Source organism: Ursus maritimus, unplaced genomic scaffold (assembly GCF_017311325.1).
Source record: "Ursus maritimus isolate PB19 unplaced genomic scaffold, ASM1731132v1 scaffold_6, whole genome shotgun sequence".
Lineage (NCBI taxonomy): Eukaryota > Metazoa > Chordata > Mammalia > Carnivora > Ursidae > Ursus > Ursus maritimus.
Window position 1 is genome coordinate 72653250 of NW_024426774.1, and position 126687 is coordinate 72779936.

Sequence of the window (126687 nt, forward strand, 5' to 3'; positions counted from 1 at the left end):
TGTGACATCAGCAGGGATACTGCGCAGCCCTGTGCAGACACTAAAACCACCGCACTGCGCGCCTGAAAGGGGTGAACGTTACGGTGGTGTGACCGGCCCTAGAGGGTATTATTTGAAAACAACAAGAACACACCTCGGGGCTGTGGGTGCCCTTAGTGACTCGGAGGTGACGGCCTGCCTCCCGCGCCTCTGGCGGACACGGAGCGCAGTGGAAAGGGACCCACGGCTGTCGTTCTGTTCCGGTCCCCTCCCTACGACCCACCTCAGGGCACGAGGCCACTCAGCTCAATCCTCGCGCCCGGCCACCACAGCAGCAGCTCGGCTCCCGCTTCCCTGAACTCCGGGGAGGGCCACCGCGCGGCGACAGCCGACGGGAAACGTCCTCCGGGGGCCACGGGGGCCTTCAGCAGCTCGGCGGGTACTCCCCGTGGGATTAGCCCCCCCCCATTTGGGGTCTCATCCCTGACCCTCCCTCACGTCACCCCGCGCCCTGGTAGGCTCGCCAGAGGACACACAGGACGCCAGCTAAGTTTTCACTTCAGATGAGCAAGGAGTGACGTTTCAGTAGAAGTCGGTCCCCAACAGCGTCCTGTTCATTGTTCATCTGACATCACACTCGCGCTGGCGTCCTGCATGTTCACTGGCTAGATCTGGCAACCGTCCCACGAGCCTCCAGGTCACGTCTGAAACACACGAAGCACACTCTCACCTCGAGATCTCTGCACTGGCTCTTGCTTCTGCCTGAGATTCTCTTCCCCCAAATCTCCACAGGGCTCCCCTTCCAACTTCAGGTCTTTGTCCAAGCAGGACCTCAACATGGGGAAGTCTCCAGACCAACTTCTGCCTGGCACTCCGAGGTCCCTTCCCCTTAGGGCCCACCTGACGTGTTATATATTTAGATGTTAACTGTCTGCCTTCCCCTCAGTTTACAGGAAACTCCTTGAGAGCACAGCTTCTTTTAGTCACTGCTGCACTCCGAGGGCTTAGAGCAGGACCTGGCACGGAGCAGACAGGAAGTGACGCTTTTACTGAGTGAATACAGAAGTGCTGAGCACTCCAATCTTCCAGAGAGCCCCTGAGACAATACTGCTGTCGGCCATGTTTCACAGATGAGGGACTGGAGGCGCAGAAAAGCTAAATACCTCACCCAGGGCCCCACTGTAGCCAGCAGTGCGGCTGGGTCCTGGCACAGGTTCAGATCCCAGAGACCACGCTCTGGCCCACCTGACTATATCAGCTCAATGTCACAGGCAGAAGGGCACCTCTGGGGCACCTGGGTGGCTCGGTCGTTAAGCGTCTGCCTTCGGCTCAGGGCATGATCCCGGCGTCCTGGGATCGAGCCCCACATTGGGCTCCTTCTTTGGGAGCCTGCTTCTTCCTCTCCCACTCCCCCTGCTTGTGGTCCCTCTCTCGCTGGCTGTCTCTCTCTCTCTCAAATAAATGAATAAAATCTTTAAAAAAAAAAAAAAAAAAGAAGGGCACCTCAGAGCGAAGGTACCAGGTATTCTGCCTCCCTCCCCGGTCACTTGTTCTGGGTGAGAGGGAGGAAGGAACCACCAACATGTCTGAGGGTCTGTATTTGCATCAGACTCCATAATCCCGGAGTTCAATCATAGTACTTGGCTTTGCCTGAACCCTTCTTGTTCAGCATCAAGTGTACCAAATAATGACCTAAACACCGTGCAGTGGAGACGTCTGTGTGGGTATCCGTACTCACTTTTATTTCTTCTTGCACATCAAGATTGTAGAAGTTTAAATCCGGTTGTTCTCTCAAAAACTGGTGGAAATAACACTGGTTTCGTACTTCGTCAAAGTGCCAACTGGAGTTTCCGTAGACACTTAACTAGCAAACAGGAAACAGCAAATCACTTACTTAGCATTCCTATAATGGCACTGCCCACAAAGAAATGATCATTATCATCCTGGCCCTGTGCAGGCTGAGTGCACAAATCCTCAGAATCTTCCTTCTAGGGAGAGCGCTAGATAAATTAAAGCCTTAAAATGCCACCCGCCGGCCTAGCGCTGCGCAAAGGTGGTTGGGATAGATTTGTAGAGTAGATGGAAGCTGTTCAGGACAACCGCAACGGCAGACCGATGCTCTCAAACGCAGAACAAGGCCAACGTAAAGAGCAGACATTTCTAACATATCTTCTTGAACATTCTATCCAGGCTCCGGACTCTTGTTTGTGAAGTGATGCAAATGTGGGTCATTTGGGGAGAAGGACACATCCCACTGGTCTTGGAGTTTGAATCCACACAGGGAGAATATTTAAACCGTATCCTCCCAAAATTATTAGAATCATTCACTTAAAAACCCTACTAGCTCTCAGGAATAAGAGAAATCTAGCAACTTCAAGTGTTGGTGCCCAGCAGCGTTTGACACGGGAGCTGACATCCTGTTTCGAGGAGCGCTCCCATCTGTGACTCCAGAGCGTGACTCTCCTTCACCTCTCACCCCTTCTCACTCTACGTGGTTCCTTCAGTGTGACAGTTCCTCAGGGCTCTAGCTTGGGCTTTGGCTCCTTTCATGTTAAAGAGAACATCTGGGCAGCATTTAAACACTAAGGGATTTTACATAAATCTTGTCCTTTTTAATGGGAAGATCCCATCATGCCAGGTCCACATCCCCATGGTGACAATGGACTAAAGCTAAGTCATAGCTGCTGCCTTCAAGGAAACACACTCTCCCCAGCACACCTCACGGTCCACCCTGACATGAACCAGGATAGTCACTGTATGTATGAGCGAGAAAAGATGGGTATCCAGGAAAAAAAAAAAAAAAGCCACCAATCAATTTCAAAGGCACAAACAATCCGAAAGAAAACCGAGGAAAGAAACCATGCACATATGTTTTGCAAAAATGGAAACTCAAGTGAATAAATGCATGAAGAAATGCTCAACATCATTAGTAATTAAATAAATCTTCACTAATAGCTAGATGAATGTAAAATTAAGTTTGCAAAAATGGAAACTCAAGTGAATAAATGCATGAAGAAATGCTCAACATCATTAGTAATTAAATAAATCTTCACTAATAGCTAGATGAATGTAAAATTAAGACCTCAATGTGATACCAATTTATGTTCACTTGGTAAAAATTACCAAGCGTGGCAGTACCAGTAAATGGAGAATATGTATTTTTTATACTGCTGAAGGGGACACAACGTGGTATGACCACTCTGACAACCGGTTTGGTATTATCTTGCATCACAGAGCATTCGGTATCAGACACCCAGCAATTTCACTGCTAGTCATTTGCCTTCAAGAAGCTCTTGTACCTGCACCCCAGGAGAAATCGATGAATGAGAATGTTTGCCATGGCATCATTAGTAATAGTAAAAATATATATAAAATAACCCCCTAGAAACAGCCCAACTGCCCATCAGCGGAAGAGTACATAAGTAATCATGGCGTGTGCACACGGTGAAATAGTACGTAACAATGAAAATATATAAACCACACCTACAGGAACCTACCTGAAAGAATATATTTTTAAAAGATTTTATTTAATTTATTTGACAGAGAGAGAGAGAGAGCACAAGCAGGGGGAGCGGCAGGTGGAGGCAGAAGGAGAAGCAGGCTCCCTGCAGAGCAGGGAGCCTGATGCAGGGTTCAGTCCCAGGACCCTGGGATCATGACCTGAGCCAAAGGCAGACGTTTAATCCACTGAGCCGTCCAGGTGCCCCATACATGAATGAATATTAAAAACAGAGAAAAAGCTAGTTGCAGGAGATTTATATGTAGCAGGACATTTATCATAGAGTCTAAAACAGGAGAAACTAAATGATAAATCTTTTGAAAATATGTAGCATATGTAGGAAAAATAAAAGCAAAAAAAAAAAAAAAAAGCAAGGACTTGGAAAACCCCCAAATTCAAGGTAATGGTTACATCTAAGAGGAGGCATGGGGAGGAACAGGGAGGAGCACACAGGTGGTTTCAACAGCATTGGTAACGTTCAAGTTCTTAATTTGGGGGTAGGTTCACTGATGTTCACTATATTATTACCTCCCCTAGCTTAGATACACATTACATAGATTTTCTAACAGTTTTATTCGGTGAATACAGTACACTGCACATGTTTAAAGTGTACAGTTTGAGCAGTTTTGACCTTTATGTTCATGAACCTCTCACCATGATCAAATAGTGAACATATCTATCCTTTGTGGCCCCTAGCCCCACTCTCCCACTCCTCCTCATCTCCTTCCCATCCCTTAATAACTAATCAGCTTCCTGTCACTGCAGATGAATTTGCATTTTCTAGAATTTCATGTAAGTGGAATAGTACGTACTCTACTGTCTGGCTTCTTTCCCTCCACATAGTTTTTTTGAGATTCGTCCATGATGTTACCGGTTATCAATAGTTCATTCCTTTGGGACACCTGGGTGGCTCGGTCGGTTAAACGTCTGCCTTCAGCTCAAGTCGTGATCCCAGGGTCCTGGGATCGAGCCCCACATTGGGCTCCCTGCTCAGCGGGGAGTCTGCTTCTCCCTCTCCCACTCCCACTGCTCATGCTTTCTCTCTCTCAAATAAATAAATAAAAATACTTGAAAAAAATAGTTCATTCATTTTATGGCTGAGTAGTATTCCATTGTACAGTTATACACAAGATGTTTATACATCTGTCATATATTATATATCTTTGTACGTACCAACTATTATACTAAAAAAAAAAAAAACCTACAATGTTGGCTATAGTGGAGAACAGATGGAAGGATGGAAACTAGATGCCAAAAGAGGAGGCTGTTACAGTCCTATAGGCAAGAGGTGATATGTTTCAAGTATGGGTGGCATTTTTTTTAAAGATTGTATCTATTTATTTGAGAGAGAGAGCATGAGCAGGGGGAGGAGCAGAGGGACAGGGACAAGCTGACTCCTTGTTAAGCACAGAACCCAACACAGGGTTTGATCCCATGACTCTGAGATCACGACCTGAGCTGAAATCAAGAGTTGGACACTTAACCAAATGAGCCACCCAGGTGCCGCTGGGTGGCAATTTTTAAAAGCAGACGATGCAGCTGGACCATGCGGTCATTAGCCCGTTCATTTACTGGCTGTGTGACCAAGGGCACGGTGCTTAACGTTGCCCATCTAAAAAACAGGAACTAAAATCGAACTCACAGGATTGCAGGGTGGATTAAATGAATGAATGAATATGACACACTTAGCACAGAACCTGGCACATAGGAAGCGTTTTAGTAAATGTTTGCTAAGATCGTGCTCGTTAACAAGTGTGCAGATTGGGGAAAAGAAAAATTAAGGTGCTAAAACTACCAGGATTGCTGATGACCTGTTCACCAGGCCGCACACTGGGACTACTCATTAAAGTGGGGGTGTGGGGGTATAATGTTGATTTTGAGTGCCTGTGGCTCATCTAAAAGTTGATGGCTAGGAGCCAGCCTCTTTAAGTGTTTATGGAGAAGGTCAGGAAGAGAGGAGGAGGGCATGGAGAGTGGAGATCCAGACGATGGAGGGTGAAAGGCTCTGCAGAAAGCAGGAGAGATGGGGACCAGAGCAGATGGAGGGACCGGCCTGAGACAGGGGTAGAGTTGCCAGATAAAAACAAGACATACAGGGGCACCTGGGTAGCTCAGTCAGTTAAGTGTCTGCTGACCCCAGGGTCCTGGGATCAAGCCCCACATTGGGCTCCCTGCTCAAACAGGGAGCCTGCTTCTCCCTCTGCCTGCCGCTCCCCCTGCTTGTGCTTTCGCTCTGTCAACTAAATAAATAAAATCTTAAAAAATAATAAGACATACAATTAAATCTGAATTTCAGGTTAACAATGCATAATTTTTAGTATAAGTATGTCCCAAGCAATATTTTATACTAAAAAACTATGAATTGTTTATCTAAAATTCAGATGTCATTGGGCTTCCTGGATTTTTATCTGTAAATCTAGAAACCCCAGACAAGACTGACCTGGCCTCGGCCGTAGAAGAAGTGAGTAGGAAGAAGGTGGGTAGAGGAGAGGCAGGGTTGGGGCCCCTGGGTGGCACAGTCGGTTGAGCATTCAACTCTTGGTTTTGGCTGAGGTTGTGACCTCGGAGTCGTAAGATCGAGCCTGGCATCAGGCTCCGCACTGGGTGCACAGTCTGCTGGGGATTCTCTCTCCCTTTCCCTCGAACCCTTTTTTCCCTGCCCTCTTTCTCTCTCTCTCTCTCAAATAAATAAATAAATCTTAAAAAGAAAAAAAAAAACAGAAGGCAGGTTCAATGACTTCGGCTCTCCCTTTGAAGCAGAGTTTGCTGCTGAGCACGGTAAGATGGGGAGATGGCAGGTAGAATGTTTAAGAAGAGGGCCTGCATAAGAAAATCCCCAAGAAGACTGGATGGCTCAGTTCATGTGGGGACAGTGGATGTGCGATGTCTCCGAAGGCTGAGATACCAAGGTTTAGGCAAAGAGAAAGGGGATGGGCAGGTTATTTATGGCTCGGGTTTTATTGGACAGGGAGTCACAACATCGGAAAAGCAAAGGGGTCTGGAGAATAAATAGCAAGACAGTTACCGACCTAAGGGGACACTGAGTCTACGTCGGGCAGAGTGGGAAGTGAGGGAAGGAGAGGCTACTAGAAAGTATAGGTTTTAATTTGCTAAAATATATCCATTCTACAATGAAATAAAAAGTCCAAATCCAAATGATTAGGACGCTTGGGGAGCTTATTTCTACTTCTTCGGGAAACTTTCCTCTTCCCCAAACTATACCCATTAATTTTTTCCTTAGAAGGACTCCATAAATAACCAGTTTAATCACTGAAGATCTGCCCATGTTCCCTTTGTAAATCAGACAAGTTGGTACTTACCCAGTTGTTGGGTGGTATGGTTGTGCCATTTTCGTGCGTACAGTCATGCCAGATGTAATAATCAGTATATTTCCCTGTCCGGTTCCGACTCAGTTGAAACCAGGCATGTTTATCACTGGTGTGGTTTGGTATGAAATCAATTATTAATTTTAAACCTGACGAGTGAAAGTATTTCAAATGTTAGGAAGAAATTATTTTAGAATAATACACGTCGGTTAAGGAAATAATGCTTTGCTTTAAGTAAGCATTTGGAGAATGCTTTTCTCAACCCCTCCTACCCTTCCCACCTCCCTGCCACTCAGTTTACTTTTATCGTGTATGGCTGCGACCAGATTCTCAAAATCTTTCATCGTTCCAAACATAGGATCGATTTCTCGGAAATCTTCAACACCATGTCGGAAATCTTTAAGGGATGATTTATAAAATGAAGTAAGCCAAATGGTTTTTATATTTAAAGTTGTGAGATAGTCCAGTTTCTCTTGAATACCTAAAGAAAAAATTCAAGGCCATGAAAAAAAAAAGTTGGGTTGTTTTAGTTGAAGGATTAAAAATAAAACCAACATGCCTAAAACAGAAATATTTATATTGAAACAAATATTTGGAATTTGGTTGAGTTTGAGTGAAATTCAAATAGAAAGGTCTAGTTCTACAAGTAGCACCAAGTGGGTCTTCTGGCAAGAACCTCTGACCTTTAACATAAACGTGGAACATCAAACACATGTAGGTGTGCATTGTTCATATTTTACACGTAGCACTAAGGCTACACGGCCACCTGGGTGGCTCAGTTGGTTAAGCATCTGACTCTTGAACTCGGCTCAGGTCTTGATCTTGGGGGTCATGAGTTCAAGCCTGACACTGGACTCCACAATACAGAGCCTACTTTAAAGAAATCAATAAAAACAAACAAACAAAAAAAACCAAAGGGGCATCTGCCTTCGGCTCAGGTCATGATCCCAGGGTCCTGGGATGGAGCCCCACAGTGGGCTCCCTACTCAGTGGGGAGTCTGCTTCTCCCTCTCCCTGCCTCTCTCCCTGCTTGTACGCGCTCTCTCTCTCTCCAATAAATAAATAAATAAATAAATAAATAAATAAATAAATAAAAATAAAACCAGGGCTACAGTATTAATTTATCCTACACATGGTTTTTGAGCACCTAATCTAGGCCGGGTACTGGGCTAAGGGCCACAAAGAAGAGTAACACGTGGTCTAGGCTGCACTATCCAGCATGACAGCCACTGGCCCCGCGTGGCCATTGTTGAGCACTTGCGATGTGACCAGTGTGAACGAGATGTACCATAAACGTGAAACACTCACTGGATTCTGAAGAATGTAAGAACGTACAATACCTCATTAATACTTTCATGTTGGTTATATGTTGGAATGATATGTTGGCTTAAACAAAACACTTTATTTTTTTTTAAGATTTTTATTTATTTCTTTGAGAGAGAGAGCACAAGCAAGGGGAGAGGCAAGGGAGAGGGACAAGCAGATTCCCCACCAAGCAGGGAGTCCGATGCAGGGCTTGATCCCAGGACCCTGAGAGCATGACCTAAGACAAAGGCAGATGCTTAACTGACTGAGCCACCCAGGTACCCCTTAAACAAAACACTTTTTTTTTTTTAAGATTTTATTTATTTATTCGACAGAGACAGAGACAGCCAGAGAGAGAGGGAACACAAGCAGGCGGAGTGGGAGAGGAAGAAGCAGACTCATAGCGGAGGAGCCTGATGTGGGGCTCGATCCCATAACGCCGGGATCACGCCCTGGGCCGAAGGCAGATGCTTAACTGCTGTGCCACCCAGGTGCCCCTAAACGAAACACTTTAAATGAATATCATTAAAATGGATTTTAAATTAAAATTAAAAATTTTTTAAAAGATTTTCTTTTTAAGTAATCTCCACACCCAACGTGGGGCTGGAACTCACAACCCCAAGATCAAGAGTTGCACGCTCCACCGACTGAGCCAGCCAGGTGCCCCTAAAATTAAATGAATTTCTCATCTTTTTCCTTTTCACTTGTTTGAATGTGGCTCCTAGAGAATTTATAATTACCTGTGTGGTTCACATTCTTTTTCCTTTGGACAATGCTGAAGCCAAGAATTTATACAGAAGAGAATTCTAGATTTGGCTGGGTAGAGACACAGGAATGAAATTCTTTGTACTTGGAACCTTGTAGGATCATTAGCAGATGGCGTGTTTTTTGTGTGGTTCCGGTTCAGAGTCCTAAATGCAGATCAGAGACTTGAGTCTAGTATTCAATCTCCGGGCACTTTCTGTGGGACCACTGTGAGCCTTCCCACAGCAAGCTGGAGGTCACTGAGGCCAAAGCAGAAGGCCTCCTGACTCCTGGCACTGGGGCTCCTCCCCTATAATCAGCTGCTTGTTTTTATCCTCCTTGAACCTCAGTTCCCCCATTACAGGTGTCTGTGAGACCTCCAAGACTGTTTACGGCCAACAGAAGGATTTTGATTTAAATCAGAACGACAATACAATGTATCTTAAGAATTAGTGCAAAGGAACAGGATGTTGAAAACAAAGGGTCTGGAGAGACACAAAGTAAACAAGGGATCCCAGGCCTCCAAGGGGCAGAAGGCAATCAGCAAAAACAAACTGAAACCCGGAATGGTTCCTTCAAATAAGAACAAACAGATCCCCTCCACATCGAGGACAAAGACCTACTGATTACAGGAAACAGCTAGTCCTTCCAGGCAAAGTTACTGGAAAGGACAAATGTAGGAGCTGATGAGACCCTGCCCTGTGCATGGGAATCTGGGGTATATTGAAGGAGATTATGAAGGGAGGGCAGGAAGTGGAGAGTTTGTCTTTGGGTTTAGGGGTTTTAGCTCTATTCTGTCAAAACATCACTTTTGCTAAGCCTTTACTACACAGAGGTGGCAGGGGCTCGGGCCACGCCGGCAGGGGGGTGTGCAAGGGAAGGCACCCAGATAGCTTACAAGGCACTATCGGAAGGTGCTGGAAGTAGTCCAGAGCCCCGCGGGAGCTCTGGGAAGGGGAGTGCGTGCTCTGAGTGGGAGGCTAAGCACAGATTAATGCAGAAAACGGGTTTCAACTGCACCTTGAAGGACAGATAACATTTCAACTGGTGAAGACGCAGGGAGACACGAAAAAGAGAAACTGATATGAGCGTGAAAAGAAGCCTTTTATTAATTATGAAGGACAGTTGGAGATTTTAAGTTCCTATTTGTAACATTTTAAAGTGAGATTAAACTCATCCCCAGGTCCCACACTCTATTAAATCAATGTTTTATTTTTTTTCAAACTAAGTATTTTTATCAAAAATTGCCTTGTTATTTTGTTTCTTATTGTTACCCTGAACTAGGGAGACCATATCAACCAAGTTGCCCAGGATAGTTTCAGCTCATGCTTGCAGTCTGGCAAAATTTTAGTTTTAAAAGTGTCCTGGGGTTGGGGGGGCGGAGCACCTGGGTGGCTCAGTCAGTTAAGTGTCCGAATTCTGATTCCAGCTCAGGTCATGATCTCAGGGTGGTGAGATTGAGCCCCGCGTGGTGCAGAGCCTGCTTAGATTTTCGCTCTCCCTCTCCCTCTGCTCTTCCCCTCCCTCTCTCCCTTCTGAAGGAAGGAAGGAAGGAAGGAAGGAAGGAAGGAAGGAAGGAAAGAAAGAAAGAAAGAAAGAAAGAAAGAAAGAAAGAAAGAAAGAAAGAAAGAAAGAAAATGGAAAAAAAAAAAAGTGTCCTGGGGGCACCTGACTGGCTGAGTCAGAAGAGTATGCGACTCTTGGTCTCAGGGTTGTGTTCAAGCCACACCTTGGGTGTGGAGATTACTTAATAAAATCTTTTAAAAAAAAAAAAGTGTCCTGGTTTGAGCAATAAAGTGTAAGGATATTCTACACATAACTCACTTGGAAATTATTGGCATAACTTTAAAAAGTAATTTTTTACTTTGTGTTTCATTTTGTTTTTACTAATAGGGATATTATTTTAAATAATCCTCAATTCACGTAATGTCCAACACACCCTGCTAATGCCCTTTTCCCTTTCATCTCTCAGGATTTAAACTTTAAAGCTCAGCCTATATACCTTTTAAAGATAGGACTTCACTTTTTCCTACGCTTTATGCACTAATAAGAAACGCCCAGCCAGATTACCAAACTAGCTCCTACAGATACTGGGAAAGTAATTCTAAAGCGCCACTCGGAAGACATCAACTGGAAGGTGCACAGAGGCAGGAAGCAGTTGAGAAGGAAATCTACTCCATGTCAGAAGTTAGAATCGATTAGTTAAGCATATGTACTTAGTGGGCAATAAATGAAACAACCTGTTGGGGGCTCAAAGCCTCCAGTAAGCAGCCTTTTGTCATGTGAAGAACTGCTGGGTTGTACTGAATGGCTTTTCAAATACCATAAACAGGGGCGCCTGGGTGGCGCAGTTGTTAAGCGTCTGCCTTCGGCTCAGGGCGTGATGCCGGCGTTATGGGATCGAGCCCCACATCAGGCTCCTCCGCTATGAGCCTGCTTCTTCCTCTCCCACTCCCCCTGCTTGTGTTCCCTCTCTCACTGGCTGTCTCTCTGTCAAATAAATAAATAAAATCTTTAAAAACAAAACCATAAACAGGGAGACACTCAGTGTGACCAGTCACAACGGAATGTGCTTAGGGCACAAACCGCACACAATTTGGTTTTGAGGACTGAGAGCCATAAAGCAACCTCATCCCGGCCCCACCCGAATCCGGGCCAGCACTCACCTCTCAGGTCTCCGTTCCCATCCTGGTCACTGTCCTTGAAGGATCTCGGGTAGATCTGGTACATGGGCCCCGCCTGCCACCAGTCCAGGCACTTGGGCGAGACGGCAATGATGGCTATGGTGGCCGCGGTGAGCACAAGCACCGAGGCCACCGTGAGCCAGAAGAGCACCTCCCGGGGCACCCGGTAGCGGGCCTGGCGGGAGAACTGGAACAGCACCTCCTTGGGCATGCCCGCGTACGGCCGGGCGCCCTGCAAGGTGGGCTCCGCGGGGCCCGGGATGGCCACTGCGCTGTCCGGCGGGCTGCCCGGGGCCGGCTCCTTCTCCAGGATGTCTTCGTTCTGCACAAACCCGTTGTTTGTCTGGCATCCCCGCAGACTCATTCCAACGGAGTCTCTCTTGCCTTTATCCTCAGCCATGTCCCACCGGCCCGATCCCTTCAGCGTGCCTTCCTGCAATAACAAAGGTGGCGAGGCGGCCGGCTGGAATGCTTGGTGGTGTTAATGAGCTTTCATGGTTTATAAATAAACCCGGCTGGACAAAGTCCAGCCAAACAAGAAAGGGTAAAGGTAAAAGGGATTTTTAAAAGTTCTCTGTACATCAGCCCTTGAGGCTGTTGTGGCTGCAGCCCCAACACGGAGGGAGTCAGACCTGGATTGGGACAGGGGGATAGAGAAACTGGAAGAGGAGGCAGGGTTCCACAGCAATTCAAGATGCTGCTGGACTGAGTGCACCCGTGTTCACAGCGGCATTATTCACAACAGCCAAAAGGTGGAAACAAGCCAAGTGTCCAAGAGATGAATGGACGAAATGTGATATAGACATGCAATGGAATATTACTCAGCCGTGAAAAGGAAGGAAAGCCTGTTGTAGGCTACACCATGGATGGACCTTGAAGACATTATGCTCAGGGAAAGAAGCCAGTTACAAAAGGACAGAGAGTGTACGATTCCATTTCTATCAGGCCCCGGAGACTAATTCATGGAGACAGAGAGAGTAGAAGGGTGGTTATTGGGGGTTAGAAGGAAGGAAGAAATGGGGTGTCATTGGTCACTGGGCACAGAGCCTCCATTTGGGAGGATGAAAAAGTTCTGGAGCTGGGTGGTGGGGACGGTTGCACAACAATGTAAATGTGCTTAATGCCTCTGAATTGTGTACTTAAATAGTTAAAGTGGTAAAGTTTATGTTATGTGTATTTTACCACAATAAAAAGAAACCAGCATAGACATGTTTGTTTTAGCTAGGTTCGAGAAAAAGAGACAAATAACTGCATTTTGCAGGGGGCAACAGGCTCTTCTTTATGTCTTGTTTTGAAGGTCTGTCTTCTTCCTACAAATCCAAGAGGAAGAATGTCTGGAGGCAGGGAACAACACTTTGTTATGGAAGCCAACTTCATTTTATCTCAGTTCAGGCCAACTGTATAAATAACCACTTGTACACTCTGTTGGACCCCAGGCGCCTTTGGTCTTGCTCTCTGTTTCTCACCTTCCATTCCTGGAAGCACTTTCTGAGGCTGGGGGAGGGGAGATGGGGAGACAGGATTCCATGTCTTGCAAGTTCAAGTGCTTAACTATAGGTAAATATAACTGCACTTAATACCTTCATTTCAGAGTCAATCAGGGGCGCCTGGGGGGCTCAGTCAGTTAAGCGGACAACTCTTTATTTTGCTCAGGTCACGATCTCAGGGTTGTGGAATCGAGCCCGGGGTTGAGTCCCACGCTCAGCACAGAGTCGGCTTGAGAGTCTCTCTCTGGCCCTCCCCCCAACTCATGCTCGCTCACTCTCTAAAACAAATAAGTAAAATCTTAAAAAAAAAAAAAGTTGTTTAATCATTGACAAGTGTAAAACACAATATTTGCAACTTTAAGGCAACTTCATTAAATTTAGGTGTGCTTTCCTAGAAGATTCTGCAAGTCTTCCAAGAATGTGATGATTCATGGTTCCCATTTAATCAAGGCATTTAAACAACCTTATGACTCATTTGATCAGATAACAAGAATTTTTCTTCTTTAAATAAAGCTATATGAATTCCTAACATCGCTGGGGTTTTGTTTTTTGTTAGAATGACTTAGAAGCAGTGTATGGCACAGAGGAATAAACCATTTGATTTTATCCAGGTTATTTTTTTAAATGAGTAAATCCCAATACCTAGCTCATTGAATGCATCCAGTAACTGGCATCTCTCATTATTAATTATGCACATTGTATGTCTCTTAGCAATCAAAAGAATTTAACATTATGTCTTGAAATTGCTTTACCTCTCAAAAGCATAACAGTAATTTTCACACAGAGATCTAATTCTTGAAATTCAGTTACTGTTTGGGGAAAAAACAATGTGCAAAAATACTCATAGTTTTAAAATAATTTTAAATCATAAAAAATAGCTTTTAGTTATAAATCCTTAAATTCTAAATATATCATCATATATATGCAGAGAATATATATCCAGCAATATGCCTCCATGACAAAAATGTTCCATTTCAACTTTTCCGCACTCAGGGTGGGGCTCGCACTAATGCCCCCAAGATCAAGAGTCACATGCTCTACGGACTTGAGCCAGTCAGGTGGCCCTTCTACTTCTCTACATTTTATTTAAAATAACAACTCCCCTACATTTTAAAGTAACAATAATACTTTGAGTTTCCAGAACATGCAAACTAGAATCTTTTTTTTTTTTTTAAGATTTTACTTATTTGATTAGAGCACAAGCAGCGGGATGGCAGGCAGAGACAGAGGGAGAAGCTTGATGCAGGGCTCGATCCCAGGACCCCAGGATCATGATCTGAGCTGAAGGCAGACGCTTAACCAACTGAGCCACCCAGGCACCCTGGAATCTTTTAAAAACAATTGAAAAAAATAAAAAATAAAAACAATTGAATTAGGGGCACCTGGCTGGCTGAGTTGAAAGCGTATGCAACTCTTGATCTCAGGGTCATGAGTTTGAGCCCCACATTGGGCATAGAGATTACTTAAAATTTTTTTTAATCTTTAAAAAAATAAATAAAAACTAAAAACAATTGAATGATTATCTGGTCTTTGGTAGGAGGACTTTTTAAAAAAATAAAGCAATCACAAAAGATTGCTTGAATAGATTGAATAAAATTTTTGAATTTATCATATCACAAAGTGTACTGATTGAAGAGCATACTGCCAAGGTGGGAAATATATTGGCAATAAATCTGCCAAAGAACTTACGTCTTTAACATTAAAGGTACATATGTATTGTTGGGCTTTACATATATATATATATATATATATATATGTATGAAATTTCATGATATCAATTAAAAAATACGTCAGTAGAAAACTCAGGGAAAATATAAAGACATGTCACACAAATCGACTCACTAATATCAGAGAAACAAATAGCATTTTCAATCACATTGGCAAAGAACTTCTAAAAGATAATAGTGCTGGCAAGTGTCTAGTGTAAATTAACATCCTAATTCTAGAAAGTAATTTGCAATGTGTATCATGAGTTCTAACATTTTCAGAGTAATAAATGAAGCCAGATCCATCAGATTTCAAAATACAAACTCCAGTAAAATAAGGAGTTGGTATGAAAGAAGGGACAGGTCAAATGATCGACTGAGCAGACTGGAGTCACTAACACCAGATTCCTATTCAGAAGGGAATTTAGAATATGAAAAGGCAATATTTTAAATCAGGAAAAGAAAGATTATTGGGGCGCCTGGGTGGCTCAGTCGTTAAGCTTCTGCCTTCGGCTCAGGGCATGATCCCGGCGTTATGGGATCGAGCCCCACATCGGGCTCCTCCGCTATGAGCCTGCTTCTTCCTCTCCCACTCCCTCTGCTTGTGTTCCCTCTCTCGCTGGCTGTCTCTCTCTCTCTAATAAATAAATAAAATCTTTAAAAAAAAAAAAGGAAAAGAAAGATTATTTTGTAAGTGATCTTGGGCGACTAGCCAGCTATTTGAAAAAGAAAGCAAAACCATATAGCTTTCCTTATTCCTTACATCAAATAAGTTCTAGGGGCGCCTGGGTGGCTCAGTCAGTTAAGCATCTGCCTTGGGCTCAGGTCATGATCTCAGGGTCCTGGGATCGAGGCCCGCATTGGGCTCCCTGCTCAGCAGAGAGCCTGCTTTTCCCTCTGCCTCTGTCCCTCCCCCCACTTGCATTCTCTCTCTCTCTCAAATAAATAAATCTTTACAAAAATAAAAATAAAAACAGAACAATCCACAAAGATAAAAGGCAAATGGCAAACACATATGACAAGCTGATTTCCATAATACAGAAACGGACCGTACAAACTGACACCAAAACATAGAAAAATGGACAAAGGATATAAGCAGTTGACAGGAAAAAAATACAAGTGGTTAGTGAACAAAAAATGTAAATTTCACCCAAAATTAAATAAGTAGATACGAAATTTAAAAAGATACACTATTTTTAAACTATCATTTTGGCAAAAATGAAAGACCTTGATAATACCCAGCCTCTGAAAGTATATAGGGAACCAGCCCTCATGCACTCACGCACAAGTAGAGCAACCTTGGTGTAGAACAATTTGGGCGTATACGTCAAAATTAGAAATTGCGTAACCTTTGGGCACCTGGGTGGCTCAGTCGGTTGAGCCTGAATCCACTTGGTTCCGGGGTCCTGGGATGGAGCACCATGTCAGGCTCCCTGCTTAGGAGCCTGCTTGTCTCTCTCCCTCTGCCAATCCCCCTGCTTGTGCTCTGTCAAATAAATGAATAAAATCTTAAAAAAAAAAAAAAAAGAAATTATATAACCTTTGACTTGGAAATTACACTGCTGAAACCTTACCTCGAAGATGGAACCAAGAAGATATATGCACAAAGATCTACACTGCAACAAAATTGGAGATAATCTAAATATACAGCACTAGAGAATAATTTAAATAAATTATGGCATAGGGGCGTCTGGGTGGCTCAGTCGGTTAAGCGTCCGCCTTCAGTTCGGGTCATGATCCCAGGGCCCTGGGATCAAGCCCCATGTCAGGTTCTCTGCTCTGCGGGGAGACTGCGTCTCCCTCTGCCTGCTGCTCCCCCTGCTTGTATTTTCTCTCTCTCTGTCAAATGAATAAATAAGATCTTAAAAAAAAAAAAGGTGATTTCTCCTAGCAACAGCCACCCAAAATTCATAAACACCCCATACTCATATCTAAAGGAAAGAGAAAAAAAGCAAACTTTAAGAAGCAGAAAAGAAAACAGAAAAGAATTCAATGACCCAATACCAAAACACTGGACAGAAGAGGCAGTTGGCAGTAATCTAGACAAGACACCCAGAAAGGTAAGAATTTCAAGTACAGAAGTATCAGTATCACTTACTTTCAAGGAGATTTTAAAACGAAATATCGATTGCAGAAAACCAAACACCCTACTGTTACAACTTTTAAATGTGAATAAGGAACAGACCGACTAAGGAAGCCTTAAGAGGCTACACAGATAATCAGGACCAAGAATCAGAGATCATGAAGATAAACCTGTTCTGTAAATTCAAATCCCATGTGACTTACACAATCATGCTAATAAAACAAAGAAGAAATATCTAGAAAACAGGAGATGGAATATTGGGGAATCCCAAAAGATCCAGAAACACCCTGTGAGTAAACAAAGAAACAAACCCACAGAAGTAGTAATAGTGGGGAAAAATATATAGATAGAATGCATTTTAAAGTCATCATATCATAAAGATGTCCTCTCAGCAGCAAACCCACCGAAGTGACATGCAACATATAACCTGTCAGGTTTGTGAACATTTGAAAGAGAAGAACGATTTTGCATATTGCATTCACCTATTTATAGCCTCTGTGAACTGAGGGTGGGACCTGCTGCAAAGTTGCCTCTAAGATCCCAGCCTCTGGCTCAGTGCCTGGCACGTTATCAAATGAATAAAAGAATAGTCACTTAAAGACGGAGACACGGAACTCTATGCTGAAGGAGGAGGAGGAAGAGGGAGGGAAAAAGTAGAAAGTACATTCTGCACAGAAATGGAGATTTTTATCACCTGGCCAAATGTTCCTGCCGTGGTACAGTTTAATGAGTGAGGTATGAAGTCAGAGGAAGTGAGAGGCAATCATGCCTCCACCGCGTGCTCGTGGATCTTGGACCCATCGCCCGCTTAGCTAAGACCTCTGCTACCTCAACTGTAACATTTAACTTGGTTATAAAAAATGGTCAGAGTAAAATGCTTTTTTTAAAACAGTTCTAATTAGAAGGAAACAAAAAATGGATTTATCCCGCTAGGGATAATGAAACTTACATGAGTGAAACTTACGTCACCACTGAAATCAAAGGAGACCCTTTAAACATGTTTTTTGCTTCAAGTTAGACTATTTTAAAACATTTTTATGACCAAATATAACTCTGCAAATGGCAAAAGAAACGTGAACAGAATATGAGAGTGTAACAAATGTCACAACAAAGCCTTACTATGTTTCAAATACAAAGAATTAATGCAAACATACAAATCGATAGCTAAATTACATTCAGTAAGAGATTAAAAGAGGTTGTAAATTATAGATAAGAAATTAACATCACATAAAAGTCGTTGCATAAAAGTCCTTTCTTGATGGAACTAAAGAAATGTAAATTAAAACATAGTTACGGTGCATGATGCATGAATTGCATCCCTGTACGCGTGCCTTTAGCCCCCCATTTCTTAGACCCTTAACATACACACTGAGCCTGCACTTGGACATGGGGCTTGCTTTGGCCGATGGGACAGTAACAAACTACACAAAAAGCAGCTTTAAAAATTGCTTGTGCGTTCCTGCTCCTCTTTCGGACCTCTGCCATCACCACAGGCTGGCCCGCTGAAGGGTGAAGGAGGGAGGTGGCAGATGTGTGACGGAGTGTGCGGTCTGCCCATTTAGAGTCTCTAGACCGGCCAGGCCCCAGGCAGCCGGCCAACTGAGCACAGACGCTTGGGCAAGCTCAGCCGGGATCAGTGGAGGCCACCCAGTCCAGGTCAGCCAAACTGCTCATCAACTGTTGTGTCATGAAAATTAATAAATGGTTGGCTTACTATTTGGTTCTGGCCTTTGAAAAACGGCTTTACTGAAGGGTAACGGACATACAATAAACCGCACTCATTTAAAGTATATAATTTGGTAAGTTTTAACACGTGTATGCACCTCTGAAACCATCGCCACGCTCAGAATAATGAACACGTCCATCACCTGCATAACTGACCAGTAGTCTTGCAAAGTGGCTGTACTATTTTGCATCCCCCCAGCGATGAAAAGAGTTCTTACTCTCCTCCCTCACCAACATTTAGTGTTGTTACTGTTTTAGATGTTAAGGGTAGAGTGGGATCTCGAGGTTGTATAGCACATTCCTTCTTACCTCTGAGTAGAATCCCATTGTATGAACGTACCATTGTTTATAATTGAACACTGAGGGGGCGCCTGGGTGGCTCAGTCAGTTAAATGTCTGCGTGGCTCAGGTCACGATCCCAGGGTCCTGGGATCATGCACCACCTGGAGCTCCCTGCTCAGTGGGGTGTCTGCTTCTCCCTCTCCTGCTGCCCTTCCCCCTGCTCATGCGCTCTCTCGCTCTCTCTCTCAAATAAGTAATAAATAAAATCTTATAACTGAACACTTGGGGTTTTGTTTTTCCAGTTTTTTACTATGATAAATAAAACTGCTATGAACAATCACATACAGGTCTTTGTAAGGCTATGGCTTTTCTTTTGGGTAAATACCTAGGAGCAGGATGGCTGGATCATATGGGAGGTATATGTTTAACCTTTTAAGGAACTACCAAACTGTCTTAGAAAGTGGCTGCACCATTTTATATTACCCTTAGCAGCATATGAGAGCCCCAGTTCCCGTACATCCTTGCCAGCACTTGCTAAGTTCACTAGGCTTAATTTTAGTGACCCTAGGAGGTAGGGAGTGGTATTCATTGTGATTCTGATGCGTACGTCCCTAATTACTAATGATGTTGGGGATCTTCTCAGGGCTTACTTGCCATCCACCCATCTTTTCAGTGAAGTTGATGTGGGCCTTCAGCCAGGGAGTCCCGCTTCTCTCCATGTAGTCTTTCCATATGGGCTACTTCGAGCTTCCTCATAGCATTCTGACTTGGTCCCACATGTGAGGGTCCCATCCAAAGAAAGCAAGCAAGGCAGCAACTCTATGCTTTTTGTGACCAGCCTCAGAAGTCCCATAGCCCCCCTTTTGGACTGTACTGTATGTACCAAGCCCAGAGTCCATGTGTGAAGTTCTGGGGCAAAGGACATGGATACAGGGAAGCCACTACCTGGGATAGTAATGCAATTAATCTCTCATGTGCTGAACATTTTTTTCAATGGTGATGAAAAAACACATTAAGATAGACCATCTTACCATTTTCGAGGGTACGGTTCAGTAGTGTTAAGTATATTCAGATTGTTGTGAAACTGATCTCCAGAAATTGTTTCATCTTGCAAATCTGAAACTTTACACACCCATTAAACAACTTTTCTCCTTCCCCTCAGCCTTTGGTAACCACCATTCTACTTTCAGTCCCCATGAATCTGACTACTTTAGATACCTCTTATAAGTGAAATCATACGGTTTCCATGACTGGCTTACTTCTCTTGGGATAACATCCTCGAGGTCCGTCCATGGTGTAGCCTGTGTCAGAATTCCCCTCCCTTTTTCAAACTGAGTAAGATCCCATTGCACGTAATACCACATTTCACTTATCCATTTACCTGTCGGATATTTGGGTTGCTTCCATCTTTTGAGTATTGTGAAGGCTGCTGCTATGAACGTCGTTGTGCCAAGATGTCTTCAAGAGCCTACTTTTAATTTTTGTGGATCTGTATCCAGACGTGGGACTGTCGGGTCATACGGGAATTCCAGTTGTAAGTTTTTGAGGAGACGCCATATTGCTTTCCACAGCGGTTGTGCCGTTACGGAATCTCACCAAGAGTGCGCAAGGGTTCCAGCTCCTCCACGTCCTTGCCAACACTAACTACTTGCTGTTTTGTTTGTAGAGTAGCCATCCCAATGGATGCGAGCTGATATTTTATTGTGGTTTTGATTTGTGTTCTCCTGATGTTTATTGGGCATCTTTCATATGCTTGCTGGCATTTGTGTAACATCTTTGGAGAGATGTCTCTTCAGGTCCTTTGCCCCCCTTTTTAATCAGGCTATTTGATTTTGCTGTTGTTGTTGAATTGTAACAATGTTTAATTTGTATTCCCAACAGGCACTTAGAGCACCAGGTGCAGCCCTGAGCTAACGCTTCAGCCTGATGGGAGGCATGTTTCTGTGTATCTCAGGCCCAAATTTGTGACAGTCACAGCCAGGGGATGTCGGTGGCCATGGTCAACGCAGAGCAACTGCTATTAATAGTAACACTTCACCACTGTGCTTTCCTGGTGGCCTATCCTCCAGACATGAAAAAACAAAACAACAGACACACAAACAAAAAAGCATAATAATGTCCTTATGTGACATCACTGGCCAACAGTGTAATGAATCCACAGTGTAATGGGCGGATTTATAAAGTGTTTGAACCTTAGGGTATCTCGATTATTTACTGCTTAAAGATGGTTCTCAAAAAAAGAAAAAAAAAGTCCAGAATCACAAAAGAAATAATGACCCATATCTGGTCTTTAACAAAGTTCTATTGAAAAAGGTCACCCAACGGTTAAACGCCAAGTTCCCTACCCTGGGACAAATACTTCAAATTCAGACACACTGAGCTGCTCCGGAAAACATGTAGCTATCAGCACCGGTAGACACTGTCCTGCCACAAAGGGTCTTGCTCCAAGTTCAAAGATCATGAATCAAGAGCTACCGTTGTCCCAGAACACGGTGCAGTAGAACTTCCCGGGGACGCGATCGCCATTCTCTGCAATGGGAAGCTGGGGACATGGGACTGTTGATGTTGAATGAATCCCTCCACTCCCCGGCCAAACCCAGTATTCTGGGGATGGGTGGGGCTCTCTGTCGCCCTGACCTTTAATGGGCACTCTCTTAGCGAGGCCTGACTCAAAGCCAGGAAATATTCAGCATGGTTTTGGGCGCTGGATCGGGGTCTCTGAGAACACAGATCAAAGGACAAAGTGCCGGTATAGGTAGAAAAGACAGAAAACATGTCATACTTTAAGGAAATGGCTTTACCCACAGCTAGGCCTACACCGAAACCCGTTGTGAATGTGTCCCTTTAAACTACAGCCCTGCGCAATCTGCCAGACCACGATAACCCTCGTACTGAGACTCTCCAGCCTTCAGTGGCTTCTCACTATAAGAACAAAGTCACTTATCTTGGCCTAGAAGCCTAAGCTTCAGTCTATGCCCACTCTGTGTTCTATTCTTACTTCTCTTTTAATATCTCCAGATCAGGCCCTCTGCTCCCGTCAACCAGTGATGCTCACCGTTCCCTCCCTGCGGACTGTGAACACCTCGTTCTGGACGTTCATTCCCACCTCTCCTGAGGCCCTGCTCCAACCGCCTTCCCCCACCACCAGTATCTCTCCTGTGGACACTCAGCCCTCCCAGAACCCCCTACTCATTTGTATATTCATCCTCATAATTTTGGCTACTTTTTTTTTTAAGATTTTATTTATTTGAAAGAGAGGGGGAGCGGCAGGCAAAGGAAGAGAGAGAAGCAGGCTCCCCGCTGAGCAGGGAGTCCGACCTGGGACCCTGAGATCATAACCTGAGCAGAAGGCAGACGCTTCACCGCCTGAGGCACCCAGGTGCCCAAATTTCAGCTACTTTAAAGTCTGATTTTATCTGGCCCTCCCACTCTGATGACTGAGTGTGGCACCTGTTAGCACAGAGCAGGCCAGGGCTCTGCCAACGGTCCACGTTCCGAATCGCGTGGGGAAAGGAGCTTGGGGATCCTCTTGGGCACGGCTGGGCAAACACTGATCTGGGGAGGACTCTTCCGCAGCTCTTGTCAAAATGCAGATTCTGATTCGGTAGGTTTTGGGTGGAGCCTGAGCTTCTGCCTTTCTCACCACCTCCCAGTAAACCCAGCGCTGTGGTCCCGGCCCGCACTGCAGGACTGAGACGACACACACCGGTGAGCGGGCAGCGTGGGGCACAGGAGAAAGCAGCAGGCTGGTGGCAGAGCAGAAGGCTCGGGGCGGCGGCCACTCGGCTCCAGCAACAATGAAGGACCGAGCTTGACAGATCTAAGTTCCAGAGAAGCTGAAAATCTGCGTTCATATGTAGAAGTCCCCAAATTTTATATGTGGGCAAGTAATTCAAACCCACGTTTGAGAGGCTCTGTACAACATCCCCCCGACCTCCTCGAAGGGCCCTCTGTGTGACCGAATATGACTGTCCGTCTTTGCCTGAAGTTTGAGCTTTCTTTCTATAACAGGCCTTATGTATAGATCAGATTTTCAAACTGAAAAAAAGGTTTTAATGAAAAAAACAAACAAACCTGTAGCCCTAATAAAGCCCTAACAATCAGTATTTGACTCACTAGTTTGTGTGTCATTAGAACAAGGATTCCCAAACTTTGGGATTTTATAGGCAAAAAAAAATAATAATAATAAAATGGGGGAAACCAAAGCTACGGTACCAACATTTCACTTTTGTTCAGAACAATAAGGATATTCAAAAAGAATCTAACTCCCCGTATCTTATTACATGAAGGACCTTATAACGCCAGGACATGTAGTTAGAACATAAATCGTAGATGAAAGGAAAATTGAGTAGAATGAATTGTAGCCTCCAGGGAAAGCTACACTGTCCTTGTTTTTCTAATTTTGTGATGGACAAGTGCAAACTTTGACTCAAGTTTTGGTTTGGGGGAGCCACTGATTATTAATTCCTTCTGTTTACAGGAGGTGAACCGAAGACGCCCAATAACCGTATGACTTGCTCGGTGCCACCTGCCACTGGGCTGTGCCGTCCACTGTTCCTGCCGGTGGGGTTACAACTTCGCGGTAATTCACCTCCACTCAGCGTGGTGGGATGGCAAAGTCTTGAGACCGGTCTGAATCCCGGGCCAGCAACGTATAAGCTCCGTGGTCTTGGGTCAATTATTCAAACTCTGTGGTTGGATCTCAGCCTTTTCATCTGTTACACTCACTTCAGGGTTGTTACGAAAATTAAGCAAAACTCATATAAATTTTAAAATTTATTTTGGCTAAATTTAAATAAAACTTAAATTAAAAAAATAGAAATTAAATTAAAGAGCATATACAAACTACCTACCAGTGTTAAGAGGCTCCTCTTGTGAAGACTGGTCAGCTTCCTCCCCAACAAAGAGCTTTGCATGGTGAGGCCTATGTCACCGACACCAGTTATTGTTAACATTATAACAATTACTATTAAGCAGTAAGTATCAGAACAATGGAGTCTACTCACTACATTCATAGAACTAAAGGGAATGTCTCAAATTACTCCTCACAAAACAAGAATGATCTGCTTGGGGGTATTTTTCTATCCTCAGTTACCCCAAGAGGCAGCTAGAAACTTCTCTCACTAGGTAAGAAAGAAGTACCAATATTTTTGTTTTTGTTTTTGTTTTTTTTTTAAGTAAAAACACCCCATGTGGGGTTTGAACCCACGACCCTGAGATCAAAAGTCGCCCGCTCCACCAACGGAGCCAGCCAGGCACCCCTGTCTATTTCTGCCTGTTAAAATATATTTGTTTAATCTGAATAAGACCTTGAGGGCAGGGGCGCCTGGGTGGCACAGCGGTTAAGTGTCTGCCTTCGGCTCAGGGCGTGATCCCGGCGTTATGGGATCGAGCCCCACATCAGGCTCCTCCGCTATGAGCCTGCTTCTTCCTCTCCCACTCCCCCTGCTTGTGTTCCCTCGCTGGCTGTCTCTATCTCTGTCGAATAAATAAATAAAATCTTTTTTAAAAAAAGAAAAAGACCCTGAGGGCAAAGACTCAGCTCCTCTAAATTTTATTGAATGATGGTACCTTCACTTGAACCATCATCGATCATTTGGAAGTCCTTAATGAGTAACTTACTTTAGGTCAGGAGAAATTATCTGATTGTAGGGAGCACCTCAAATTGTATAAATTCTAGTCACGGATGTTGGTCGTGTCTTTATCTTCTCGTACTCACAACCAAGAATGGGAAATGGTGGGACTAACCCTCCAACAGGAGTTAATTTGGTTTGTTGGAAGTTTTAACAAGAATAATGGTCATCTTTCATTACTTCTTCAAATAGAAAAAAGTGTAATCTTATAGCAGGGTAAACAAAACAAAGTAAAAAACAAAGTGAACAAATACCTACTAAATGAATTTCACATTTGTCACTAAAGTACACTTGACCAGGCGAAGTCATAATCAACTACGTGAAATAATTTGCAAACCAACCTGGACAAATATCTTTAGATTTTCTAGAAATGAGAGATTTTTGTAGACCAGTTAGTCATACAGAGTCCCAGAGTATGCCTACCCTGATTTACTGATCCGGAGCCTTCCTGAGGGACACTGCCTTGTTGTAAGGGAGGAAAAATATCTTTTTCCTCTGCCCTTTTAAGGTCTCGACTGAGACCCCCTGTAACAAAAGACAAATTAATAAGAGAAAAGCATGCACATTTAATATAAGTTTTATGTGACGGGGGAGTCTTCATAAGGAAATGAAGACCTGAAGAAACAGCTAAGCCTGAGTGTTTTTATACTGGGTCTGATGAAGAGTGGAAAGTCGTGGAAAGATATGATAAAGGGTATGAGGGAAGTGTGGTAAGGCGGGGAAACCCAGCAAAACTAAAAACCTAGCAAAGCTAAAATTTAAACAGATCGCTCTCTGTGTCCATTTGCCTTGCAAGATAAGGATGTTCTTTTCCTCCGGATATCGTGGGGCGCGGGGGGTGGGGGTGGGGAGCACTTCTCACAAGAGGGTCTTTTTAAAAAAATTTTTTTAAAGATTTTATTTATTTGAGAGACAGAGAGAGAGAGAGAGAGTGAGCAGGGGGAGGGGCAGAGGGACAAGCAGACTCCCTGCTGAGCAGGGAGCCTGATGCGATGTGGGGCTCAATTCCAGGACCCTAGGATCATGACCTGAGCCGAAGGCAGACGCTTCACCACTGAGCCACCCAGGCGCCCCTCACAAGGGGGTCTCACTTTACTCTGTAAGGCATCTCTATGTCCAACATGGGGCTTTATCTCACAACCCCAAGATCAAGAGTTGCCTGCTCTACCGGCTGTCACAGAAGGGTTTTATGACCTGTTTCGGAGGAAGGTCAGAAGGTCCTTCCCGAACATGCCATTTCTCAAATTCCTCCAGCCTGAAATATGCAATATGCCAAGCTACCATATTTTGGGGTAGCATTTCCTGAACACTGCTGTTATCATTCAGCATTAGTTTTCTTCATAGAAGGACCTGGCTTATTGGACGATACAAACTCTTTGTCACAACAAGCAGCAGATTTGTTTGGGGGGGGGGGGCGGTGGTATTTATCATCTACGGCCAGGGTTGGCAAACTTTGCCCCAGGTCAAATCCAGCCCAATGCATGTTTTTGTAAATAAAATTTTATTAAAGCACAGCTGCTTTCATCTGTTTGGGTGTTATCTGTGGCTGCTTGCCCCAACAGAGTCGCTGAGAGACAGAGACCACGTGGCCCTCGAAGCAGAAAATACTTACTCTCTGGCCCTTTACAAAGTTTGTCGACCCTAGATCTAACAAATAAACACAAATAACTCACTAAGTTAAGGGATCACTACCAAAATAAGTTATCACTCCAAAAGCTTCCAAGGAGGCCACCCTCAGCTTTGTTCCACCAAGACAACAGTCTTTGCCTAAATGGTAGACCTGCACTTTCCTGGGGCGCCTGGGTGGCTCAGTCGTTAAGCATCTGCCTTCCGCCCAGAGGGTGATCCCAGGGTCCTGGGATCAAGCCCCGCATCGGGCTCCCTGCTCTGCCAGGAGCCTGCTTCTTCCTCTCCCACTCCCCCTGCTTGTGTTCGCTCGCTCGCTGGCTGTCTCTCTCTCTGTCAAAATAAATAAATAAAATCTTTAAAAAATAAAAATAAAAGGTAGACTTGCACTTTCCCAAGCACGAGGACATGTCAGAATGAAAGTCATAATTACAATGGAGGCACTCTACCTTTTCTAAGTAGTAAAGGAAAGGGGTTTTGGTTTTGGCAACGCTGCATTAGTGAGGATGCCATGCAAAAGGGGCTGCTCTAAAGTGCTAGAAAACCATGGCTCTTGAAGAGAGAAAACCAACCATGGGTGTCTTCTATAGCTGGATTTCAATACAATTTTAATTCCTTTTACAGCATTTTATTATTATTATTTTTGAATGTAAACTCTACGCCCAACGTGGGGCTTGAACTCCTGACCCAGAGATCAAAAGCACCGACTGAGGCAGCCAGGTGCCCCTACAACATGTGAAAGTCATGTGCTATTGGTAAGTCTTCCTGATTGCCGGGGGAGGCAGCAGATGGGAACATATAATAAAGTGGCCTTGATCAATCTATGCTTACCGACATCACATAATTCAGCCCATATGACTGGATTACTTAGCAAAGCTTCCTCCTCATTCCAACCCTACCCTCATCCCCGTAGCTGCTTAAGAAAACCATTAAGTAATAATCAGAGAGTAAGTACATTCATATATACATATAACCAATATATAAATACAAAAATAGTAAATCATTGTTGCTACTTACCCTAAGCAGGTCACATAGAGGGACCCCCTGTGAAAAATAACTCAGGCCATAAAATTTGGAATATTCATCTCAAGTTCATATCTTTTGAAATATGTTAAAATGAAAATAATGGAACATAAAACAGATCTGAAAAAATTTTGCAGTGAATACCCACAAACCCAAATCCATATTAACACATTTTTCTTTTAGTCAGATTAATGGGGTATTGAATCCATACTTACCACTTTTTTTTTTTTTTAAGATTTTTATTTATTTATTTGACATAGAGACAGCCAGCGAGAGAGGGAACACAAGCAGGGGGAGTAGGAGAGGAAGAAGCAGGCTACCAGCGGAGGAGCCTGATGTGGGGCTCGATCCCAGAACGCTGGGATCACGCCCTGAGCTGAAGGCAGATGCTTAACGACTGTGCTACTCAGGCGCCCCATACTTACCACTTTTAGATGTATAATTAGATGAGATCTGACAAAGGAATAGTTAGGGAACCACCACCACAGTCATGAGATAGGACCGTCCCATCGCTCCAGAAAGTTCCCCAGCCCCTCCGCAGTCAATCCCCAGGCCCCGGCAACAACTGACCTGTTGTCACTGTAGTTCTGCCTCTTCTTGAACTTCAGATAAATGGAATCATACCATATGTAGTCTTTTGTGTCTTCTTTCATTCAGCAGAATGCCTTTGAGATTCACCTTTGTTGCATGAATTAGTACTGTGTGCATGCGGCTTATCCTTTATACCAGCTGATGGAATGTTGGGGTGTTTCTAATTTTGGAGTATTATCAGTGAAGCTCTTCTAAACGTTCCTGCACAGATTTTCATGTGGACATATGTTTTCACTTCTCTTGGGTAAACGCTGAGGAGTGGAATTGCTGGGTCATAGGGTTAGTATAATATTTACGTTTATAAGGGAGGTGGTTTGTCGGAATGTTTGAACCAGAATAGTCAGAGCAACTTTGATAAACGAAGATTAAGTTGCAAGATTCATACTACCTGATGGCAAGAATTACTATGGAGCTACATTAATTAAAATTATGTGCCAAACAGTTCTCTAAAGTGGCTGAACCTTCTTACCTTCCCATGGGCAATGCATGAACATTCCATTTGCTCCCCATTATCGCTGACAATGGGTAATGCCAGTCTTTGTAACTTCATTCTAGTGAGTTGTGGCATTACAGTTTTCATTTCCCTAATAACTTTGCGCTTTGGTGCTTACTAGCCATTTGTTTTATCTTCCTTGGTGTGATGCTCGTTCAGTTTTTTGATTTCTTACCCATTTAAAAAGTTTATTATAAACATGAGTCCTTTATCAGTTATGTTTCGCCTAAGACTTGCCTTTTCGTTTTCTTAAGTGTCTCTCGAAGAGTTGTTTGTTTTTAAGTAAGCTCTATGCCCGTCGTGGGATTTGAACTCACAACCCCGAGATCGAGAGTCGTGTACTCCATCAACTGAGCCAGTCAGGCGCCCCTCATTGTTTTTTTGATGCTATTGTAAATTTTTTTTTTCATTTCAATTTTCAATTGTTTATTCCTAGTATATAAAAATAGAAATATTCTAGTACATTGACCTTGTATCCTGTAACCTTGCTAAGCTTATTATTGTATTATTTATAGGTTCTTTATCAGTTTCTACTTACACAATCATATCTTCAAATACAGTTTTATGTGTCTTTCTTTCCAAGTTGTGTTTCTGCCCCACCCCCCCCCAGTCTGTATGTTTTTAATCTCCTTTCTTGACTCGCACTGGCTTAAACCTCCAGTCGCTATGAATACAAGAGGTGAGAACAGACTTTGTTGCCTTGTTGCATGTATTAGAGGGAAAGTATCAGTCTTCTACTATTAAAGAGGTTAGGTTTAGGTGTTACACAGTTACTCTTCGGCAGCTTGAGCAAGCTCCTTTTTATTTCTACTTTGCTGACAATTCCCACCGTAATAAGGTTCTGAATTTGTCAAATGCTTTTTCTGGATGTAATAAAACACGGTTTGTTCTTTTTTTACTCCCTCCCAGTGTTGAATCACATTGGTTTTCAAATGTTTCCTCTAAGTTGTTGATTTCATAGGTATAAATTTTTCACAATATTCCTTCTTACAGAAGCCGGTAGGATCTGTGTACTCCCTTTCATTTCTCATACTGACCATTTGTTTTCTGATTCGAAGTTTCTCAATTTTATTGACCTTTTCAAGAGCTGGCTTTTGATTTTTCAATTTTTTCTTTTGTATTTCAATGATTTCTGTTCCCATCCTTCTTTCCTTCCTTGCACTAGTTACTAGTTACCGCTTACGTTGGAAACTTAAAGTTAATTAGAGACCTTACATTCTTTCTCTTACAAGTGTTTAAAGCTATGCATTTCCCACTAAGCATTGCCTCAGCAGCAGCCCCAGCATTTTGGTAGGTCGTGATTTTCATTTTCATTCTGTTCAAGCTATTTTCTAGTTTTCCTTGTAACTTTTTCTTCCACATGTGGATTATTTAGAAGTGTGCTGTTCTTTTGTTATTGATTTCTGGGTTAATCCCAATGTGGTCGGAGAACACGTCTTCTAGGATATCAATTCCATAGATTTAGTGAGACTTTTAAGCAGCAGGGGAACCTTCTCCTTGCTCACTTTCCCCTTCTGCTGATTGGATACAGATGACGGCAAGGCCCTGGGTGATGACACAGCCACAAGATGGAGAAGGTCTCAGACTTGAAACACCACGTGGGAGAGAGCAGCTCACTTACCTGGAACACCCGTTCTGTTGTACGGGTGTACGTAAGGATGAACTTCTAGTATTTGAACCATTACAGGTTCTGCTTACTGTAGCAGTTCTGCTCACCCTGATTACAATTCTGCTTCTCTTTTTAGGGCTTCCCTCTCTCCCCACCACCCTGAAAATGAATTTTTCATAAAACATGTTATATTTTAGTTCATACTCTCCAAAGCATATCCGACCCATCTATTCAACTATTTTCATGTGTTTCCATTAACAAAAACTTCATATGAATATAAACATATATGAAGTTTATCATATCAGCCAAGGTTCCTTTAAAATAAATGTTTATTGAAGTGTAGCATACATACATAAATGCGTACAAATATACTCTCTCCATCAACATTCTATAGGATACATACAGCTGCAGAGATTTACAAAGCTGTCTACATGTGGGCCGTTCTCCTCCTTCCCATCATGTCTGTCTTACTAGCTGTTTTGCAGCCCCGGTCATGGAGGAAGCCAAGAAAACAAAAGAGGCACCCTGCTGCGGACTGTGCCACAGAGAGGCGCTTCCAAGAGGAGCGAGCCCAAGGCTGGAAGGTCACAGCTAGCTAGTCCTTTCCCACCACCTGCCTGCAGCTGAGTTCCTCTGCCACCTTCTTCCAAGGCCGTTTCCCATTTTTTTAAAACGGAAAGATGATATGATACAGGAAGGGAAGAAGGTAAGAAGAGAAGCTAAGCTGTTCTCCTTCCCCAGAGCTAGTGCAAGACTCCAGCCAGGGCTGCTGCTAGACCAGTCACTTCACTTCCACCTGTCAGGTACTGGTTGCAATATAATGGTACTAATTTTATTAAGAATGCTTTCCCGCATCTTGACCCACTGCCCGAAATGTGAGTAAGCATCCTTTTGGACACTGCACTGTTCTGCTTGGTCCCATCTACATGCTGCACTTGGCCTCAGGCTGTCAGCCTAGCGATAGTTTTCTTTCTCTCCTTTTCTTTTTTAATCAGGGTTATTTAACTTCCTAGAATATTTATACAAGTTCTTTGGAAACGAAAGAATTAAATTTGGCGGCCTTTGTGCTCAAGGACCAAACATGGGTTCCTTTTCCCTTATCATTTTTTCTTGCACCTTTCGGTCTTGGAGTAGAAATACAATCTCTCAGAAAGAGAATGTACATAGTTACTGTAGAGATCTAGTCATTTACCACTCTATTATACAAAAGTAAGTGAACAAGTGGAATTGTAATAAAAGGCACAAGAAGGGAGCTTACTTAGGTGACGGGTCGTCCAAAAGCATTTGGTCACTGGGAAAAGTATTTATGAGAAAATACTTGAGCTGGTTTCTTGTGTGACCAAGATATCCACTACCTCCTATCTTCTTTTTTTTTTTTTTAAAGATTTTATTTATTTATTCGACAGAGATAGAGACAGCCAGCGAGAGAGGGAACACAAGCAGGGGGAGTGGGAGAGGAAGAAGCAGGCTCATAGCGGAAGAGCCTGATGTGGGGCTCGATCCCATAACGCTGGGATCACACCCTGAGCCGAAGGCAGACGCTTAACCGCTGCGCCACCCAGGCGCCCCTACCTCCTATATTCTTAAACATAAGTCTTTGACGTCATCTGAACAGTTTTAAAAAGCGTCTAATCCAAGGGGGTTAAGATTTATATTCATGTAGAACAAACTGGTTACAAACTTACTTCCGAAATTTCTGCTGACTATAAACACTGAACCTCATTTCAGAAGAGATCTGGACAGCACAGATACCAGACTCAAAGATGTTCTTACACGAACATTTAGAAACCCAGTAACTTCTCATTTAAATGGTGCTTTTAGGAGAAAGGAAACAATAATGATAGATTAAAGCCTGCCTCTAACCATGGAATAAAACCAAAATACTGCCCCCAAGCCACAGGTGTTTATCACAGGGACAGAGAAAAATACGATTTTTAAAGGTGCAGGGGCAGTTTTTCTCTGCCTCCACTAATGGGCTGTAAGATTACCTGTTGATAGCAGTATAAATAATACAATTACATAATGTTGGGTTCATTTTTCTTTCAGGTTTAAAAAAAAAAAAACAACAACCTTCATGTCCTTGTACTTTAGGGGCTTGGAAGTTCTGCCAGCCACACTGCCTTTCTTGTCACCAGAGCCCTCGGCAGGTTTACAAATGGACATGCCCGAGACTGCCATCTGGTGGAAATGACAGAAATTGAAATGATTTTGTTGTAAGTCAGTTAGTTGTCGACAAAGAAGGTATGAATTAAAAATATACTGGGGGGATGGTTCATTCATAACAGCATTTATATTAAGAAATATCAAATAATAAGGAATTAACTGAAGAAATGTGTCAAGCATATCGAGGAAACTATAACACCTTACTGGGGGCATAAAAACACTCATATAAATAGTGACAGCATTTTCCTGGAATGGAGCTCTTCTCTGCTAAAGATATCAACGATCTCCCCCGCCCCCCAATTAATCTAAGCCTGTAACTACTCAACAGGATTTTTATTTGGCAGGGAAATCTTGGCCAAATTAGTCAAAAATTCACCTGGAGGATAAACACTGAATTTTTCTTAATGTAGAATAATGAGGGAGCACTTTCTCTACCAGATAACACAAATAATAAAACTACGATACTTAAGATAACATACTGAGACATAATACAAAGCAATGAAATAGAATGCCCATAAAAATACAAGTATATAGAAGAATATACAGTAAAAGGGCATTTTCAAATAAATGAGAAAAGAATGGCCTTATGTATTAGCCCGTGTAAGGGGATAATGGAAAATATTACATCAGATTTATACCATGGAGCAATATCCCAAAATAAGTTTGACTAGTATTATGTATTTATAACAACAACAAAGTTGTAAAAGAAAATATATGTAAATACTTACTCAGAATGAGAAAAGATTGTCTATGTATACAACTGAAGGTTCAGACTGTTAAAGAAAATAATAAAATTCTAAAACTTTTGAAGTTTATTTACTGATTTAAGTAATATCTACACCCGTGGGGCTCAAACCCAGGGGCCCGAGATCAAGAGTCACATGCTCTTCTGACTGAGCCAGCCGGGTGCCCCAAATTCTAAAACTTCTGAATATAAATAACCAAGGGACACTTTTCAAAACTCATCAAATTAAACACCTAAGATCCTTGCAGTTTACTGTATGTAAATTTTACTTCAATTTTTCAAAAAAGTAAAACAAAAAATAAACTCCACTATATTTGACTTCAAATGGCATACAGAGGATAAAAGGGCTATTTTTAAATATTTTTGACCAAAGAGAGCTATCCAATACTCTTCGGATTACAGCATTGTAGCTCTCACCTGTGCCTCTCCAGTCATAGCAGAAAGACTTTATTCTGACTGTAGGAAAAACTGGCACAGAAACAAAAAGTTACTGTGTAAATAAAAGCACAAAAATAAAATATCATGGCGTAAGATTTTTTGGGGAAAAAGAAACAAAACCCATGTTATTGAGTTTGCAGTTTTTCAGGAATTAGGTCATCTCCATATTGTTAGATGTGCTCTGTCCTTAGTCCCATCCCTCAATAACCTTATTTAAAAAGACAATAACTAATTAAATTATTCATGGCACATTTGAAAGAATGGTTGATTACCTAAATATACAAAGAGCTCTCACAAATCAATGTGATAATTCTATCAGAAAATAGGCAACACACTGAGTAGGCTTTAATAAAAAGAAGTAAAATTAGGGGCGCCTGGGTGGCACAGCGGTTAAGCGTCTGCCTTCGGCTCAAGGCGTGATCCTGGCGTTATGGGATCGAGCCCCACATCAGGCTCCTCCGCTATGAGCCTGCTTCTTCCTCTCCCACTCCCCCTGCTTGTGTTCCTTCTCTCGCTGGCTGTCTCTATCTCTGTCAAATAAATAAATAAAATATTTAAAAAAAGGAAGTAAAATTAGCCAAAATGTGAGGGAAAAGTGTTCAATCTCACTGGTAATCAAATAATTAAGTCAAGAAAATATCATAAATAACAGTATTTTACCTACCAGTTTGGCAATGCACAACACTTGAGAGAAAGCAAAAGACACAGGCATTTTTGTATACTGTTGGGATTATAAATTGGTACCCTCTTCCCAAACGGCAATTCAGGACCACTAAATTCACTCAGTTTCTGTACTTTTTTAATTCAAAACTTTATAAAAATTCATACAGAAAATTACAGGAGAGAATATAAGATACCCTTTCCTACCACCCACATTTAACCAATATTAACATTCTGATTTGTTTTGGAGGGCGGGGGGAGGGAAGGTTGAGGGATGGAAATAAAGATCTCACACTTTACAATGTTTCTGAATAAACACTGTCCTAAATCATTCCCATGCATGTTTTAAACATATTATTTACCTACAAATTATACATCATATTCCCTCATCCCTCAACTCTGAAGATTCCATTATTTTCTGTGCCACTTTTTAATGCATAATAAAGAAAATGAAACTATGAAATGATGCTTTAAGATTTTATTTGAGAGAGTGAATGAGAGAGAGAGCGTGCACACAACCGGGGGGGGGGGTAGGGAAGGGAGAAGCAGACACCCCACTGAGCAGAGAGCCCGACATGGGCTCGATCCCAGAACCCTGAGATCACAACCTGAGCCGAAGGCAGACACTTAACCGATTGAGCCACCCAGGCGCCCTGAAATGATACTTTAATAACACTTAGGATTATTTTATACCTATTGTAATACAGTTGGGTTTTTTTTTAAGCAGGCTCTACACCCAACGTGCCGCTGGACTCAAGAACCTGAGATCAAGAGTCATACGCTCTACCAACTGAGCCAGCCACATACACTGTAACAGGTTTTTAAGAGACTTTTTACAAATCTTATTTCTGTTTTGCTTCCACAGTAACTTTGCTTCTATGTTAAATCATATGTAATCATTTTAAAGACATTTTAAACAGCCTTAGACTAAATACATGTAGTCCCAACCATATGCAAAGTGCAATCATAGAACTGAAATATGAATCACTATTACCAAGCAGGTGCAACTGGACTTCGCCAACGGCAACTGTAAGATGCCACTAACCTAAGATGCTTCTCCATCACAAGAAATGAAAATATGAAAAAGTCCATGCTGGAATAAATTTTGGAGATTAAAGCTGTCCAATGACACCCTCGTAGAACTTGCGGTTTCCCTCCGCATTCTGTTTTTAGAGTATTAAGAGGGCTCACTGCCTAAGAAGGAAAAGCCAACAGCACCTAGCTGCTGCTGGAGCACATGGTCTTAAAACCCGCCTCTCCAGCATTTTCACTAAGCACCCCAGGAAAAACTGTTTTGTACTAACGGGTACTGCCTAGCAGGCTGAGCTATTCCTCCTTGTCAACATCTGCCTAAAATCAGGAAAATGGTCTAGAGACAGTCACTGCAACAGCCCAGAAATTCACACACTTACATCTGAGTCTGAAGTGCTGCAAACGGACACCCTTGCCTCAGGGCCAAAAACTCAGTAACCAAGAAAAACCCACAAATGCAATATTTAAAAGAATTAAAACTAATGTGAAAACCACGGGGAACAAAATACCAGATTTTAAAAACGACAGAATCGCTACTGCTGAAGCTTCGCTTTGCTTCAGGCTCCACCATAGCCGGCAGGGCTCGGTCACTGGTCCAGCTGGCCTTAAAGGGGAAGGCAAGGGGCGGTGACCGTCGTGAGGCCACACTAGCTTCACACGTAAATGCGCAACAGGAACGGTCATTTTCAGAGGCAGGGTGAATGATTTTCAAGACGAGGTGCCCAAATGGATGCAGACTGCCAAGAGGCGGAGTGTGGATTATTCATTGTATTTTTATTAAAAGGAATGAAGTTTATGAAAAATGAAAGTGATGCGTATCTGCCAGGTAGGAGCATTTACGAGGCCACAGTAACTAAAATGGTGTGATATTTCACAGGGTTAGACGAAAAGACAATAGATCGGAATGGAGAAATGAGAAATGGATCACATTCATAGGAAACTGGCGTGTGACAGGTCTGGCGCAATTCGCTAGCGGAATGCAAAAAAATTAGATCCCTGACTCCGTACTGTAAAAAACAGTAAATTGAAGATGGATTAAAACCCTAATACATTATGCACTTGGGAGGTAGGAGAAAGACTTTATTTAGAACTACTGGAAGAATATATGAACTGGAGATGGCGAGGATTCCTTGAACAAGAAAGACAACAGTACAAACCACAGAGACTGACAAATAAAAAAGGCCCCATACACGTGTGTGTGTGTGTGTGTGTGTGTGTATGAGACTAGGTTTTGCAACACATATAAACAAAGGATTAGTATCCAGACTATACCTAAAAAAACTACAAATAACTGAAAAAAATGGCAAACCAAAAAGAAAAAATGAGCAAAGGACGTGAGCAATCATTTCAGAGGAAATTCAAATGGCCACACAAATAGAAAGAGGTTTGCCTCACATGTAACCAGATACGCAAATTAAAACAAACTATTTCATGGTCACATAACTGGGAAATTTCAAGTCTGACAATATCAGCGTTAACTGAGAATGGAGATGGATAAACAGGAATTTCTGTACATTTCTAGTGGAAGCGGAAACGAGTATAATGCATTTGTAATTATTAACTTGAAGGTATGCATACCTAATAACCTAGTAATTTTGTTTCTAGGCAAATACTAGAAAAACACTAGTATATGTGCTCAAGGGACACAAGCCAGGAAGCCCACTGCATCAGTTTTTTTAGTAAAGAGTTACAAATCATCTAAATATCCTTCATGGGGATATGGATACATTGTGGTGCAGTCATACAAAGGAATACCAGTTTTTGTTTAACCATTAGCTTGTTTTATAGAAGAAGGGATGTAGAGGTAATTATGTGGACAGATAAATTCAAACCTAAGGCTGGGAATAACATCCTTTCCTCCCCATAATACCCCTGGCCAAAATCAAAACCAACCAAACGGTGGATGTGTTGGGGAAGCGGCAATGAGGTGTGGGTGATATTTGACTCTCGCTGCAACTCCATTCCCCTTCCCCACCTTCTAAATAAGTCTATCTTAATTTTGGGGGTAGATCACAAATCAAAACCTGTAAATATCATTCATAGCTCAGCCAACATTCTTCTGAGTTTCCTTCCTTGTAAAAGAGTGTACTGTAGTTTCATTCGCCGCGTCATATAAATACTGAGCCTAGTGATCTTTAAACTTTTCAAAGTCATAAAACCTTTACTCAAATCAAATCTTAGATGGAATCCCAACAAGTAACACAGAAAAAAGCAGAACTGCTCCGGAGGTTGAAAAACATTTTAGGGAGTTTGAACTACATGAAAATTCTTAAGACTATTAGTTTATTTCTGTAATTCCAGGATTAATAAAATCCAGTTACTCCAACAGCATCAAAGTTCTGTAATAATGATTGCCAGTCTTACCAAAGACCAATTCCAATAGCAAATACTAAATATAAATATTTAAAATAAGCTTTGTATGGTATCAATGGACTTAGATGTTTACTCATAGGCAAAATCTCATGAAAATCAACACGATTCTCTAAATCATGTCCCTGTGGAATTTTGCCAAAATAAATTGCACCTCATGACTTCAGGACTTAAAAACGAAACAGAAACTCCTCTTCACAATGAGTGCACAAGTGAAAATAAGCACAAATGACTCAGGAGAGGGAAACAAAGTATCAGACCCTTACACTGGAATAACTCTCGGCTTGTACTGGTCCTCTTCACCTCAATACATGCCCACATATTTTCATTAGAGGTAGACAGTATGAGATAATATATAAAATACTGGAGATAATGATAGAAAACAGAAAATAAAAGAGACAAACGTAGAACACATTTGTTGTACAGATTTAATTACTAATGAAATCACTATTGCCATTATAGACTACGGTTATTAGTCAAGGGGGAAAAAATCCCAACACTTTGATTCCGCCCGTATTTGAAAGTATGGTGTTTTGCCCCACTGGAGTTGTGGATTAAGGGACAGAAGGATAACTAACCCCCTCATACCAAGATCAGGTACCCCTCATTCCTGAATTCGAACACAGCTACCGCTTACATTTGATCAGGCAACGATATATTTAGTTAATAGAAGTGCTTGCCAGGTAGAATAAAACCAAAACAAAATAAGGGGCGGGGGAGAAGAGACCAAAGCCAGGAAAACCAGCAAGAAGAGAGCGCTAGCACTGATTTAGTCACAGCCTGAAAAGAAACCGAATTATTCTGTATTTGTAGCTACCCTGGTTTACTTCTAGAGCACAAGGTAACATACATAAGCCAAAACTACAGGCAAAAATAAACACCTGCTTAGCATTTTCATTAAAGCTTACAGAAAAATTCCCAAAGCTGAATAGAAAAAAAAAAATCTTAAAGCAATTGAACATAGAAAACAATGCACAACAAATCATTACAAGACCCACTAAGAATTTATTTGCAAAAGCAAGTTAACTCTGCGAATTGCTTTAAAATAGCTTAAATTCTGGTCATAATGATTATTACATTAGCATTTGACTACCTTACAAATACAATGCATTTTCTGCACTGTGTATTGTGTTAATGAGAAAAAAAATCACAATATGCGACTCTTTACTATTTAGCCACCCAAACCAAAATGTGTTCTAAAATCTTTATCAAATGCTTTCCCTTATTAGTTAAACCAGATTATCTTCAAAACACAAAGGCAATTTAGAAGAGGAAATGTGAATTTGAGAAGTCACTGAAAAATGGGATCTAAATTCAAGACAGGAAAGTATGATTTGGCTAGCAAAAGAAAATCAACGGGCAAGTTGCGGTTAATTTCTGTGATTGAAGCCGAATAAAAACTCTGTTTAACTCCAGCAACAAAGATCGATGCTCTGGTTTGACCGTATACTTTCCACATCCGGAAAACACACACATTTGTTTTCTGATGACCAACTTGTTGTCTGAAAACAAAAATGCCGTTCATAACATCAAAATACTTACTTATTAGCGCATGGTCTCATTCCATCAAGTATTTCAGGTAGTTTGGTTTGGAATATAACTAGTGAGACTCTAATTTCTGGCTCAAATGTTGGGCTAGTATTATAAAATCATCTCTCCTCAACTGACACCATTTGCCCTGGTCTTTAAGACATTTTGAAGCCTGGCTAGGAGAAAAAACAAAACAAAACAAGACCTCAGAGGGGAGGACAGCACCATCTCTTTTCACACAGGAAGACTGATTCATTGTATGGAAACTTCATCTTAGTTTTAAATTTAGCTACAGTTTCTTATGAAGACCCAGTGTCTAGTTAGGTGGCTGGAGAGCCTGCCAAGCACTACGAAAAGACATCAAGACCCAACTGAACCCCCCCAACCCCACATCTGAAAATAAAACTGACTTAAGGAGAAGTCAGAGTTGCAGTCGCTTTTAACTAGACACATTTAAAACAAAAAGCTTAAGTAATAAGTGTCTTAAGTAAATATTTTAATTACCATGCCTCATAATTGGGCAAGAAACATGAGACGGAAATTATCAGTGCTTTTTTTTTTTAAACGCCTCCAAGGCAACTTTACTCAACTCTGTTGAATGTTCAGAAAATGGAAAAACCTAACAGAAAAACTTCAACATAAAAGCCCCGATCCATTTAATGGTCATTAAAAAAAAAAAAAAAAAAAAGTCCTATCTTTATCCGGCCAACCCGATGTGACATCTCAATTGTGGCAAAACAATTTTATTTCAAGTAACACAAATCTACAGTCACTGAAGACATCTTGAAAGACTAAAGTGATCTGAATATATGCAATATGAAAACCAAACTGTTAAGTTTAACCTCAAAACAGGAGTTTCCCAAGTTGAAGCCCATCACAGGAATTTTGACAAAATACAAAATTAAAGATTCCACCTTGTTCATCTTGCTAAGTAGAACCGGTGACCACAGTCACCATCTCCCCCCAGCTCAATTTTGTGAGCTCACAATGTTAAGATTCCCTTACTATGACACTGTGATGTCTGGAGTATGTGAACACACTATGCAGCTGTCCAACGGACAGGGCAGCAATCGTGAAAGTCTGGAGGGTGCCAGGGAACCTTCCCAGGAGGTCTATGAAACCACAACTATCTCCTTAACTATTTCCTAATACTTAGTCTTTTTCCACATGTTGACGCTTGCACTGACTGTGCAAAAGAAACAGGGGGGGTAAAACTGCAGGTATCTTGGTGGGAATCAAGACAGACAACAAGCTCATTAGCTGCTACTGTATCTTCACGCCGCGCCCAGAGAGAAGGAAGGGGGAGGAGCCAGTTTCCGTGGACCGTGTCCTCGAGGAAGCAATAATTATCACACCTCTAGCCTTGAGTGCGCATCTTTTTAAAATCCTAGACAACACGGGAAGTACCTGGGTCTACAGCACGCCAAAGTGTCGCCTGGCTAGTGAGCTGTGTGTGGAAGCAGCCACTTTCGTGCAGCACCATTTCTACTTGGAAGAATGACTGACAGACTATGGTGAGTCAGCAGACATTTTCTCGGAAATAAAGGAAGCAAGCCTGTCATTCAAGGACAACAACTGACAGTATTTGGTGCCAGCGACAAAATTTCACCTTTCAAATGAAAACTAGAATTTTGAAAAATCTGTATCCAATGCCGTGAGCTTGACAGCTTCCCAATACTTACAAGATTTTTCCCGAGGAGATCAGTTACGTTAAGAAAAAACTTTTAAAACACTGCATAATAACACGTCAATATTCTGAAGGACCGCAACCTTCAATGAACAAGTATTTTCCAAAAGATCAATGCATGAGTTACCAAATCATGCCAAAGGAGGACATCCATTCAAAACTCCCAACAAGACAGATCAAATGGGTTTTAATGTAAGTACAAAGTGGACTGCTAGTTTCAGATCTCGCACTGCACCTACCCTTCAAGAAGCTACCGGTTCCGAAGTTTTGATCATGAATCAAGCAGAACAGTCACAATTACCTGAAGCTATTAAAATATTCTTTTTCAAATACGTGTGAGGCCAGATTTCTTCGTATACTTCCAACAAAGTGCCACATTGCAATAAAATCATCGCACAATCAGATATGAGAATCCGGCCCAACATTGAAGGGTTTAGAGAAACGAAAACCAGTGCTACTACTCACACTAGATTTTTTAAATTAGGAAAATAACTATTTTTCATAAAACAATGCTATACTTAGGTTACCAGGCAATGGTTTCATTTTTTAATGAATTAAAATATATATAAAATTTCTTGGCTTTAATTTCTAATGTGATAAATAAAATAAAACCCATAAAAGCAAAAGTTCCTGGGGATCTTGAATCTTTAAAAATGGAAAAAAGAATATAAATGGGTCCTAAGACTAAAATATTTGAAAACAGCTGGACTAGACAATTCAGATTAATAAAGACTGAGTTCAGGTTTTTCTTTTGCTAATTCACACATTATTTGTATTTCAAGGGCCAGTAAACCACCTGAAAAAGGTTTTTTGAAACGGCATTAAAAAAAAAAAAGTTTCGGAGTGAAGAGGGGGTTAATTAGTATTGTCCTGTACAGTTTGGTTAATTCCTCTTTGGAATTACAATTCACCTACATGGTTTTGCATGAAAAATTTCACAACAAATATTCCAACTATGTAAAACGTTTAAAAATTACATTCAAAACTGGACTTTTACTTTTAAAAATCATACCAAATAGTACATCTGTCACACTGTTTTTATCAATTCTTTATTTAGGTAACAAGTTGGTTATGTTCACTGCATTGTATGAAACACCACAATATCATACTGGAAAGGTACTATCGGTACAAGGCTGGAGCAGAGTGGACAGTTTGAACAATAAACCAGTTTGCATTCTTCATTCCCTATCTTTTTACAACCCCCCAAACCCAGTAAAGGGACAGATAGCTTTTAACATCATCATGTAAAGCACTTTAACTTACAAGGCTAAAATCTAAAGAATAAATAAAATATACTGTGGCAATAATTCCTTTTAGACCAAAAATCAGGTGCACAATGAATCAAATGATCAGGAAGGCTGTCTGTATGCAAATGTGTGGCTCTCCGGAAACAGCTTCAGGGAAATGTTACAGAAAATATCATGAATTCCATTTCACACAGGACCAGATGATGACTCACTTTAACTACACACAAGGGCAATTACATCCTGCTGAAACACAATTTAAACATATAGGAAAATGTTTACAAAGCATCCACAACAGGTAAACCATGTACAAATGGATACATTCGTTGCTTCTCCTACCCCAACGGCTTCTTTTCGATAAATATTTTACTCTTCATGTTCAGCAGTAATTGGATTTACTACATGCAAAACTCAAAAAGAACTCAAGAATTCAAGGTTATTGTAAAAATAGAATTAAAATAATAATCTTCAAGTACCTTATGTGACAGCCACTCTGTACCGTGCCCAATGTTATAAAATGAAAGGTTACTGAACCCATGAAAATATCTCTGTAATATTTCCTTAGATCTAAAATAGATAATTTTAAATGTATTTATAGTCATTTCAATGTGATATTCTGAGCTTTTAAAATAACGTAAACAATTAAAAATTATACCAAATTACACACAAAACTTGTATCTTAAGAGCTGAAAAATTAAAACTATAGAAACCCACATGTAAAACAAAAATCACAATTTACATTATAAAGGCAAATCTCATCATTTAAAACAATTTGCAGCAGTGAGATGTCAAAGCAAATTATAAATAGCCATAAATTAATCCATTTGGTTTCAAAAGATTTCCTAGTGAGAGTTGAAGGATGTAGTAGGTACATGCATAAAATTTGTAAGGGTTTATAATATTATTGCCAAATACACTTTATCTTGAAAAGCAGGCAACGTTACAATTTGGACATTATTGGAGAACCCAGTTTGGTAATACAGGTAAAATTAGGGAAAAAAATTAAATAACAATTAATAATAAATATATATCCTATAGTAAATTGCTCAAAGGAAATTTCAAGCCACAGAGCTGCAAAAGGCTTCCAACTTGGTGAACTGAGAAAGGAACATCCCATACAATTCTTTACTCTTACATGCTTATATGTTGTGTGTCTTGTCTAAAAAAAAAAAACAAAAACCAAAAAACCAAAAAAACAAAAACATAATGTATCTTCAGAGTACGGCTAACTATATTCCCATGCACCTCAGGCAGAGTTTGTTATTTGTGGTGAAATAACTCCGTTGGCTCCTAGGGCCCAAAGTTCAGTACAGATGTAACCAGTATGCCAGAGGTTGGCAAAAAATACTGTAGTACAGGCAGTGCTACAAGTGGCAATTATCAGAAGACACAAATATGAACAAATGATGGGAAATGCTAATGATTTTCTGCTCATATCACAAAACGCTGGGAATCCACAAGAATATTTTTCCCTTGTATTGAAGAAAATTGTGATTAAAAGGTTTTTTTCCCCCAATTTTCAGAATCAAAAGCATTTTAGAAGGTTTATAAGGCTACCATGGGTCTTCTAGATCTCCAGCACCCTACAGGAAGAGAAAAGGAAGAATATTATTATTATTTGCCTACACCACTTCCAGGTTGGATTGAATTTCAAAAGAAAACAAAATTAGATGAACAAATTACCTTCCTTTCTTGGTTTGAAAAGGCACTTTTACAGAGAGGTGTGTGTAGTATATATTGTGTGCATACACATGGATCTATCTAATACAGACAGATAACTGGTGCGGGGTTTTTTCCCTCCCCTCTCCACCAAATGCCTTCCTCTTTCTCAAACCACTTAAAAATATTCTGGCATTGGAAAAATAGATCAAAACATCAGCTACATCTGAAGATCCAAAGTTTCAACTTAGGGCACCGTAAGCAACTTTAGATACATGATAAATATAAACATGAAGAAGAGAAGTTAATGTTCTACAGTCACAAAATATTTGTTCTAAGAACTATTTTCCCATGTGACTGATAGCCACCCTGTATCTTTAAAACCTACTTCAACAAAAACAAAACTCCTATCTGCCACTATTTAAAATACCTGTAAAATTCTTGCATTTCTTAATATCTGATGAATACTTCTAGCAATGAGGCCAGTCTTGCAATCTTTAAAACGCTCATCTTGGCAACTCCCTGACATGTCTATGTGTGTCCATACTGGCCAAAGATTAATATTTTGTGTCACAAAAAGGGGATAAGAAACAAAATGGATTTGAGTAATAAGCAAGACTTCTCAAAATGTTTTCTTTTAGTTAATGACAAAAGCCAAGCCAAAAGTTTTCTAATTTTCTATTAATACAAATGAATTTCTACTGAGTATTTTTCCAATATACCAAACCTGGTTGTTTAAATTTTTTTTTAATTTAAAAATAAGTACAACATGCATAGATTATTCCACAGCACATGCTTTATTTGGACTTGAACACTTATAATTTCATTCTAAACACTTGGTTGACATACATTTTGATGTATGTAGTTAGGCTATACAGAATATACAAACCAAAGCTGTATCGATAATACATAGGTTTTTCAAAAATTAGGTTTCAATAAAGAATACAGAGAAAGGAAAAATAACCACACATCCAACAGCTCAGAACTTCTAAAAATAAAACTACAGAGATGTAAAATATAAACAAGTCAAAGAACACACAAATTATCATCCTTGGGGGAAAAAAAAAAGTACAGGCCAGCATCTGCCATTCTTTGAAGAACTAAAATTGCTAAAGAAAACACAAATTTATTACAACGCTAACGATGAGTGTACTATTATGTAAAATACTGTGAAGCAGCAGAAGTCTACATTTACAAGTTTTTCCACAATATAATGTCATCTTGCTTATCAGTAAGTAATCTCTAATCTTATCTAGTAGGAAGTTAACTACTGATTTGAATAACTAGTAGCCTCATTTCTGGCATACAATATGAAATGACATATAATTTTGTTAAATTCAAAGTACTATAAATAGTCCATTTTAAACTATCTGATAAAGGTGTATGCAAAGGCCTTCTTAAAAAACAAGGCTATATGAATGTCATAAAACTAGTTTACCAAGATTCAAATAACAAAACGGTTCTATAAATGCATACATTACACCTCCTAAGTAAAAACCAGCAAATCAAAGATCACACAAATATCAGCACAAAGTCAAGTCATATTTGTTCACCACTCCTCTGTGTCCCTGCATCTTCATTATAGCTGTCTAATTCAGCAAGATCACTGTTTGATTCAGTATGGCTTGCCTGCATTGTCACTGGGCTTCCAGCATCACTGTTCGAAGAAGTAGCTGTGGCAGCTGGGTCAGCAGGGCTTTCTTCTCCCTCTACTTTAGCTAGCCTGTAACTAGTCAGCATCTCCTCCAGAAGTTGTCGGTAGTTTCCCCTATGATTAATTCTCATTTGCCTGAGTGCTTCCACCAATTTTCCCTGTGATCCACTTTCCTCTGCTTCCTCGGAGGCCTTTTTTTAAGATTCAAGACCCCAGTGTCAGTAGACAAACTAGGATATCACATGTATTTCATAACATCATCACAGCAAAACACTCATTTCTCTACCACGAGTAATAGAGTCTAAGCATGAGAACATTTCATTAAATAAGTATCAAGTCTTAACTTGTGTCAATAAAAATTTCCACTTGGAATATCAAGTTAATTTTAGCAAATTACCATGAACTAGTTTACACCTTATTTCACACTGGCATTTGAAGCTTCCTCTGAAATTTACTCTATTAGAATTCAACAGCAACACAAGCATTTCCTAAAACTGACTTGCTTAACAGAGGAAACAGTAATTGGCTAGAATGATTTAGTACAAAAGGAGATTAGTATTTAAAGCAATAGGAGAGGACAGAAAAGCAGGCCATTAGAACATTAGTTTCTTCATCACTGCTGCTAAATGACAGGTAAAGAGAGGAGGTACAAAATGTAGAACTATATAAACTGAAACTGGATTTTCGGGCAATTCTAATGCTTTTGTGGGTAAAAATTTACTTTCTTCTTTGTTCTTACATATTTTAATAAAAACATTTCTAGATCAAAATAAATTATTTTAAACATGATAATAAGAACAGGAAACTACTCAAGCCTTTTATATTTTATAAAGTTTTGGAAAACTGACAGGTTTCTGCAATAGCAGCTACTTATCTCGTTAGCAGAACAAGCTCTAACACTGAAGCCGATCCCAGTTAAGCTGGCAGTCTAAAAGCAGGACAACCTTACACCGTGTGCCTCCTGATGAGATGTGTTAGAAGTACAAAACCGTGTCCTATGTTCTTGCCAAAAAATGTTTAATATAAACCTAATAAAGCGAATTCCCAATTTATAGGAAAACAGGGAATAGAGGATCGTGTTAAAAGGACACCACAAGAAAACAATCATACAATCCAGAATGTAGGACATCCTATTCAAAGCTGGCTCAGAGTCATCTTTTTCAGTGGCAAGAGGAAAAAAAGTGGGGGCCTGATTACAGACTTCATTAATATGCTTGACTGATAACTTTTTAAAAGCTGAGACCATCGTTCAAAATAACTACTATCACAGTCATTCTAGAGACAACTGGGAAAATCTGGACTTGTACTGGATGGTAATTTTAAATTCTGTTGGAATGATAATAGTATTATGGCTATATAGAAAGATGTCCTCATTTTTTTTTTTCAAGTAAGCTCTACGCCAATGACCCCAAGATCAGAAGTTGCACGCTCCAACTGAGCCAACCAGGCGCCCCGAAATGTCCTCATTTTTAAGAGTGGCATGCCAAAATATGCCAAAATGATGTCTGCAATTTTCTGTCAAAAGGTTCAGTGGAAAAAAAGAAAAAAAAAAAAGTAGTGTATATACACACACACACACAAAGAGAGATAAAGCAAATATGGTAAAATGTTAACATTGTTGAATCTAGGCAGAAGGTGTATAGGCGTTCACTATGATCATTTCAATTTTTCTCGCTATTTGGAAGTCTTCACCATAAAATCTTGGGAAAATAAAACTCAAAAGAGGTTACTGATATAGATGATCTGACACAAACCATCTCTGGAGGACTGTTACCCTACAATTCTGCAACAAAGAAACAAAGGTAACACAAATATAACCACATAATACATGGCGATGTTTATGAGAAAAATGAGAGCACTTGAATGTTTTTTTGGGGGGGAGTGCCCTTACGGCAAAAAGCAAGAGATGACACTGTACGTACTATATGTCTGTATGTATATGTGTATATATATGTCTATGTATCCGCTGGTTTTAAAATATTATCTGTAAAATGCTTTTGGGAAAAGGAAATACAGCAATATACAAATAATGATAATGGATAGTGAAGTTATGTTTATTTTCTTTGAGTTCTCCAATTTTCTATCTCATGTATAGTAACTGTAAAATAACTTTTTTAATTTTTAAAACTTTTAAATTTTTTATTTAAGTAATCTCTACACCCAACGTGGGGCTCAAACTCAGGACCCCGAGATCAAGAGTCACATGCTCTTCTGACCAAGCCAGCCTGGTGCCCCAAATAACATTTTTTTTTATTTGCAAAATTTATCATATGAGAACATAATAAAATGCACCCTCTGTTAAGATTTTCCTTACTTTTTCTCCCTTACCTTTCCTTCTGTGCTAAATAAACATGTTTCCCCATATAAAGTTTCTCATTTGAATCTATTCAGGAAAGGTTAAGATGGAGCAACAAGGTGAATGCTTGCTAATCATAACCTTATTTGTCTTTAATCAGGTTTTCCAAACGGAAATTTTCTATTGGATGGTATATCACAAACAACTTTTAGTAGAGGGCATAGAGACTCCTCCACCTCACTCCCTGAGCCCTCAAAAACTCAAACCAACAACCCCTTTTTATTAGAAAAAACAAAAACAAAAAAACCTTTTAGGACATTGAAACAAATTCTGAAGTGATTATCAACCCTGGTTTCATACCAGGATTGCCTGTGTAGCTTTTAAGATGAAGTAGATACCAAATGGGGCGCCCAAGTTGCTCAGCTGGTCGAGCGTCTGACTCTTGATTTCAGCTCAGGTCATGATCTCAGGGTCATGAGACTGAGCCCCATGTCAGGTTCCGTGCTGAACAGGGAATCTGCTTGTCCCTCTCCCTCTGCTCTTCCCCCTGCTCGCACTCTCTCTCCCTCTCTCTAAATAAATAAATGAATAAAATCTTTAAATTTAAAGATATTAAAATTTCTATCAAATGATATTCAGATGCACTGGGTTGGGGTGAGTTTTTTAAAGCCTGACAGGTGATTCTGATATACAGAACCTCCAATATAGGCTCTACTTCCTTGAACTTATTGATAAAAAGGTTGTTATATTGGTTGTATTTCAATTTTGGTTGTATTTCAATTTCAAGATAAAGTACCTCTCACTCTCCATCTGACACCTATTATTACAGTAAGCATCTGTTTCTGCGAATTCTGTAGTAGTGGGAGATGGGGAGGAGTACTCGCTTTAAAAAAAATATATTAAAACCAAACCTGTAAATCAAATCAGGATGAATTTACGATTGGCTGGCATCACAAAGCCACTGAACTGAAAAGAACTTAACCTAATGACCACATTTAAAAGTCATTTTATCTCAAAGCCAATTACATTTTCCCATTGTGCTGGATAAAAGATGTATGGGTGAGACCTCTTTCCCAGCCATTTCATTTGACTCTTCAAAATACTGTTCCACAACTCTCTTATGGATTTTCATTAATATCAGAAAAGGAACCTACTGTTCAGCTGCACTTTTTTTTTTTACCTGGACTCCTATATACACATCATGTTTACACATCTATTATAGCAATTAATTCCACCTTGCAACTGTTCGTAAGTCTTTTCAACTAGACTGTGTAAACTCTTTAAGGTAAACAGAATTTCACATTCCTTTCTGTATCCTCCCTACCCCCTACGGAAGGAAAATTAATGTTTGTGCTTAGAACTTTATGGACATGATCTCATTTAATCCTCACAGGTACCCTACATAATAGGTACCACAACCCTAATTTTTGTAAGTGAAGAAATTTATAGCCTCAGAGAGATTGAAGTTGTCAGGGTGACAATACTAGTAGTAAGTGACACAGCTCGGATTTCTATACAGATGTAATTAACATCTATGTCCCTCTGAATGTTCTTTTGAATACATTATGGTAAGTAACGTAGTAAGTGCGCCATATAAATAGACACTTACTAAAGAAATAGTGCTTACAATTATTGAGGTGGACCACAAATTATTTCATATTCAAATCTACAATGTATTTCCTTGACATAGAAAGACTAATGAAATTAAAGGACAAAAAAATCATAGTAGATGGGATGGTTAAAATTATTCTGCAAAATAAACAGGCAATTATGGAGATGAGAACATAGAACTTTTTCCCTGTTTCAATTTTCAAAGTTTCACTGTCTTCTAGACAAACACAGTTTAAAAGAATCAAATCTCTCATGAAAATACGGCCTTATCCCAAATAAGACATAGGAATATAGATAAATCAGACAGCAAACAGAAGGGGAAAATAAATTTAGCACATTTAAAAGATAAAATTTAGCTAGTATTTATTTGCATTTTTAATGTAGTTGCCATAAGCAAAATGCTTCAAGTGATTAGCTAAAACAATGGAGAAAATAGTAAAGAATGCTAATATAAATATTTACAGTGTTTTTGGTGGAGTCCTAGCTTCTGCTTGTCAGCTAAAAGTAATTTTTAGAACTGAAAATCCTCAAATAGGCATTCATGAGATACAATTAACAATGACCAAGGAAGATTCTAATTAGCTGTTATTTGCTAGGATCATATAAAATTTAATGAATTTGAAATAATTTTCAAGAGTCATTTAGATGGTCGAGACCACACAAGCTAAGAGAAGTGGTATGTCATACCATCCTTAAAAATAGACCAAGTTCAGTGTATTTTCAAACAGTATAGATCTTCTCTATAAAAATGCTTTGACAAGTAAAAAAGTAAAGAAACAATTTACAAAAAAAAAAAAAAACACCTAGTATTCACATAGTCCTGAAACTGTAATATAAAAATGTAAAAGCAGCTATGTTTATAACTGATCTATTTGAAATTATCAAAATAAAAAGACTGTATATATAAAACTTAATGTGAAAATAGAATATGGAGACTCTTTTGGGCTTTTGTCCTGTCTTTCCTCCCTTCTTAAAAATCCAAATCCCTTAAAAAGATTTTGGATTAGGATAAAAATGTGTACTATTTAAATAAAAAAACTGAAAAAAAATGGGACTTGGCTGCTTCATTTCAAAAACTTTATAAAATATTCCTCATCAAAACCAGAATATCTTAAGACTATTAAAGAGATTCACAAAAGAATAGGAAGTGATTTTTTGTGGATAAGAGAGAGAAGTGGGGTACAGACATATATGTAATCTCTAAATAACTTAGAGAGGCAACAAAGAAAGGTGTAAAGAGAACAGTTTTCAGAGTTGCCCTGACTTAGATTCAAATTCTGGCTGTATGATTTGTTTAGCTTTGCAACCTAGGCAAACTACTTCCTCTCACTGACGCTTAGTCTTACCTATAAAAAGAAGGGTGTTGAGGACATCACCTATGACTTTTATATACACACACACACACACACACACACACACACACAACAGCTGGTAACTTCAAGTCCTCCCTTTACGCGTGGAAAATCAGCAACACATATGGCTATTTGATTAGTGGTATCTTTTAAATCAGAATCTAAATCAATGAAATAGTTTTGTTGGTTTGTTTTTGTTTTTTTGGTTTTTTTTGGTAATCTCTACACCCAACATGGGGCTTGAACTCACAACCCCAAGATCAAGAGCTGCATGCTCTACGGACTGAGCCAACCAGGCGCCCCCAACCTAGCATTAGTAGAAGTAAAGGGCCGTGATCTCAGAGCCCCGCCCTGTAAGAGCAGCTTAGAGCAAAACGCAGTTTTATTTTTTCTGGTCTCCTGTAGGTGATTATTCTCTTGAGGTCACAGACTCCTTTGAGGAAGTGATGAAAACCACACACATACTATACTTCTCATGAAAAACTGTGTATGTCCACGAACACATTTTCAAAAACTTTCTGGGGATTCACAAACCACCCGAGAGTCCCTGCTAGACTCTTTTCCAAAGATTTTAACAGTTGGGAAAATGTCAATATTGCTTGCATTAAGAAGTCTGAACATATTACAAAATGTTGATAAAACAAATTTAGTAAACAACTTCAGAAAACTCTCCTAAATATGAGCTTTCTGAATATATTTTAAATGTTTTAACTTCTGACTTATAGGGGCACCTGGGTGACTCAGTTGGTTAAGCATCTTGACTTTAGCTCAGGTCATGATCTCAGGGCTGTGGGATCGAGCCCCATGTTAGATCCCAAGCTGAGCTTACAGGCTGCTTGGGATTCTCTCTCTCTCTCTCTCTCTCTCTCTCTCTCCCTCTTTTCCTCTCCCTTTGCCCACCCCGCCCTCCATGCACTCTTGCTCTTTCACTCTAAAATTAAAAAAAAAAAAAAGGAATATTATAAAAACAAATTCTGGCTTACATTCCACTTGGCTTTTTGAAATTCGTTATCCAAAAGATTTTCTTTTAATGTAAGAAAAATAAATAAATCCCTATTTCTAATGGTATTACCTATAGGCATTCACAGCAGGGTAAGTCTATCTCTGATATAAAGGAATCTAAATACATCTCTGATTAACTCTGACTAGCATTCTTTTTTTTTTTTTAATATCTGTACAAAATTTTATTTTTGTTATTAAAAAAACCCTAACTGTCAGCTCCTGCCACTGTCCTTCCTGGCCACACCGTCTACGCGGCACGGATCTAAGCTGAGAACAGTTACGGAACACGTCTGTACCTACTCCACTGCTACAGTAGTTCAAGTTAAGAGCTAAGAATTTAATTCCTAGAATTACTTCATTTTTTTCTGCTTCTTGTGTTTTTTAGTACATTTCTGCTAATGTACATTTAGTATATTTCTGCTTCTACTCTGGTTCAACTTTTTCTTTTCTTTTTTTTTTTTTTTTAAAGATTTTATTTATTTATTTGACAGAGAGAGAGAGACAGCAAGAGAGGGAACACAAGCAGGGGGAGTGTGAGAGGGAGAAGCAGGCTTCCCACCAATCAGGGAGCCTGATGCGGGGCTCGATCCCAGGACTCTGGGATCATGACCTGAGCCGAAGGCAGACGCTTAACGGCTGAGCCACCCAGGCGCCCCTGGTTCAACATTTTCCTAAGGTCGTGATTATTCTGAAAGGGTAGAGTAATATTTCCCCACATAGGATTCTGGGCTGCAAAAGTTATACGGTAAATAGGGAAGTTTCTGCAATCCATATATCTAATAATGAGTTTACACTTATCATCTGATCTCTGCCATGATTTCACGAGCTGACTGCCAGCATCTCTTTAAGCTAACACTGCACATGTTTCTAACAGATATAAATACCACAGATACTCTTTGAGTCTACCATTCTTCTGCGGCAAACATATGGTGGCTCCTCACTGTAAAATATAAAGTTCAAAAGACCTCTCCAGTCTCTCCAAAAAGACTTCTGGCATCCTCAATTCTTATTTCTCACCACAGCAGTTCTCTGCTCTAGTCAAAACTAGGTCCTTTCTTTAAAGATAGCTCACACTTTGTTCTTGCCTCTCCCATACACTGGAACTATCCTCCTCCTCCTTGCATTTCTGTCATTCTAATCATTTTTCAAATCTTTTTTTTTTTAAAGATTTTATTTATTTATTCGACAGAGGTAGAGACAGCCAGCGAGAGAGGGAACACAAGCAGGGGGAGTGGGAGAGGAAGAAGCAGGCTCACAGCGGAGGAGCCTGATGTGGGGCTCGATCCCATAACGCCGGGATCACGCCCTGAGCCAAAGGCAGACGCTTAACCGCTGTGCCACCCAGGCGCCCCTCAAATCTCCTCTTTTCTCTGAAAATCTGACTTTCCCAGCAATCACTGTACAATTTACATGGCAATTCATCACATTCTGTATTTTATCATTTCTTTCTATCTCCACATAGCAAGCTGCACTGAGCGTAGGGATGGGACCAGGCCTGATGTTCTGTAAAGTCTCCTCCCTACATCAATTCACCACGTGGTAGCTTGTCCGTGTTTGATCTGCTGACTTACTAGAAAGCTTATGTATAAAGGTAATTAAGTATGCATCACCTTAACTTACAGAGTCCTATAATAATCCTATTCAAGGCCACTTTTTATCCTGAGCATGTCTCTTCAGTTTCATGGCTCTGTTGTTTATTTATTCACTGCTTAAAGAGCTACTATGTGTAATAAGTATTTTCTATCTTTGAAAAAAGTTTAAAACATTAACCTAAACATTAATTTAGGGGTATGAAACATTTCTTTAAAATTGTATCTGCTGTAAGAGCAGCCAACTTTCTTGGGGAACCTTGAAGAGATTCGGCAAAGCGTAGTGAGATAAATTTTTCAAGATTACACACCAGGAGTACATTTTCAAGCACATGAGGAAACACGAGCACTTAAATGGTTACTAATGACTCAATAACTACCTTCTGAGGGCTTATTTCCTCTACCCATGATGCTGGATGCTGTGTGGAACCTAGGATCTAGCTGAAGAGACCAGTCTCTCTTCACTCCAACACCCAATTACCACGGGCTTTTCAGTTGTGTCAACACTCTGTCCTCGTTTGCCTGATTTAGGGTTCTCTCTAAATGTATCACATGCTGTATCTTTATTTTTAAATGAATTTTTAAAGCTTTAGATACAAGTCTTAATACTTCGAGGGACCGGACACAAAAGAAAGACGCAGAAGCACTACTCTAGACCAAGATATAAAACCTGTTATTAGCAATATACAGTAGCAGCTTTCAACTCACTAAAATGTATTAATTGTAAAATTTTTCTTTTTGCAAGGATACTTTTATTGCTAAGAAAAAAGAAATGATAGGATATTGCTGTGCAAAAATGAATCCTGCAAAACGGCTCAACTAAGAGGATACATCATTTCTACCAGTGGCGGAGTCTCTCTCAAGACCTGCCCCGAGGAGCTGGAGATTTGGAGGGTGAGTCTATCTCTTCTCAACGAGTTTCATTACTAACTTTGGCTCCCTTAAATATTTCAAGCATATATGCTAAACATTAAGTTATTCATTTTTAGACGTCCAAAAACTTGAAAACCCTACAAGAAAATACTTAATCGAATTACTGACTCTGAAAGGTAGGGCAATTAAAAAATAAAAAAAGAAGGCACTGCTTTGTCTCCTGGTACTAGTGCTAAGATAAAAACACTACAGAGGTCCAGCTGACAGCTCATCAGTATTTCTAAGGAAGGTAAAGGGATAGAGCTTTGCTCTGATGAAGCACAGCAGGGTACAATAAAAATGGTTATCTCAGTTCAACACAAAATACCTGCAGTGGCAATGTTAAGGTCAAGAAAGAAATTATCTTCAGGTATTTAACTGGGCACAAAGGGGCACTGAAAGTCAGTCTTTAAAATAATAGCTCATTTCTCTATCACTAAGTTCTAGTGATGATAGCAGCCTGCTGAAGGAGAAAGTGAGATATTTAAAAGCATGTTCTTCACCTCAAAATTAAGATGTCAGGGAGGAGGAGGAGAAGGAAAGGCAGACATACAGGGAAGAAATAAGTACAGCCCAACAAAAAGGTACTTGATGCCCATTAAGTGACAACAAGCTTATCTACAAAACAGAACTGTATCTCTACCTCCAATTCTAGACATTTCCTTAAACTGACTACTTAACATGAAACGTAATAATAATTTATAGATTTCATTATGTGAATATATTATATCTAATATTGACATTATAAAATTATTTTAAATGCTTAAGAAGTAAAAGAAAACTTACCCCATCACTTTCTCTATGTGGATTCAGCCTACTATAAACAGCTTCAATAACATTGCGCCTAAAAAAAATTATGCTTTAGTTTTATTAAATTACATACAATTCAGCTTCTATTTAAAATAATACTTCATCTTGAATATGCTCAAAAATTAACTGCCACACTAAATACTTGCCAAGTTTCTACATTTCACTTAGAATTTGATTCAGCACAAGCCATTTGTTCTCACTTACAAAGGAAAGAAGGACCTTCACTTCCAAAGCACATGACAAATAATTCCCTTTAAAAAAAAAACCCTTTGGATGAAATTTTAAAGGTCTTGTATAGTGTAAGAACCATCAACCCATCTCATCTTTAGATAACTGATATACTTCTTCCCCAAAATTACTTAATTACTAATTATAAATGAACTCAAAATTAGTTCTTTTTGTTCTACTTACTTGCCAGCAAGACCTCCCCCAGGAGGCAAATTTGGGATATTTTCTGCAGACAAGATGCGCATGACATGGGCAAGATCAGGCATTCCTTCCTCACCGGACTTCTCCATAATTTCTGCAGGTTTTTAAAAAGAATTCCTAAATTAACGTGTTAGCTCAGGATTCAGAGAGAGTGAAACAGGGGGAACTATTTGGTAGTACCAATTTTATTTATTTAATTTAAATTCAAGTTAGTTAACATACAGTGTATTATTAGTTTCTGTAGTACCAATTTTAAAATGTAAAAAAAAAAACAAACATTATCTATCACACAAGGAATAAAAGTAATATAAAAAGTTATCTGCATACATAAAAGCAAAAACTGCAAGAAATGAAATGTCCAACAATACAGGGACAGTTAAGAAAATTTTGGTATAGTCACTGAGTGAAATGGTTTATAATCACTAAAAATGACCCCTGTGAACACAAGACAGCTACGTGGAAAAACACTTTGATCTAATTTTATACAAGAATAATACAAAAGTTATAATTACAAAAAAAGTGATAGGTGAATAAGGATTGTAAGAAGGACAAATATTAGGAATTGTTTTATAAGGTTATTTATCTTTAACTGAAGAATAGTTGACATACAATACTAGTTTCAGGTGTACAACATAGTGATTTGACACAGTAAGTGTAGTCACCATAAGACATTAGTACAATGTTACTGACTGTATTCTCTATGCTGGACTTTTCAGCCCTGTGACCTCTTTGATAACTGGAAGTTTGCACCTCTTATTTCTCCTCACCTAGTCTGCCTGTCCTTCCTCTGGCAACCACTCGTTTGTTTTCCACACCTATTAGTCTGTTTCTGCTTTGTTGTTTCGATTCCACATGGAAGTGAAACACTGCCTTATTTCACTTAGCATAATACTTCCTAGGTCCATCCATGCTATTTTATAAGATTTTTGATCCCGAAGTCGTTATGTTACACAACAATTTAAAATAAAAAAGGAGGGGCTCCTGGGTGGCTCAGTCAGTTAAGCATCTGCCTTCAATTCAGATCATGATCCCAGGGTCCTAGGATCCAGCCCAGGGTCCCAGGATCCAGCCCCAAGTCGGGCTCCCTGCTCTGCGGGAAGCCTGCTTCTCCCTTTCCCTCTGCCCTTCCCCCCTGCTCCTGCCCCTCCCCAAATAAATATAATCTTTTAAAAAAAAGAAAAGAAAAAAGAAAAATAAATCACAGAACTTGCTAAGGCTTAGAACAAAATAAAACATTTACATGCTCCATCTATATTTACCATTTATGGAAAACGCATCTTTAGAGCATGATTATTTGGCCAGTATTAAGACATAAACTCCTCAAAAATCAGAGGGTGCCACTTTAAAACAACAAAAAAGCAGTGTCCTCGGCAGCCACCATGCCTCCCGAGGCCCCTCGCCGTCACCATAACCTCACCGCTCCCATTCAACGCTGCCCGACTCCCCTATCTCCAAAGGCTCTATGCAGAGAAGCCTTGTCCTACTTCTAGATCTTCACATGTGCTTTTCCTTTGATCTGAAACACTTTCTCCGCCATTCCAACCAACCCATTTTGTAGAGTTCACTCATATTCGTCCTTCAGGTTTCAACTTCATATGTCACTTTCTCAAGTTCTTCTCCACCCCAAGCCCGAAGTCGGTGTGCCGCTACATACTTCCACTGCAGACGATGTTTACTGTAGCACAGACTGCAAGCTTCTTGAAGGCAGGACTGTCATTTTTCTGCCTTAGACTTGTATCTCTATAGTACAGGACTTCTCAGCCTTTGCATTACTGACTTTTTGGACCAGCCCCCCCCCTTTTTTTTTGGTGGAGGCTGTCTTGTGTACTACAAAATGTTAAGCAACATCCCTGGCTTCTACTCACTACAGGCTAGTGACACCCTCTCAGTTATGACACCAAATATGTCTGCAGACATTGCCACAATGAGGGAGAGAGAGACAGACAGAGAGAGAGAGAGAAAAGAACGACTGTGTATGTTATAAAAAGCAGACAGAGTCAAATGAATTATAATGTAAGCAAATGGGGAATCTAGGTAAAAGGTACTACATTGTACACGGAAGCTCTCTATATTTTTTCAACTTTAAAGTTTAAACTTACTGCAAAATAAAAAGTTAAATAAGTACAGTTGATCCTTGAATGACTTAGGTTTCAACTGTGTGGGTCCACTTGTATGTGGCTTTTTTTCTGATACAGTACACTATCGTAAATATATTTTCTCTTTATGATTTTCTTAGTAACATTTTCTCTTCCCTGGTTTACTTTATTGTAAAAATACAGCATATCATAGAACATACAAAATATGTGTTAACTGACTGTTCAAGCCTTCCGGTCAATAGCAGACTACTGTAGTTAAGTTTTGGGGGAGTCAAACTTATACACGCACATTTTTAACTGAGGGGGAGAATGGGAGGGGAAGGTGGGGATAGTGAGTGTGTTTGCACCCCCAACCCCCACGCTGGTCAAGGGTCAACTATAAAGTCAATACTCTTTCACAACATCAACACCGACTCTTATCAGTAAGATAAAAACATATGATATAATGAATTCCTGTGATTAACTTGGGAGGAATTACAGCACTTGATGTTCATGATAAGCCCCGAAGCAAATTTCAATGGACTCTTCAACTACTAAAAGCATAATCAGGGAAAGGGGAAATAAAATGGCACGCTTTAACAGACTATTTTCAAATGTTTCTCTTTGGTGGTATAATAGACATACTTGTCTTCTCCCTGCCAATAAATTCCCACACATTGGTCCAAGATGTGATATTAAATCTCAGGCAGACAGATGCTTGTTTTTTAAGGCCTTGTTTTGAAATACTTAATTGTTTCTCCTAATTCTAAAAGAATTACTTGATAAACAAGAGAGAATATTTTTCCTTTCCTTCTAAATGAAAAAAAAAAAAAAAATCACCTTTCTTACTTACCTTCAACCCGTGATTCCAAGTGCTTATCCAGCTCTGAATCTTTCCTCACTGCTTCATCTGAGACCTTGGGAGCATTTGAAAAGCAAACTAGTACAATACTCATGTTATCTCGACTTCCCTGTATTTTAAAGAAAGAAAAAGAAAGAATTGTATTTCCATAGTCCAGCAACTTTCTATTATTTAATTCAAAACAGTTAATTACACTAAGCAATTAGAGTTTATTTGAATCACCAAAATGTACACATTCAACACATTCATTTCCATTCCAAAGAACTATTTGAAGCATTCCCTGAAGAAACAAGATCTCTAGATATGGGTAGATCTGTAATTATTTTATGACTTTTATTTCCATGTACCTATTCTTACCCACCAGCACTCTACAACCTAAGAAATGAAGGTATCTTTGTATGTATTACATCTTCTAAACTGTTTCCCACTCAAACTGCATAGTTCCAAAGTGGCTTACGCCCAAAAACACATGTTCCCAAACGAGTGTGCCATTTTCACCTAGCTAATTAACCTGCATCAGAGCAACGCTAGCAACTCTACTGAATTTGACACAGCTGAAAATTACTGATCATTAGGAGACCCAAGACACTATACTGAACAATTACAAGCAGAGAAGAAAACAGATTGTAAACTGTTCTGAGGATAAAGCAGCGAACAACGGAAGGTAACTGAACGGCTGAGACAGTCAGATATAATAACTTTTGGAGAAAAAACATGAGATTGTTATACAGAATCACAATTAGTGTCGGTCTGCAGAGGGGAGCCAAAACCGCTAACTTCGGGACAAATTTTACTGCTGCCTTGGTAATCACACTACCGTAGACAAACCATCTATATTTTTTAAAGTAGCACTATTACCCTGAGATTATGAGAAATAAACTTAAAATGTTCTCGTAACTTTTCCTATAGGTGTATTACTTTGAGTTTCACAGAACAGTGACTTAGAATAGTGACTTTTTCAACCCACCCCCACCTAAAAAAACTAAGTCAATGGAGGTGGTAGGCCACTTTGTCTGATGGTGCAGTTCGCCAACACAAGTGAAGAAAGCCAAGGCCACGTGCATTCTAGTCTTTTCCAACATTATGGCCAGAATCTAGGCAGACATTTGTCTGGTTCAGACTTGCCACCTTTTTGGAACCCACATGATACAGCCAAAAAGACACAATGGCCTTGAAAAAACTTTTGCCACCACCTCCTAAACTTCAATGTAGCAAAGCTTGAAAACAGTAGAGGTCAGGCCTTAAGAAGGCTTCAAAAAGAATAACTCTTTCCACAGACTCCCATGCTTTAGTGGGAAAAAATATCATGAGTATATAACCAGATTCTCCGTATCTGAAAAAAAAAACAAACCAGGATTTCAAAAAATCAGGACTGGTCCAAACTAATTTCATTCTTTAATGAAATCCACCAAGACTTTCACAATGACTTTGTATTAGAAAATATGCACTGGCTGTATGAATATATATACATATCCACACGAACACACTATGGTTCCAAATAGCATCCTCCCCCCACCCCCCAGAAGAGTCAATACATTCCACAGGAATCATAATTGACCATGTAAGTACAGGTCAGGCAAAAGCTTTATACCACAGACACTAAAGTTATACACACACACACACACACACACACACACACACACACACAATTTCCATTAGGTTTTTATGTTATAAAAATTACATCTTGTCAGTTGGGAAATTAACTGACATATAGTTTCAAGAAGATTAAATATCAAAAAATAAAGGAAATAATTCACATTTACACCTTAGCTATGTGTGATTCCAATGATGCTTCTTATATTTCTACATAAAGATGACTCTCACAGGGGCTCTGGGTGGCCAGTTGAGCAACTGACTCTTGTTTTCAGCTCAGGTCGTGATCTCGGGGTTGTTGGGCAGCACCCACCCACCACTCCAAGGCTCTGCACTCAGCCCGGAGCCTGCTTAAGATTCTCTCTCCCTCTCCCTCTGCCCCTTCCCCACCCTCTCTCATTCTAAAATAAATCAATCTTAAGAAAAAAAAAGTCTCGGGGTGCTACAGTGGACTCACAGAGATCTTAAAAATGAGGGGAAACAGAGTGGTACTCCCCATCTGTGGACACGCTGCGAACTAGCTGAAGTAGCTCAGCTTTAACATCTGATAACACTACATTTCTTTCAAGGGCAACCTTTCTTTTCCAAGCCGGGGTCTTGAGAGGTGCTATGATAAAATGCAAGTCCCATAAAAAAATCAACATGATACAGGAAATGAGGGTGGCCGTACCCAATGATTTCAAGATTTGAGAAGCCGTGCAGTGAACAACAGGTACACACAGCTCATCAGTATGTAACTGCAATAGCTCTTTTTTTTTTTTTAAGATTTATTTATTTTAGAGAGAAAGAAAGAGAAGGGGGGGGGCAGGAAGGGACAGAGAGGGAGAAAGAGAATCCCAAGCAGACTCCCCACTGAGCACACAGCCCCACGCTGACTCGATCCCACAGAGATTCCACCACTGTGAGTCATGACCTGTACCCAAACCAAGAGTCGGACACTCAACCAACTGAGCCACCCAGGTGCCCCGTAACTGCAGCTTCTTAAAGAACGAAATAAAAGATTTTCTTCAATGTATATGTATTATTTTGTTAAGACATATATATACTCATTACGTTTGGCTCTAACTGTATAATACTTGTTTCTGCTAAGTATAAATATGGCTAAGTAGCACTGAGAAAAAATTCTGAGATACTCGGGCACCGTGGGACCAAGAAAGTTCGCGAACTGCTACACTACAGACTGTACTTTTACATTCAGTCCTTCCCCTCCATACCCTACCCAACCACACTCTACTCTAATACTATCTATGTCTACTTTTGCGTTATTCAGAATTATATTTTCTGAAAGCTATAAGGGAAAAAACTCCTGAGTTTACAGCTAAACAATTTTGGGGGCTGTATGAGTACATTTTCTATGCTGTGTTACTAATCTGGAATGGCGTTGCCTTTGGAAAATAAGCCAGTAAGACACAAAGGCCTTGAGAAACTTTTGCCACCACCTCCTAAAATTCAATGTAGCAAAGCTTGAAGACAGTGGAGGGCTTGACTCTTGGTTTCAGCTCAGGTTGTGAGCTGAAATTTTCCCTCAATTTCATCCAACTATCAGGTACAATCTCATATTTTAAAATAAACTTCTGATAAGTGGTATATAAACTGAATTTAGGAAAATTAAAAAGTATTTTAAAAGAAAAAATAAAAATTTAAAGGAACACTGTACTATTTAAGAAAAAGCAGGTGGCAAAGCAACATGCATAATATGATCCACTACTGCAAAAAATTTTTTAAAAAAGGTAAAGAAAACCCTGTTTTTATACTTCTATATGTTTGTATGAATAAACACAGAATTGTGTGGATATGTATATATATTCATACAGCCAGTGCATATATCCTTGGAAGAATATAAGGGCCTAAGGGGGTGAGATTTTTAAAAAGGACACAAATACAAACATCTTTGGATTTGTTCACAAATGTTCTTATTAATCTTGTAATTATTGAAAAAAGAAAAGGAAACTCTTAGTATTTCCATTCAGGAAAAATTTTCATCAAACCCTCTGTGAAATACTGGCAATGGACACATCGAACTTGGATCAGAAAATATGAACTCCAGTATGGGTTTCAACACTCATCAAAATAAACTTAACAACTATCTTTTAATGTCAAACCTCTATTTCCTTACTTGCAAATTGCAAATAGATTTTTACTTCGTTCACCTCAGGTTACTAGGAGGATAAATGAGTGTTATTTTTAAGTTATGAAAGGCTATGCAAACAGCAGTTACGTGTAGTGTATGCAACCTGAAATTAGCGTAAATACCAAGAATGCTACTAGCACTGGCAATACAATGGGAAGCCTGCTTTCTTAGGGACTATTCTCTCCTAGAGTTAAGTATCTTAAGAGAGTAATGCCTGACTACAGTCATCCAACACTTACCGCTTCATATTGCTAAGTGGCAATCCTGAGAAAGATTATCATTAGCAATAATAATGCTAACTACCTTTTACAGTTGTTGTGAAAATTAAATGCATTAAGGTATGTGTCAAGTGCTTAGAGTAGCATTTGGCTCATAGAAAGCAATAATTTACTGATGCTATTGTGATTATGACGATTATCACAATCTCCCAAGATTTCATGAGTTAACATACAAAAGTGCTTGTAAACTATTAGGGCATGATAAGCGTTAGAAGTGTTAGAAAATATTAACACATCATTTAAATCTATTATCAGGGAAACCTCTACTTAAAAATCAATCTACTCTCTCTCTCTCTCCTCTCGAAGTAGCTAGCACCTATGGAACAATCGCTAAGCGCAAGCACTGAGCTAAAATTTAGTGCTTTCCACGGATTTTTAAATTTTGTATTCAATTTTTCAAATTTCAGAGCAATCATACCCTATTTTAATAATATTGTTTTATAACATTGCTAACCCTTGGTTTTACACTACGAACAAGTGATAAATTGTGGAGTCAGAAAAACAGAAATGGATAGGAAATTTAGTATTTAAATCTGTTAAGTAACATGCAAAGGTTCAAAACATTCATAGGTCTGTTATGTTTCAACACAAAAGTTAACTAAGCTTCTAAGCATCCAACTCCTGATTTCAGCTCGGGTCATGATCTCGGGCTGTGAGAGGGAGCCCCACACCCCACCTCAGGCCCCGTGCTCAGTGGGGAGTCTGCTTGAGATTCTCTCCCCCTCTCCCTCTGCTCCTACACCCTCCAGCGCACACTCTCACTCTAATTAAAAACAAAAACGAAAAACTGACTTCAATTTGAATGCAGCTTCATTGAAAGGAACCATGGTGGCCCACTTTCACTAAAATTCAATGAATCATGTGTTCCAACCTCTTGTCCTGAATTATCATCATTTACCATTTCTGAGATTCTAGGAATCCAGGATATTTAATACCATCAACAGGACTATTTAATCACTAATAAAAGCTGTCAAGCAAAGATCCATCACCAGAATCATTTTGACCCCATTCAAGAAGGGTGGAGTCAAAATTCCTGAAAACTAACATCCTTTCAATGGAAGGGGGAGTGCAGTTTGTCCACAATACAAACTTCTTTTTTACTCCAAATTACAGACCTAACAGATTTTGGCTATTCCCTTCAAAACTTCATGCCATTCTTTCAACAAAATACTATACAACCATGACAAATGATTTAGACTGACACCTACAGACGTGGTCATCTCTCTACAACATACCATTGAACAAAAAAAGCATACTATACTGTAGAATAACAAGTATAATGATTTCGTTTTTATAAAACTATACATACTCACGGGCAGGCAAAAAAGACTGGAAAGATACATACCACACAATGAATGTAGCCAATTTAGGTGAGTGGCAAAATTTTTGAATATTTCTTTATATGTTCTGGATTACCTGAATTTTTTTTTTAAATAGCTAAGTATATACTTGTTTTATAATCAGGGAAAATGCTTTCTTCATCTGCTAGGCAGGCGAAACCATCTGCTTGCTTTTGTTACAAAAAGCTGCAGGTCAGAATCTCTCCATTTAGAGTCCAAGGAGAAGACATTTTTAGAGAGTACTCGATCACTGACAATCATTGATACTTTCATACTTAACTTATCCAGATAAGTTAAAAAAAAAAAAAAAGTATACAGTATGCTTAAGGAGGGAAAAAAAAAAACAGAAAAGCTATAGGAATCATCATGTAAAATCCTTTCAGAAAAAAACCTGCCAGTTGGAAACACTAGCCCTTAAATTTTGTCTATCTGAAGTTGTCTCTTCCCATTCTATGAAAAAGAAGTAGACACTTCACGAAAACCTGGGTATTTCCACAGACTCACAGATCCCTCTTTGGAAACTTTTTGGCTATGTCTGTACCTTCCAAAAGCAATTTACGTGGTGGGGAGACAAAACACTTCTAATCTAGACAGAATAAATAAGTCAGAACCTTTATTTCATGTAACCAAAGGTTAGTATTGCCTTCTTATCTTTTCAATCAGTCATACAATACTCACATATTCTAGGCGCTGGCCAGGTAACTCAAATTTTAACTGACTGCTATACGGGCACTGTCAAAAACCCACTTGAAACTACTGAATACTTTTAAGACATTCAAGGGAATTGCTAAATATCTGTTAGTCTGGATTTGCTTTCCCTATTACTATATCAAGATTCATAGAAACATTACAAAACTAAACTAAATGTTATTGATCCACAGGAATTCTTGACAGCATTGTATTTTATACTAGTCTTTGATTTTTAATCAGTGATGACAAAAACATCTATAGGAAAAGAATTCTGGTATCTTCTATGAAAGTTAAGATTGGCTCTCCCATGTCATATATCACTTATATCGAGCCACATGTAAATTCCTTTCTGATTCTGCTGCTAGGAAAGCTTCTTTTACTAAATGATAAGAAATACACAATTCATACTTTTACTTCAGCTTTCACATTAGGTGCTAGGAGGCTCAGATCTAAATTACAAAACTTGACTGAGCCTAGGTCTCTGGCATATCTTCTAATATTATACATAGCTTTTGAACTTTTGTATATTTATTACAGAAATATACCATATACATAGTTCATCAAACTGCTTCAAAATCAGGCATAAGGCCACTATTGCCAATATTGAGAATTTAAATCAAAAGGCACATTTCTATATAGATGCCTCAGCCACAGCACCAAGCCATAAAGTACTTGAACGACAACAAATGCCACAAATTTATTAAACTTAATTTTCAAACTAGAAGGTTGAAGCAAATGAGGATGTGTCCACCCCCCCCACCCGCCCAAATCATTTCTGGTGAAGAAAATAATTTAAAAGCATACAGGTTGTCCCTAATGAAAAGCTTTTAAAATTTTAAAGTTTAGTTCATTTTACTTACCGTGCCTTTTCAAAATTAACAGGGTATTTGAATTATAACAAAAAGACTTACATACCTTATGTAAACAAGTGTCCACTACCCAATTGCACACATTTTCCAGGTCATCAGATACCTCAAGCCTAGATTTAACAAATTCACAGAGCTCCTCATTACTCATAACATCCCAGATCCCATCACAAGCCAAGATGATAAATTCATCCTCTTCTGCTCTTAAAATTTCATAAACCTCAGGCTCTGGAGAAACAAGTTGTTCTGTTGGGCCCTTGCCATCAACACACTTGTAATCATAGTCCCCCAAAGCACGAGACACTGCTAATGAACCATTAACACGTTGAATCATTACGCTGCCTCCTGCATTTTGGATTCGCTCCTTCTCCCTTGGATTGCAAGGTTTGTGATCCTGGGTAGAAAAGCAGACTTGTCCATTCCTATACAGAACAGCACGTGAGTCACCACAGTTGATAAAGTAGATATGCTTAGGTGAAATCAGGACCCCCACCGCAGTTGAACCACTTCTGTCCATTCCGTTTCTGAGGTCTGAAAAGTTACGCATGTATTCATCGATTTTCAAAAAGCCAGTTCTGATGCCATTCTTGACATTTTCCACGGAGGGCTCAAGAGCAGATCCTGATTTTGCAGCTGCCCTAAAGTCTTCATTATTAGTGATGTGTTCTAATAAATGTGTTGAGCAGTAATTTGCTACTCGAGATCCAGCATGACCATCATAAACTGCAAAAAAGGACCAGTCTTCCAGGCCGTGAGGAATACCTACAACAGCTGTGTGCGCATCTTCCATTTCTACTCTCCATCCTTGCATGCTGCTCAGGCCATAACGTAAACCATTCCCAGCACCATGAGCATTATGTTTTTCAGTTTTGGGTTTATCCAAAAATGCACCCATGTTTAATAATGAATCTGAAAGAAAACAAAAATTGTCAAGCGTTGTAAGTTTAAATCTGTCAGAGAATTATCTACAATATTTCATCTACTCTCTAGTAACTCCCATCTCAAGTATATTTTTCAGTATTATCTGAATTTACTGGGACAACAAAAAAGAAACCAAGAAAAGTTCCCCATACATCCTTATTCTAGAACAGTGGTTTCTCAATCCTAGCACATTAGAATCATCAGACCAATTAAATCAGAATCTCTAGGGGTGAGACCCAGATATCAGTATTTTTTTTAAGCCTCTCTGGTGATTTAGATGTGCAGTAAGTTGAAAACCACTGTTCCAGGAAAGGAAAACTAAGAAACACAACCTGGTTAAGTTTTCTTAAATATTCAATTTGTAAGAGAACTCTAGGGTTTAATATAGAAGACTGACCATGAGAATATTCAGAATGGTGTGGCATCTTTTCTTATATATTAAGGTACTTTAATACATTTCAGAAAAACCTCCAAAAGCATGTATTATAAGATATTTCCCCCCAGTGATCCTGACGACAACGCCAATATTTAAAACATAAAATCTCCATTCTACAAACATTTGATTTTATCAAAGCTTTACTATGTATCAAATTTAAAACTTTACTTGGATTGACTAAAATCTACTACTTGGATTCTGTTAAAAACAGTATGTCTTTAACGATGTGCTACAGAACATACCTAACATTGCTGAGTTTTATAACCCAAGAAGTAGCATGAGGACAACTTTCACTCAGTGCTGACAGAGACTTACAATCCACACACAGGACTGTAAAGTACTCCTATGCATCCCTCTCCCTGCTGACTTCACTGTTATTTTAGAATGAAGCTTTTCCAATTTCAAATGACTTCGACCAGAGTAGTGGTTCTCCAAATAAGCATGCAGATGTCCTGGTAGTTTCCCACCTACAATCCTGGCCCTACAACTCACTAGCTGTGTGACCTTGAGTAAGTTTCTTAGTCACTTGTACCTCAAATTCCTCCTGTGAATTAGTCACTTTTACCTTCTCTTCCCCTCTGTCATATGGGAGTCACGATAATAGTGCCTACACTTCACAGGGTTGCAGTGAAGAATGAGTTGATGGAGCGTGCCTAGAACAAGTACTTGAAACAGTAAAACCATCGAATGTTTGTTATTTGCTCAAAATGCAGATTCCACAGCCCATCCACATACCCAAAGAATTTTCCCCCCAGTACATCTTGGATGGGGACATTCCAAAGAGCATGCTGGCAACTGAAGAATCCCATTCTGAGGGACACTAGTCTGGGTCAACTGACTTTCATTTGGGTCTAGGTATCTTTGTGAGTTACCTTTTCCAGCTATGACCATTAATCCAACTTTACAATAAAACTGTGTATCTCTACTTGTAAAATCCTGATGAACCACCATGAATATATTTATAAATTAGAGCAGTTCTATAATTTTTCATGAGTTACATATACTGTATATTCATATACAAGTATTTATAAAAAGGAATACTGAAAGGTAAGATTTTAAAAATACATAAAATTACTTTTCATTCAAGTATAATACAAAATTATATTCTGTATTGATAGCAATGTAATAGAATATGTTTATTTTAAAAAAGATTTTATTTATGTATTTAATTATTTATTTGGGAGAGGGAGAGGGAGAGCACACAAGCAGGGGGAGTGGCAGGCAGAGGGAGAAGCAGGCTCCTGCTGAGCAAGGAGCCCGATGTGGGACTCGATCCCAGGACAATGGGATGATGACCTGAGCTGAAGGCAGATGCTTAACCGACTGAGACACCCAGGCGCCCCAATAGTCACGTGCTCTTCCGACGGAGTCAGCCAGGTGCCCCTATTTTTTTTTTAAGTAATCTCTATCCCCAATGTGGGATTGGAACCCACAACCCCAAGAACAAGAGCCGCACACTCCACCAACTGAGCCAGCCAGGCGCCCCTCAAACCACTTTTCAACTCCATCTTTCAGTTGTGGGGGAAAATGTGTTGTCATTTCCATCATCTTGATGCTCTTGCAACTAAGGTCCTACTGTTTTACATTTCAACAAATAGGTTCAAAATTCACAAGAATTCCTCATTTCAAAGATTAAAACAATAGTTTAGAAATTTCTATATCTAAATTTGTTTTTAAGTTAGGAATAAATAAAGAAGGAAAAAAGGGTCTTCAATAGAAAACTACAGGGAACATTAAGAATCAAAAGGAACCTGGAAGGCCAGCTTTGGAAAACCATCAAATGAGTACCTGCCCCCCACTCCGGTACCAAACAAAGGAGCCAAATACTGGCAAGTTACACCAAGAACAGCCTTGCTTGCCGCGGCTGCTCTCACTGCTATGATTCCTACCTGCTGTCTGTCTCCTTCTAAAGTCACTTGCTCAAGATTCAAAGTCCAGGAAATGAGTATCTGACTGAGATTGGGTCACCAGTACATCTACTGGCTTTATCAGGGACTGCATTCTTTCACAAATAGGTCATTTTTTTAAAAGATTTTATTTTATTTATTTATTTAAATAGGATCCACAACCAGCGCAGAGCCCAGTGTGGGGCTTGAACTCGTGACCCTGAGATCAAGAGTCAGATGTGTAAACCAATGAGCCACCCAGGTGCCCCTAAAGATTTTATTCTTAAATAATCTCTACACCCAATGTGAGGTTCGAACTTAGAACCCTGAGATCAAGAGCTGCATGCTGTACCGAATGCGCCAGCCAGGCACCCTGCAAACTGGTCATTTTAAAGTCCCAAACTGATATTTTAAAGTTGGGGTTGTCCCTTAATGATTTATTTTTATTTTTTTAAGTTTTACTTATTTATTTTTAAGTCATCTCTTACACCCAATGTGGGGCTCAAACTCAACACCCCAAAATCAAAAGTCAAACACTCTTCTGAGCCAGCCAGGCGCTCCTGATTTAATTTTTTTTTTTAAAGATTTTATTTATTTATTTGACAGAGACAGCCAGCGAGAGAGGGAACACAGCAGGGGGAGTGGGAGAGGAAGAAGCAGGCTCCCAGCGGAGGAGCCCGATGTGGGACTCGATCCTGGCACGCCAGGATCACGCCCTGAGCCGAAGGCAGATGCTTTAACGACTGTGCTACCCAGGCGCCCCCTGATTTAATTTTTTAAACATGAAGCATCATAGGTATGAGAGTTACATAATGTATACATATAGCTAAAGAGTAATAAAATGAACACCTATGTCCCACTGTACAATTTAAGAAATAGAACATCGTCAAGACCACTGAAGTACCTATCACCCTGAATTTTATCGTCAGTATCCCTTGTAGTTTAACCATTTGAGGCACAGTTTTATATGTTTGACAATATATGCTGATGTGAAGTACAACATATGTTACTCTAGTATTTTTGGTTTTTCTGGCTCACCACTATATTTCTGAGATTCATCCACATTGATGCAGAGTCATAGTTTACTATATGCCACTATATGCTCATGTACAATTTTTATCCATTCTACTATCAATGAATATTTGAGTTATTTTTCATTTTTTAAAATTCTAAAACAGGGCTATTGTGAACCACCTTGATGTCCATGTAGGAGTTTTCCTAGAATATATACCAAAATTCCCAAGTACTTAAAGTATGCAAATTTGACAGTTACTATACATGATCTTTTTTCCACCAAAAATCACAAAACAGGGGCTCCTGGGTGGCTCAGTCAGTTAAGCGTCTGCCTTCCGCTCAGGTCATGATCCCAGCGAGCCCTGCATCAGGCTCCCAGCTCAGCAAGAAGCCTGCTCCTCCCTCTCCCACTCCCCCTGCTTGTGTTCCCTCTCTCGCTGCCTGTCAAATAAATAAAATCTTAAAAAAAAAAAAAAAAAAAAGAACCCATTTACTGTTGAAAATACACATTTGCCTAGCATTTCTTTGCTTTTGCTATTCACCTCCCAAAAACAGTCATTACTGAAACACAAGTTAGCAAACACTAAGGAGAAAGTATGTTATGTCAATCGTAAAGCACATCTTCTACAATGTATAATTATTCTGATACTGGTTTCTTCACATCAGCACTGCATACTATGCATGTTTCAAAGGCATTTGATGACAAAGAAATGCACTTTAATTTTTTGCCATACATTCCATGTTATTTCCGTCATTTTGGCCAAGACAGAAAAAGCAAGTGTTTCCCCAGTAATATGGCTATCTTTTACTACTCTACAAGAAACCTCAAAGGGCCTTGTAAGCATTTATAATTTAGTGCAGTTTTGTACTCTGTTGATGGCTTTATAAAACATCTCTGAAAAAAAAAAACAACTCATAAAGGTTTTTTATACTCAGAATGCCTAATTTTTAAATGCCTTGCTAACTTGCTATGATTTCATGCTATTACTTAGTTACATGTCAAGCAACACTATACACTCAGGCAAGGTACAGTTCTAATAATATAGATCCGTATTTCAAACAATTTTCTTCGATAATCCCAGATTTTTTTGCATTTGAATTTCAGTCTGATTATATCATAGTTTTCACCCTAGAATGAGCGCTTATACTGGAATCAGGAGTTCTAACATTTTTTATGTGTATGCCTGCGTGTGCTTTATTATAATTACAATCAATCTAATTTTTTTATAGGAATCTTTTACAGTCACTTCCTCACTTGTTAAAGCAGCTTCATTAAAACTTTATCATATGAAAATCAACATAATCACATGTAAATTTCAAGGTAATACCATTGACGATGAACACAAGTGAGGAAGTGAGAATTCTACCCTTCCTTACTTAGGATCATTCACAATCACCTCTACTCCTTAGGTCCAATGAATCCATAGGACAGAGGCGTTTTTCTCCCTTTCCACCTGAACATGTCTAGGGACTGAACTGGATTCATAGCTGCTGGAGAAGCAAAATGGCTAGTCTCTGATTACAAAACACCCCAGATTCAATGGATAAAATTTACTGCTATTTCTAAAAGCATTAAATATAGTGCACTTAGTTAACAATTATTTTGATGATAAACTCTCTAACAAGAAAAATTATCTGAAGCATTGTTTTTAAAAAATTCCTTTGAATTTAAAGTTCTAGGTCCTTTACCTTAGCTGACAGACTACGACTGATTTGTTCCCATCAATCTTATTCCAAGAAGGACACACTTACTTCAAAGCTGCCCTCAGTTTACAATCAAGCCCAAATACATTTCACATTTATAAAAAAAACTGACAGCACAGTAGGAAACACTTAATAATAGGTCATCAAAGAATATAGCTTCATTTTTTCAAATAACAAGTAACTTATAGAAGTGAAGGAAAAAACAAGTATTGCACCAAACATTTGTAATAACGGATTCTAATACAGCCTCAATTCAAAAGCAGGACTATTCTACCATAATTTGGACACTAAATTATTTTAAAATTGTGCCCTCCCCCCTCAACTATCCTCACCTATGATGCAAAGTTACATCCTTCCAGAAACGTCAGATTTGAGTCTTACCTTTTCCAGAAATCCTTTCTCCATGGTACTCTATTAAACTTCATTAATAGTTACTTCTTTCCCATCCATTCAGTATATGCTACTTTGCATAATTAATTGTCCCTCTGTGTATACCTCCTACTTCCCAAAATAGTATGTTTATTTCCCCGCCAAAACAAGTACTAGCATAAATGTTAGAGGATTATTTTTAAACACTAGTTTGAGAGAAGTGGTTTAACAAAGGAACACTTCGATTCCCAGTAAGTAGTAAATAATACAGTGCACGGCCTTTACCATAAGGCCATATCCTCCCTAGAACTGAAGTAGATTCCATGAAAGATAGAGACATGCACTGTATTCCACTGAAAAGAGAAACACCACACCCAAGAAAAACAAAACAAAACTGAACTAATCATTCCAGCATCACAGAAGAGCCTCATTCTGTCAGAGAAAGACTTTCAGGGAGGACAGCATCCAGGTGTGGGGATCTAGGGTAACGGATGTTAAAATGGTGTCTACCACAATAATGCAATCCAGGGTTTATACTATCTGAATGAAATTGTGCATTCCAGAAGACAAGTAATCAACTACATTATATATTTGGTTATTGTACTATATGCTTATTTTCCTTTGGATTTCCTCTTTTTTTTTTTTTTTTTTTAAGATTTTGTTTATTTATTTGACAGAGAGAGACAGCCAGCGAGAGAGGGAACACAAGCAGGGGGAGTGGGAGAGAATGAAGCAGGCTCCCAGTGGAGGAGCCTGATGTGGGGCTCGATCCCAGAACTCCAGGATCACGCCCTGAGCCAAAGGCAGATGCTTAATGACTGAGCCACCCAGGCGCCCCAGGATTTCCTCTATCTTTAATATAGCTGGAAAAGTACTTACCTTATCTCAATTATCTTATACCAAATCAAGGGGGGAAAGTCTCACGCCCATGTTCTAGAGAGGGCTTTGAAGTCACACTGAATGTTCTGTCTCCCTTAAGTCAGTAATAACAAGAAGCAGTAGTAATAAGGCATAGTCTCCCAAAGGGAAGAAAAACTTTGGCTTAGGCAAAAGACTTGAGAATGAAAAGTTCTGGCCACTCCTACCTGCTTGGACCTGTTTCTGTTTTTAAAGAAGCAACAGTCTGCTCACACATGATAGTCATAAAGTCATTTTACCAGTTCATTTCATGGGATCATCTATAAGGTTTGGCCATGGAAATTTTCTCATATAAATATAAGAACATCTGTTAGAGCAGATTATTATGACCAAGTGCCATAATTTATTGAAATAATCTGGGAAAGCTTCATCCAATAGAAAATCCAGAAAACTATCTACATGTTTGAGTACACACATATCTAAATCTCAAAAGACTAAACGAAATGGTCCCAAAAGAACCAAGAAATCTGTAGTGGGGTAGAAGAATTAATATTTTCTAATAATAAATAAAAGTATATTAACTTGTACCCAAAATACCAACACACGTAATAAACATACCATCTTAAGACAATGAACTGAAGGAAACAAGGAACAGAATGCCTGAACACTGAGTTTGACTCCTGGCTCTACCAAATATCTGTTTTCCTAGGGAGAAAAAAAAAAGCTGTACAAAACAATACTGAGCATTTCTTCCTGTTCTGAAGTTCTATGTGGTCAGAGTCTGAGTAGTAAGTAAACTACCAACTGCTGCCAACAAATATAAAATCATATGACATCGTAAGACCAAAATACAGCTCACAATGCATAGTTCAGTACCACTGGGCAAGTGTGTGTTTCACCTGCAGTATCAGAAAAACATAAATAAGTCAAGTACAATAAAGTTAAGTAAATAAATTAAGGATTTTAACCAGTTTTCTCACTTTCTGAATGAAAGTCGGAGAACTTATGTAGGCTTACTGACCAAGGCTCCCAAAATGATCACAACCATATCCTCTCCTCCAACTTGAAAAAAACCAAAACCTCAGTCGAGCATGTTCTCTCCTAGGAGATCTTGCAAACTACTCCAATCAAAAGTATTTATCACCTTTCAGAACTCCTGGAAGTCGTGTCACACACAAGCCTTATATTAAATGGTAACATTTACATCATTCCAAATGTATTTGCCTATGTCATATGGTACCAAGTTTCAATGTCAACTTTTTTATTCAAACCAAAGGCAGTCTTCTTATCTAAATTTACCATTAAGCAGAACTAAGCTTGCTTGTTACTATGTTTTCATTATTCACCCATGGAGTTTACTTTTTTTTTTTTTTTTTTAAAGGAAGGAGTCACTAATTTGGCATGGTTATCTTTTTAAGAAGTTTAGTTTTATATACTCTGTGTAAAGAAAGTCAACGCTTCTCCATGTTGCTGGGCACTGTCTGCCTTGAAGAATGACTGCTGACTAAAGAAGGGAGTAACATTTCAGTGGAGAACACCTCTCTGAAATCCCACAAAACCATGATGAGGGACTTTTAAGTCCACGGAGATAAAGCAAAGCCTGGGAAGTGGCAGAACCAAGAGGACCAATTGAAAGTACACTGGAAGAAGGATGTGGACTTCCCAGAATTCTCCTCTCTGGGTCAGCGTAGCTGAATGAAGGAATACTACTCCCTCACCCCAGAAAGAGATGGAAGCTTACTTCTGAAGAATGTAAAACAGAACCTTTAGAACTGGAGAATACCAGGGAGAGATCAGGGCTGGAAACTAGCCTGAAAACATAAAATTAAATAAAAGTTTATATACTTATTGTTTGATACACTAGCCTTTTTCAGACATGCAACTCCCTAAACGCTCTCAATCAAATGTACACCCTCTAAATAAAGATGAGAAGAGGTTTACTTATACTCTTTAGAATCTCACAGGTTCTACAGGAAAGATCTTATGTACTGACCCTGGAGGATACTCAAAAAAAAATAGGTCAAATCACCCCACAGTGAATCCCATAGCCAACAAACCCCATAGACAGACACAGAGCTTCCAATCAGCTATTCAACATCCACTTTAAAATATAAGCAGACAGTCCATAGCCAGACATAGAAGAATTTCCCTAATAAAAGAGAGAAGGGCCAAAACAAGCAGAAACAGGCAGCTTGGAAAAGAAAAACCTAGAAAGGGAGTAGGCTGGGCAAAGAAAAGTTAATCACAAAAGGAGGAGGAAGGAACTCCTTTCAGAAAGGTAAGAGAGATTCTAAATCCATGAAATAACAGGATGTTATTAAAAGGAAAAATAAAACAGAGGACTAAAAGATCTCCTGGAAAGTGAAAACATAATCATCGAAGAGAAAGCTGGGAAAATGAAAGTTGAGGGAAGTGCCCAGAAATTATAGCCACAAGACAGATGGTACAATAGGAGAGGGTCAGCCCAGGAGGTTCAAGAGCCAAAAACTGGGAGTAAGAGAATAGAGAAAACTGAAGAGAAGAAAGGCAGGCACACCCTGGAGATATTGCACGTTTGGGTCCAGACCACTGCAATAAGGCAAGTATTGCAAAAAAGCGAGTCAAATGAATTTTTTGGTTTCCTAGGGCATATAAAAATGTTTACACTATACTGTAGTCTATTAAGTATGCGACAGCAACATGTCTAAAGAAGCAATGTGTATAACATAATTTAAAAATACTTTAGGGGCACCTGGGTGGCTCAGGTCATGATCCCAGGGTCCTGGGATCGAGCCCCGCATTGGGCTTCCTGCTCAGCGGAGAGCCTGCTTCTCCCTCTCCCTCTGCCATTCCCCCCACTTGTGTTCTCTGGCTCACTCAATCTGTCAAATAAATATATAAAATCTTAAAAAAATAATAATAATAAAACTTTATTGCTAGGGCGCCTGGAGAGCTTAGTCGCTTAAGCATCTGCTTTCGGATCAGGTCATGATCCCAGGGTCTTCCTCTCCCTCTGCACCCCCACCCAGTGCTTGAGCAAATAAATAAGTAAAAATCATTATTGCTGGGGCGCCTGGGTGGCACAGCGGTTAAGCATCTGCCTTCGGCTCAGGGCATGATCCCGGAGTTCTGGGATCGAGCCGCACATCAGGCTCCTCCGTTGGGAGCCTGCTTCTTCCTCTCCCACTCCCCCTACTTGTGTTCCCTCTCTCGCTGGCTGTCTCTATCTCTGTCGAATAAATAAATAAAATCTTTAAAAAAAAAATCATTATTGCTAAAAAATGCTAACCATTATCTGAGATTTCAACGAATCACAATCACTGACCACAGATCACCATAACAGTTACAATAATGGGAAAGTTTGAAATATTCCAAGAATTACCAAATATGATAGAGACACAAAGTGAACAAATGATCAAAAAAAAAAACTGGTGCGGAGAGTCCAGATTAATGCAGAGTTGCCACAAACCCTCGATTTGTAAAAATCACAGTATCTGTGAAGCTCAATAATATGAGGTATGCCTACAGTTCATAAAAATAATATCCAAACTGAAGGGTGGGCATGAATTTCAAAACTGAAAGAGCTCATCCTGACACAAGCACAGTGGATGGAAACAGACATTTACAAAGGTACATCAAAAATTTCAGAACACTGGAGATAGTATAAGAGCCAAAGCTATCAGAGAGAAAAAGGTTTAATTCAAAAACTGAAAAATCAGAATGCCAACTGGTCTCAACTGGGGGCAATCCTATTTTGAAAAAATGAGGACGTATGGGGGAGTATGCATATGTGTATGGTTGGAGTAGTGGAATGAAAGAGTTACATTTCACCTTCAGTAATGGCATACAGAATTCCTAGACCTAGGGGAAAGAAAAGAAAAGAAAAGAAAAAAAGAAAGAAACAAACAAACAAACGGGCGCCTGCATGGCTCAATCAGTTAAGTGTCCGACTCTTGGTTTCGGCTCAGGTCATTATCTCGTGGATTGTGAGATAACACATGTCAGGCTCTGTGCTGGGCATGGGGCCTGCTTAGGATTCTCTCTCCCTCTGCCCCTAAACCCCCTGTACTTTCTCTAATAAATAAATCAATCTTCTAAAAAAATTAAAAAGCACATTAGAGATTTAAAGATAAATTCCAGGGGCGCCTGGGTGGCACAGCGGTTAAGCGTCTGCCTTCGGCTCAGGGCGTGATCCCAGCGTTATGGGATCGAGCCCCACATCAGGCTCCTCCACTTTGAGCCTGCTTCCTCCTCTCCCACTCCCCCTGCTTGTGTTCCCTCTCTCGCTGGCTGTCTCTATCTCTGTCAAATAAATAAATAAAATCTTAAAAAAAAAAAAAAGATAAATTCCAAAGGAAACAGCTGTAAGAGTTTGAAATGTTTGGTTTTGGGGAATCTTCTCCAAATAGAGGTGCTCACAGAACTGTTTGGTTCTTTAAACTATGTAAGTGTTTATTTTAATTAAAAAAAAAAAAAAAAACTAAAGAAGCATAAAGTAAAACAACCGCACACTATGAAATAAGAAATTGCATTTCATATCATGAACTAATTTCCCTAATATATAAAAATGTCTCATTAGGGATTACTGTCCAAAATATATAGAGAACTTCTACAACTCAACACCAATAAAAAAAAAATTAAAAAATGGATAGAAGACCTGAATAGACATTTTTCCCAAAGACATACAGATGGCCAACAGACACATGAAAAGATGCTCAATGTCACTCATCATCAGGGAAATGCAAATCAAAATCATAGTATCACTTTACACCAGCTAAAATGGCTAACATCAAAAAGACAAGAAAGGAACCTGGCTGGCTCAGTGAGAAGATCATGCAACTCTTGATCTCAGCTTCATGAGTTTGAGTCCCACAATGGGTGTAGAGGATTCTTAAAAATAAATAAATAAACTATGACACTACAGGTTTCTTTAAAAAAAAAAAAAAAAAGACAAGTGTTAGTGAGGATGTGTATTCAGTTTTTTTTTTTTTTTTCCTGGAAGTGTACACAGAACTGGAAACCATGCAGAAGAGAAATCAAGCAGTTGGAAGACAGGAGTGAAACAGACACTCTCTGTTACATACCATGTTGAACCCTTTCCATTTTAAAACATACAAATGTAATAAAATTAAATTACATGAATTTAATGCCATTAAATGAATGTTATTTCAACACGGAAAATTCCTTTAGAGTGCATCCTCTTTTAGCAATCGGAAGCTCTAATTCACAAAAATCTAAACCTTTATGAATATCGATATGTTGACACCCAAAGGTTTTTTTCTCTGCAAATATATTAAAGAGACAATCACCTAAACTAACAGACTGAGCCATTAAGACCCAACAGATACATCCTGTTCATTTTACTATATCATTTCCTTGAAGAAGTAAACTCATTGGTGAGTCCTACTATGCCTGGGTGGCTCAGTTGGTTAAGCATCTGCCTTTAGCTCCGGTCATGATCCCAGGGTCCCTGGATCGAGTCCCACATCAGGCTCCTTGCTCAGCAGGCAGTCTGTTTCTCCCTCTGCCTGCCACTCCCCCTGCTTGTGCTCTTGTTCTCTCTCTCTCTCTCTCTCTCTGGCAAATAAGTAAATAAAATCTTAAAAAAAAAGAAAAAGAAAAAGAAATATACATGTGCATAATAAATATATATTTAAAAATAATAAAATAAAAATAATAAATAAAAAGCATGAATTCTATACTCAATGCATGATGAAAACTGAGGTGTAACAGTAGCTAGAAGATAACATCAAGGTATGGTAAAGTGTATCATAAATTCATAAAAAATGCATATACCATATTACCTAAGGAAAAAATCCTTTTCTCAAAAGAATTTAGCACAAGAGTAAATATTGAGTGCTGCTATGTTATAAATACAAGTATCAAATTCTACCTAAATGAATTACACTTCTGTAAGAGACCAGATTAAAAAAAAAATTCTCATGGTACATTTTATAATTTTGTAGATATAAGATTAACATTATCCTTCATCAGACACCAAGAACATAAAAGCTCTACTATGAGGTATGTTAGCATGATAACTCTTTCAAGATATTTCTTTGGTCTAAGACTGCAGGATAAGCATATTCTGAACGCATCTGAAACAAATGCAGTATTAATGCAGATTTTAGCTAGCAACATACAACTACACCACATTTTCACAATGGCAGAAAACAAAAAAATTTACAAATGCCCTTGAGGAAGAACAAATAATACAAAGATACAATTAAAGTGTAGAATTGCATCTTTTATAGGGATTAGTGTATAAACTCAGCACACGGCTAACATTATGTAGACTCAAAATGACCCTTGCAAAACCGTTAAAAGAATAAAAGCTAACCTTTATAGGCTCTTTAATATGACCAGGCACTGAGCCTATATTAACTCCATCTGTATCACTCAATTCATTTAATCTCTGCAACACCCTTGTGAGGTAGACATTACTGTCCTCATTTTATAGAGGGCACTGAGTCACAGAACGGCTGAGTAACTTGTCCAAGGTAAGGAACCCAGGTTGTCCAAATTGTAACCCAGGCTGTCTGGCTTCAGAGTCCACGCTCTGAACCACCACCAACATACAATATAGTTGATATTTTAAAAAAGTACACCAGGTTTGTTCTTGAGTTGAAACAAATCTGTTTCTTCACATGAACAAAAAAATATCTGCATGACGGAGCCTTGATTCTGCTTTTTCTCACACACACCATTTTGGATCATTAACAAATCCGCATCAAGTCAATCTCCAAATACAGCCCGAATCAGTCCGCATCTCTCCATCTGAAGCGGCACCAGCCTAGCTGAAGTCATCATCATCCCTTGCCTGCAGGACAACAATAACCTCTTAACTAGCGGTTCCACTTTTGCCTCCCTATAATTCATTCTCTAGGGTGATCTTTCTTAAATGTAATGAAATCCTGTCACTCCTGACTCCCACTGAATTTAGAAGGACACCCAAACTGAGTACAGAGCTCTGCGATCGGACCCCTGTCTAGTTCTCGGGCCTTACTTCCTGTAACTCTTCCATCGTCACTTACAGCTGGCTGGCCACAGTGGCCTTTTCTATTCCCTCACTACGTCACGCTTGTTCCCCATCTCTGGACTTTTGTTTTTACTGTGTTCTCTTCTTGGAATCACCCTCAACTCTACACCTCCAGTTGCAGAGCTAACTCCTTCTTGACATTTAGATCTCAGCCCAACTGTCAACTCGGAGAGACCTTTCCTGACGACACAATCTAAAATATTCTCCAAACACCATCATGGCTCATTTTACTGTTTTACTCTACTCCTAGCTTGCTGAAATTGTTTTTTGTTTTTCATTAAATTCTTTATTTTTTACCCCAGCAAGGATGTAAGTTCCACGAGTGGAGAAACTGTATCTGTCTTATTCACTGTCAAAACGACAAAAGCTAATCATGGTACACAGTAAGCGCCCCATAAAGTATTTGTGGAGTGAAGGAATGAATGGGTAAGTGCGCACCAAAAGAAGTAGCCCTGGATGATGCTCACATTATGGAAGGCGTACTGCAACTGAAAATGGCTGAGCCACAGTTCACAACTCAACGTAAGGGTCAATACTCTGACCTGCCAAACATGAAGTACTGCATTCACTAAGAACCACATTTTAAGAGGGACCCTGACAAAACATAAATAGATCCCAAACAGAAGATTGAAAATAGCTCAAAAAACACTTGAAGAACATACGAAGAACATTTGAAGAAGCTGGTACTGCTTAGACTAGAGAGGAGTACTAAATCCTAACAGGGCTGGTGGCGAATACTGAATGTTCAGAAGAAAAAGCTTATCCATTTGTTCCAGAGGGCAGAACTAGAATCAATGGATGGAAGACCGGTGTCTAGTTAACATTAAGACACTTTTTAAAAGATTATGTTATTTATTAGAGATACTGAAAGGACGCCATCAAATTAAAAATTGGAATTTCAGTTGACATGCGCTCCCACCCCCCCACACACAAGGGATTTAAAAAAAGCCACCTCTATATTTGAAGAGGTCAATTGCTTATAAATACATGGAACCCAAGATGCATCATCATCTTGGTGTAAACTGCAACATAAAAATGTCAGTGCCCCTTCCAAGCTAACATCAGAAAGAGGCTATGCAAAGATGAGCAAATACCGGAAGAGAGAGAACTGAGGAACATAAAACAGAAATTGTGATCCCCACTAAAATGATTATCACTGAGACTACTTACAAAATAAACACAAAGAAAAAAACAAACCTGTACTCCTGTTTAATAATGTAAAATCTATACATATAAAATATACAAAAATTAAAATGGTTGCTATTAGGGGCACCTGAGCGGCTCAGTCAGTTAAACCTCCAACTCTCGATTTCGGCTCAGGTCATGATCTCAGCTCAGGTCATGAACTCAGGGTTGTGAGATTGAGCCCCAAGTCGTGCTCCGTCCTCAGCAACGATGGAGTCGGCCTGAGGATTCTCCCTCACCCTCTCCCTCTGACCGTCTCAGATAAATAAATCTAAAAAAAAGGGGGGGGTTGCTATTAGACTGGACCGTATTATGAAGGTTCACCACAATTTAAAAATACTCTCTTACGGGCGCCTGGGTGGCTCAGTCAAACGTCTGCCTTTGGCTCAGGTCATGATCCCATGGTCCTGGGATCCAGCTCCCGCAATCAGGGAGTCTGCTTCTCCCTCTCCCTGCTGCTCCCCCTGCTTGTGCACGCGCACACGCAACTCTGTCTCTTGCTATCTGTCAAATAAATATATAAAAATCTTTAAAAAATAAAAATAAAAATACTCTTAATGTCAATACTCCTGAAGTAGACAGGTACATGGGGGCTCAATATATACCATTATTTCTACCTTTATGTATGTCTAAAATTTTCTATAACGAAATTTTTTAAAACTAATTTAATGTTGTCTCCCTAGGTTTTACCAAAATTAAGACCACTTCTTCCTCAACAACCACACTTGGATACTAGTGATTGTAATAAAATTTAAATTGCAGGACATGTAGAGAAAAACCTGCCAAAACAATTTCATTCTCCCTTTATTCCCGCATAATTACAAATGCCAGAAACTACTCATACTTCTATCAGCCCTAGGCCAAAGGTAAGAACCTTTAGCTGTCTCCACAGCATAATGGGGCAGACTGCAAAGAGGTCTGGTCAGAAACCAAGCCCCTTCAGGGACAACCAGGTGACTAATTTGAGAGGGTTAATGGTCCTCTCGCCTCTTACTATTTCAATTAATTTCTGCTCCAGAGACTCATTATAACAAGTAATCATAAAATGCTTTTACCTTATTTGAGGTACTAAGGAATAAGCAAATACTTCCATGGTGCTCATTCTGTTGCAGGCACTGTTTTAAATGCTTCACAAACATTCTACCCTTTAGAAAAACAAATATCCAAAAAGCAAACAATTCTCAAAGAGACCTTCAACCAAAAATCTTTAGACACAGCAAATTATAAAATCTCAACCACAGATATTCAGATACTGCAAAATTCCCCCTCTCCTTCCTACAGCTGGCACACTATTTCATAGAGGGGGCACATGGACATTGGCAAGCCTTGCTTAAGAACAGCGCAATCTGTCAATCCCATCTGCTTCCTATCAAAAGGATAAGTTGGTATCCCTCAGGCCCATGGACACAATTTTTTTTAAAGATTTTATTTATTTATTTGAGAGAGAGAGAGAGAGAACGAGCCGGGAGGGGGGTGGGAACAGAGGGAGGGAGAAACAGACTCCCCGCTGAGCAGGGAGCCTGATGCAGGCCTCGATCCCAGGACTCTGGGATCATGACCTGAGCCAAAGGCAGATGCTTAATCGACTAAGCCACCTAGGTGCCCCCCAATGGACACAATTTTTCCCAAGGATTTCTGAAGACCAGCCTGTTGTTCTTTTGACTAAAGGTAATATAAATGGCAATAATAATAAACTTACTATTTTTTGTGAGGTCTATATGCCAAACTTTATATGAAGAGATGGATATGCACTGTGTCATTTAAATCAAACAACAATTTAGTAAAAGACAATGCTATTAATGTTCCATTTTACAATCGAGAAAATTGAGATACCTAGTGTAACCAGACAATACAACTTAAATGGCAAGGCAGAATTCACACCAAAGCAGACCGGACTAGAGCTTGCATTCTCCCCCCCCCCCAAGATTTTATTTATTTATTTGACAGACAGCCAGTGAGAGAGGGAACACAAGCAGGGGGAGTGGGAGAGGAAGAAGCAGGCTCCCAGCAGAGGAGCCCAATGCGGGGCTTGATCCCAGAACTCTGGAATCACGCCCTGAGCTGAAGGCAGATGCTTAACGACTGAGCCACCCAGGCGCCCCTAGAGCTTGCATTCTTAAACCCAAGGCTTAAGTGGTTACTGCATGTCAAACTTGTTTTCTTTTTTAAAAATCAAAAATAGTCATACATAAATGTTTCGGGACTCAAAAGGCAAGGGTACTAAATGTAATGTGGTACTCAGATTGGATCTTGGCACAGAAAAAGGGAATTACTAGAAAAACTGGTGAAATCTAAATAAGTCTGGAATATAGTTAACGGATTAATAGTACCAACCTTTTGTTTCCTAATTTAGACAAATACACCATAGTTAGGGAAGAAATTAACATTAAAGGAAACAGATCAAGGGGTATGCCAGAACTCTCTGTACTATCTTTGTAACTTTTCTGTAAATCTAAAATTATTTCAAAATTAAAATACTAGGTAAGCCTCACTTAATTAGAACACCTCACACCAACCGAAGTGTTGGATAAAGCAAGGATTATAAAATGGCTCTGGAAAATCTCTCCACCTGTGACTTTGCCAATCATGATAAGAGTGGCTTAAAAATGTACCCTAAAAATACCAAGATTATGTAATAACTGAAAAATCTGACACAGTGATTCCATTTCTAAGAAGTTATCTTTAAAAAAATAACACAAATTTTACATAAATATTGTATTACTATTTTAAAAGATTAAAAATATTAAATAGCATCTATTGGCATATCAAAAATATGTTCCTCTATAACAAAACAGAAATAGAAAAATGGTTATGGGGCACCTCACTGACTCAGTCGGCGCAGCATGCGACCCTTGATCTCAGGGTTGTGAGTCTGAGCCCCGCACTGGCTGTAGAGATTACTTAAAAATAGAATCTTTTTTTTTTTTTTTTTTAAAGATTCTATTTATTTGGCAGATAGAGACAGCCAGAGAGAGAGGGAACACAAGCAGGGGGAGTGGGAGAGGAAGAAGCAGGCTCATAGCAGAGGAGCCTGATGTGGGGCTCGATCCCAGGACGCGGGGATCACGCCCTGAGCCGAAGGCTGACGCTTAACCGCTGTGCCACCCAGGCGCCCCTAAAAATAAAATCTTAAAAAAAAAAGTTATATATTTGGAAATTGGTAATTCACCATAACAGCAAAAGAGAAAAATCTTTGTGTATAATGATGTTTGTTACAGTGTTGTTTAAAATACGAATAACTTGCATTTCTAACAATAGAAGAATGGGCCAAATCTACAGCAGTTCTCAACCAGGGGAGATTTTGGCCCCCACAGGACATTTGGTAATATCTAGAGACATTTTTGATTGTCCCAGTGGCGCAGGGAGGGGATACTGGCATCTAGTTAGTAGAGGCCAAGTAGGCTGTAAACCATCCTACAAGGCACAGACCCTGGCAGCTAAGGATTAATGGTTCAAATGCCAACGGTGCTGAAGCTAATAAACCCTCATCTACAGGATGAAATACTATAAAGTCATATCCACTAAGAATTTGGGGGAACATATTTACAGTTTAGGTTGGGGGGGAAGCACAATATGTTCAAGTGATTCGATTTTCAAGGCAATAAAGTATCCCATGGGAATTCAATCCTGCACTCCTCCACTCGCTTTTAAATAAAGCCACTTAAAGCAGGAGAGTAGACAAAATCAGGCTATTCCCAGTCTTCCAAAGTATAATGCAGAGGGAAATGGAACAATGGTAAAGACTTCAAGCAAGCAAAGCACGATGCAAGTGTTTTATCTCTAACTAAATTGTTGTTCTTTCAAACATGTAAAGGGATGCAAATTTTATCACAGTGGCATAAAAATTATTTTTGCACTGAGGACATTTGAAAATCAACAGACGCTTTGAAAGGCTTATCTCAACTCCACACCCCTTCTCTGCCTAAAAAGCAGAGTCCCTGAACAAAACTAAAATCCCCCTTCAAGGGAGGCTTCCAATAACGAGAGATTTACTCCAGCACCTGCGACAGAAAGTCAGCACCGGGATGAGAAATCAAACAAACGTTGTCATACCTCTCATCTACTCTCCAAAAGACCTTGATTTGTCTTTCCTAAAAGTCTTGTTTTTCCATGAGAGCCCTTTTTCTCCTTCTCCTTCCCCTATTAGGGGGAACTCTAAACTCTAAACTCTAACCGTTTGTTTAACCTCCCATGTATATGCACAAAGAAACTTTGTCTTTTCTCTTGTTACTCTGTATTTTGTCAGTTTAATTCATAAGCCCCCAACCCAAAAATATGAGAGGGTAGGAGAAGTTCCCCTCAATTTCATTCTCCTAGGCCCTTTCTTGTAAAAAAAAAAAAAAAAAAAAAAAAATATTGAGAGCAAACTCTGCTAAACAAGAAATGACTACAGAAGGATTAGTGATAAATATTAATCACATTGAAATAGAAACTGTAAAATAACACAGACAAGAAGGTACTGGAAAGTGAAAGTAAAAGGTAGCGCCATATGTGTGAATTTCTTCTTTCATGGGAAAAATGGTCATATTTGTTTAGAGCTATTAAATAAAATGACAGAGGAATACACTAAAGAGTAGTAATTAAAGAACCAAAATCAGGTGTCAGAAGATAAAGTACTAAATATCAGAAGTAAACTAATTTCCACATCTTTGAGATATCATTAAGATAGAATTTCAACTTATTATACAATTATAAACAAACCATCATAGAAACAGAGATTATAAAATATCTAAGTCATAGAAAGAAAAAACACACCCAAAGACAGTAAAATATTTTTAAATTTTCAAACATTTAAAAGAGAAAGCAAACAAGACAATTCAGAATAAAGATGTCATATTAATAAATATAAACTCACCTATTTGAAAGAATTCTCAAACTGGAACACAAAACAACTCATCTACCTATATACTACATTTTTATTTTTTTTTTTAAAGACTTTATTTATTTATTCAACAGAGATAGAGAGAGCCAGCGAGAGAGGGAACACAAGCAGGGGGAGTGGGAGAGGAAGAAGCAGGCTCATAGCAGAGGAGCCTGATGTGGGGCTCGATCCCATAACGCCGGGATCACGCCCTGAGCCGAAGGCAGGCCCTTAACTGCTGTGCCACCCAGGCGCCCCTATACTACATTTTTAAAAACCCACTCACAACAAAGAGACCTAGAAAGGCTGAAGATAAAAGGTCAAAAAACAAGGGAAACAAATGAAATAATATATAAATTAATAGCAATTAATTAATAGCAACCTAGGTCAAATTCAAGGAGGAAAAATCCAGTTTAACAGGCAACAAATAAAATCCACAAAGAAAATTAAACTGTAGTGTTAAACCGAGTAACACCAACCAAAATATACAAGTAAAAACTACAGGTAAGACAAAGAGAAAGAACCAGAAACAACAGAATTAATCTGCCAGTCTTAAACTACGGTAGATCAATTATTTTTTTAATGGGCAAAGCTGGAATAATCTGAGCAACAAAATGAAAATGAAAATGGGGGAAAAGAGTAACTTTACAGTGGAGAGACGTGACACATACTATCTCTGGCAGGTGATCAAGGTCAACATCAATAATCCTAATCATGTTCACGATATGCTCTTTATATATAATGTGATGAAAATCGCACTTTATCTCTCTGGTCTTCTATCCCAAACCCCATAACCCCAGTCTAATCATGAGAAAAGCATTAAACAAATCCGAACAGACACTGTGCAAAATGCCCTGACCGGTACTCAAGATTGACATGGCCATTAAAAAAAAAAAAAAAAAGCAGTGTTGAGCAGCTCCCACGGCCAAGAGGGGCTTAAAGAGACATGATGATTATAAGCAATTTTAGTATATCCTAAATGAGAGCCTGGGACAGAAAAAAAGACATTAGGTAAAAACTATGGAAACCTTCAGAATATAAATAACAGGGATTAGAAGTACAGCATATGGAATAAAATTGATAATATTGTAATAACTTTGTATGATGACAGATGGTAACTACACTTATGGTGAGCATTTGTAATGTATATACATGTTGAATCACTATGTTGTACACCTGAAACTAATACGTCAACTAAACTTCAATTTAAAAAAATACGAGGAGGGGCCCTTCGGTGACTGTCAGTTACACATCTGCCTTCAGCTCAGGTCCTGATCCCAAAGTCCTGGGATCAAGCCCCACACTGAACCTGCTTCTCCCTCTCCCTCTGCCTGCTACTCTGCCTACCTGTGCACTCTGTCAAATAAATAAATAAAATCTTTTTTAAAATATTAAATTTAATATACATTAAATTTTAGTAATATTTTAAAAATGAGGAAACCAGAGTAAATAAGTATGGGTTTTCGTTTATAATAATGTATCAATATTGGCTCCTTAATCATAAGGGCTAGACTGGGAAGTTCCCACTTGGGGTTTCTCACATCATCGCACAGGTATTGTCCTGGGAGATAGTCACCTGAAAGTTCATTTAATGGTTGGCAGTTGATGGTTACTGCTGGTGAGAATTCATCTGGGACTGTCTGCAGGAGCACCTGTATGTGGTCTATCCAGTTTGACTATCTCTGGGCAGTCAGACTTCTGACATGGGACCTGGCCCTACCCAGAGGGAATGTCCCACGGGAACCAAGCAGAAGCTATGTGTCTGTCCTTTTCTGAGTGTCACCAGGGCAGCATTCTGATGGTTAAGGCCAGTTCAGATTCAAAGGGAGGAGATACAGACCCCACCTCCCACAGCAGAGACTCCATCTTTCAAAAAGGGAGATTAAAAAAGAATTTACAAGGTTGCCTGGGTGGCTCAGTAAGTTAAGCGTCTTCCTTCGGCTCAGGTTGTGATCTCAGGGTCCTGGGATCGAGTCCCACATCAGGCTCCCCGCTCAGCACGGAGTTTGCTTCTCCCTCTGCCCCTCCCCCCACCTCAAATAAATAAAATCTTTAAAAAAAAAAAAGAATTTACAGACTTATATTAGAACTACCACACATGACAAAAAGACTGGAGGTTTACTTTGAAAAAGTGAACTACGAAGCCTCTGAATTTTTCTTTTTCTTTTTTTTTAAGATTTTATTTATTTATTTGACAGAGACACAGTGAGAGAGAAGAAACACAAGGGGGGTGGTGGGAAAGGGAGAAACAGGCTTCCCGCTGAGCAGGGAGCCCGTGGTACCTGAGCCGAAGCAGATGCTTAAAGACTGACACACCCAGGCACCCCTGTAGGCTCTGAATTTAGAGACAGCGTATTTAGTTGAGAGTCAGGGCAAGGAAACTTACTGAAACAAGAGATTTAAGCTATAGATGCGAAAATCCTCAGCCTTCTTTGCAAATTTAATTTCCAGAAATATGTTTATAAACCTCAGGCAGGTAACAGTTCTGCTCTGAGGAAATTCAATAGTCCCAGAGAAATACTTATGGATTACTTATACACAGGAATACTCAACAAAATGGTCAGGTCACCCTATGAGCAGGCCTACCAAATGATGGTCCCTGTGCTTTCGCATAAGGTTTTCAAACTTAAGCATTAGTAGACACCTGAAGATTACCAGACATTGAAGGAAAACATACAACGTGAAAAACAGATAAATCAAAAGAATGAAACAAAAAGTAATCAGAAAGAAGAAAGTAGAAAAAAAAAATCGTCAAAAGGAATAAAAGTATTATAGTCATGAAACAAGAACGAGATGTTATTAAAGAAAAAAATCTGGATGGCTCAGAGAAGCATGCAACTCTTGATCTCGGGGTCCTGAGTTCCAGCCCCACACTGGGGGTAGAGATTACTTAAATACTTTTTAAAGACAGACAGACAGACAAATAAATAAATGCCATTAGCATATGTGTTTTAAAAAAAAAAATCAGAAGGAAAAAAAGTGCTCTTTAGGACTTAAAGTGAGGACAGCCATTTTTTACTAAAAGATTACAAAATTAAGTCAGAAAAACGATCCCAAAGTAGGATTCTCTGTACCTCCTTCATCCCCCCCACCGAACACACACACACACTCAAAATAGGGGAGAATAAAATGAAGAAAGTTTTAGGATCAGTACTGGTTATAGCATCTAACTAACAGATATTCCAGAAAGAACAAGGAATGCAAAGAGAAGACATTTATTAAAAAAATAAAATAAAAAAACTGATTCAGAAAAGTTTCCCAGCACTAAACCCGAGTATCAAGACTGAAAGTGCCTGGCCAAACTGACGAAAGCAGAACTACAACAACAACAAAAGGTAACTGAAATTCCAAAACACTGATAAGACAAAAACCCTGAAAATTCCCAGAGGGAAAAAAACAGGTCACACATAGAGAATCAGGAACCACAACGGCATCAGAATCTCAGAGGAATATCTGGCAAAGTAAAGATGCTCGTAACTTCCTGAGGAATTGCTGGGTTATGAGAGTATCCACCCCAGAGAAATTCTGTACACAAGAAAAGCACATGACGACACTGACGCAATGTAATACTCTACAGAAGTTAAAAATATGGGTTACAACTACGTGTATCACCATGAGTAAATCTCAGACACAACGCCAACTGGGAAAAGATACAGACAGTGTGATGCTATTTAAGTAAAGTTATAAAATGTACAAAACAATAAACAGATTAGTTTAGATGGGTGAATACCCTGCAGAAGTATTAAAAACATACTTGCTTAGTATAAAAACTAAAGGTATTGAACTACTAAAACCAACCAGATAATAGTTACATTCAGGGAAAAAGAGTCAGAAGAGATGGAATGATAATATTTAGATAAAGGTAGTAACATTTTTTTTTCTTTCTTTCTGAGGGCAGTTTGAAGCAAACATGGCAAAATGTTAATGTCCATTAAACCCTGAGATAGGCACATGGATCCTCTTGTCAAGAAACAAATTCTCGGGGCGCCTGGGTGGCACAGCGGTTAAGCGTCTGCCTTCGGCTCAGGGCGTGATCCTGGCGTTATGGGATCGAGCCCCACATCAGGCTCCTCCGCTATGAGCCTGCTTCTTCCTCTCCCACTCCCCCTGCTTGTGTTCCCTCTCTCGCTGGCTGTCTCTATCTCTGTCGAATAAATAAAAAAAATCTTAAAAAAAAAAAAAAAGAAACAAATTCTCATGCTGCAGGGAAATGTTCACACTGTTCAAGAAGCTGCATACACTGATAGGAAAATTCACGTCTCAGTACGATTTCATTTCAACACAATAATTCTGCACCAATTTCTTTTACAATTAACTGGTCATTAATACCCATTTCCTTGACAAATATTACAGTAAAATTTAGTCAACCCAAAAATATGAGTACTTGCTCTGTTCAATTTATGGAGTGTGAAAATGCTACGTAAACACATATGTAGAACAGAAACTGTTTAGCCAAAATAAATGTCACTTCTGTTTTAACAGACGCCTGGTCTAACACTTATAAATAAAAGATCGACTCATTTAAATTTATCTGCCTACTAAATTTTGAGAGTTCTTTAAAATTACTTTCAAAAGAAAAGAAAGCTTTAAAAAAAATGGAATGAAGAGAAGTTTCAAAAGTGGCAAAAAATGAGATGTGAGATGAGACCTACAGATTCAATATATTCCCCAAAACTAATATCTTTAAATTTCCCTAGACTATTATCAAAGAACTATCTGTACACAAACAAAAGCCCTAGGGTAGTGTAATCTTCAGTGAAATGTTTTTTTGTTTTTAAAGGAAACTCTATGCTCAACGTGGGGCTCAAACCCACAACCTCGAGATCAAGGTTTGCATGCTCTACCGACTGAGCCATCCAGGAGCTACTGAAATGCTTTTATGATGAAAATAATCGTTCATATTTATGTATTAACCCATGTGATAAGGGATTTTCTTATTCAAGACAGAAGGAACAGAGTCCATTTATCTCTAACCCTTCCCAATACACCATCAAAATGTTCAGTGAAGATATTTAAGTATAAAACAAACAACAATGAAGGAAGGAAGAGGCATATGCCATCGATGGGTAGAGATACCAAAAATGTTTGGAAGGTGTAAAGCAGATGGAAGCATGGTGACTGACTAATGAAACAGAATGCAAGAATCAGCAGTTCAGAATATGCAAGTAATAAATCAGAATTGGGAAGAAGACTCCTCGCCAGGTTCAGAACTCAAACACAGCATGGTGCCTGGACACCGTAAAATGGGGAGAGAACAAGAGAAGGAAGACAGGCGAAGCTACTGAAAGTTATAGAAAACCATTAATCCCACCCTCCCTTCTAGTCCATATCCAAAAAAGCTTCCGCCAGACTTTTCACCCCAAACAAAAATAGAAGTGTTCTTTTCTCAAAAAATGTAAAATGAATTTCATATGCATATTTAAGAAGCAGTATGAACAGACAAGTCAAGGATAATGAACCATGTAAGGAAACCCAGCAGCACGAAAGGCAAACAGTTGGGATGATACCACTGTCATGGGAATTTCAACAATGAATTTTTTTTTAAATGAGAAATCAGAATCTTCAGAGATTCAAAAAGATACTGTCGAGGCGCCTGGGTGGCTCAGTCAGTTGACTGTCCCGCTGCGTGTCCAAGTCTTGATTTTGGCTCAAGTACTGATCTCAGTGTTGTGAGATCAACGCCGGGCATGGAGCCTGCTTAAGATTCTCTCCTTCTCCCTCTTACCCACCCCTCTTTCTCCCTCTGGGGGGAAAAAGAAAAGTACTGTATCTTTCTTCCGTAAAACAGGAACAGGGTGCTATGAAAATGGAACACAAGATGAGAAGTAGCCCCTCAGATTTAAATATATGACTGCCCCTACCACTCCCCCTGCCAAAAAAAAAACAAAAACAAAACACACACCTCGCTCAATGGTTTTCAGAAGTTTAAATAACTCAAAGCAATCTCCCGGCCTGCATAACAAACACAAAACAAAAAGAAAAAAAAGGTGAATATCACAGAGGTTCAATCCAGGTAGTGCCACAAGAGAACAAATACGTATTCCAGAAACAGAACAACAGAATAAACCATCAAAGAAATGAAGAAGAGAAACAATTTCTCGAAGCTGAGGAAAGACAGAAGCAATCAGACTCAAAGCCCACTGCTTGGGGGAGAAGTAGGGTGAGGGGAGGGACCCATGTTTAGACAGATCACTGTGAACTTTTATATGACCAAAAATTAAGGAAATCTCTTAAAAGCTTTCAGGGACAATGTGGTGGTTCCCCAGAAAGAAAAAATAAAACTACCAAATGATCTACAATCCCACTTCTGGGCACATATCCAAAAGAACTGAAGCCAGAGTCAGAGATATTTGCACACCCACGTTCACAGCAACATTTCACAAAAACCCAGAGGGGGAAGCAACCCAAGTGCCCAATGACAGATGAATGGATACATAAAACAGGTCTACACACATACAAATAATTATTATTCAGCCTTAAAAAGGAAATTTTTTGAATCACTATATTGTACACCTGAAACTAACATAATGCTGTATGTTAATTATACTAGAATTAAAATTGAAAAAAAAAAGGGGGGTAAGGGAGAGGAAATTCTGACAGAGGCTACAATATGGATGAACCTTGAGGACATTATGGTAAGTGAAATAAGCCAGCCACAAAAATGACAAATACCGTATGATTCCACTTATATGAAGTATCTAAACTAGGCAAATTCGCAGAAACAAAAAGCAGAATTGTGGCTGCCAAGGGCTGAGGGGCGGGAATATAGGGGAGTTGTTTAGTAGGTATAGAGTTTCAGTTTGGCAAGATGAAAAAGCTCTGGAGATCCACTGTACACCCATGTAAATATACCTTAACACTACTGTACATTTAAAATCTACTAAGAGGGTAAATTTTGTGTGTTTTTTTAAACACAATTAAAAAAAATTGTTTTAAGCTTTTAGGGATAAGAATGAGGCTAGAAAGATATCGACACAAAAATAAGAATCCACGCGTGTCTGGGTGGCTCAGTTGTTAAGCATCTTCCTTTGGCTCAGGTCATGATCCCAGGGTCCTGGGATCGAGCCCTGCATCAGGCTCCCCATTCAGCGGGGAGTCTGCTTCTCCCTCTCTCTCTGCCCCTCCCCTTGCTCACGCGCTCACAGCACTTTCTCTTTCTCCCTCTCTCAAATAAATAAACAAACCTTTTTAAAAAATAAGAATGCAAATGACATGGGACTTATCAGCAAAGCTAGACAACAGAAAATTCCTTTGAACTTCCATTAAATGATGGAAATCAAATAATATTTCACTTAAAAAAAAAAATCATTGGGGCACCTGGCTGGCTCAGTCAGTACAGCATGGGACTCTCATCTCACAGGGTTGTGTTCAGGCCCCATGTTGGGCATAGAGCTTGCTTAAAAAAATATTTAAAAATTAAAAATTAAAAAAATTCATTAAATAGTTGTATAAATATTCTAGTTAAGGATAATGGAAGTAATTACCAGAAAAGCTCACAGATATTATCAAAAATTGTTTCTAGAAGGGCGCCTGGGTGGCTCAGTCGGTTAAGCATGTCTTCAGCTCAGGTCATGATCCCAGGGTCCTGGGATAGAGTCTCCCCTGCTCAGCGGGGAGCCTGCTTCTCCCTCTCCTCCCCACTCATGCTGTCACTATCTCTGTCTCTGTCTCTCTCTCAAATAAATAAAATCTTTTTAAAAAAATTTGTTTCTGGAGAGAAGTATTTATTTTCCTCACTATAAGCGTTCTATACACTTTTTTAAAAACTAAGCACATAGTTTTTAAAAACCTAAGCACACATTACTTCTTTTTTTATTGTTATATATAAAAGTATCTTTATTGAGCTTTATATACTACTCACTCAATACAATAACCAAAATAAAGTTAGATCAACCTTATTTTCTTATTGCCTTCCATTATAAAATAGAAGCATGTTTCTCTGAATTAAAAACAAAAAAACAAAAACAAACAACTGTCGGGGTGCCAGGGTGGCTCAGTTAAGCGTCCAACTCTTTTTTGTTTTTTAATATTTCATTTACTTATTTGAGAGAGAGGGACAGAGGGAGAATGAGAAAGAGAAGCAGACACCCCACTCAGCAGAGTGCCTGATGTGGGACTCAACCCCAGGCCCCTGAGATCATGACCATGAGCTAAAGGCAGACGCTTAACCAACTGGCCACCCAGGTGCCTCAGTTAAGTGTCCAACTCTTGATCTCAGCTCAGGTCTTGATCTCAGGGTTGTGAGTTCAAGCCCCCAGTTGGGCTCCACACTGGGCATGAAGCACACTTTAAAAAATTTTCTAAAAAGTCAACTGTCCACATTAACTATGGAGCTTACTTTAAAAAAAAATTTTTTTTTTTTAAAGAACAAAAAGGGGGCACCCTGGTTGGCTCGGTCAGTAGAACCTGAAACTTTTAATCTCAGGGTCATGAGTTCAAACCCCACATTGGAAGCAGAGACTATTTTTTTTTTTTTAATTCTTTTTAGGGCACCTGGGTGGCTCGGTTGGCTAAGTGACTGCCTTTGGCTCAGGTTATGATCCTGGAGTGCCAGGATGGAGTCCTGCATGGGGCTCCCTGCTGAGCGGGGAGTCGGCTTCTCTCTCTGCCCCTCCCCCCTTTCGTACGCATGCTCTCACTCATTCTCTCTAATAAAATCTTTCAAAAAATTGTTTTAAAAGTCAATTGTAAAGGGAATAAAATGACATTTAGAAATGACATCTAAGGCAAAACAAATTTACCAGAAATATTCTTGCTGATAACAAGTAATAATTATAGCATTCATAATAGCAGTACTGGTATGTTACATTCAAACTAGCCATAATACTAAACATTTATAATTCAATAGCAGGGAAAAAAAAAAAGCAGAAACAGCATACAATTTGATTAATTTTATGTTGTGGATTGTAGTCCTAGATCCCTGCTAAGCACCCTGGTCTTTTAAACACTTTGAGGTTGAGTATCGCTTATCCTTCTAAGTTAGATGATCCAGGTTTCACAAGTCTGGAAAATGCTCAGCTATTATCTCTTAATATAATGTATTTCCTCAGTGCACTCTGTTCTATGTATTTGCAGTTAAAAGCAAGGATTCTAGAGCCAAACTGCCTGGACTTGCATTTATCTCCTACATGCTAGGTGACCTTGGTCAAGTTACTTAAGCTTTCCTCTGCCTCAGTTTCTATAAAATGTAAGGAATAAAATCTATCCTCAGACATGTGTCAGAATTTAAAAAGCTAATACAGGTGAAATGCTTAGAACAGTACCTCTTTCTGTTTTCACATTTTAACTGAGGCCACGTTCTCCTAAGGGTTATCAAGGAAAGTTTCGAGGTGCCTGGGTGGGTGAGTCGGTTAAGCATCTGCCTTCAGCTCAGGATGTGATCCTGGGGTCCTGGGATCAAGCCCCACATTGGGCTCCTTGCTCAGCAGGGAGTCTGCTTCTTCCTATCTCTCTGCCCCTCCCCATCCACCACTCATGCTCTCTCTCTCTAAAATAAATAAACAAAATCTTAAAAAAAAGAAAAAGAGGGACGCCTGGGTGGCACAGCGGTTAAGCGTCTGCCTTCGGCTCAGGGCGTGATCCTGGCGTTATGGGATTGAGCCCCACGTCAGGCTCCTCCACTATGAGCCTGCTTCTTCCTCTCCCACTCCCCCTGCTTGTGTTCCCTCTCTCGCTGGCTGTCTATCGCTGCCGAATAAATAAATAAAAATCTTAAAAAAAAAAAAAAAGCATAGCTACAAATCTCAAGCATGGGGCAATGGTACCACTTGTTAACCCTTCCCCTAGTCCTTCAGTAAGAAAAAGGTAGGTCATGAAATGGAAATAACTTTGTTGACAGTGGCCTTTTGCTTCAGCTACTATTTTAATGAGGGAAAAAAAACCTACCACTCTTTGGATATGTATAGCATGGGCTAAAAATTATACTACACGCATATCTGAACAGCAAATAATATGCATTCGGGTTATATCACATTGTCAACTCTGACAGCAATGCTCTAAGCCAAAAACAATGACATTTGAGGTATGCAAGAAAATATTTGCCACAAACTTTACATCCAGCAAAACTGATTTCAAGTATAAAAGAGTGTAAACAAACTCTTATGAACCTGTAAGAACTCAGGGAATATTGTCGCCATGAGGACTTCCAGAAGAACCTGACTTTAGATAATGACAGACGGATGTTAGGAGTGAGGAGGAGGACAAGAAAGAAGAGAAAGGGTCTCCTGAGGGCAAAGAGAGACCGACCGCTGGATGAACGACCTTGGGAATGCTCGAAACCTCCTTCCCAGCAGCCATTGTTGCCATTAGCTCCGACCAGGAAGCACTGCCTGCCATCGTGGGCTGTCAAAAGCTAGAAATGCCAGACTCTCTGGTACCCAGGATCTATTTATTATGGGTCACAGAATCTGCAGAAAGCCAAGTCATGCCCTCTTCTTTTAAATTACCACTCTTCCCTTCAAAACTTTTTTTGCATAAAAAAAAAGTTATGAGCTTTACCACAAAATAGACTCGAATCAAATGGCAGCTCAACCACTTACTGTATGACCCTGACCTAATTATTTGATTTCTAAAGCTCTGATATATTCATCGAAAAGACAGGAGTGATAAAAGCACCTACATTACAGAGTTGTTGCAGTAAATGAATGAGACAGTGCAGGTTAACTGTGTAGGTCAGTGCTGGGCATAAAGTAAGTGCTTTAAAAGTATCAGCTATCATTACCATTATAATCCATAAATCAAAGTAGCCTGCCATAACCAACCTGAAGCGTAAACAAAATCGGATGTACCCAAATAGCAAAATAAAAGTTATAATTTACATCCCAGATCAAATATCCATATATAAATTGACAGAGGAGAAAATATCCGATGTTTAGAGTATGATCATCCCGTGGATAACATTAAGTTTTTCCAACTAGGCTCAACTATACTTAAATATTCCTTAACGGCTTTTTCACTACTGAAATCCTTTCAGTGACTTCTGAAACCAGCAAACCAGAAAAAAAAAAATTTAACTGGATGTTACCAGAACGTTTTGATTATATGTTTACTTATATTTCAAACGCAGCAAAATCACTGCATTAATCTCAATTACACTCTTATAAACTTCTTGTCAGACACATCAAGGGGTATGTCTTTACTATTAAAAAAAAAGGGGGGGGGTCAATTCACAATAAGAACCTGAGATTAGAGTCCAATCCATAAAGTTCCATTCTGCCATCCAATATGTTCCCATTGGTGAAGACCCCTGGCTGTTGTTTTTACATATAATAAAATGCACCCGGGACACCTGGGTGGCTGAGTCGGTTAAGCGCCTGCCTGCGGCTCAGGTCATGATCCTGGGGTTCTGGGGTTGATTGAGTCCTGCACTGGGCAGGCTTCTTGCTCTGAGGGGTGCCTACTTCTCCCTCTGCCTGCCGCTCCTCCTGCTTGTGCTCTAATAAATAATCTTAAAAAAATAAAAAATAAAAATAAAATGTACCCATTCTATGTGTATAATTTGATGAATTAAATGTAGACACCTGTGTAACCACAACTGCAATAAAGATACAGAACATTTCTATCACTTCAAAAAGTTCCTTCATGCCCCTCTGAAAACCAATCTCCCCTGAACCTCCAGACTTAGACAACCATTAATATGCTGCACATGGAGTAGTTTTGCCTTTTCTAGAATTTCATGTAAATGTAATGCACAGTATGTACCCCTTTCTGTCTGGCTTCTTTCACTTAGCATAATGTCTCCAAAATCCATCCACGTTGTGTTTATCATTAGTTTGTTCCTCTTCACTGCTTCCGTGGCTTTTAAAAATTTGGGGTCCTAATAGATTTGGAAGAAGACTGAGAGGCAAATGCTAAGGAGAGTAGTTTAGGCCTATATAAAGAATGTATCACCAGCTACCTGCATGTGTCCATTAAAAGTTTAATATTTCAAAGTAAAAGAATTATTTCCCCTTGACCATAATACTAAATCTTTTAGCTAATGCTGCTGAAATCAGGAGGAGTTCACGTCCTATCTTTATTTGACTATGTAGATGATGAAATAAGGGCTAAATGTACCTTGAACTTTGTCATGACCTGTGCTTGATTGTTTTACCACAAGACTGATTTCAAACATATTGACAGTTATCACCTTTTTAACTTCAGCAAAGCAGCCCTGAACTCTTAAGTGCTCTTCCCAATCCCGATAGTTTTTCAACTGGCAATGACAATAAAGCGGCTGACTTCTAGTTGTTCTCGGTCCTCACCTCCCTTCCAAATAAATGGTTACAGGTTACAAAAAGCAAATTATGAAAAAAAAATCAGGCAGCAGAAAGTTTCAGGAGGCTTTCTGAGTGAATTTTACCAACAGGTTTGATTGTCATGACTGCCACGTTTACAGCAGCTCGCGCAGCGGTACAGAACACGGCTCTACTGCCTGCATGGTCTTGGTCCTAACACCCACAGGAGTGTTTTTTTACTTCACCCTAAAGGAACATCATAGTATGACCGACGTATCTAGAATGGTTCATATAGGGAGTGTTTCGTATGCTATAATATATAACTAGATCATTACAAAAATCACCAAAACAACTCAAATGCTGATGTCTTTTTTAGCAGAATTAGCTACGCATGCTTCAGTCTGGTCCTAAAACTGAGGCTTCTCAAGATAAGGCACTTTGGTCCACTTCGCGCTATCAGTAACTCCTCCCCTTTCCTGAAACTCTTTCCACTTCTGCTGACTTTCAAAATACAGAAGTCATAATCATTCATGCCCATTCTTTTTCCTTCAGCCTCCAAAATTCAAGAGGGAAGTAGGCTCCCCAAAATAGTAATTAGCCTCAAGCCAAAACACAGTACCTGCCCTTTGATCCAATCTCACTGCTTCAACTATCACTTCTTAAAAATTTTTTAAAATTTCTAAAGATTTTATTTACTTATTTGACAGAGAAAGAGAGCACATACAGCAGGGGGAGCGGCAGGCAGAGGGAGAGGGAGAAGCAGGCTCCCCAATGAACAGAGAGCCCGACGCGGGGCTCCATCCCAGGACCCTGGGATCATGACCTGAGCAAAAGGCAGACATTTAACTGACTGAGCCACCCAGGTGCCCATTAAAATATATTTTTTTAGTAATCTCTATACCCGACGTGGAGCTTGAATTTATAACCCCAAGATCAAAAGTTGCACATTCCACCAACTAAGCCAGTCAGGCACCCTATTAGCCATCACTTCTATATTGACTTCTCAGATTTTTAGTCATTAAGCTTGGCTGCTCTACGTATCTCTTCAAACAGACCATAACCAAAATCTTCACCTCTGCACCCAAACCACCTTCATAATCCAATCTATTTGTATTCACTACCTAGTAATCTATCTATAATCCTCTAATAACTCAGGCTAGAAACCATTAATCTTTTACATAAATCCAATCACTACACACCAATCACTATGTTCCATCAAATCTCCCTTTTAAGTGTCTCTCTTACCCTCCAGCTAATCCTGAGCATCACCACCTACTGTCTGGATTATCTAACTGCCTCCTAGTTGGTCTCCCTGACTTCAATCTCCCCTTCCTTCAAGCCACCCAGCAGATTTATCACCAGCTTCCTTTCCCTAAAACACCTTAAGTATCCCAAAAAGATGCAGTGGCCTTCCACTCCCCAAGGGAAAGTGAGTACAAAACATCTAGTCTGGAATCTTCCTCTATAACCTGCCCTGCCTAGGCCTTACACAGGCCAAGTACATCGTTCTCATTCCCACCTGAATCAATTTGCTCTACCTGGTGAACCAACCAAATCATTCAAGGTGCCTAAGAAATAATACCTCCTCTTTGTCGCCATCAGTGACCCTTCATCCCAGCCTCTCAGCACCCCTTTAGATACAGTCATCCATCTTCCTTTTGACATTTTGGCCTTCCTTATCCTTCCTACCCTAACTTGTGACTCTGACACCTAGCACGTACTAAGTAAAGTACAAGTTAAAAGACACCTCTTCAAGAAAGGGTATACTCATCAACCATTCCAAAGTTCACAAAAATATTAAATTGGCAGACACCCAAAAATCTATCGGAACACTGATTAACCTCTGTCATCTACTGTAACATATATTAATTAAGTACAAGCAGTTCTTATTTCCAGCAATCTTTTAAAATGTTTAAAGTCATTTTATTAATTATTTTTATGATTCCTATCTTTTATTGCTTTTACTTTCCAAGTCAACCAATTTCCAGGAATGGCCAATTCCACCACGGTGACTAAGTTTCTCCTCAAGGGCTTTGCTCGCACATGGGAGCTTAGGTTTGTATATAGCATGTTACTCCTACTGATGCACTTGGCCACCCTGTTAGGAAACCTCTTGTCACTGCCACCACAGCACGCCAGAACCTCCACACACTCATGTACTTCTTCCTCAGGAATCTGTCCATCTTAGACGTGAGCTATATTTCTGTCACCGTCTCGTACGCCTGTGTAAACTCTCTGACAACAGGGTCATTTCAGTGGTGATTTCCAGCAATTCTACCTTTGGGGTTTCACATTTAAAGCACCCAGTCAATCACACCCACTTACTGCAGAAAGAGGGCACACTAACGAGTTTATCACTTGGTCTGTTTCCAAACGCTCTACATTAAAGCACCCCCAACTCCCACCTCAGTCTAGCCTTAGAAGCCCTGTCTGAGAACATCTAGGGCTCTAGACCAGAATCCATTCAGCTTAACTCTTCCTAGGGGTCTTTGGACTTAAGAGTTAAGGAAAGGAGCAAGACTAAACTGAGCAAAGGGAGGAATGTATAGAGGAAAACAAATATACACAAAGGGTTGTTTACCTTAAGCATAAAGCAATCACCCTGTCCTCCATCCCCCATATTACCATTGAAGTACTACCCTTCTAAACATTTACTTCAATCCAAATTATTTTTGGAGTTGTTTTAAAACTACCCTTAGTTGTTAAAAATGGAGTGGGATTTTTTTGTTTTTTAAAGATTTTCTTTTTAAGTAATCTCCACACCTAACATGCAGCTTGAACCCACAACCCTGAGATCAAGAGTCACATGCTCCACCAACTGAGCAGCCAGGTGCCCCTGAAATGTTTGTGTCATTTACAGACACACCATGTAATTAATCCCTAAAAACTCTTAAACACAATTAACAGAAACACCAGCATTCCAAGGGCAAAGAAAATCCGTTATTTATGCCTACAAGATTTTGTCTTTAAGAAAAAAAAAAATGTGGGACACCTGGCTGGCTCAGTTGGTGGAGGCTGCTGACTCTTGATCTGGGGTTTATAAGTTCCAGCCTCACGATGGGGGTAGAGATTACTTAAAAATAGAACCTTAAAAAAAAAAAAAAAAAAAACAGACCAAATGATAATAGCAAATACACACAAAAAGAAATTCAAATGGACACTAAACGCATGAGAATGCTCACCCTCATTAGTAATAGGAAAATGCAAATTTCCTAATAAGGAAAATGCAAAATTAAAGTCACAATGAAACAGCATTTTTCTCAACACCAAATGTAGATTGAAGAAAAAAAAATTCTCAACACCAAATGTAGACAAGGACATATGTCTGTCTGATATAAGAGCTAGTAGCCACATGTGGCTAGTAAGAATCTGAACCACGGCTGGGGCGCCTGGGTAGTGTAGACGTTGGGCGTCTGCCTTCGGCTCAGGGCGTGATCCCAGCGTTTCAGGATCGAGTCCCACACCGGGCTCCTCCGCTGGGAGCCTGCTTCTTCCTCTCCCACTCCCCCTGCTTGTGTTCCCTCTCTCGCTGGCTGTCTCTATCTCTGTCAAATAAATAAATAAAATCTTTAAAAAAAAAAAAAAAAAAAGAATTTGAACCATGGCTAATCCAAACTGGTAATACATATTTCAAAGAATTTAATTAAAAAATGCAAAAATACCTCATTAATTTTTATTGTTTACATATTGAAATGCTATCTTCAATATACCAGATAAAATATATTATTAAAATTACTTTCACCTCCTTTTTGTTAAAGTGGCTACCAGAAAATTTTAAGTTACGCTTGTGCGCGCATGCTCTCTCTCTCTCTCTGACAAATTAATAAAATCTTAAAAAAAAAGAAAGAAAGAAAATTTTAAGTTACATGTATGGCCAATGTTGCATTCATGTAAGACAGTCTGATATTGATATAGAGCAACAGAAACTTCAGTATACCTTTTGTGGAGCATAAATTGCTACAACCACTTTGGAGAGAATTTTGGAAATACCTTGGTAGGTTGTACGATGAGAAAAGTCTACAATTCAGCAATTATACCCCTAAGTATGTGCTCTAGAGAAACTCTCACACATATATATATCAAAAGACATGTAAATTATATTTTAACACAATTGTTTGCAATTACAAAAATAATCCAAATGTCCATCCAAAGCGACTAGACTAAATGTGTTATAATCATATGATGGAATACTATACAATACGTATGCAATACTATTTGAGAGGAATAGAGCAACAAGGAAGAACTTCGCAAAAATGTTAAAAAAGCAAATTACATGAAGAGGCATTCCATATATGATCACGCACAAAAACTATAAAATCTCTTAAGAGCTTGACCTAAGTGTAGTATACCTATTTAGAGATAGATACATACACAGAGATCATATATGTGAGGGTAGGCACAAAATTCAGGACAGTGGGAAAGGACGGATGGAATCTGTAAAGGTAACAGAGGGTTTCAAGTATGCTGGAATGTCCTATATCCTTTTTTTAAAAAAATATTTTATTGATTTATTTGCCAGAGAGAGAGAGGGAGAGCATAAGCACAGAGACCTACAGGCAGAGGGAGAAGCAGGCTCCTCACTGAGCAAGGAGCCTGATGCAGGACTTGGTCTCCTGGGATCATGACCTGAGCCAAAGGCAGATGCTCAATCAACTGAGCCACTCAGGTGTCCCCTGGAATGTCCTGTATCCTAAACTAAGCTGGGTAGTGGGTACTTTGGTGTTCATTACTCTTTATAACGTTTTATTCCTTTTAACATATGATTTTATGGACCATGTACAGCACCATACTTTATGGTTTTGGAGAAATAAGCAAAAACTTCCCAATTTTCACCACGTTAGAAGCAGTTATACCTTGAACATCAGGGTACAGAAGCTACATATAAACACCAACTACATGAATGAATACCAAATATATAAACACCAATTTTATACCTCTACTACTATTACAATGAGAAAAAGGGGACTAAATCAGGGTTCAGCAAAACTTTTCTTTAAAAAACCAAAAAGTAAGTATTTGGGGCTGTGCAGGGCCATATGGTTTCTGTTGCAACTACTCAACTTGCCACAGCAGTGGGAAAGCAGCCACAGACAATATGTAAACAAATGAGTATAGCTGTGTTTTAATAAAACTTTATCTACAAAAACAGGCAGGAGACAAAATTTGGCCAATGAGTCATAGCTAGCTGACCCCTAGAACCCCTGTCCAGATTCATCTTCAAAAAAGAAATCATGGGGTGCCTGGATAGCTCAGTCGGGACAGCGTGTGACTCTTGACGTCAGGGAGATGGGTTCAAGCCCCACACTGGGTGGAGAAATTACTTAAAAAATAAAAACTTAAAAAAAAAAAAAAAAAGGAGGACACCTGGGTGGCTCAGGTCATGATCCCAGAGTTCTGGGATCGGGCCCCACATTGGGCTCCTTGCCCAGCAGGGAGACTGCTTCTTCCTTGGCCTGCTGCTCCCCCCCCCCAACTTGTGCTCACTCCCACGCTCACGCTTTCTCTGACAAGTACATAAAATCTTAAAAAAAAAAAAAAAAGAAACCACTAAATCCATTAAGTAAAATTCTGAAGGAGAAATGGATTTGCATGGTAATAAAATATGCCACAATTTACCTGATAACCACAAAAGAGAAAATGTTCCTTGTCTATGGGGACATCTAGCAATCACCAACTTCACCTGTGATCAAATTTAGCCCCACTAATCCTGTGACAATCAGGCATTCTGTGCCTCCTGATGTGATGTAATATGAAGCAGCATCAACCATGAAGTCTCCCGGCCAAAATGTTTAAACTGAATTTAACTCAAGTCTCTAGCTCTAATGTAAAAGCTTATAGAAGACAAAGGAATAAGTTTTGACCTCAGAGAAACAATCAGACAAATTCTGAATATACGACATTTTACAAGATAATCAGTCTCTTCAAAAAGAGGGTCACTTTTTAGGTAGGTGTCTACATTTAAAAGAGAATTGAGACCCAACAGCAAAGGCAGTATACCAGGGCATGATCCTTCACTGGACTCTGGTGTGGAAGGGAAAAGCTGTGGAAGTCATTTTTGACCTAACTGGGGAAATCTGTGTATGGATTGGGGATTAGATGACTCCTGGGGATTAGATAATTGTCTAGTGTAGATAGATACCTACACTACTGTAGGTAGGAAGAAAATGTCATTTTAGGGGGAGATTCATATTTAAGGTTTTAGAGGTGAAGTGACACAATGTCTGTAATTTACTTTTTTAAATGGTTCAGCAAAGATTGTATAAAGCAAATATGGTAAAAAATATAAATACTGTTGAATTTAAGTGTGGGTATATAGGTACTCAGTATACTGTTACAACGTTCTATAGGATTAAAAATTTTCATAAACTAAAAAAAATTTTCATAAATATGGCACTGTATGTCAACTACGCTTCTACAAAAGAATTTTTCATAAAAAGGCAAAAATGCATTGTGAGATTGTTAGTTTATTAAATTTTATTCATCACTCTCCTTCACAAATACTAGTTTTAAGTCGCCCCCAACATTCTCAAGGTTATATATCAAATTTGGCCCAAAAGAAACTTCTCAAGTTCATGACCCTGATGTTTTTTTTCTGCTTTCTAAAAGCAAAAACAAGACAACAATTACAAAATACTCTAATAATACTGCCATTTGAATTTTATAGTTTAGAAAGATTCTTAATATATGAATATACCTATAATTCCCTTATAGCATTTTTACTTATTACCTTGTATATTTAATTAATCATATACATGTTTTACCCCCTCACTCCTCCAGATGGCAGATTCAAATAAACTTTGTTCCCCAAAGTGCCTAATGCTAGCAGACAATATTTATTTACTAAATAAAAACTGAACAGCAGGAAATTTGTATCCATACCTTTAAAAAACTAAGCATCTAGTTGGGTTTTTTTTTTAAGTTTATTTATTTATTTTTAAAGAAATCTCTACACCCAATGTGGGTCTTGAACTCACGAGCCCAAGATCAAGAATTCCTTGCTCTTCCAACTGAGTCAGCCAGGCGCCCCTAAGCATCTAGTTCTTGAGAAGGAATGTAAACCTCTCTCTCCCCTCATCCTACTCCTTAGTCTCCTGTCATTAAATGATACTGTTTCTGGGCGCCTGACTGGCTCAGTCAGTGAAAAGGCGACTCTGGATCTCCCGGGCATGAATTGGAGCCCCACGTTGGGTGTAGAGATTACTTAAATAAATAAACTTAAAAAAAGAAAAACTTAAAAGATACTGTTTCTATGGTAAGCTTTACTCAGCAAGTATTTACAGATACAACAGATATAATGTAGATACATGGATAAAGCCGCATAGATAACCAACACGGTTGTTGCCCTTATGTAGCTTACACTCTAAATAGAAAATGAGAATCTTAGAACAGAACTCTCAATTTTAGAGTCAAAAGGACCTCAAAATATCATACGGTCCAGCCCTCTGTTCTAACTCAGGTAAAACTATTATACTGCAAATTAAAACTACAAATCCTAGAAAGAATAAGTAACTTGCAAAGTCACAGAATCATTATTAGTTTCTATGTGAACCTCAAACTGGGTCTTCTGCCTCCTAGGTTAGATACTCTTTCAACCTACTATGTATCATGTAGTTGCAGTAGTAGTAGTAGCAGCAGTAGTAACAGCAATAGAAAGCACTCGAATGTTAGTGACTGTATGTGCCAGGCTCTATAGTAATGGCTTTACATGGACTGTCTCAATCTAACAATTTTATGAACTATATTATTCTGGGGCGTCTGGCTGGCTCAGTTGGTAGAGCACGTGACTCTTGATCTCAGGATGGTGAGTTCAAGCCCCACGTCGGCTGCAGAGATTACTTAAAATATTTTTTTAAAAAAATAATTTAAAAAATATACATATATTATCATTCACTTTACAAATGAGAAAATTGAGGTTTAGAGGCAGTAAGTAACTTGCTTTAAGTTACCCATCTACGGAGTGATGGGGCAGGAATTCAAATCCAAGCAGTCTGACTTTAGTGTCAATGCTCCCAATCATCATCCTCTTGCAGCTTTTTCCAGAAACATAATCCACTCCAAGTATAAAGCCTTCTTACATTTAATATACACTTAAAAACGCACACAAGTAAACTGTGCTAAGCATCCTACAACATTACCTAAATGCATAAAGTAGCAAAAAATTCAGAAATACATATCTAAATGTGCTGACAAGAAGCCTCATGCATTTTTGTGAACAAGTAATTCTCACCTATATCTATGGGTGTAGAATGGTGTTCATTCACATGTGACTAAGAAGGATTTTATTATTACCGAGGCATTACAGTTTAGGCCTAAAAACACAGTCTCCTAACGTCATGACCATTTGGTCAATTCCTCTGACCATTTTTCATTTGGTATACTCCTGAAGTCACTGCTATACAGCATGTCCCAAACTTTGTCAGCAAAAATATCTGACAACCAATTAAATCTCAGACTGATCTTTGTTAGATTGTTTCAGTCCTACCAAAAATGCAGAGTCAATGTTATTCCAGCTAGCTCTCTATAATTTAACTATGCATCTCTTCTCCTTTCTATTCAGAATATACCTTATATTCGACTCCATCATTTACCTATGCAATATATGCCTGAATAAAAACTTACAAGAATGCCAGCCTGTGGGGTCACGAGAAAGTCCGAAAATATAGATATTATTCTAACATTCTGTACTGGAACATGAATAAACCATTTATTGTCTATGCATCTGTGCTTCCCAACCTGGTGGCCACCCTGTACTTAAATAAAAATCAAGAAATCACAGACAGAGGCAGAAAAAGCAATGCGAGCCAGAAGCACAAGAGAAGAGCAAATAAACTGAACTAAAAAACAAACCTACCACTGAGAAAAAGACTCAAGATGTAGGATAAGAGCAATAATGCAATCTAAATCATCACTAATCCTTCCAAACTTCTACTTCCCTTACAAACTAGTAAGATTGCACAAAACAAAAACAAAATAGAGTATAACTGAACACTATTACGTATTAAGGCAAAAGTTATCATTTCACTTTCACATTTTTGCTTCAAAACACTTGAGAACAGATGAATTAAGCAAGAAATTAAACTCAGTTTCCTTACATTTAGGACCTACAACCACTAAAGCTTTAATAAAATTCTGTACTGTATACATGAAACCAGTTACAAGAGATAATTTAAGCTATCAAGTAAGGGTTTGTTTTGTGTTTTAATCTAAAATGTTGAATGGCTTAGTGAACCTGGTCTGACTTACAGCATTAAATTTAATATATTCAAAAAGTTCAAATTCTGGGACACCTGGGTGGCTCAGTCAGTTGAGCATATATGACCCTTGGTTTGGGCTCGGGTCATGATCTCAGGACTATAGATCAAGCCCCACTACGGGCTTGGCTCCACACTCTGCATGAAGTCCGCTTGAGATGCTTTCCCTCTTCCTCTGTCCCTCCCCCACTCACACTCTCTAAAATAAAATCTCTTCTTAAAAAAGTTCAAAAAAATATACATCAGCACTTTGATAAAAGTGATAAATATAGTCACAAAAATATATTAAAAGTGAAACTAGTAATTTGAAGGCTTAATTTGGGTATTATAAATGAAGTCTCTTAGGTCATGAATGGAACCAGTGTTCATTTTTATATTGAGGCACTGAAATAAACACTAGTTGATTTGCTTTAAAATTAAAAAATAAAATCTCAATTCACTGCAGCAAGCAAGATCATATGAGAGTCTGATTCAATGCCTCACAAACGAAAGCAAAAGACCATTATGTATTAAGATAAAAACAAAGATCAAAGATCTCTCATGCTTATCTTAAATGTGCAATGTTTGCGTAAACTCAGGAAGAGACATTTTTACCAAACTGGATCATCACTAGGAAAGGTACAGAACAGAAAAATAAGCACCTGCTTCATATCATGCAATAAGACATCCTCATGCAGAAATTTACAATGCAGGAAAAAACAAAGGCACAACTTCAAGTTACACACCACAGCTCTAGAATTAAGGAAAGCAGTAACAAATATTCAGACCAATTTTAGCATAATAAACTGAGACAGACTGGCTCCATCAGCTATCTTCAACAGAACTGTCAACCAGAAAACAGAAGGAACAGTCACAAACCAGTGACAGTATTTCCAGACACTAATGGCCAATCACTAATCTTCCAGCTATACTCACAAAAAGCACACACACAGCAACAGGGTTTTTTCTAAACACAAATGACAACATGTATTTTATAGGTACATCCCTTGCTACTTAAACCAGTCTTGTTAAAAAGTCCTGTTTACCTGCTCCCATTATCCTACCTTCTCCCATTTTCCTGTTTAGGAACTCATTTATCCAAGCTTGGGCAGTAAATGGAAACACCTGAAGGCCCCAGCTTCCCTCGTGCCTAATACAGGGATCTCTTTTCTATCTTTGGCTCACCTTTTAATCTTAGGTACAACAATATTTCCCCCTTCCTACTTCCTCTTTCCATGTATCGGTTTTTGTCCTGTTACAGAAAAACTTCTCTTCCCTCTTTTATTTTTCTTTCCTCTCTTTTGTTAAAAATAGTAATGCTCTGTGGGCTTGGCTGGCTCAGTCATTAGGTGTCTGAGTCTTGACCTCAGGGTCCTGAGTTCAAGCCCAGCACTGGGCGTGGAGAGCCTACTTAAAATAAAAATAAATAGTAAAGCTCTAGGGGCTCCAGACTGACTCAGTCAGTGGAGCACACAACTGTTGATCTCAGGTGCTGAGTTCATGCCCACCTTGCATGTAGAGCTTACTTAAAAAAAAAAAAAAAAAAGTAAAGCTCTAATCACAGCTTCTAAGTGTATTACAGAAAACACCATACATCCCAAATTGTCCACTCCTAACTGAAGTCATCCACAAAGGGAGCACGGTTGTAATGTCAACTGAGGCAGTGTGTTTGCTATCAGAATGTAAAATCTATGAGGGCAGGGATTTTTGTCTGTTTTGTTCAGTCTTCAGCCATGAACGGTGCCTTGCATGTTAGAAGGCACTCAGAGAATGCCAAAATAACGGCTGAGGATGGGGTGGCTACAGACCAACACTATTAACTACATGGAATTCTTTACTTTTTAGAGGGCTGGTAGCCTACAGCAAGTAAAAGCAAAGGAAAGCCACTCATATCTGACCTTGATCTCCCATACATTCTATACATTCTATCATTTAGAGTTGCTTCGAGTTCATTATTTCCTCTTTGTAAGGGGCTCAGAAGAAGGGCCACCTGTATTTAATAGATAATACGAGTTCATTAACTCAGAATTGAATGCTCTAATGAGAAAAGGGGAAAAGAAACATTCTTTCCCAAGATAGGTTAAGTAGCTATGAGCAATATGGACACTCCTAGATTCTCCTACTTATAAGGACAGCTATTAACTATCCCTTTTCCATGTTAAGAGTGCACTTATACATACCTACAACAAGAAAACAAAATGCAATTAGACTTAAGAATCAGTGACATTACTCTCAAGCTTTAAAGTGTTTTGAAATCCTTCAGAACTTTACAAATTACTCTTTTATCAAACCTGCTTCTCAGGTCTATACTATCTATCAAACAAAATCCATTCACTTAGTTTTTTTCTTATATTACACACTTGATTATACCTGATAATAACCACATTTAAAAAAAAGTTTTCCACAAAGGAAAAGATTTTTCATGTTTCTGTCACTTAACATACACAACCTATTTTGAACTGGAGGACATTCTACGTAGACAAGAAGCAGAACAATACTAGACACAGGTCTTATCCTGCCTATTCCCCTGCCAATAACTGGTCCCATCTCTAAAAGTGAGACAAGCTCCTTAATAGTCAATAGAAATCTTCCAACGTTCATCTTTCTCTCCTCTAAATACCAGACCATATATTAAATAGTCTTGTTTTGTTCAAAGGAATGTAAAACAACTTTTTCAACAAGGGTTATCTTCCCAAGCTTTAAGGTCTTTAAATTTTCAGAAAGAAATCAAATTAAAGCCAATAATTATTATATATATTTCAACATAGTAAAAAAAAAAAAAAACAGAACAAAACAAAAAACCCCTTTGAGTCCATTTTTAGTAAGTTAATATCAAACTAGTAAATGAAAAAAGCTTTACATTGGTGAACTGTGCTTTAAATGTTACAAACCATGTTAAATTGTCTAAATATATGAACAAGTTAAAAATACCACAACTGATTGTTAAACTATTGGGTTCTTAAACTTAAGTAAGTTATTACATACAAAAGCTATCATTATAAAAGGTATATGTCATGCCAAAAAATAAGAAGATATTGTAGATGTGGTTACAAGTTAGCCATAGTTAAAAAAGAAAATATTTACTTGAGAACTCCTCTATGTCATGACTTACCATAATCCAGAGCAAAATGTTTATGTCTGTTATTAACATTAAATTGAAAGGGAGAAATAACACACCCTGAAGTCTGAATGAAAATTAAAAAAAAAAAAAAAGAATGAGCTACCTTATGGTATTTGTTTTCTGGTTGCTAGATGATACTAAAAACGAAATCTCACGGTCTTTATAAAATCTGAAAAACTACAGTGTATAGACTATACTTTTGGAAAATGTCATTCCGTCAAGAATTTAGTAAAGCCTTCTTTTTATCATAATATTGATTCAACTACCTGAGTGATCAAATCACTCAGGTTAGTCTAAACGGTGGTCTTCTTTGGGTTGGGAGTGGGGAAGGAGAGGATATGGCTTTAAACACTGAAAACTCTAACTTAAAGTCCAGCCTATGAAAAGAGGTTAAACCACATTAGAAATGTTTCATCTGAAAGAAGATTCCAAATCAGAGATATTAACATACTTAAATTACTCTAGAAGATCAAAAGTTATTTTCTTTTAAATCAATGTTTTGTTATAAACAAGTATCATCAACAAAAGTAAGGATAAAAAAAAGATAATGAAGTACCTTTTTCTTCATGTATACTTGTAAGATCAGTTGCTAGAAGATGACAGACCCTTTCATTTTATAAATTTTAAAGTCAAGCAAAAACTACAAAAACCAGTATTCCCAAAGTCTACCTTATTTCCCCTCACTGTTTAGTCTGAGTACAGAATAGTGGGATGGAAAGTAAGATTACATTTCCAGGGTTTACCTAGTATCTGAGAATTTTACCTGATAGCCCCAATCAGTCGGTTCTTTTTATCCACAATTCTGATGTGATATATAAAATATATTTCTACCATAAAACTTTAAAGTTACTAATACATTATTTGGTTTCAACCCAAATTCTGAAATTAGCTAAGAAAAAAATAAAAAGAATCAAATAAAATGTGGAAAAAAAACACAACGGATATCCAGAAGTAACCACATTCCCCCAAATTCTCTTACCACTAACCATAATTTTATATTTTATGTTAAGTATTACCTGAATAAATTTTGCTATTCAAATTCTGGAATTTAAAAAAAGCTTAACTATTCTGACACTGTCAGTTGTTTCCCAACTAATTTTTTCTTAAAGTCAGTGAACTGTGAAAGGCATAGTTCACAGAAAAAGTAAAATACCACATGTTATATTTTAATAAGTTAATTTTATTCACTTTATCTTATGAAAGACCACTACGGAGTTAAGACTACTTTACTACTTTCAATCCTAGGTAATGTCACAAGATACATTAAAATAGTTACATGTAACATACAAGTTTTCATACAATGTAGATAGATACCAGTGAGTGGTGGAGGGGAATTCACTGTCAGTATCACGTGCAATAAAAGAAAGGTTTACCAACCCATTTACAAGGGCTTATTTAAAAACTGAGCCAATGGCGAAACGATTGTAATGAATCTCCACAATCACTAAACTACACTATGGCAAATTCTACTCTTCCCAGAGTGCCAAGAGGGTCTATCAGCACCAAATTTTAATTCAAAACACTTTGTAAAAAAAAAAAAAATGTATATTATAGGAAAATAAATTTTCAACAAGGAAACCACTTTTTCTGACCTTTTCAACTTGTGAATCAGATATTCTTAGAAGCACAGCTATTTAGACGTACCATTGCTTCAGATGATGCAATGTTAAGGGACATTTGATAATTATAACATGTTAATTACTAATGTAAAATAATATTTATTGCCATGACTATCAGACAAACTTTAAGAGCTTTCACCTACTGTTGGGAGTCTTCACAGAAATCAGACACCTGGTATGAGAAAACAGGTGTTGAAAGCTTTGCTGGTCACTTCTAAGAGGATAATTACAACATGAAGAAATTCAAAGGACATTGTACAAAAACTGAGGAAATCTTAACTAACAGGTATGAAAGATCACATAAAAATACTAGTCAATGCTGATAAAGCAACATAAAGAGCCACTGTAGAAACTGTGATAAGGCTTTATGAGAGCAAAAATAAAGGAAAGGGAAAAACACAAAGAACAACCATTAAAACAAAAAAAGACACAGAGAAAAAAAGCACAGTAAAAATCAGGATTACTCCTGGGGAAAAAAAGTTGACAAAAAAAACCCTGTTCTAAACACTAAATTTTAAAAGTTCAATTGAAACAACACACTGCCCATTCAAGAGGCCTACAAAAAAATATTTCTTTAAAATGTTAATAGTATAACTTAAACCATATTTTTTAAAAGCCTGTACGTTTGGAAAAGACTACTATGATAATTAAGATAACTTGTCTCTACTTAGAAATGCTCTATTTAAAAGTAGGCCAACAATAGGAACTCTAATATTGCACAAGAGAAAGTAAATGAAATAATGTCCACTAACATTCAGCTTGGATGGCATGTTTCTCCACCTCACAGAGCATAGGGACTTAACACTCTCTGCCCCAAACAACCTACCACTTCTACATCCGTGCAGTAGTTCAAATAAAATGAGTTCCTGTGTTAATCCCACAATAAACCTCAGTAATTCTCACATCACAGTTGCAAAGGTTTCTTAACAGAAAAAGAATGTTTTTCCCAAAATAGCTATGTATCACTAAGACTACTCAAATTCCGAAATAATCTTTTTACAAGACTCCAGCCAACTTTATTTTGATACATTAAACATGTGGAGCCTATTTTAAAAGGTCTTTAACTGGGACTTCATGAAAACAGCTTCCTAGTTAGTTGCTCATGAAGTATCTTCTTTTTAAAGTTTTCACGTTGTTTTTAAGCCGACTGGCATACTGATGAATCTGGGCCGGCTATCAAATGCTTAAGAAGCAGTTTTGCCAAATAAGATGGGCAAATGTTCTAGATCTGCTAAATCCGACATTAGAGGTCAGGCAACTTAAAAAATGAAGGAACTATTTTCAACATTCATTGAGTCCCTCGTGTTTAAAATTACCTCGGTGTCATTTTCGCATCTGACGTTTAAGAATACCTTTTTTTTTTTTTAAAGGATATTAGGCTCAGTTAAATTACAAAAAACCAAAAAGACAAAAAACTGATCTGCCACAAAAAGCCGGTTAGTCTATTCTTAATGGGTGTCTGGAAGATTTGGGTTACTGGCGGTGAAAGTTTCATTTAAAAACCTCTCTGTTAAAAAGAATGACATCCGAAAAGGATCGCTGGGGAAGGAAGGGAAGAGAAGCCTGGAGTCGGCTAAGAAAAGAAGCGATTTAAAGCCACTAAGAAGGAAGGTGGTGGTGAGACGCACAGAGAGAAGAGCGAGAAAGAAGATTTAACAAGGAAGTGAAGTGGAGCGCAGAGTGGGGCAGAGGCTGATGAAGAAACAAATGAAAAAGGTAAGGTTTTCAAATAAGCACGATCCAGGAAGGGATGAGTTAAGGCCTGGGGTAGCCCCAGTGTTTTGGTGTGAAAGAGATGCTCGCAGACTGAAGCAGAGAACAGGGGAAAGCAGTTTACTTCCAGGCGTTGGAGCAAAGTAAAATTCCCTGCCCCGAGCCTCTCCCGGCCTCGACCGAGCGCGGAGGCGGCGGCTGGGGAAGGGGCCTACCCAGGAGCCAGGCCCGGCGTTCTGCTCCCCCAGGCTCCAAGGCAGAAGAGACGAGGATTAGGCAGGCAGGGCCCAAGACCGTAGCCCCGCGGCACCCCGAATACGGTCCGGGGCCTCGGCGGTGCCCGCGAGCCGTTTCCCCTGCGGCGGGGCGCGGAGCGGCCTTACCTGGGGCGACGGAGGGAAGCGAGGTCTAGGGCGTCCGCTCTCGCCCGCCGCTGAGACCCCCTGCTGCACTCAGCCCGGGCTTCCGACCGAGGAGCGACCCTGCCTCAGCAGCCGCTTCCCCGTCAGGGTCTCGGCCACCGCCTCCGCCGCCTCCGGGGCTGTTTACACCGTCGGGCCCCGCACGCCGCCGCCGCCGCCGCTGCCGCCTTCTCTCCACCCTAGCGCCGTTGCCGATTCGGCCGCCACCACCTCCTCCGCCGCAGCCTCGTCTCTCTGGAGCATCTTCCAGCCACCAAACCCTGAGAAACAGAGACTCCAGCCGCGCCGGCAGGAAACTCCCCCGCAACTGCTAGGGGGACCAGGCGGTCAGAGCACCGGCGGCTTTTCCGCCATTGAGCAGCAGCCGCTCCGCTCCTTCTGCAACCCCCTCCCCGCACCCTGTCCTCCCCGCCCCTCGGCGAGCCCCGCCCCCAGCTCCCACCCATTGGGACGGTGCAGCCTCTCCCTGCACCCGGTTAGCCAGACGGCCCATCAATCATCACCCTCCCTCCCACTTCGGCTGCTCCGTACCTTGGTACTTAGTGTTCCCTGCCCACAATGCCCCGCCTCTCAGTTCCTAATTTCCCATTGGGCATCAGTGACCACCTTCAATTGGCAAGGTCAACTATCCATCAAACACCGCCCACTGAGTGAGACCCAACCCTTCATTACCATTTACTTCATTCAGCCCCGCCCCTGGGCGTTAGGGACCAACCCACCCTAACAGCCATAAGTAGAGATCACCATCAATCAAATAACGCCCACCTGCACTCCGCCTCGCAAAGACCGAGCCCTAGCGATTCTCTTTTCTTATTGGCCCAAAGGGTGACCCGAACCCTCAGTCATTGGCTTTCTGTGCGTGTCCGTCACTGAGCCAATTTCCAAGTCCGTCACACTGGCTTTTTTTAAATGAACGCGCAAAAGGCGGGGAAGTATCCGAATAGCGATTGGCTAGTCTTCGAAAACGGTCAAATCCAGAGTGTGTGCGGATCCTTCCCGTCCTACGAGAACCATGCCCCTTTATTTTTGACCTCTAAGCCTTGCGTAAAACCAGCGCCATAAAGGAGCCAACGCGCTGTCCAGTTATAGGTGTGGAAGCCTAGTCCCACCCGGAATTGCAGGGGGTTGGCTGCTGATTGGCTAACAAAGTCCTGTTAGGCCCTCATTGGAGAACATAAACGCCGCTCTTTGGCGTACAGACGGGAAGGGATGGCGCAGGCGAGGATAAGAAGCGGTCCGGGGAGAGGCAGTTGTTTTGCTTCAACCAACGGGTGGGGCGAACGCGGGAGAGGGAAGCTCGGAACGCAGGGCTCTGGGGGAGGTGTTGCGGGGAGGGAAAAAGCCCGGATGTTTCCTAACAATGAAATCATCGCCGACCAATCAGAGCAGCTGAGCTGGGCTACCTGCCTGACCTGTCCACATTAGGGAAGGGAATGAGTTAGTGAGCGGGAAATTGGGTGTCAGGAGACGCCGGAAAGCGAAGTGAGAAAATGGAACAGGTGATCCGTTCAAGAGGACTCTGTGCTGTTAGGGGTTATTTTTATTCTTTCTAGGCCTGCAACGCCTGGCATTCAGCCCTTGACATTTCCGTGTTTTGTTTCTTAGTCAACGTTGATTTTTAAAACTCTCAGCCTAGTCTTTGACATTCATTCGTTCATTCCACAATTATTGAGCGCCTGCTGTTTGGCAGGCACTGTTCCTAGAACTGGAGCTACAAAACTAAAGTAGGCAATCCCAGGACAAGATCACAGGTGCCATCACTGAAACATGCAAGAGATGGTGGTGACATAAGGGATCGTCCCTGTGGGTAGTTTATCGATGAAGGCTTCACAAAAAGCACTGTAAGTTTAGAAGGAATGATTCAATAGGCAGAAGAGGGACGTGGACAGGATTCCTTCAGCAATCAAATTAGATTAACAGGTATTGCAGGTTAATTCCCCACCAAAGAAACAAAACTTAAGTGTAATGAAAGCATTCAAATAGGATACTTTTTCTTTTTTCTTTTTTTTTTTTTTAAGTGCCCTTTTAAAGGATTTGAACCTTATTCACACTTTTGTGTAAACTGGTTTGGACAGACAAGTTAGGCTAAGACCCAGCAGAGTGCTATTCAGTTTAGGGGCTGTGGATGTTTTAGGAATAAGGGCAAATTTAGGAATAGGACAATTGCCCAGGGCATGGTGACGACTGCAGAAATAAAGACTTGATTGCAGTTCAGATTTTTGCAGCTATGCTCCAAATTTGCATAACAATAGTGTTTTTTTACAGTATGGTGGCTGGACTACCAGTGTCATAATCACCCGGGGTACAGATTCCTGGGTCCACTCACACCTGTAATATCAGGGACCCTGGAAACAAGACTTAGAAAGGCAAATTTCTAAATTCTCCAGGTCGGTTTTTATGCACACCCATGATGAGATCCTCTAGTATAGGTAATGGAGATACCATAGACTAAAATTTAGTTTCCCCACTTCTTCATGTTGGGAGGAAAAATAATAAGAAAAAAAAAAGTAGGCCCTTTAGACTTTGCCTTTCTCTTGTCTCCTTCACTATCAGCATCAGTTCTTAGGAAATATGTCCTAAATAACTTATAGAATAAATTCCCTTAAATCACACTCCTTTGTCTGACACACTTTGTATAGGGCGAAAGGAGTCCCAGCTTCCAAAATAGGAATCTAAAGATCATAAAAGTGGAGACACTGTAGGACCCTGGTCTTAAGAATCCAGGTAATCTCAGTAGGGCATCAGAGAAGTTTCTTGATCTGCTTGATTCCTTCTCACTTTCCCTTGGTTGACACTAAAACTAATACAAAGCACAATCATTTAGGTGGGCTGGTGATTGCATATCGTTCATTCAATCACTAAAAGTATAGATGCACTGAATATTGTTCTAGAGGCTAAGAATACGGTAGGAATCAAAACACCTGTAGGTTAATTTTAGGTGTTAGGTCTGCTTTGTTTGACTAAAACTCTAAACCAATAAAGCAAGCCCAACAAGATTCACAAATTTAAAAGGTAAACCGGTGTGTACCATCATAAACATATAATGTATCATATACACTGAATACCATCGCAGGGGGCTCAGTTACTGTGTGAATGCAGCTAGTCTAAGCACTCTGAGCCTTGTTTTGTTGTTCTGTAAATAGGAATCACAAAATCTTCTGAAGCCAGCTGAAGAGCTTTAGAGAGTGACCATCCAAAAGAGAGTGAAAACGATACTAAATGTAATGTAGAAAAAGTCCTGATTTTTCCAACGTTGGCTTTCATACTCTGGTGTTCCTTTTTATTTTTATTTTTTAAGATTTTACTTATTCATTCATTCATTCATTCGAGAGAGAGAGAGAGAGCACACACGATCTCATGCAGGGAGAGGGGCAGAGGGAAAGAGAGAATCATAGAGCCTGATGTGGGGCCCTATCTCATGACCCTGAGATCATGACCTCAGCCAAATCAGAGAGTCAGACATTTAACCGATGAGCCATGAAGGCGCCCCTATTTTTTTTAAAGATTTGTTGGGGCACCCAGGTGGCTCAGTGGGTGTAGCGGTGGACTCTTGGTTTCCGCTCAGGTCATGATCTCAAGGATCGTGAGATTGGGCCCCCTGTGGGGCTCCATGCTTAGAGAGGAGTCTGCTTGAAGATTCTCTCTCTCTGCTGCTCCCCCGTACATGTGTGCTCTCTCTATCAAATAAAATAAATAAATCTTTTTCTTTTTATTTGAGAGATACCGGGGCGGGGGGGTGCTGAGAGAGAAAATCTTTCAAGCAGATTCCCTGCTGACTGCAGAGCCCCATGTGGGGCTCCATGTCAGGACCCCTGAGATCATGACCTGCTGAGCCAAAACCAAGAGTGGGATGCTCAACCCACTGAGCCACCCAGGCACTCCTGGTATTCTTTTCTAAATAAGACATTAGCTATCAGTTGTCTCCAAATTTTGGATGCCTCAGTTTTGCTGGTGTCTTAAACCCACACTTGCTAATCCAGTACTGCCTACTTCGTGCAATTATTATAAAGATGAAACGGGATATGATATGTAAGAACACCTAATGCATTGGCTGTCACAGTTGAATCATAATTTTTATATGTCACATAGAAGAAATTTCATGTATTCATTCAGCATATTTATATGCCTGTTATGTGCAGGCCATTATGCTCTAACAGGGAGCTCCAGTGTCAAACTTCAAGTCGTCCAATTCGAGCAGATTGATTTACCCCCCGCTTAACCACTGGAAACATTCCACTGATAAACCAGTTTTCTTCATTTAAAAAAATTTTTTTCACCAGTTCCACTCTACAAATACTTATTAAGCATTCATTGTGAATCAGGTACTAATAGTCAGGTGAATAATAGGCACTGCTGCCTTTGAAATTAATCAACTGTGATATTGTGATATAATAAGAAATATATATTTAATCTTCATCCCAGCTCCTGGCAGAGAGCTCCTAAAACCATTATCATTTTTTGAGTGATAGAGGTAAGAAGAGCATTTTTGTTATTTACAAGAAGCCTTTTTTTTTTTTTTTTTTTTATAAAATAAAATAAAATAAAATAAAATAAAATAAAATAAAATAAAATAAAATAAAATAAAATAAAATAAAATAAAATAAAATAAAATAAAATAAAATAAAATAAAATAAAATAAAATAAAATAAAATAAAATAAAATAAAATAAAATAAAATAAAATAAAATAAAATAAAATAAAATAAAATAAAATAAAATAAAATAAAATAAAATAAAATAAAATAAAATAAAATAAAATAAAATAAAATAAAATAAGCTCTGGGCCCAACATGGAGCTTGAACTCAAGACCCTGAGATCAAGAGTCACATGCTCTACCACTGAGCCAGCCTGGTGCCCCATAAGAAGACTTTTTGAACCCCTAAATTTATGCTAATGAGGTAACTCATAGAGGATAGCTGCTTGCCAGAGGAAGCAAGTATGTAATGAGAAGGTCAGAACTTTCAGCCTCACTCCCTACTTCTGGGGAGGGCCAAGGAGATGGAAATGGACTTAATCACCAATGGCCAATGATGTAACCAATCGTGCTTACGTAAGGAAGCCCCCATAAAAACCCTAAATGACTGGGTTTGGAGAACTCCTGGATTAGCATACACATTGAGGTGCTGAGAAGGTTGCGATCCCAGTGAGGCCAAGAAAGCTCTGTGCCTCTTCCACATAGCTTGCCCTGTGCCTCTCTTCCATTTGGCTGTTCCCGAGTTCTATCCTTTATATAAACTGGTGATAGTAAGTAAAGTGCTTTCCTGAGTTCTGTGAACAGTTCTAGAAAAATTATCAACTCTGAGGAATGGGTTGTGGGAATCCCCATTTATAGCCGGGTGGTCAGTAGGACAGGTCACAGCCTGGGACTTGTGATTGGCCTCTGAAAGTGGGGACAGTTTTGTAGGACTGAGTCCTCAACCTGTGGGACCTGCCCTAACTGCAGGTAGTTAGTGGCAGAATTGCTTAGGGTGAAGAAAACAACCCACACATCCAGGTCAGAAGTGTGGTGAGTAGAGTAGGAAACAACTTTTCCTTTTCATTGACCACCACTGCTTTCTTAGAAAGTCTCAACCCTGATTTTAATGAAACCACAACATAGTTTCTCTTAAAAGTTTGTCTGAAATAGGTCCAGATAATTCTTTAGGATGAAGGCCCTTTTATCTCAACGTATCTGGGATTCAGCAAGAATTAGGCCACACAGGCTAAAAATTACCTTGAAAATCCGTAAGAATGTTGCCCTCTGCTACATATTTAATACTTATTTCAACACTAAAATATTGATACAGTTTTTATCATCATGAGGGGACAGTTTTTTAATAAACCATGTCATAAAGTTAGAAGTATGTTTAGCTAACAGAAATCCTAAACAGTGGCTTAAATTACAGGAGGGTGGAGATGGCATTTTTTTCACATAACAGGAAGTTTGGAGGTTAACAGTGATGTCAGGGTCAGTGCTTCTACAATTATCTTGTTGCCCCAAGATTGCAAGATGGTTGCTGCAGCTTCTGATAAGATGCCCAAGTTGAAAGCAGTAGGGCGTGAGGGAATCACATGACCACCCCTAGCTGTAAGCAAGGCCTGCAACTTAGGGAACTGTGAGGTCAGGAGTTTCTGACAGTCAAGGTTCTCAAACTTTACCAAGCATCAGGATCCCCCTGGAGCACTTGTGAGAGCAAGGATTCTTAGGCCCCACCCCCAGAGTTTCCGATTCAGTAGGTCTCTCATGAGACTTGAGAATTTGCATTTCTAATAAGTTCCTTGGTAACAGCTGCTGCTGCTGGTCCAGGAACCACACTTTGAGAACCACTGATTTAGGCTAATCGGGATCCATTGCCTGGCATTGGTACAGTGCTGTCCAGACACATAGCCACATTAGCATTTATAAATGTTTTTGCGTCTATATTTCTGTTTTCTCTCTGCACAGATGAAAATAAAATCAAGCAGGGGCACCTGGCTGGCTCAGTTGGTACGGTATACAACTCTTGATCTCGGGGTTGTGGGTTCAAGCCCCACATTGGATGTAGAGCTTACTTTAAACATAAATAAATAAATAAAATCAAGAAAGAAAGAGAGAGAAAGCGAGAGGGAGGGAGGAAGGGAAAGGAAAAAATGAAAAGAAGGAAGGAAGGAAAAAAGAAAGAAAGGAAATAAGTTCAAGCAGAGGCAAAACCAAGAAGTCTTTGCAGACTCCAGTGGGTCTTCAATGCACCCAGCCCTCTCTTTCCCAAGCCATTGAAGATCTTAGGCTCTGAGACCAGAACTTTACAGCCTTCTAACTTCCATTAAAATCAAGTGGATACAATGCCATGGGCAATACTTCAACTGAAGTTTATCCTTAAGGTCCTACAGCTGTCTCAGCTTGCATTAATCAGAGTTCAGCAAGAAACAGATGATGCACTCAAATTAGGAATTTTGAGGAGGATATAATAATAAAGGGACTATTTCCAAAGGTGCCGGCAGGGCACCTAAAGCATACAATCTAATCCCCTCGGGCTAGTAGTAGGGAGGCACATTATTATACCTATGCCCGAACGGATGTGGGTAGGAAGGGCTCACAGGAACAGTACATAGAGAGGGTTGTGTGCAGAGTCCTGTGTCAAGAACTCTGACCCCGGTAATAAGTACCCCAACCTCATTCTCCTCTCTTCCTTTGATCTCCTGCCAGGGCTACCCCTTGGTCAAACCCAACTGTACTGTAGCCGATTGATATTATCGATTTATGTTACAGAACAGAAGGGAGAAAGGTGGAGGGACAGTTGGACATCTGGAGGGACAGCAAGAGATATCCAGCACAGACATATTTGAATTTACACCATTTACTTCTAGTTACAGAATTAGTCTTTTTCTATGGTTAAGGGAAAGTCAAATTATAAAACAAAGAAGAAAAATATTAGAAGAGATCTCTAGGGGCGCCTGGGTGGCTCAGTCGTTAAGCATCTGCCTTCGGCTCAGGGCGTGATCCCACAGTCCTGGGATTGAGCCCCATATCATGCTCCTCTGCTGGGAGCCTGCTTCTTTCTCTCCCACGCCCCCTGCTTGCGTTTCCTCTCTCACTGGCTGTCTCTCTCTCTGTCAAATAAATAAAATCTTTAAAAAAAAAAAAAAGGAAGAGATCACTAAATCAATAGTTCTTGGAGTATGGTCAGAGGACCCCTGAGGGTCCACAAGATCAAAACTATTTTTGTGATAATAGTAAGACATTATTTAACTGGTTCACTGTCATTCTTTGAGTGGAAGACAGAGAGCTTTCCAGAGGCTCTGTAACATGCAGTATTGCAACATACTGCAATAGCAGATACAGAGTCCAACTGTCTTCCATTAAGCCAGAGATTAAAGAGATATGTAAACACAGAAGACAATGTCTCCTTCCTCACTGATATTTTTGTTTTAGAAAATACAGTTGTTTCACCAAAAAAATTCTACTTAGGTGAACACATAATGGGCTTATTTTTTCTTATGAATTAAAAAATATTTTTAAATTTCTCAATTTTAATTTCTAGCACAATAAATGTTTATAGACATAGCCCACACAAACAAAAGCTCTTTGGGTACCTGACGATTGGAAAGGGCACAAAGGACTCCTGAGAGCAAACTCTGAGAAGCACTCTAACTCATATTCCACATAAGGCGGGCTCGAAAGGTAGTCCGGCTTTCGCTGGTTTAATGAGCTGGGGATGAGGAGAAACGGAACAAAAGAAAGACCCAGAAGGTAAAATGCCTGCCTTTCTTATCTCTACCCTCCTTTCCTTTCCTTTCCCTCCTTGTAAAGGTACTTGGTCCAGGGACCACACTTTGAGAACCACTGACTTAGGCTAATTGTAATCCATTGCCTGGCATTGGCACACTGCTGCCCAGAAACATGCCACATTAACATTTATAAACTCTTATATTTCTGTTTTATCTCTGCACAGATGAAAATAAATCCAAGCAGAGGCAAAACCAAGAAGTCTTTGCACACACCAGTACTCTTTAATATGTCCAGCCCTCTCTTTCCCATGCCATTACCTTTTCTGATTTCCTCTCCTTACTGAATCCCTATAGTGCTTTGTGGCTCCCGTCCTAGGACACTTACCCTGTTCGATCTCATACTATGATTATTTAGGAAATTCATTGTTCCAACGTTCTACCCGCTCTGAAGGACATATGCAGGAGCACGTGTGCACACACGCGTGTATGCCCATGCACAGGATGAAAAATTCTTGACCTGGGGTCCACAAAGTCCAAGGGGACTGAATTCACAAGTTTATGAACTTAGGGGGAAAAAAAATTACACATTTATTTTTACTAACCTCTAATTGAAATTTAGCATCGCTTTCTTATAAAGGGAGACAGCGCCGCAATAGCACTAGCAGTAACGATGATTTTATCCCCAACAGAAATGATTGGTGTTTTCACATTGCATGAATGTTGTTGCAGATCTCTCGAAATACATGTACACTCAACACTATTTTGAAATCACAGGAATTATTAGACTCATCACTAGATCTTATTATTGAAAACATTCATAAAGAAGCATATGGGGCTGGCTGGCTCAGTAGGTAGAGCACGCGCCTCTTGATCTCCCAGTTATGGGTTCAAGCCCCATGTTGGGTGTAGAGCTTACTTGGAGAAAAAAAAGCAAGCAAGCAAGCATATCCATTACTGTATCACAGATATGCTTGGATTTTTTTTTTAATAGTTTGATGACTGTTTCAATAGAATTGGTTTCCTTTGAAACTTTGGGACCTTTATGTACTTAAAACCATTATTTGAGAAGGAATCCACAGGATTCACAAAAAAGGACACTTTGTTAAAAAAAAAAAGAAAGAAAAGAAAAGAAAAAGAAAGGGGAGTAATAACCCTGCTGAGGCAGTAATCTTCAGTTCAGGGAGGACATTATTCCTTTTGTTATGCATTGTACACAGTAAATGCCCAATGAGTATTTACTGAATTGCATTTGGGGGATTTCAAGTGGTTGACTGGATGTTTTCCTTTTCCTCAGTGTCACCCCGCCGAGGCTGGGCCAGCCCCCACCCCACTTCCTCCTGAGAGAGGAAGTTGATCAAGCTATCGCCATCCTGCATGCAATCCCCACAGCCTTGGAGGCCAGAGCGGGCTGCCTCAGAGTCAGATGCTCCTTTGTGTTTTAAAGCGGGTGTCATGCACAGAAGATGATCGAGATTACGGTTACAACACAGTGGGTGGTATCAGAAACACTTTTCACTTGGAGCCCAACCATCTTGACGCTGCGAACTACGAAATGTTTAAATGGGCTTGGCTGTGGGAAGCTCTACTCCCAGCCATTTATGTAAGCACTTTAGCATTTATGCCCAAGTTCATTTACATTATTCGTTCGCTTTGTTATGTTTTGTTTTCTTTTTACAATAAACTATACATTTCTGCCAACTCTTCATCTTTCGCTTCGTAGCAGCCTTGCCATTTGCTTATGCAATATGGTGGTTTGCGCATGCTTCAAAAACCCAAAGGAAACCTTGTGCTACTTTTTCCTTCTTTTTCTCCCACATCTGCAACGACTCCTTTCCTGTTTACTTGTCCGAAAGCTCTTTTTCTCCTGCTGTTAAAGCTGGGCAGGAGCGCTGATCTTAAGAATCTAAGCATCTCAAGGAGAAGAACACAGGAGTAAAGCCACAGGTTGATTATTCTAAACAAGAGCCCGGGAAGATAGTCGTAAGAATGAAAAAGTCATGGTGTAAGGGACAATCGGGACTTGAGTGCTATTAAGTTTAAAAGTCTTCGTAAGAAGGCCCACCTGTAATGTCCTTTATATAAAGGCCTTAAGTTTCTGGAAAATAGCAGAGACCACAGCAGTCAGATAACTGGTCTAGAGGCAGGTATCTTATCAAGACCTGGCCACAGAAAGAGTGAAGATCAGGGTTGAGAAATTCAGGCTCTAAAGCCAAGTAGAAACGGGGACAGGAGAGGAAGCCAGAGGGTCCCAGCAGAACAGCCAGAGCATACTAGCAGCAGAAATGGCTGGAAATGAAACCTGCAAGAGGCCAGATGAAGGCTTCTTATATTCTTCCCGCCGGTGACCAGAACTTACCCCAAAGTACGGGACTGGGCTCAAACCTTGGACAAGGGTTAAGGTACAAAGCTACAGAGGGGTTGGGTAGCAAGCACAGGAAACGCCTTCATAGTGAGTTTCCAAAAGCTCCATTGTTGTTTTGTATTTTGTCTGTTTGTTTGTTTTTCAAAAATTTTTTACTAGGGAGATTTTCAGACACACACATAAATAGACTAATATTATATAATGAGCCCCACGTACTTACCCCACAGCTTAAAGAATTCTCAACACTTTGACTGTACTACTTCAATTATCCCTCTCCTCAATTTTTTTTTAAAGATTTTATTTATTCATTTGAGAGAGAGACAGAGACAGAGGGCACAAGCAGGGGGAGAGGCAGAGAGAGAAGCAGACTCCCTGGTGAGCTGGGAGCCCAACATGGGGCTCCATCCCAGGACCCGGAGATCATGACCTGAGCCAAAGGCAGATACTTAACCATCTGAGCCACCCAGGTGCCCCTCCTCAAAACTGTTTAAAGATTTATTTATTTAGGGGCGCCTGGGTGGCTCAGTCAGTTGTCTGCCTCCAGGTTCCGGGATCCAGGGCTGTGTAGGGTTTCCTGCTCAACAAGGAGTCTGCTTCTCTCTCTCTCCCTCCCTCTCTCTGTCCCTCATCACTGCTTTCTCTCTCGCGCTAATAAATACATAAATAAAATCTTTAAAAAAAAAGATTGATTTCACGGGGGGGGAGGGGCAGAGAAAGAGGGAGAAGGGAAGCAGACACCCGACTGAACTTGGAGCCCTTCCCAGGGCTCCATGTCCCTGAGCCAAAACCACGAGTCTGGCATTTAACTGCCTGAGCCGTGCAGGAGCCCCTCCCCTCAATTTTTCTAAGATTCAGTTTCTAGCCCTCTGATTTCTCTATCATCCTCAGAAATGTGCCCCATTCTCATGACTCCAACTATTGTCTCAATGCATTTGAGCTCCAATTTGAAGCAACAGCCCATCCTTTGCTGTACCTTAATGACCTACTGGATCTGTCTGTTTCAAGGTCCCAACACACTTCAGTTTGTACCAGACAGTGTTGGTTGCCTTCCCAGCGGCCTCCCCACCTTGACCTTATGTCCTGCTATAGAATCTCACTTAGATGATGTGTGAGGGGAGGTTTAGTTACCTTTCAGCCCCAGTAATTAATCTTGATTAATCTAAGCTGTCCATGATGGTTTCATTGCCCCGTTTTGGGTGACCGATGTAGGAATGTGCATATGAGTTTTCCTTAAAACTCTGCCATAAAGAGTTTTCCTTACTCTCATAAAGGAATATGAAAAAGGTACTCTCTTCCTTTCTTGGAGCCAGCCTACCTACAGTTGTATCTTAGTGATGCCACTCACTAACGAGGTGACTCTGAGCAAATTACTTAACTTCCCTGTACCTCAGTTTTTTCATCTGTAAAATCGGGATGATAGAAGCAACTCATGAGGTCGTCGTAAAGAGCAAAGGAATTAATACATACAAAGTACTTAGAACGGTGGCTGCCCTATCAATAGTGCTATTATTGAGCACTATTTATTTTGGCTATTATTATTATTATTTTGTAAGGATGTGATGCTTGGAGCTGTGGCAGCCCCCTTGTGACCATGAAGAGGCAACCTTGAGGATAAAGACCAACTCACTATGCATGAGAGAGAAGAAATGTGGAAAGGACTTAAATCATCGATGATGTCAACTTACTGAATTAAACAACCCTAGAACCAATCTACCCCTGAATTTCTCATTAAGTGAGATAATAATTTTGCTTATTATAGGTGTCTCTTTGGTTGAATTTTCTATTACTTGCAAACAAAAGCAGCCTAATTGATACATGTGCCCCAAATCAGATTTCTTTTTTTTTCAATATTTTATTTTTAAGTAATCTCTACACCCAATATGGGGCTTGAACTTACAACCCTAACATCAAGAGTCACAAAACTTTACCAACTGAGCTAGCCAGGTGCCCCACCAAGTCAGATTTCTTTTTCCCTAAGTTTGCTCAAGTTCGTTGCCTCTGTCAAGGCATCAAAATTTCCCCACTCAGTCTTCTTCATAATTCCCCATATCTAGCCAGTTGCATCATTGTTTCCTTCCAATTTCTTCTTTCCCTCCATTAGCAAAGTTACCATTAGTGGCAAAAGAAAACATAGTGCAACTAATGCCCTGAACTAGTCCTCATGGAAAGTGAGGGGCTCATAGAAAGTGAAAACATTGGTCATAGCCAATTTGTCTTGTTCATAGCATCTAGCCCGTAGTAGGCATTCAGTATATATTTGTTGAATGAATGGATGGAGGGATAGATGGATGAGGCATTTCCCAAGTGAAGATATTCCAGAGAATAATTTTTCAGAGCAAGAAATCTTCCTCAAAGGCACCTGGCTGGCTCAGTCAGTACAGCATGTGACTCTTGACCATGGGGTCGTGAGTTCAAGGCCCATATTGGGTGTAGAGTTTATTTTAAAAAAACACAGACAAAAAACCAAAAAACTTCCTCTGCCAAATAAGTTTATCTGACTAACCATTAAACAAAATTGCTTCAGGACTTCTCAGAGCCTTCAATATGCTTCTATGCATTAAGAGAGGGACTCCACTATCCAGTGCCACCCCAGCTCAATTGGCCATGAGAGGCAATTATTCTCGAATTACCATTTTCTGGAGTTCCACAGAGCATAACTAGAGCAGTCGGTCTCAAGCCGTTTTTGCCAATTATGGCTTCAGGCAGGAGAGAAAACTCTGGAACAACCTATACCCTATATTGCTTTCCTACCTC

The 126687-nt window shown here is 39.7% G+C and overlaps 2 protein-coding genes across 3 annotated transcripts in view; both read right to left on the reverse strand.

The window, feature by feature from the left end:
- Positions 1-13189, reverse strand: part of SLC3A1 (solute carrier family 3 member 1) — a 35305-nt gene extending 22116 nt beyond the window's left edge. The window contains exons 1-4 of the mRNA XM_008699820.2: positions 11520-13189; positions 7106-7285; positions 6799-6953; positions 1718-1843 (exon numbers count right to left, since the gene is read on the reverse strand). Of these exons, the coding sequence (XP_008698042.2) occupies positions 1718-1843; positions 6799-6953; positions 7106-7285; positions 11520-11937 (879 nt within the window). The 5' untranslated portion in view covers positions 11938-13189. The remainder of the gene's footprint in view (positions 1-1717; positions 1844-6798; positions 6954-7105; positions 7286-11519) is intronic.
- A 28261-nt stretch (positions 13190-41450) lies between these two features.
- PPM1B (protein phosphatase, Mg2+/Mn2+ dependent 1B) lies at positions 41451-113794 on the reverse strand. Of its 2 annotated transcripts, none has more exons than XM_040623519.1 (6): positions 113347-113794; positions 64863-65722; positions 57907-58024; positions 54961-55072; positions 54526-54583; positions 41451-43247 (listed from the first exon to the last, which is right to left on the reverse strand). In XM_040623519.1, exons 2-6 carry the CDS (start codon positions 65706-65708, stop codon positions 43218-43220), a joined length of 1164 nt encoding a protein of 387 aa, XP_040479453.1. In that variant the 5' UTR covers positions 65709-65722; positions 113347-113794; the 3' UTR covers positions 41451-43217. The 2 variants fall into 2 exon arrangements, with proteins under 2 accessions (XP_040479453.1, XP_040479452.1); XM_040623518.1 differs by lacking the exon at positions 41451-43247 and adding an exon at positions 44098-45168.
- Between the last annotated feature and the right edge of the window lie 12893 nt (positions 113795-126687).

Coding starts and splice junctions, on each gene's coding strand:
- PPM1B (XM_040623518.1), bottom strand. CDS start 65,708: ATGGGTGCATTTTTGGATAAACCCAAAACTGAAAAACATAATGCTCAT. Junction 55,073..57,906: donor CTTGGAATCACGGGTTGAAG/GTAAGTAAGAAA, acceptor AAAAACCTGCAG/AAATTATGGAGAAGTCCGGT. Junction 45,169..54,525: donor CACATAGAGAAAGTGATGGG/GTAAGTTTTCTT, acceptor TCTTAAAAAAAG/GCCTCCGAGGAAGCAGAGGA.